Genomic DNA, 130528 nt, shown 5'->3' on the forward strand with positions numbered 1-130528 from the left:
CCTGGTACTCCATTGGAATGGTGGAGCGGTCCGGGGCAACTTCCGAGCCCCCAGGAAGACTTCCCGGGTCAGGCTGCGCTGACCTCAGGCAATGAGCGTGGCAGAACGGGCTTCAGCCCATGATGGCACCAGCAGACCAGTCAATAAGGGGATTGTGTCGCTGGAGCCAAGAGGATCCTAATACCACGGGAACCTGAGGAGACTTACTAAGCGTGAATTGGATCATCTCGCTGTGGTTCCCTGACACATGTACAGTAGGTTAATGGGGGTGGTATTGTGGGTGACCCGGATAGAGCGCCCGTCCAGAGCTCTAACGCCCATGGGAATGGAGAGGGGCTGAGTGGGATGCCCAGCTCGGACGCCAGGGTAGCGTCCATAAAGCTCTCATTGGTCACAGAGTCGATAAGTACCCAGAAAGATTTCAACTGGTTCCCCCACAGCAAGATGCCATGAAAAGGGGTGCGAGTAAGGGGAGAGGAAAAGTTGTCCGTATGGCCCACCAGAGTACTCGCTCCTACCGGTGAGCCTGGTCTTTTAGTGGACAGGTGGCCTCGAAATGACCAGTAGTCCCACAATGCAGGCAACTCTTCGTGTGAAGCCTATATAGCCGTTCGGCTGGGGACAGCCTAGTTGCATCAACTCAGGACTCGGGGGAACTCGGGTAGCCTCGGGTTCTCTCGGCAACGGAGCCATCAGGGACTTCCGGGATGTCTCGGAGGCGAGGTGAAAGCCTTGGGCGGGTGAGTGAAATTGAACCTCCTCTCCTTCCTTTGCTTCCGTCAAGGCAATGAGCGAGTCGAGATCCGTCGGTAGTTCCCAGGCTGCAAGCTCATACTTTACTTCCTCCGATACTCCTTGCTGGAACATGTCGAACAACGCTTCTGGGTTCCAGGTACTCTCAGCTGCCAACGTGCAGAAATCCACTGCATTATCTGCCACACTGCGGGAGTCTTGCCGAATCTGGATTAGCTTCTGGGCAGACTCTCTCCCGAACAATGAAGCATCGAAAACTTTCTTCACCTCCGACACAAACTCCTCCAGACTGAAGCATACTGTTGTTCCCGTACTGCCTTAGCCCAGGCGAGAGCCCTCCCGGACATCAGCGTGATGAGGTACGCTATCTTAGAGAGCTCCGAGGGGAAGGAGGAGGGCTGCAGCTCAATGATGAGGGAACACTGAGCGAGAAACGTCCGACAGGTGCCCGACTCTCCATCGAAGCGTTCCGGGGGAGGTAAGCATGGTTCCTGGGAAATCGTGGTGGCCAGAGAGGCGGCGCTGCTAGCAGCCAGGTTACTGAGGGGCTGGAAAGTTACCACCGTGGTAGGCTGCCTAACAGACAACCTGCAGAATTGTACCAGCAATGTGTTCAGTGCTCGGTCATGGCGTTCGGCCAAGGTCTGAACCCTTCCATAAGACCACGAAGCAACTCCTTGTGCCTTCCAATGGTGGCTCCTTGGGAGGAGATGGCGTTGCGGAGCTGGCCCATGTCTGCTGGGTCAGTCAAGGCCAGTTCGTACTATCACGTTTCAGGAGAAGACCCAGATGCAGACAGTAACAAAAGTTTATTACTAGAACAGGGTACAGGCAAAACAACAGGTCAAGGGCAGGCAGAGGTCAGTAATACAGGGTAGTGTGACAAGGTACAGAATGGCTCAGGCTCAGGATCAGGGCAGGCAGAATGGTCATAACCAGGAAAACTAGAAAACAGGAACTAGAAAAAGACAGGAGCAAGGGGAAAAACGCTGGTAGGCTTGTAGAACCAAGCAAACTGGCAACAGACAAACAGAGAACATAGGTATAAATACACTGGGGATAATGGGGACAATGGGCGACACCTGGAGGGGGGTGGAGACAAGCACAAAGACAGGTGAAACAGATCAGGGTGTGACACGCTGGGTGATTGAGGTCAGTTTGCCGACAGCAAAGTCAAAGACTCTAGTCTGTAAAAAATCTTTAAATGTTGATGCATGACTGTTTATTCCAAACCAAGCATGCTGCACATTGTTTTGAAACATTAAGTGTATTTCTTGTGTTAAGTAAAGAATAGGTATTACAGTTTTTTCTTACATTTATTTATATTTCACCTTTATTTAACCAGGTAGGCAAGTTGAGAACAAGTTCTCATTTACAATTGCGACCATGCCAAGATAAAGCAAAGCAGTTCGACACATACAACAACACAGAGTTACACATGGAGTAAAACAAACATACAGTCAATAATACAGTAGAAAAATAAGTCTATATACAATGTGAGCAAATGAGGTGAGATAAGGGAGGTAAAGGCAAAAAAAGGCCATGGTGGCGAAGTAAATACAATATAGCAAGTAAAACACTGGAATGGTAAATTTGCAGTGGAAGAATGTGCAAAGTAGAAATAGAAATAATGGTGTGAAAGGAGCTAAATAAATAAATATATACAGTAGGGGAAGAGGTAGTTGTTTGGGCTAAATTATAGATGGGCTATGTACAGGTGCAGTAATCTGTGAGCTGCTCTGACAGCTGGTGCTTAAAGCTAGTAAGGGAGATAAGTGTTTCCAGTTTCAGAGATTTTTGTAGTTCGTTCCAGTCATTGGCAGCAGAGAACTGGAAGGAGAGGCGGCCAAAGTAGGAATTGGCTTTGGGGGTGACCAGAGAGATATACCTGCTGGAGCGCGTGCTACAGGTGGGTGCTGCTATGGTGACCAGCGAGCTGAGATAAGGGAGGACTTCACCTAGCAGAGACTTGTAGATGACCTGGAGCCAGTGGGTTTGGGTACGAGTATGAAGCGAGTGCCAGCCAACGAGAGCGTACAGGTCGCAGTGGTGGGTAGTATATGGGGCTTTGGTGACAAAACGGATGGCACGGTGATAGACTGCATCCAATTTATTGAGTAGGGTATTGGAGGCTATTTTGTAAATGACATCGCCGAAGTCGAGGATCGGTAGGATGGTCAGTTTTACGAGGGTATGTTTGGCAGCATGAGTGAAGGATGCTTTGTTGCGAAATAGGAAGCCAATTCTAGATTTAACTTTGGATTGGAGATGTTTGAGTCTGGAAGGAGAGTTTATAGTCTAACCAGACACCAAGGTATTTGTAGTTGTCCACATATTCTAAGTCAGAACCGTCCAGAGTAGTGATGTTGGACGGGCGGGCAGGTGCAGGCAGCGATCGGTTGAAGAGCATGCATTTAGTTTTACTTGTATTTAAGAGCAGTTGGAGGCAACGGAAGGAGAGTTGTATGGCATTGAAGCTCGTCTTAAGGTTTGTTAACCTTTAACACAGTGTCCAAAGAAGGGCCAGAAGTATACAGAATGGTGTCGTCTGCGTAGAGGTGGATCAGAGACTCCCCAGCAGCAAGAGCGACATCATTGATGTATACAGAGAAGAGAGTCGGCCCAAGAATTGAACCCTGTGGCACCCCCATAGAGACTGCCAGAGGCCCGGACAACAGGCCCTTCGATTTGACACACTGAACTCTATCAGAGAAGTAGTTGGTGAACCAGGCGAGGCAATCATTTGAGAAACCAAGGCTATCGAGTCTGCCGATGAGGATGTGGTGATTGACAGAGTCGAAAGCCTTGGCCAGGTCAATGAATACGGCTGCACAGTATTGTTTCTTATCGATGGCGGTTAAGATATCGTTTAGGTCCTTGAGCGTGGCTGAGGTGCACCCATGACCAGCTCTGAAACCAGATTGTATAGCGGAGAAGGTGCGGTGGGATTCGAAATGGTCGGTAATCTGTTTGTTGACTTGGCTTTCGAAAACCTTAGAAAGGCAGGGTAGGATAGATATAGGTCTGTCGCAGTTTGGGTCAAGAGTGTCCCCCTCTTTGAAGAGGGGGATGACCGCAGCTGCTTTCCAATCTTTGGGAATCTCAGACGACACGAAAGAGAGATTGAACAGGCTAGTAATAGGGGTTGCAACAGTTTCGGCAGATCATTTTAGAAAGAAAGGGTCCAGTTCGTCTAGCTCGGCTGATTTGTAGAGGTCCAGATTTTGCAGCTCTTTCAGAACATCAGCTGACTGGATTTGGGAGAAGGAGAAATGGGGAAGGCTTGGGCGAGTTGCTGTGGGGGGTATTCGATGCTAATGCAGAACGCCATAGGATGTTTTTGTGTTGGTTAAGGGCATTCAGGTCTGAAGAGAACCAAGGGCTATATCTGTTCCTGGTTCTAAATTTCTTGAATGGGGCATGCTTATTTAAGATGGTGAGGAAGGCATTTAAAAAAATAACAACCAGGCATCCTCTACTGATGGGATGAGGTCAATATCCTTCCAGGATACCCGGGCCAGGTCGATTAGAAAGGCCTGCTCGCTGAAGTGTGTCAGGGAGCGTTTGACAGTGATGAGTGGAGGTAATTTGACCGCTGACCCATTACAGATGCAGGTGATGAGGCAGTGATCGCTGAGATCTTGTTTGAAAACAGCAGAGGTGTATTTAGAGGGCAAGTTGGTTAGAATTATATCTATAAGGGTGCCCGTGTTTACGGCTTTGGGGTGGTACCTGGTAGGTTCATTGATAATTTGTGTGAGATTGAGGGCATCAAGCTTAGATTGTAGGATGGCTGGGTTGTTAAGCATGTCCCAGTTTAGGTCACCTAGCAGCACGAGCTCTGAAGATAGATAGGGGGCAATCAGTTCACATATGGTGTCCAGAGCACAGCTGGGGGCAGAGGGTGGTCTATAGCAGGCGGCAACGGTGAGAGACTTGTTTTTAGAGAGGTGGATTTTTAAAAGTAGAAGTTCAAATTGTTTGGGTACAGACCTGGATAGTAGGACAGAACTCTGCAGGCTATCTCTGCAGTAGATTGCAACACCGCCCCTTTTGGCCGTTCTATCTTGTCTGAAAATTTTGTAGTTAGGGATGGAGATTTCAGAGTTTTTGGTGGTCTTCCTAAGCCAGGATTCAGACACGGCTAGGACATCTGGGTTGGCAGAGTGTGCTAAAGCAGTGAATAAAACAAACTGAGGGAGGAGGCTTCTAATGTTAACATGCATGAAACCAAGGCTATTACGGTTACTGAAGTCATCAAAAGAGAGTCCTGGGGAATAGGAGTGGAGCTAGGCACTGCAGGGCCTGGATTCACCTTTACATCACCAGAGGAACAGAGGAGGAGTAGGATAAGGGTACGGCTAAAAGCTATGAGAATTGGTCGTCTAGGACGTCCGGAACAGAGAGTAAAAGGAGCAGGTTTCTGGGGGAGATAAAATAGCTTCAAGGTATAATGTACTAACAAAGGTATGGTAGGATGTGAATACAGTGGAGGTAATATAGTGCATTTGGAAAGTATTCAGACTCCACCCCCTCCCTTGACTTTTTCCACATTTTGTCAGGTTACAGCCTTATTCTAAAACTGATTCAATTGTTTTACCCCCTCATCAATCTTCACACAATACCCCATAATGACTAAGCAAAAACAGGCAGGCCGAGAGTCCTTTAGGTGCCTTTTAGCAAACTCCAAGCGGGCTGTCATGTGCATTTTACTGAGGAGTGGCTTCTGTCTGGCCACTCCACCATAAAGGCCTGATTGTCCTTGTGGAAGGTTCTCCCATCTCCACAGAGGACCTCTGGAGCCTGACCATCAGGTTCTCTGTCACCTTCCTGACCAAGGCCCTTCTCCTTTGATTGCTCAATTTGGCTGCAGACATTTTTTGGTACCCTTCCCCAGATCTGTGCCTTGATACAATCATGTCTCGGAGCTCTACGGACAATTCCTTCAACCTCATGGCTTGGTTTTTGCTCTGACAACTGTGGGACCTTATATAAACTAGGGATGCACGATATATCGGTGAATATATCGGAATCGGACGATATTAGCTAAGAATGCCAAAATCGACATCGGCCCGATGTCTAGTTTAACGCCGATGTGCAAAACCGATGTCAAAGCTGATGTGCCTACCGATATAACGTAGTTACATGGCGTAATGACGCCACGCATATTTTGTGCTACACGCGCAACACAGCATTCCTAACCTAGACCACAATGTCTGCGGTGTGGATCGAGCAGTCAACAAGTCGAGCAGTCATTTGAAAGAGTAAGAACATTTCAGTGAGACAACTCAAAGGCGAAATCCATTAACGGCAAGATAATGGAATTCATTGCCCTTGACAATCAACCGTTCTCTGTTGTGGGTGATGTTGGCTTTCTCCGACTGGTCGAGCACCGCTACACACGACCAAGTGCGCTATTTTTCAGATGTTGCCCTACCGGAGATACACAGTAATAGCGTCACTACTATTAGCTTCACTACTGACATTTGGACCAGCGATATCAGCCCCATGAGCATGCTGAGTCTGACAGCATAGTGGGTCGTCGAGGATTTCGTTCTGAGGAAAGTCGTATTTCACGCACATGAATGTGCTGGTTGTCATACCGCTGCTGCCATTTCAATGGCATTTGAGAACATGTTTGAAACATGAACACACCAGCTAGCTCCATTCAAACAACTGACTCGAGAAATAAGCTCATCAACTGCACCTGCAGCAGACGTGATACCCTCTGTTATGGCATTGAAACGCCTGCTCAACAAAACTGCTGACACAGGCTGTGAACAAGCAATTCGGTGGCATTCTCTTTTTACTGTGTCACCACCATGCTCGATGCTATGTACAAGGACCGCTACTTCGATGCAGACAAGAAACAGGGTTTACGTGAAATGTTACATACAGAGCTGGACAGGATGGAAACGGACACAGTGACAGTGCGCACCGAGGAAGAGAGGCCACAGACAGACAGAGCTGAAACTTCACTGCTTGACATGTATGATGAAATCCTGGTTGGGAATGAAATGACTGAACAAATGAACAACAAAACAGCACAGGAAGTAAGTGAAAGAAATAGGTTTTGATTATGTTTTACTGGTAATGGGGATATACATTACTGTTCAAAAGTTTGGGGTCACTTAGAAATATCCCTATTTATGAAAGAAAAGCACATTAGAGTGTCTAGTTTGAGAAACAGATGCCTCACAAGTCCTCAACTGGCAGCTTCATTAAATAATAGCCGCAAAACACAACCTCCCACTCCTCTTTCTATTTTGGTTAGTGCCAGTTTGCGCTGTTCTGTGAAGGGAGTAGTAAACAGCGTTGTACGAGATCGTCAATTTCTTGGCAATGTCTCGCATGGAATAGCCTTCATTTTTCAGAACAAGAATTGACGAGTTTTAGAAGAAAGATCTTTGTTTCTGGCCCTTTTGAGCCTGTAATCGAACACACAAATGCTGATGCTCCAGATAGTCAACTAGTCTAAAGAAGGCCAGTTTTATTGCTTCTTTAATCAGAACAACAGTTTTCAGCTGTTCTAACATAATTGCAAAAGGGTTTTCTAATGATCAATTATCCTTTTAAAATGATAAACTTGGATTAGCTAACACAACGTGCCATTGGAACACAGGAGTGATGGTTGCTGATAATCGGTCTCTGTACGCCTATGTAGATATTCCATAAAAATTATCCGTTTCCAGCTACAATAGTCATTTACAACATTAACAATATCTACACTGTATTTCTGATCAATTTGATGTTATTGTAATGGACAGAAAAAAATCGCTTTTCTTTCAAAAACAAGGACATTTCTAAGTGACCCCAAACTTTTGAACGGTAGTGTACGTAAATGCCAACAAAATAACTTTTTGGTCAGTGTGGTGTATGTGTGTGTGTGTAACCTTTATTTAACTAGGCAAGTCAGTTAAGAACAAATTCTTATTTACAATGACGGCCTACCCGGACGACCCTGGGCCAATTGTGCGCTGCCCTATGGGACTCCCAATCACGGCCGGATGTGATACTGTCACGCCCTGACCTTAGATATCTCTGTTCTTCTATATATTTTGTTTAGGTCAGGGTGTGACTAGGGTGGGTACGCTAGTTTTGTATGTCTAGGGTTTTTGTATGTCTAGGGTTTTTGTATGTCTAGGGTTTTTGTATGTCTAGGGGTGTTGTATGTCTATGTTGGCCTGATATGGTTCCCAATCAGAGACAGCTGTTTATCATTGTCTCTGATTGGGGATCATATTTAGGTAGCCATTTTCCTCGTTTGTGTTGTGGGATCTTGTCTACATTGAGTTGCCTGAGTGCACACATGTAGCGTCACGTTTTGTTTGGTTGTTTGTTGTTTTGTTAGGTGAGTTTCAGTTGATTAAAAACTATGTGGAAATCTACTCAGATACGTGACACGTGACAGATACAGCCTGGATTCGAATCAGGGACTGTAGTGACGCCTCTTGCACTGAGATGCAGTGCCTTAGACCGCTGCGTCCGTGTATGTGTTAACTATTTAACTGTACTAGAATGCTTAAAAGGCCGCAAAAATGTTAAATATCGGTTATCGGTATCGGGGGTTTTTTGGCAAGGAAAATATCGGATATCGGTATCGGCCAAAAATGTCATATCGGTGCATCACTACAATAGACGTGTGTGCCTTTCCAAATCATGACCAATCAATTGAATTTACTACAGATTAACTCCAATCAAGTTGTAGAAACAGGTCAAGAATGATCAATGGAAACAGGATGCACCTGAGCTCAATTTCGAGTCTCATAGCAAAGGGTCTGAATATTTATGTAAATAAGGTATTTCTGTTTTATATTTTAATACATTTGCTAAAACTTCTAAAAACCTGTTTTTGCGTTGTCATTATGGGTTATTGTGTGTAGATTGATTGAGGGGGGAAACGATTTAATCTATTTTAAAATAAGGCTGTAACTTAACAAAATGTGGAAAAAGTCAAGGGGTCAAGCGAGCAGTATGTCAAGAAGCAGTGTGGCTTTGCAGGGGCGTGTTTCGGAGGACACATGGCTCTCGACCTTCGCCTCTCTCTAGTCCGTAGGGGAGTTGCAGCGATGGGACAAGACTGTAACTACCAATTGGATGTCACAAAATTGGGGAGAAAAAGGGCTAAAAGTACACACACAAAAAAAGACTTTCAGACCATGAGGAACAAGATTCTCTGGTCTGATGAAACCAAGATTGAACTCTGGTCTGAATGCCAAGCGTCACGTTTGGAGGAAACCTGACCCCATCCCTACAGTGAAGCATGGTGGTGGCAGCATCATTCTGTGGGGATGTTTTTCAGTGGCAGGGACTGGGAGACTAGTCAGGATTGAGGGAAAGATGAACAGAGCAAAGTATAGAGAGATCCTTGATGAAAACCTGCTCCAGAGCGCTCAGTACCATAGACTGGGGCGAAGGTTCACCTTCCAATAGGACAACGACCCTAAGCTCACAACCAAGACAACACAGGATTGGCTTGGGGACAAATGTCAATGTCCTTGAGTGGCCCAGCCAGAGCCCGGACTTGAACCCGATCGAACATCTCTGCAGAGACCTGAAAATAGCTGTGCAGCGACTCTCCACATCCAACCTGGCAGAGCTTGAGAGGATCTGCAAAGAAGAATGGGAAAAACTCACCAAATACAGGTGTGCCAAGCTTGTAGCGTCTTACCCAAGAAGATTCAAGGCTGTAATCATTGCCAAAGGTGCTTCAATAAGGTACTGAGTATAGGGTCTGAATAAATGGAAATGTTTTTTATTTTTAATACATTTGCAAATATTTCTAAAAACCTGTTTTTGCTTTGTCATTATGGGGTATTGTGTGTAGTTTGATAAGGGGGGAAAACAATTGAATCCATTTTAGAATAAGGCTGTAACATAACAAAACGTGGAAAAAGTCAAGGGGTCTGAATACTTTCTGAATGCACTGTATAACAGACATGACCTCATCCATAACTTAAGGCTGGTCTGACGTCCAATCAGGTTATCCTCCTGCAACAATGCTGTTATTTAGATCAAACATACATTTACGTTTACTTATTACATCTGCTAAGGTTCAAAGTTCAAGATCAGGGGTCTCCCTGATTATTCTTAATTTGACTAAAAAATGCATTTACATATATTTAAAGTGCTCCAGTTTATTCTCTCTTACTCTCCACAAAATGCAGTTTAGATTCCTTGATTCATTAAAGAACGCATTCATTTATCCTTTGAAACGAGAGTAGAACAACAAAGGCTCGTGTGAAATATTATCACCCACTAGATGGAGACTGTGACTATAAAAATGCATCAAAGAGAACATGCTTTGTTCCAGTAAATAGCCTAACAGTGACGTCACTGATTCAGATTCAGAAAACTTTAATGTCCTCAGAGAGTCAATTCATTTTGCAGCGGTCATTAAACATATCACATATAAACATTTCAAATAAATAGCAAAGGATATTTTCAAGCAAATAGTCAGGGTAGGTGCAGTTTCATAGCGCAAGTGTTAAGTGCAATTAGTCCAACATTTTGTTGAATTGCAGAATTGCATTCGGAATAAAAGAGTACTTGGCCCTTTTTTTTTTTAACCTTAGGTAGTCTGTACCTGTGTCCAGGGGGAAGGAGCTGGAATTCGGAGTGGAGTGGATGGGAAGAGTCAACCGCTATTGTATTTGCCTTCTGGAGGGCTTTGACCAAGTAGAGAGATGGAGGGCTCTGCCCAGGTAGAGAGATGGAGGACTCTGCCCAGGTAGAGAGATGGAGGACTCTGCCCAGGTAGAGAGATGGAGGGCTCTGCCCAGGTAGAGAGATGGAGGGCTCTGGCCAGGTAGAGAGATGGAGGGCTCTGCCCAGGTAGAGAGATGGAGGGCTCTGCCCAGGTAGAGAGATGGAGGGCTCTGCCCAAGTAGAGAGATGGAGGGCTCTGCCCAGGTAGAGAGATGGAGGGCTCTGCCCAGGTAGAGAGATGGAGGGCTCTGCCCAGGTAGAGAGATGGAGGGCTCTGCCCAGGTAGAGAGATGGAGGACTCTGCCCAGGTAGAGAGATGGAGGGCTCTGCCCAGGTAGAGAGATGGAGGGCTCTGCCCAAGTAGAGAGATGACAGTTCTTGCTGCTGCTGCCCATGATTTTCCCACAAGTCCTGACTATCTTGCCCAACTTCTGTGCAACCTTGATATTCCCAAACCAGCAGGTCAAGCTGTAGGACAGAATGTTCTCAATGAATGATATATAAGAGAACCAGGATGATTAGAACAACTGATATGAGATGTCTCTTGACTGTCTGTTTTATAAAGGGTTACCTTGTTGTTTGAGATTAGTAGGTGTCCTTAACTAATCTCCAGTATTCTCTGTATTACTTATTATTTGTTCCCACTGGGCACAGATGTAATTTCAACGTAAATTCTACGTTGATTCAAGGTAATTTCATTGAAATGACATGGAGACAACGTGGATTAAACCAGTGTGTGCCCAGTGGGTTGTTTTTCTAGCACAATTTTTCTGTGAATAAAGTCTTTGAAGACATGCTTTTTGGAAGAACCAAACAAATATGTCAGCATGAATTTCAGAACAAAGGGTGTGTCAATCACTGTGTCATCATGGTGTGTCACTGAGCTCACACTTGTGCACATCTTGATGAGTACACGACTCCACTCATCTTGAATTAAACACTATGTATGTGTATGTTAAGTACGGGACAGGCCACATGAGCTCCCCAGGTTTTAGGTAGTCCACCTCATCTCACATTGTCCAGTAAAAATGTCTTATCTTGCAGTAATTCAACATTGCCACATGGTGGCGAAAAAGACCAGTGTTATATGTCCTAACTCAGTCAGGGATGGGCAACTCCAGCCTCGCTCGAAGGCTGCAGTCTCTGCTGGTTCTCTTTTCCCCATTACACTTTATTGATCCATTCATGTCACTTATTGTTCAGAAAGTGCACACACATGGTTTTCCAGTCACTGATTTGAAGGAAATAACCAAAACCAGCAGACTCTGTGGCGCCCAAGGATTAGAGTTGCCCAAAATCATAGTTTGAAACTATTTTTACCCCTTTTTCGTGATATCCAATTGGTAGTTACAGTCTTCTCCCTTCGCTCAACTCTCCTACGGACTGGGGAGAAACGAAGGTCAAGAGCCATGCGTCCTTCGAAACACAACCCTGCCAAGCCGTACTTGCTTCTTGACACACTGCTCGCTTAACCCGGAAGCCAGCCGCACCAATGTGTTGGAGGAAACACCGTCCAGCTGGCAACCGAAGTCAGCTTGCAGGCACCCGGCCCGCCACAAGGAGTCGCTAGAGCGCGACGGGACATGGAAATCCCAGCAGGCCAAACCCTCCCCTAACCCGGACAATGCTGGGCCAATTGTGCGCCACCTCATGGATCTCCCGGTCACAGCCGGCTGTGTCACAGCCTGGGATCGAACCCGGGTCTGTAGTGACACCTCAAGCGCTGCGATGCAGTGCCTTAAACCGCTGCACCACTCGGGAGGCCTGTCATTGCAGATTTTGTCTATTTTGTCTATTACCCTCTTGGCGCCAACCAGCTGTATGGGGCCATATTGGGCACGATTCACATGGCCATATCTCCATAAATAATTGGTACATACAGCCCAATGATGGCTTAAAATGTTTGAGGGGGTCTGGAAAACACAGTTTTCATGGCTAGTGTAAACACTCTAAAAGTTATAGAAATGTGGCAGGAATCCTGCCGTGCACACCTCACTTTCTGTGAAATCCCATAGGAATGCATTTTGTCCAGCAGAGCGAACGGTAACCCATTTTAACAAAATAGTTTTATGATGAGACCTTTCAGCCTTTACACAAAGTAAGTAACATTCAAAATAAAGATGTCAAGCTATAGTGCCATTGCAGATTAAACCTATTGTACTCTAAATGACCAGTTTTCCAAAATGACTTCCAGCTCCATAGGGCCATGTTGGGCAGGATTCACATATCTCCATAAATAGTTGGTACATAGAGCCCAATGAGGGCTACCCCTCATTGCTTCTCCATTGGCACGCACGCACGCACGCACGCACGCACGCACACACACACACACACACACAAAGTTAGACCACACATGTTGATTTTAAAACAATAATTTGGCACTCATTTTCACCACCGTTCTACTTAACAGGATACGTATATATGGCATATTTTGGCTATTTTGTTGTGTTTTCCAGACCCCCATACAACATTTTAAGCCATCATTGGGTTCTATGTACCAATTATCTATGGAAATGTGGCCAAGTGAATCGTGTCCAATATGGCCCCATGCCACTTGTTGGGGGCCATATTGGAAATAGCCACCGAAGGGGTAATGGACAAAAACTGTGAGGGCAATATAGCCAAAAATAACATACGTCTTTAGACATGCCGTAGCTGTGTGTGAAGTTTGGTGGCTCTATCACAAAGTGCACCATTTTTTTAACGTAGCTGCTCGACTATGGTCAAAATTATCTCAAGACAAGCCCCATGAAGGTCTTAAGAGTACTTTATGATCAGAATTATCGTCTACATTATCTGTTGGGTTTATTTAGTGGGTAGTTAATATTACAAAGTCATTTTGATATGGTTTGGAATGATTTTACCCTATTTTCTTCTCACAGGAAATCCAAATGGCAGCAGTATGATTAAAATGGCCACCCTGGTTGACTGACATGCTTCTAGACTGCCGCCAAATCTTTGAAATGTTCCTTGTAGTATTTAGTATTTGTGTACAAGATTGATAATTGTATTATAAAATGCATGACTATTTCACCTACTGGTGGACTAATCCATGTAGTCTTATTCATGCACTATAAGATCAGCATTCCTACTCTGAGACGCTTTATTCATATGGACCCTGCAATTCAAATGTAAAATCTAGTTATGAGTATGAGGCAAAAGTACAGAATGTCACCTTTAGCTGGATGTAGTTTTATGCTTGTTTTCTTAATTGAGCTTAGCCCCCCTTTCATAAGTATTTGGACATCAGTTTAAAATAAATGTATGTACTACAAAGGTTAGTATTTGGTTGCAAATCTCTTGCCAAAATAACTGCACCAAGCCTGGCTGCAACCCATTTACTTTACTGAGGGCTTGTGACGTATATAATCATCATGTCATGATATGAGATCTCGTAGCAACACCTAGCTTCACAAATCATGATGTTGAAAGATGGAACTGTTTCAAGACTACCAGATTGTCCTGAGAAGTACATAACACAAAGGAGCGAGTCAGGGCTACCTCATCTGTGTGTCTCTGTCTTTTGTGTGGATTACTGTGTGGATTACTGTCTGCATGTCTGTATAGGGTAAAGCAGGTGTGTTTGCATATGCCATTGGGTCGATGTCTGAAGTCATGCATCACTGCATGATAGTACTCTATGTCAATAAATATGGCGCTTTACTATTAAGCAGCACACTACAGTAGATTATGATTATTATTGAGTGAATGATTGAGTTGTAATGTATGACTGTTTAGCCTATATCACTGTGTGCACTGTATCATGGTAGTGGGTGTGAATATCAATGTGTTGAGAAGTGCAAGTGCTCCAGTTAGGGTTCTATATTTAAACACTTTGGTCTCTAGTTTCTGCAGCTGTCACCAAGTTTAAGCTCAGCACCTTTAGCTTTTCTCAGACTGCTCTTGAGTTAGAGTTATACACCTGCCAAACCTTTAAGAGAGAGTGACAGTGAGGGACTGGCGGTGCCCCCTCAGCAGAACATCCCTGTTGAACATGTCATCCCCCTGTGCACAAGTGACTCCCATCACACACAGCTGCTACTGCGAACCACCAGTTCTGTCAGCTAGTTGTACCCAGCTTTAAGTCACTGAATAAAGTTGCATTAATACCACTTAGTTACATGCAGTGTGATCGATGAATTCATGTATCTGTCTGCAGGACATGCATGTAGGCCTACTCAATTCTCTGACTCTCAACTACATATTGGAACTGGTTATTGTAAGTAGGTAAATCATTTGACCAGGGACAATAGCTAGACATTCTAGTAAGAGCGGTGTCTAACACATACCGTAGACAACTCTTTCTTACCTGATCACTGTAGTCACCTTTCAGTGAAGGGTAGAATAATGCACCCGGATGAGGATGAGGATGAGGAAAAGTGACGTGGGTGTTTACAGAGCATTCACATTTTATTGGACTTAAGTTTCTTTGGAATGTGAACGAGACTGTCAGGTGAACACAACATAATCCTGCGCACACAATGTGTATTAATTTGTAATCTCTTTTATTTATGTTGAGATGTTTATTTTTCATTTAAGGCTAATCTAATAGATTTAGCAGCATCCTTCTCAAACTTGGGAGTGGCTTTACTGTCTGGGGAGTTGGTAAAACAAATGTAAACACTGTACCTGTTGTTTGCGCATCAGCATTTGTTTCACAGTGTAACGGCTGTCCTCGCTGACAGAAGGAGAGGACCAAAACGCAGAGTGGTTAGTGTTCATTATTTAATGAAAGTCAACAAAACACTTCAAAATACAAAACAACCAACGTGACAAAACCGAAACAGTCCTGTGTGGCACAAACACTGACACAGGAACAAACACCCACAAAACACACGTGAAACCCAGGCTGCCTAAGTATGATTCTCAATCAGGGACAACGATTGACAGCTGCCTCTGATTGAGAATCATACCCGGCCGAACACAAACATCCCAACATAGAAAATCACACGTAGACAAACCCACCCAACTCACGCCCTGACCAACTAAATAAATACAAGACAAAAGAAAACAGGTCAGGAACGTGACACACAGCCATTAGAAATCTTGACCCAATGCCCGTGCTTGCCTAGGAGTCATACTAACAACACTGTAGGTGTGCAGGTACGTTTCCTTAATATCTACCCATCAGGGCTGTGGTGCAGGATGTAATGCTGTGTCTGTTTACCCCTCATTGTTTCTCCATTGGCATACACGCACGCACGCACGCACGCAAGCACGCACGCACACACACACACGCACGCACGCACGCACGCGCACACACACACACACACACACACACACACACACACACACACACACACACAAAGTTAGACCACACATGTTGATTTTACTATCCAAGTGGAAAACAATTGCTTTTTCATTCAAAATCATATTGTCCCTAACTCTAACATTAACCCTACACCTAACCCTTAACCCTTAACACTAACACTAATCTTAACCCTTAACCCTAACCTTAACCTCAAACCCTAACCCTAAAACTAACCCTAATCCTACCCCTAACCCCTAACCCTAATCCTAAAACAGGACTTTTCCTTGTCAAATTGACCTTGTTTCCCTATCCCTGTGAAGACATTTTGGAACCCAAAAGGACAGTAAAGTTAAACCACACATACACACACACAAAGCCTAGGTCAATTACATTTTCATTCTGTTGGATTTATGGTTAGGCTTGGCTAGGTCATGATGACAGCAACAGTTCCTTTCTGCTGTTCTCCACTGTGCCAATGCATGTTCACAGATATGCTGTAGTGCATACCCAAAGGAGTGACATTGTCTGCTTTTGAGCTTTTGAGCACATAACAAATATCTGCATCTAGTGGTAGACCTATAAACCAATGCTCTGTAAGGGTGGTCTTCAGTCCCTCTGGCTGCTGTAAGTGGTGTGGGGGGGGGGGTAACCCATGGAGAACGCGGTAATTACCCATGGCCACTGTCACAATGCAGCGAATGCACAGGACATCACAACCAGGAAATGTTTAATAACCCCTTCTCATCCCTCTGCCTTTATGTCCCTATCAATGAGGCTGGGCTGTTGGTTACATTGGCGAAGTGTATTATGCTCCCAACCGTATACCTAGCCATGCCTGATCATATATGTATCCCTCTACCTACGGTGGCATGCTGTCAATAGCAATCTAGCAATGTTGTCTGCCTTTAAAAATGCTCATAAGGATTCCGTCTTCTGTTACAGGTTGAGAGGTCCATGTTCCATCTGTGAGGTCAGGGAAGGGTGCAGAGGAGCTTGCCACAGATATTAGGAGAGTAGCAGGACAGATGAGGTGGGAGTGGTCAGAGGTAAGAGGGGAATGTATACATTTATCTCTGTTCTTGAAAGAGGTCTTTCTCTCTCGTGCATGTACACAATCACACACACACACACACACACACACACAGAAACACACAGTAGGTTAACATAATATTTTCTCTCTCTCTCTCTTCTGGACTCACTTAACTAGAGCATAACCAGGGAACCTCTTATGAATGACGAGCCACAAAGGCATTCCCACAAGAGAGGCTTACTGGAGATATAGGACAGGAATGGGAAGTTTATATTCCTTAGTGCACGCATATCTGCGGCATAGGGGTCCAGTGTCCAAAGTACTGGTAACGGTTTCCATCCCCCTCTCTATCCTTTTCCTTCCCTCTCCCACACAATATTATTTTCTTTCCTGTCTCTCCTTATTTGTATTCTTTCTTATGTCTTCTCATCACCTCTTTCTCTGAATCTTTCTTTCTCTTGCACTTCACCTTTTCCTCAGTTTTTGCACTCTGTCTCTGTCCTTCCTTCTCTCTGTCTCTCCCTCCCTCCCATTCCCTCTCTCCCTCTCTCTCCCTCCCTCTCTCTCTCCCTCCCTCTCTCTCTCTCTCTCCCTCCCTCTCTCTGTCTCTCCCTCCCTCCCATTCCCTCTCTCCCTCTGTCATCTGCAAGCTAAAATAGCCTGAGCAGATTTTTTCTCTCCTTTTGTTCCTTCTCAGGGAGACGTTTGGCACACAGACGATCGTGTTCCAACTTTCATTTCCTGAAATATTTTTTTGAGGACCCAACAAGGGTATTTTATCCTGTGCTGGCATATGGGAATGAGGGGCGAGGGGAGCGGGGAACTGGATGGAATCTAGATTTCTGGGACTTGTCTCTCTCATGTCACCAAACAAACACTAACTACATTTTGCACCAGAATTTGGGGAGGAGGAAGGGGTGTGATTTAGGGCTGGGGGGGTCACATAAGCTGTTTGTGAACCCCTGGGGTAGGTGCGTGACGGCCCATGGGACAGTGGGGTATATTTCATTATCCCATATCTTATAACACTTCCTCCTGTTGTGTCTGCCTGTGCCCCTTACGCCCTCGGGGCCATTGCATGCAGCCAGGTAACATTAGCTCCATCAGGCCTCTCTAGGGATGGGTGGTTTACTAAGGATAGTAATATTTGTAATATTTTTTATTGTGGAATAATGTTATTGCTTTTTAGTTTCATGCTTTTCTTTAGTTTAGTTTAGAATAATGTGTGGTGCATGTGTATATGTACATGTATTTGTATGTGTGTGCGTATACCTTCTCTGAGGCATATCACAGTAGTGTGCTCAACCTAGAATTGGCACAGGATAACAAGAGCTGTCAACTTGTGGAAATATTCAGTTCCAACATCCCAGACTGAAGTCACTTTCTTGTGTACAAAATTCAATATTCTGAAAAAAAATATCTACGTATCGCTTTTCCTACTAAGGTCCCAAAATACTGATATCTGATTCTGTGAAACCAAGCTTTGTCTCTGTGAGGGTCGGTTACATGAGCCCAGGCCTTCCAGCTATATTTCTCTTTACAAGCTTTTTTCAAAGGCGTCAGAATCGAGTTCCATCTTGTCCTCCACCTTTTCTATTTGTAAAGATATTAAAATTCCCATTCATTGTCTGCTCTACTTGACACATTTCATTTGACACACAACATGCTATCTTACACAATAATAGCTTGGGTTCATAGTCTGTGCTCCTCCTTGTCTTTGAACTCTGGGTCATGCATCACTCAGCATAGTGAGAGATAGAGATAAATATTTCTTTCACCAACGCTACTAGGAGCTTCCTGTTGTACCAGAGGCTTCCTGCTGGACCACTCTGAGAAGAGACTTTCTATGGCGCTCACTGTTTGCATTGAACAACACACACACAATATTTACCTAGAAACACTACGGAGAACAGCTGTTCAAAGGTTATAGCACTGTATTATAGTACACACTCTCTCTCTCTTACCCTAACCCTAACCCTAACCCTAACCCTAACCCTAACCCTTACACACATGTTTGTTTTACTATCCTTGTGGGGACCAAACAATTGATTCCCATTCAAAATACCTATTTTCCATAACCCCTAACCCTACCCTTAACCCTGACCTTAACCCCAAACTGCTAAACCTAACCCTAACTCCTAACCCTAACCCCTAATCCCTAACTCTAATTCTAACTCTAACCCGCAATTGTAACCCTAACCCTAAACCTAACTCCTAAGCCTAAAATATACTTTTTCCTTGTGGGGAACCGCAAAATGTCCCCACTTTGTCCTTGCTTTACTGTCTTTGTGGAGATGTCTGGTCCCCACAAGGAATGTAAAACCAAAAACACACAAACACACACACAGTCTTAGTCTGCCTCTGGGGCAGGCCAGGCCAGGCTGGAGCGTTGTCAGATCCATGCATCATTGGTAAGAAAATCTCCCCACAAGCCCGTCAACCCCCGCCCCACCTCCCTCCCTGCGGCAGACCTGAAAAGATCCTTTTGTCCCTCATCACCCCCCTTCTACCCCCATCTCCCCAAGCCCACACCCCTCATACAGTCTGTGGTTATGGATACCTGGGATTGTCTCACATGATGCTCCCATGTGGGGGTAAGGTTATACCTGCAGGCACTAGACCTGAGAAAGCCAGCCCGGGACCAAGTTCCTTACCTTTGGCTTTTGTCCTCATTCTACATGATTGTTTTACTCACTCTGAGTGCTAACCAAAAAATACATGCCAGAGCCCTCTCCCACGCTCTATAGCAGACTGTGTACATTAATTTACTATTCTTGATGTTTATTTACACCTGAAAAGGCCTTTCCTGACATTGATTTAATGGGACTGCAAGTTATATCCACAAAAAACAAAATGCCTTTGTGAGTTCTCTACTGTCCATTAGCAGCTGCTGTTACTGACACCAGTCAGCTCACAGTAGACCTGATGCCACATCCCATCCAGGTCTAGTGCAGAAGGAGCCCAGTGGCTAAGGCTGAGGCCAAGGCTACTCCTCCTAGACATGCTGCACTGCTGCACTTGTGGAATTCTCTGTGTGCCAGATAGAGTAGACTGACATTTTCTGTGTATCTGTGTTAACTGTCCAGTGTAAATGCACAGTGTGTTCAGTTGGAATCGGAAGTGTGGGATTCAGGCGTGATTAAAAGCCTTGTCCGAGTTTCCGCAAGGGATTGAATTGATATTCTATTTATACCCCCTGTAGAGGTGACATTGATGGCTGCATTCCTGTATGACACATAGTAATCTCCTGTGTATCCGTCCTTTACTGGACATATTGTCCTTAGACTTAACTTGCATGTCCGCTTTGGTGTCTTTGTTATGTCCTGTTAGCCAATTCAACCATAGTTTTTCTCTGCCTGCAGCCACATGGGAGATTTCTTGTAATTTGGTCTGAAGTATCTATTTTGTTAGTCAAAGGTTTGCTGCACATTGCTTGTGGGTGGGAGGTAGAGTGCAGAATATTGCTAACCTATTTTTGAGTCACTTAAAAAAATTTAAGACATAAACTTGTTTATGTGTCAATGGTGAATCAAATACACTGGGGTTCCTGCTTTTTTTGGAGTTCAAATGAGGTCCAAACGTTCTTTCTTATTCGATTTAAAGGATACATGTATATACAGGCAATCCTGAGGCATAGTGTCAAGTTGCCTTTTGTAGTAGGGTAGACCTAGGGCTAGTATAACATATTATGGGGCACACTCTTTTCATGCCACTTTGATAAAAATAGATTTTCGTAGCAGGTTAAGAGAGCATTTTTGCTAACCCTAATCCTTTTCCTAACCTTAACCTCAGTCTCCTACCTTGCTACATGATTTCTCCTAACCTGCTGCGTAAGATCTCCTAACCTGCTACGAAAAAGTCCCTTCCATATCGAAGTGGCATGAAAAAGAGTGTTTCTCAACATATTATAGGAAAACTACTCAAAATCTAACAACCGCATTACTTCACAATATGAAATGCATAGCTGTAAGTGGTAAATATTCACTCCACGGTAGAATGCATTTGTTAGTCATAACTGAGAAACAGTCCCAAATGACAACTTCCTCCGGGATGCAGACTGCCCCGGGCCAGGGTTCCTCATGCTATAGAGGGGCATAGACCTGCAATCTTCACAATCAGGCTCTAAAGCTAGCAACAACTGGTTCAGATTAGGCTCAGGAAATCCTTGGTGCTCTATGTTCAAAACAATTCACCCTGACATAAGCCGAATGGGTAGGGGGTGGGGGACGGAGGATGTTACCAGAATCTTTTCTAGTGCAAGTGAGAAAATCTGTTTCAAAATATGAGCAGATATTTGGTTCAGGCAGTAGGCTATAAATGTTATTGTCCATTGACGATTGCCATATAGGCTAACTCACGCTACTTTAGGCCCTAGTAATACCCTATACAAATCAGCCTTGCAGCAATAATTCTTAATATTATTCTAGTAGTGTTATTATTAGTATATTATTTTGTATTATTGTTAGACAAATATAGTAATATGCTAATAACTAATAACAACAACAAAACTCAGATGAAGCTACTGTTGTTATTCTTGTTGGTGATGGTGGTGTTATAATGAACCATTACATTTCCACAATTATTATAGGACATTTAGCCTATAACAAGAGTGATACCAGGGTTATACCAGGGTTCAATAGTAATTGTATTGTAATTCTAACATTTGTGCATGATGTTGAACATATCTGTGTAAGAATGAAATATTACAAAAATATACATCTATTTGTTCTTCTTAATAGGCCACAGATTCATGTAAGATCATCGCGTGAGCGCGCCTTTCACAGATGGTGTGGCTTTCCCGTGGCCCAGAACCGACAGAACAAACACTTGGAGAGAGCAAAGTAAACACTGCAACACAGACGTAATGATCCGCAGCGCTCATGGACCACGGGCGAGAACTAGGCTTCGCCTTAGGCAAAACATGGCTTTAAATGTCGTCAACAAAACTGCTCTGTTGTGCATACCTCATGTCATGGCCCTTTTTACCGATTAGATTTTGGGCCCACATTTTAGACGTTCCCAATCCGGATGTTTTCTAACGTTAGTTATTCTGGATTGCTCATGTGTTTGGTTTCAACGCCTTTAGCATCTCTGAAATCTCACGGCATTGAGTGAAAATTAAAGCAACAATTTCCACGAAATATGAAATATGTAGTTTTGGTCCGGAGAGTTGAACAGAGAACTTTGACAGTTGTTCATCCAGAGCGACACACACCAATTCCTCACTATCTCACTCATGTTGTCAGTGAGCAGTGACAAGTGACATTGAGGCCTAAGTAACAGCATTTGCTTTTCGAATAACTCCCTCTACAAAAGTTTAACATATTTTATTTTTTATTGTTTCCTGCCATGGCTATGCGTAACTGTAGAGGCCTCAAGGCTACAAAATGGAGGAAAACCTGACCAATATGTTTTGGTTTACTTTAGCCCATATTTTTTGCATGCCCTAAATATCTTTGAGGAATGAATTAATATTTAGTATATGAATATATAATACTATTTATTTTATTGAGTGGATATACAAATAACACACATGAAACAAATGTGACGTCTTTTTTGTTTTATTGGAAACTCATTATTATGATTCTAATGAAAACGTTGTTTCTTAGTTTCCATAGCAGGAAGTTGCTATACATTTAATCCGAACAAAAATATCATAAATTAAGCAAAAGGGCAGTCCAGTTTAAGTGTCTCGTTGACTTAAGAGTTCGAAAAATGGGGTTGATTGTATATTAACGGGCAGGAGGGTACCTCCTAAATCGGATAAGCGCATAAAGGAATTGCGTTATAGTTGTAACCAAATTTAACGACAGACAAAAGTCAGTCTAGTTATAAGTTACCACAGTTTAATTTCATATATGTAGGCCTATTCAATCTGGTCGAGTTATCAGTCTTTTCAAAGATAGCATCAGTTTGCCTTTAGGAGCCTAGATCCACAAGGCTCGATGTTAGAGGTCCCAGCAACGAGTCTTGGAGTTGGTGCGGGTGTCCGTGCATTCCATGCAGCGGCTGTGCGCCACCGAGGCCGGTCATAGGGTAAGAGGAGACGCCGGGGTGACTCATATTTCCCTGGAGCAAAAGCAAAGAGTTCTGATCAGGGCTTTGTGGTGGAGAGAACTCATCTTCCGAGCTGGACATGAGCGACTTGCCGCCGTCGAGGGGAGACAGCTGGTTCTGTTTGTTGTTGCCAGAATTATTGTTTTCGCTGTTCTCTCTGAGAAGGGAAGATATGTCAAAATTAGTGATGAAGGCCTTTTGGACACAAGTTTACAGAATCTATAGTCTTATAGGCTAAAAACAAGCCATACATTTCAATAATAAGACAACAACAATTCAATACAATATTGGTTTAAACTTTAGGAGAATGCAATTTAGAAAATATTAAATCCGTTTTTATTATTTGTACATTTCAATTGCAAAATGTAAACTTTTGGTCACATACTTTTAATTATTCCATTAGAATAATATATCTTATCATACTGATTCCATATATTGACGACTTAAACTCGTGACCTGTAGCTCCAATGGTATATGTAACATTATCTAAATAGCTATAACTTCTTCAGATGTCAGAAATGTTTAGAACACTATCGAAATAATGATGGTCAATAGGGTGTCATTGGTTCCATTTCAAATGTTTGCAGGCCATAGGCTTTGTTTAGGGTTATCACACATATTATTTGGGCCATCTAAAAATCAGCATAAGGGCATGTCACTGGAAATAAATGAGAAAGTTGGGAATTTAAAATTCCAACTGGGAGATTACGCATGTGATGATGTTCCGTTTATTATATTCTACTATAAACTAATAGGCCTATATGGCAACATTTTACTTTTTGGTCTAAGCATACCTTTCTTTAGCTTCTGCGGCTCTGTCTCTCTGGCGTCTGTTTTTGAACCAATTGCTGACCTGCGTAGTGGTCAGTCCCGTGGCCTCGGCCAGCTCCCTTTTCTCTCGCGGGGAGGGATAGGGGTTATGCGTGTACCACTCTCTAAGAACACCCCTGGACTTCTCCTTAAAGCAATAGCTGGTCTCCTCGCCGTCCCAGATCGTGCGGGGCAGAGGGAATTTCCTGCGGACCCTATACTTCCCCACGGCTCCAAGCGGTCGGCCGCGCAATTTTTCCGCCTCCACGTAGTGCGCTTTCAGCCACAGCTGCTGCAGCTTGGGATGGTTGTGCGGGGAAAACTGGTGGCTCTCCAGGATCTTATAGAGCTCTCTGAAGTTCCCTCTGTGGAAGGCGACCACCGCCTTTGCTTTCAGTACACTTTCATTCTTGTGGAGGTGGTCACACGCTGGGAGAGACCAGAGAAAACGACCGAGCCTCTCCAGGTTCCCTCCTTGTTGCAGGACCTCGCAGACGCAGGCGACTTGCTCCTGGGTAAACCCAAACGAAGGTAGTATTGACATGATGTCGGGTCCCCAGCCCAATCGAGAAGGATGCTGAGAGTCTATTTATTCTTCACTGTTATTGTCTTCCAGAACCCAGTACAATCCGCCCGGGCAATATCCACTCAACCCCTGATGCGCACGGGAGATTCGGATGTTGATTGTTGGGACAATTTGTTCCTGTTGGAGATATGTCAGGCTTAAAGAGAGCGCTGCGCGATTCGTTGATTGGCTCTTCCACTGCCCTATACCCTGGCAGCCGAGCAGAACTGAGTTTACAGCTCGGTTTCCTCCCTGGAGGGAATACGTCAGGGGCTGAAATTGGAGCCCCCCCACCCTGTACTCCTCTCCAGCGTTAGCGGAGGGAGCAGAGGTACCTAAATGCTAATCAATTATTACAGACCGCTTAAAGGGCATTTTTATCATGTTCTCGCCATGTTTTTGTAGAGTTTCAGACAGGGCTTGAAGTTAAGTAAGAGATCGATGGATATAGCTGAAGTAATTTATTGCATCACCATGCATGATTCATTATTGTCATTGTCAACCCCCCTCATCTTGCATTCGCGTTAATAGCACGCAGATTGTGTAATTCCCTGCTATTTTTCATAGTCTATTAATTACAAGTAGTTTATTTTATGAGGTGATAGAATTTTAGAATTTCTTATGATAGTTATACGTGTCATGAGTGCCTGCCACAAAGGTTGGGGCTTTCAGATAGGAAAGAAAGGTAAGGAAACATCCCACTGGGCAAAAACCGGTTGAACCAACGTTTTTTCTATGTCATTTAACCCCAAAAATATTTGTGATGACGTTGAAACAACGTGGAACACTTATTGGAGTTGCAAAAAGTCATCAACTTACAGGCATTTTAACTTAGATCCAATGACATGGTGACATTTTTTGTTGATTTCAAGTTGAATTCACGTTAGTTGAAAACAACCAAATGTACATAAAACCTAGACGTTGAAATGGCATCTATGCCCATTGGGGTGCAAAATTGTAAAGATATTGTAAATAAACTGGCATGGGTTTAAAGCGCCAATGCTATCCTATTTCAAAAATAACTTTGGATAGTTATTTGAAAGGCCTCTGTATGTAAATATTGCATGATGATCTATTGATTAAAGAAAGCTATAGGCCTATACTTTATAATGTAGAATAGTAGCCTTCTTACACGTTAAACATGCCTCAAATGTAGTATATTTCACTGAGTTTACAACGGTCATTTTCCAAAAATAATAATGTGGTATAGATTATGGAATATATTCCCTCTCATTTTATTTAACGTCCAAATAATAGCCCTAATAAACCCAACGTTATGCTATTCAGTTTGTACATCAGTATTAAAGTAGGCTATTGCATTATATTTTACTGGTGTGACTCGACTCCTCTTCATGCATGTGCACCAATGCATAGGCCTACCTGACTGGCTGAACCTAAAAATGTGTTAGCACATTGATGGAAATGTCCATTGATAATTTATGTATTTGAGTTTTTTTGCAACTTGTCTAATTCTTTCAATTTCCAAAAGCCTTGCCTACATCATTAGGCTTATATTTAATCATGAGGATATTCTGTTATATCTGTTTTTTAAATGTTGTTTCGTTTCAATTCGCATTAGTCAAATTTAGAATGGCCTACTATATTGCACTAATTGTTAATTTATTATGGTGTGAAAACTTTATATTTCTAGGAAATGATGTACATTTATATTCCGGGCTCTCCCAAGGTTATTTTCTTGGAACTCGTCTTTCCCCTGCTGTCCTCAATGTTGTGGCGTGAAACATAACACCTATCCATTAGTACATTAGTGATGTGAGTCACAGGCTCTTGGTCGTTGAGTCGTTATTTTGAAGGATAGATCAAATTCCTTATCTTTCCCAGGTTTTGCAACGTGACTCTCGGGCAACACGTTGAGAACTAGACACCCGAAAGGAGCATTTCTAGGGCAGCCAATATTATTTCTGCTGTCCGTTAGGCTACATATTTAACCAATATGTGATATTACTAATTAAATATAGTCTAATTTACTGTTAACATATTTGGTATTCGGTACACCACTGCCAGTTAAGGTTTAATCGAGCGTTGGTTTTATCAACTGTTTTTGTGGTCGCAGACACCTGCAAAAACAAACTGTAGGCTACCTCGTGCTGGAAATAATGCCTCTTACCATAAAGATTATAATATTGACTTAGGTGCACTTTTTGTAAATGAACCTTCCACCATACAATCTAATTAACGAGGGTATGCAATGAATGAAGTTTAAGACTCAAAGCTTTGCTGAGAACGTTTTATGATCTCAACATAACTGCCTCCTGATGAACTTACGGCCAGATATAATTGCTCGACTTTCCCAGTTGTACTGATTATAAAGGAAAACAAAATCAAACGAGCATCCCAAGTAGCCTAACGTCGGTTAATGTGCATTCTGCCATGCAAATCAGACAGTACAATAAGTTATGAATTAAGTTGGGATAGGCTACAATCGAAAACAAAGGCCCCATAATTTTGCAGTTAATAAAAGGTGCATAATGTGCGGTTGGCCTGCCGGTCCTCGACATTAGGCCTACCTGTGGGGTGCGCTCCGCTCAGTTCTCTAACCCCATGCACCAGCAAATGAGCCACTCGCAGGTTTCTCTAATATCTCTACCACATTGCGCCGCGCCTCCTCCTTTAACCGGAGAAGCCAGGGGGACGTGCTCGATCTCAGGTCGTGATTATTTCAAGATGTGGACACCCCTCCAATGCCCATGAGAAACGATGACGACTGGCCACGTCTATGCACACAACGAGAGGGAGAAAGAAACCGAGCCACAAAAACATAAAGCACTTCATAAAAACGTCACCATATTTCATATCAAACCGTCTATATGTGGCGTTTTGTGAGTGAAGCTTTTTCTTCATAAAAAGGGGAGAGAGTAAAATGATGAAAGTCCAGCAAGGCCGGCTTAACACAAACAATAGGCTAGCAGATGGGTTTCGCCAAATCAAAACTGCTATTTCAGCTGTTGACTGGAACAATGCTGATACTGTTCAAATTGGCTGAAAAATATGGAATGTATGTAGTCCAGTGGCTTTCCTTAAGATATCTAGACTACTTGGATAAATCAAAATAGTTCGAGACATAGGCCTATAGCCCAGGCCTAATAATTGTTTTTAATAAAACGTTTTTCAATGAAAAAGTGGGCCTATAATATTTGCCACCCCGTACAATTCGTTGCATAGGCCTATATATATTCAAACTATGCAAAGTATGCAACAAGCATTCTTAAACAAACATGTATTTTGTTAGGTTACATCAAATCTGTTTTAGATTGTCTATATTTTTCTAACCTAATATAGGCTTAGGCATATGTCGTGTCTGTGTAAATGACAATCTTGTATTATTGTTATTTTTTAAATAAATAATTGATCATTTAACTCACTCACCTGTGACGAAATTATGTGATTCATTAATTACCACGACTTGGATTTTATTTATATTCTGTTAGTTTGTAATGGCCTATAGGCTCAGCCCTACATAGGGCCTATATAGTAAAAATACAAGCCTATTCATCACTTTAAGTGCAATACTGCTTTCTCAAAACACAACCGTTGACATGAATGAGTAAATCAAATTGCAGCCGCAATTATCAGCGTAACATAGGATCCTATCATGTTAGAAAATTAGGCATTTTATAAGAGCACTGCGGTCACCCCCAATCAAAATCATTAAGGCTCACTTTCCTCGCAGGGCCAGCGCATAGGCTACGAAAGGTTATTATACAGCAGGTCAGTAAACACGCTTTGGTCCTCTTGTTAAAATATAATTCAATTAAGAGGCTTTAACGTAGGCCTGTTCGAGTTCTATGTATTAAAATAACCACAATGTTTTGTCGTGTTGTCCTCATTTTCTAAACCATTTGAAACCATTGGTTTCAGACAACGTGTAAAGTTATTGGCGGGGAGGGGGCGCCAGCTTATAAACGACAATCCAATTGCCTTATGCACAGATCGAGATGTGATTTTTTCACAATGTCTAAAACGAAGCCTCCGATGAATTAGGCTACTTGGAGAGTAGCTTATTTTCAGTGTTAATGTGCTAATTTATATTTTAAATTAATTGAACATGTCTATGAGTGTTGGAAACACAACTAATAAAACATATATTGGGCAGGTGACATTCGGCATGGCGAAAGAAGCTGTCATGCTTTAATGGCTTTTAGACGAAGTCTAACTCCTCAATAGTCATATGAGTCTTATCTGCGTCGCTCCTGTTACAAAGTGGTGTGTTTCTCTGGGAAATACCATCTGACCAGTGTGGTGTGGAGATGATGCGGCCTCCCAGCTGTTGCCTCTCTCTCAACATATTACTGTTCAGTGGCGAACAACATGTGTGTGTGTGTGTGTGAGTGAGGGGGAGAAAGAGAGAGATATAGAGATGGATGGAAACACACGGGCACGTGTAATCAGGGGACGTTTACTAGTGCACGTTTGGACCGTTTTTACGCATATGTTATACGTTGCCCTTAAAGTGCAGAACCGACCATTAAATCGCCCCAGGTCGCACCTTTCCCCTTCTCTTTGATTGTGGATGATGGACTGAACATGTGCAGATATTTTCTCACGCCTGATAACTCTATTATCTGAAGTCGAAGTTAAAAACTGCGTTCTGGTTTTGATGGTGGAAACAACTAGCCTAACCTCTGTCATTCCCAATGGATTTTACGCACAGACACATCTCACATCGTAAACGCCGTAGAATGCCCGTTTTCACCAACAATGCATAATTGTACTTATATTTACTCATTTACGTTCATTTATTTACTTCTCTCTTTCGGAATCAACAAATGAATCTCAGTGGGGAAAGTATTGGTGGTGGGTCTGTTGGAGCTGTGCGGCACCCAGCGACCCCTGGCCTCTCATTAGTGAGTGGGACGTGGATCAGCGCAGTACCGCGCTCCCCAGGTCATGTTACATATGGCTTGCAGTCTGCTGCACCGCATTAAATGTCATCTTTGAAACTATCCAAGAGATCAGAGGTCACCGTTTTTAATAAGGCCTCGGTTCTGGGGGGTTTCCCTTCTTTTACTGCTCGCCCTTGCATGTTTTACAGTGCACGTTTTAAACTGCGGAAAAAATGATAGGCCTCTTTTTTCTTCTACTTTTTGGTAACATTATTATGTCGTTGGATTGGAGCGTACTTGATCGTAAACGATAGCTGCTGGACGCATTTTATACAAACAAGTGTGTAATTTTAAAAGTGATATATTTTTGGAAAAATTAAATATGCAATATATCTATCAAGGTTGCCTTGTAGGCTACTGTAATTAAAATAAAATAGCAATATTACAAACAGATGTAGACATGTTCTTCAAAATAATGTTTAGTCTTCCATAAAAAGGACTGAGTGTGGTGTTCATTTTTTTCCTATTCTACAGGCACAATAAAAATGTGGAATTTCGAGCTTTCTGGGGCCCCCACCCCGTGAGACCAACAGAACATGGGCTCCCATTGCCAATGGGACATTGTTCAGGGCTTCAACAAAGCCTTCTTCAATATTACAGGAGGCGTTACCTGATACCTAACAATCAGCTAATCCAATGCCTGTGGCAAGGTCACCTGTGCACAGGTAACCATACACCAGCAACCTGCCTCTCCAGCTCCTTTTCTCCCACTCTCTCCCCCGTCTCTGTCCGGGCCTCATCACCATTGAGTGAGCAGAGACAAACACCTTCTGTTTATTTGGGTCATCTGCATAGAACCCATAAAGAGGATCCGCAAAGAGCATAAGGCCAATAGTCCGGTCTCTAAACCACTATAATTTGTCCATCTACCCATCCACAACCCCCCCCCACCATCTTACTTCGCCTTACTTGGGATCCGGTGGAGTGAATCAAAATTGGGTGGAAGATCATGTAAAATCCCCCTAAGCCATGTGAGCAGTTCAGGCTTTCTCTGTACAGACACACAGTGCTTGTGAGTGACAGCACTTCAGACTCATTCGTCCACTTGTGGGTTGGCTGAGTGAGCCAGGCAGGGCTTGCTCTGGGTTAGCCCAGGGAGAGGGCCCTTGGACAGGGTGTTTTGGAGCTGTAGACCCCCCACCCCTAAGAGCAGTACCTCTGGAAATCTCATTGCTGTTTATTTGAATTACGGGGGCTGAGATGAGAAAAGGAGGGCTAATGAACTCCAGGTTGCCAGGCATGTGCAAATGATCACTGCAGGTTTGCAGAGCGAGGTTGTAGGCTTGTTGGATTAGGGCACGACTGTTATACCCCATCCTCACAGAGTTTGGCTTTTTAAGTCTTTTAAATATATAGAAGATGTATGCTTCCTGTCTCGAGAATTTAGGTCCACTGTAGACATAACATTAAACACAAACCCAACTCACATGTTTAATCAAAAATGAATCGAGAAAAAACTTTGTTCATGACAAAAAAGTGTACCAGTTTTATATTTTTATAAATATAAACTTTTAATGAAGTATGGAGATTTTAAAAAATACATTCGGATCATTTGAGATTACAAACATACAGTTCAAGATCAAATAAAAAACAATCTGTTTTTACCATATGCCTATGGCTCATTTTTGGTATATGACATCAGAGCAAGAAGACAAAGTTGTTCTGTAATGTCGTCTTTTTGTCAGTTTGCAGTCTGTTCATAGCACTACTCTGAATGGGGGTTTAGGTCATGGAACCTGACAAAGAAAAATGTACTGGCCACTCTATGTACATCTGTGTCTTACTGTCTTACTGTTATGTGTAAATGACATCTGCTGGTCATGGCGTATAATGGTTTTGTGTTGTGTGCTCCACATGTATTTGTTGACTGATGATGTCCACTTACTATCTATATTAATATAACAGGATATGTCTGCCTTATGCCCCTATCTGACAAAACCAGGAAATTACCCCAGGGGGAATAGCTAAGCTTTATCAGAAACCCATTAATGCATTGCATGTGTCACACTCTGCACCTACACATCAATCATAAACTGTAGAGAACGTGTTTGCCACACTCAATCGTATTTACAAATAACAATTAAAAGTAAAAGGCACTAGTAGTAAGACATTCTAATATTGTTAACTCAGTTTGCCATGCAAAGGGACACAATAGAAATCCCTCTCCATATAAAACACATCAGACTACATGTGGTTCTCCTCCATCAAGCACAATACCCCCCTCCCAGTTTCTTATACAAACACACAAACAGGCACACCGGTCTTACTTTGTAGAAAAATATTATTGATGTATTTTTTCACAGAGACAGTTTGGGAGACATTTAGAAATGAATGATGGGACATACTGTTGCCAAACAGCATATGGAGGTTTTACTAAGTTCATTTAGACACAGACTGGACAGTGTAACAGCCCTTTTAGGCCCCCACCCTGTCTCCAATAATGGTTGAAGCTTGAAATATATGAAGTTGGAATGTTTTACACATAACAAATGTCACAGTATTGATTTGCTAATGTTTCCCCCAGAGGAAAAAGTATGTTCTTTGAAGCTACAATCTTATGTTTTGATGCTATGGTGCAAATTGGGAGAGGTCAGTGAATAATAATAATTTTTGGGGGGGGTCTTATATTTGTCCTGTTACAAGTGTGTGTAATGGAAATGTGTTTCTTGCATATCCCAACTCCCCAGAGACACCCGCAGGGAGTGGGGTCACGACCAGGGTCACCAATGTCCAGTGCCCCTGGGGTTAAGTGCCTTGCTCAAAGGCACAGAGACAGAATTTTCACATTGTCAGCCCCAGGATTCGAACCGGATCGGTTATTAGCCCAACGCTCTAACCTTGAGGCTACCTGCCACCCATTTGAAGTCTGACATTTTACGAGGCAGAAATGTACATTCATTTCTTATTGAAGGACTAAATTGCAGTGGTTTCCTGTTATTCGTATGTGGTTTCATGTGTGGTTTTCAGTGCAGCGTTAGTGGTTTTAATTAACCTTTTCACAGAGACGCTACCCCTGCCCCTACTAAATGACCTTTTTGGTTTCCCAGATGATGCACTTAGTTTGGAGGAACATCCTGGTCACATGACCAGGGCCACTCCAACACCTGTTCTGCAGATCAAGTCCAGTCAACAGGAAGTAGCAGGTGTTGTCTTTTAAAAAATGCACACTTAAAATGTGGTTCAAATGCATGCAAGGGACAGCTAGTCATGCCTTTCTGCAAGGCATAGAGGAAAGATCGGGGGATTTAAAAATATTTAATTAGGATGACTTCATGGTGCCAATCCAAGGGGTTTGTATCTGAATAGAGTTTATTGTAAGGTAAAATGAACACAACATTAGCAAATAATTTAACAGTTAGAGGAAATGAATGGTAAAAAAAACACAGAGTAAAAAGATTCACCACATCACTGCTTGGACAGATATGAGTGCTTATGAAAGGTCATAGGTTACAGGTTAAAGGTCAGCCATGTCCTCGTCCATCTGCACTGTCTGTAATTTGGCCAGGTCCTTCTCCTCCCCCGGCTCCATTTCCCCGCACATGACCCGCACCATCTCATTCACCCCACCACCACTAGCGTCCACCTTACTCTCCGACACAGACATGTAGTTGTTGTTCATGCCAGGGCCCAGAAGGTGTGAGGAGGGGACAGGTTGTGAGTTGTGGCCCCTGAGGTACTCCCCAGGCTGGAGTTGGTGTCTGTTAGGGTCTGTTTGGGCCATCAGAGGGGTGCTGACGGTGAGGCTGGTGTAGACCTCAGGCTCTGGACTGGAGGAGCTGACGGTGGTTACGTCAGAGGAGGAGCCCTGGCTGGAGGGGACCTCCTCTGAGGTTAGTGGGTCTGAAGAGTAGCTGAGCTGCCCACTGGGGTCCAGGTGAAGGCCATGGTGGTAGGAGTACACCCCTCCGCCCCCACCACCCTCCAGGGGCTCCTTCTTGATGGAGGTCTGTCCAGTGTTGCCCATGCTGTAGAGCACCGTGCTGGGGTGCATGGGGGCCATGGCCAGCTTGTCCTGATGGTGCTGGTGGTGGTAGGAGTCCTCACTAGAAGAACTGACTGCTACATTGTTCATTTGGATTGTACCTGAGATATTCAAATGACAGATTATTAGCCTAAACATTTTATACTTCCTTCGTCTAACAATACTTTATACTCTTATCTCTGAACCACTATAACATCCTCTCCTCCTTGACTATAACATAGTTCTGTAAATCTTTGGCTTCACTCTTACTGTTACTCACTCTTACTCTAACTTGCAACAGAATTCCATCTGAAATCTCTGCTGTGTCTCTCTCACAACTCCTGGTTTTTGAAGCTGGCCCTGTGGGACCCAGGAGAGTCGTATTGATGTAAAAGCCTGCTATGGGCCAACAAGAAGGATTTTTTCTTTCCATTTTACTTTTCTGTTGTCCTGGTATGAGTTCTCTGCTTTGTGTCAAATTAAGTGCTGTAATGACTCTCTCCTCGTTAGTACGTTTTTTCAGTCCTGTGATTGTCTTAAACAGATTATCCTCCTCTCTCCCCCTGAGGTCAGGAGTGTGCAGTGATGATGACTGATGATGACTTCAGAACCTGTGTTCCATTCATCTCTATAATTTTCCAGGACCACCATATATCACCACACAAGAAAATATGGATGTGTGTGTGTGTGTCTGTGTGTGGCCTTTGCGTCCAGCCCCAACTCATTGCAGTGTAGTAAAAAACATCTACTAAGACAGCTCAGACATATTGAATGCATAACAGAGCTGGTGACTACACCCATTTACATTTCAACCCAGGACTCAATTATTTTTTGAAGGGGAGCGGGGTTAAGTTGCTCTAATATTTTAGATGTTTGAAAGGTTAGGGTCAACCACCACCATTTTACTGTAATGCACTCTCTCTTTCTCTATTAGCAGTTGGAAGAGCACCTAAAATGCTATAATACTACATATAGAACAGTCATTAGTTGTCACCAATACCTCGGAAACTGCTATCAGCAAAACTTCAATGTGGATTTTTTGTTTTCAATGTAGAATAGAATAAAATACAACATTATTGTCCATTGGTTAGAACGGAAATGTGTCTTCTGCCTTTCCCAACACCCCCTGATACACACACACCACCACATCGACAGATATGAGGTAAAGTCAACCCACCTTGTGAGAGTGATGAGGAGTCAGAGGGGAGCTGCAGAGGAAGACCCAAGTTGCTGTTGAGCAGTGACGTCCCGTCGCCGTTGGATACGCCGCTGGGCACGTGGACCAGACTGTACCCGCCCAGCTGGAGCGCCCCTGAGGACGAGCTGAACGTGAGGACAGACGAGCCGCCATTTTGAGCTGCCATGCTGTAAACCCCCTCCAGCTTCACCTCTGCTCCGTTTACACAGCCAGAGTAGGAGGCGTAGTCCACACTGGAGCCACCCAGCCCCTTCTCCTGGCCTGCCTGCATCTGCATGTCCACACCAGAGCCCCCCATCAGGACCCCCCCAGAGGGCCGCAGGGGGTTGAAGGCCAAGGGCTGGATGCCCAGGTTGAGCCCATTGAACAGGATGTTGCTGGGGGCCTGGAGGTAAGACGAGCCACCGTTATGGAAGACAGTGGAGCGGTTACTTGTCACTAGGTTTCTGTTGAAGAGCACCTCACTGCTGGATCCAGGGGGTATCTTGATGTCTCCAATCTGTTGGATGATTACACCACTGTCCAGAGACCCTGTCTGCAGGGGGAGGGCCCCATGGGTCATCGTCCCGTCAGATGAATTGGAGAGGGGGCGTGGAGAGAGCTCCTCCTGCCCTTTACTAGACTCATCCTCTGTGCTGTGGTTGCCATCAGATTCACTGTGGAAAAAATGCAGAGGGGAGAAGAGAGTGAGATATTGAAAGCAGTTCAGGGACTGTCTGAAGAAAATATGTCCTCTTCTTAACTCTTGGTAGACTTTAATGATGGAATTGTGTGAGGAAGAATTGAGCTCAGCGAAGTAAGTTGTCCTACTGGTTTGACTTATGTTGTTGTCATTGGTGAGTGCACAGGTTGAGTCTTACTACTGACAGAGTGAGTGACAGACAGATTTTGAAACCGAAATAATCATAGAAAGACATTATTTGCATACAAAGAAATGCATACAAAGAAATATGGCTGATATGTCAAAGCAACTTTGTCCATACCTCAACTCTCTTAGCCTATTAAAACAATGATACAACCACATTACATAGGCTATATAATTTTATGGGCACACAATATTTGTGGGCACAACAACAGAGGTGATCAATGGAGATCTCTCAAACATGGCTTTAATAAGGAACGTCGACTACCAAACGTTTTATCCCATGGAGAGTAAATTGGATTATAGCCCTCCTTTAGTTATACTCCTTCAGGCCTACCATTTGGCGTAATACATTCCGGGGTGACAAATGCAAGCGGTCGCAGCGTGACAACACAAATGGTCAGATACCTTTATTTGTATTTTCTTAAGTGGTCATTGGCATATAACGTATTTTTATTTTATGTTTGCATAGCTTCACTTTTTAAGTTAATAATGTTAGTAAAATATTAGGAAATCGAACAATGCCATCTGAATCGTATTTTTCATCATGGGCGAGTGACTGAAACAGCTGCATGCTACAAAAAAGACGTGCTCTCTGAACTAAAGAGAAACGTATTCTTCATCGTCCTGAGGCCTGCATGCCAATTATTGAAGAAGCGTAAATCCTATTCATCTTCTCCATAAATTAGCTCAGGCTTATAATCACTTATTTTGTCACTCAAAGAACAATAATGTTTAGTCAGTGGCAATATAATTTTTGGCCCCCACAAACTGGAATGAAGTGGATTGCAAAAACAAATGCCTTTGAGCAATCGATGGCATTATTTTTGGGAAGTTTGTGGTGAGAGAGAGAGAGGGAGCGAGAGAGAGAGAGTACCCACTGGGCACAGACCTCAATTCAAAGTCTATTCCACGCTGGTTCAATGTAATTCCGTTGAAATTACGTGGAAACAACGTTGATTCAACCAATGTGTGCAGGGTGGGTAAGAGGTCACCTCCACCAGGTGCGCGCGAGAAGAAAACATAAAAAGAAGGGAATAATATCTATCTGTCTGGGGGTGGGGGATTTTCTAATGAAGGGGAGGTGTTCTAATTCCCCGGTTAAATAAGAGGGAAAGAAAATTGCCAAAGTGATTTATGTGGTGAGAATTGGATTCAGTTAATTGTGAACCTTAACACACGAACGGAGACTATTCATATTTATAGGCTACATCTATAAAAGCAACTTATTTATAACATCATTATAACACAATTTAGAGTATAAAGGTTATATTTGGAATAGAGTAGGCTTATGTTGGACTGGTGTCCATGCTCTTAGTGCCCTAACACGCAAATGAAACCTGATCTGGATGGCAACAGCCTCATATTTCAAAACATTAGCGGCGTGTAAGCTACCCTGCACACTTTTTTGTGCCAATATTATAATGTTAATGATTTACGCTGTCAACTCACACACCAAGCTCTATGAGCGATTACCATGCAATAGTCAGAGGCTACAATCAGGTGTGCATGTACCATACAAGGCAAGCCTGCTCGACCTTGCCAGCAATAATCTCTCAAAATGACTCCTGGTAATTAATTTATGAGTTAAATTTCTTAAGCTGTTACGCACACTGTGTCATTTGCGTAAAATCAAGCAATCAACTGATTATTTTCTCACCTTTTTGATTGTGCTTCGGACGGGTTTCTGTCCCTCTGTCTCCTGTTTTTGAACCAGTTGCTGACCTGCGTCAAGGAGAGTCCCGTGATTTTAGCGAGGTTTCTTTTCTCGGCTGGAGAGGGGTATCTATTCTGCTTGTATAGATCCTTCAGCGCGTTGCGGGACCTCTCTTTGAAGCAGTATACTGTCTCTTCCCCGTCCCAGATAGTCCGGGGTAGTGGGTACTTTCTCCGCAGGCGATATTTATCCACGGCGCCGAGGGGTCTCCCCCGCGCTTTCTCTGCCTCCGTGTACCGTGCCTTATACCAGAGGTCTTGCAGCGAGGAGTGATTGAATGGACTGAAGTTGTGGTTCTCCAAAACACTGTAGAGCTCCTGGTACCGAGCTTGATGAAAAGCGACAAGAGCTTGGGCTTTCAGGATGCTTTCGTTGCCACGTAGCAGGTCACTCTGTGGTAAGGACCATAAAAACCTGGCCAGCCGGTCCACATTGCCTCCCTGCTGCAAAGCCTCGCAGACGCACGCCACTTGCTCCGGGGAGAATGCCAGCGAGGAAGCCGCGCTCACCAGAAGTTCACTGTGGACTGCATCAGTGTTCGAAGTTGCGCGCTCCATAGACAACTCCGCGGTATCCAGCGCTAGAAGCTTGATGCAATCTCGCTTGTCCGTCTTCACATTTTCCTTCTTGATGTTATTTGAAATTGTGACTTCTCCTGAAGAAGAAGACATTTTTCAAGCCTTCCTTGTAAGTCACTCCTCCCTGGTTTCGGCAAGCCTTCAGCCGATCAGGTTACCCCCTCGCCATGCGAACACGATCGAATGTCTGGCAGCAGCTGTAAATGGATAGCTCTCCCCTTTAGTTCCAATGTGATTTTTACTCTGCGGGAACTGTGGCAAGAAGGGGCATTGGGGTCTGTCTGCAGGAGAGTCACCCAATTGGCTACGACGGACTACACCAGGGAGGAGCGACCACGATCCAGAGACGAGTGTTTGGTTTGCATCTGTCACTCAGACATGACGTACAGTATTTCAGAGGCTTACCTGTACAAGGTGAATGTGTTTGTGATTTTGTTATGGGAGCGGAAAAGACTATCCATATTGCCTGCATTATGGCATATTTTTTTTTGATCGCACCAACTGAGCTATGTGACAATGGACTGCCCCTTTTAGAGAAAGAAAGACATACTCGGTGAGATGAAAGCCTACCCTTGGCATTATGCCTTCAATTCCACCTTCGATTAATGTAAAAAAGTAAATGATGAAAGTTAGGCTACATTTTTGAAATACCGGTAGGCCTAAGCATTGTGGAATTCTGAAATGTTCGTGTGTGTGAGTTTTTTCTTGTGATCACTGGACAGTAACAATATTTATCACTATGTTGCATTTGTCCTCTTTGTGCGATGCACTTTGAGGAACTATTAACTAGGAAGCGTTCTTACCAGTGACGTTCTTATCGGGACTATTTGAAGGTGACACATTTGACCGCTTCAGTGAACTGTCAAGAAAGAATGCTAACTTATTAGCTAGCTGACTAGTTCATTTTAGTTCTGTTTTCTCTAATTTCTGTGCTTTGTAGAGATGGACGACCAAGGGTGTCCGAGATGCAAGACAACAAAATACAGGAATCCTTCTCTGAAACTGATGGTGAATGTTTGTGGCCACACGCTGTGAGTAACGTTATCCCTTCATGCTAACTAGCTAGCAAGCCCAGCAGTGTCATGAGCGAGCTAGCTTCACAGATATAGCTGCAGGTTTTCAACCCGTTAAATATGTTATTTAGCCAGACAACTACCACAAGGAATATACAATGTCATGTTAGCTAGTAGTACGTTACTTCTGCTATGTAACGTTAGTTAGTCGACTAAACTCAACTCGTGGAGTTGAATCGTTGACGTTACTATGTAGCTAGCAAAGCTGAAAGTGAAGAACTATGACCTTTTAGGTGCACGATGTCAACATGTTTGCTGTTTTTCATCCCTTTCTATTTGCAACATAAACACTTCGCCTTGTCTCAGCGTGTCTTGTTTACAAGTTGTACAGAATGCACAAGTAAATGTTTTCGTCTCTGGCTTATTAACACCCGTGCCAATATATCCTCCAAAAACCGTCTTCTCGGGCATTAATCACTTAAATAGACAACGCTGGCTTGTTGTTTATTTTTATTGCAAGAACATGTGATACTGAAACGCAACCATAAAGCTATCAACTCAGGTTGATGTACTGCCTCAGTCTCTATGGAAGTAACAGAAAAATATTGCAAGAAAGCTGTCCTCAATTACATCCCCTGTTTGTAAGCCCAGACATCCTCCCAGTCTCCCTGATGAAGGAGAGGAGACGGGTTGATTTTTATGGGTGTTGTTATGCAGTGACAGTGGCGCGTGAGGAAAATGCTGGTGTCTGTTGGCGCATATGTTTGACCCTGTTTGTTTATTATCCGTACCATCAGGAAGTGGCCGTGCTTCGTCATCAGGTCAGCACACTCATAACTCAGAGCTTCTGTTCTATCTGGACGCAGGGTCACACTGGGAGAAAATGTAAATAACTTTGCAATTTAGAGGATAACCCTTCCCTAGCTCCGTTCACCTTGATGGTGATCTTAAGAACTGTTTACCAGATTATTTGGGTGCTGCTAGGAAACTGCAACCACACACATTGGTAATTGTTTTTGACTGTCCTTACTGCTGGTCATTTGATAACTCATGATTTCAAGGTTTGGTATGCTATTGTTGATGCACAATATTTACACAGTCTTGGAACCCAGAACCAAATTTGATCTGTCACAAAAGAGCCTAAACTTGACATAAGTTCCATAGACAATGTGTTGATTATGATTCACTATGTTTGAATGAAATTGAACAAACAAAAATATCCTGTGCCGACCAGTTTATCTTCCTGTCTGTCCGTTGGTCTGACTGACGGTTGGTCAAACTGTGGCAAGATCTTATCTGCACTGGGGAGAGAGTCTTGCTGACAGCTGACAACGCTATGAAGCCATTCCGGTGTAGGCCGTCCCACACGCTATATGTAACCTCTTCACCCTGTGTCTAAATTTAAATCCCACAGCAGCACATTTAGTGTCCCCGTCGCCAGTGACACTGGCCTTATGTTATTTATTACCTACACACCGTGATGCAGGGCCTGTGTCCTTTGGCATTTGGAAGCAGGGACTGGGCACAGATGACGGTGGGCCAGGTACATTAGGGTGGGTATGTAGAGATTGAGGAAGGAGTGATAGGGACACATCTGCAGGTGGAGGCTAAGTTATTGTGTGTCTGTCAGTCACCTACCCATTAGAGTGCAGAGGGAGGTAGTTTATTTGAAAACTAATTGAGGAAGTTTTACTCTTTCCCATGCTTGATAATGTACATTGTAATTTATGAAATTCCTCTTCCCATTTAGTTTTAAGAGCCGATCAAGTGTCCCAGTATTTTCTGGCTGTGGCTCTACAGGTGTTGGGTGTCACAGGCAGGAAAGGGTGTCACAGCAGGTTAGCACTGTTTGATGATTACTACAGGTGATTACTACACAAAGGGATCTCCTGTCTGGGTCTAGGCCCAGTCCAGAGCATGGAGAGGGCTTCATGGGAGAAGCGGGTGAACCAGCCCCTATGTGGCTGTGTTGTACTTACCTTCTCTACCGTAGAGGAGGAGGGAGGCAGGCAATGTCACTGGCCCTTGGGTTGTGGTGGTGGGGGGTTTGTTTTTGCCCTGCCAGGCCCCTGTTTACCTTCCCCTGACCTGCTGACAGCTGCAGATGGGAGAGATATGAGCCAGGAGCTCTGAACAGGACAGGTGAGGGAGAGCGAGGGCTGGGGGATGCAGGGCTCACTCACCACTTTGCTGCAGTGAGAACAGCCTTGGGAGAGAAGGAAACAGAGACAGAAAGAGGGAGAGAGAGCATATGCTAGAGAAACCGTGTGTATGATGCTAGACATATGGTCTCTCCCAAGCCCTTATGCCCAGAAGCAGGAGAAATACACAATCAGAAAGAGGGCCCTATACAGATGGCTAGCCTAAAGATGGCAAGTTCACTTTGAAAGTCTCCTCCCTTCAATCTTCTCATAGCTTCACCTCTTCGCTCTAGAATTACACAGGATTTCCCCTGTGGAGGGTCCGTTGTGTGGTCCATTTATGGGGCAGGGGGCAAGCTATGGCCCTGCCTGATGAATGGGCTCTTTGTGGGCCTGTGGAAACAAGTAGCACCCCTCCCCCTTCTACCTCCATATGGCCAGGCCTATACATCTCCTGTAGCCTGGGGCCACAGTGAACATCTGCCCCCACTGGGCTGCACTTGATCAGAGGGCTCTCTCATGGTCCTGGGGACCAACCACGTATAGGATAACTTTTGTTTCATCTATGTTTTTGTGCTAAATCCAGTGGTTGTTGAACACTATGCCTATTTGTGAATGTTTTGTGAGCTCTGTTCTATACTAGAGGGTGTTTTGGTGTTAATTATCTTTTGGCAAGTTTGCTTTGATTGGCCCATATCTGATATGTAAACAGGCAAAGCCCTGTAGTTTCTGCAGTTTCTCCCATAACTGCTTTTTCATTGAGAATCTTGCTGATGAGGTGAAAAGGGTTTACTGCAACTTGGCCTGAAGGACTCGGGTTCTAAAGAAGTTTTGAAAGCAATGTGACTTTGGAAACAAATAAAAAAAACATGGAGACACAAGATGATTTCCCCCAGAATTTCATCACATTGAATAAGCAACAACATTTTGGGGTGAAAATGGCAGTAGTCACCCTAGATGTGGCCATTTGGAAACCAGATGTTGGGGCTTGCTTTTGAAGCTAGGAGCAGGAAGCCTACAGAAGGTGAATTCCAGTGGAATAAAGCTTCTCAGAGACTTAATTAAGAGTGGACTGTGCAAATGTTTATCCAGCCCCTCTGCTCGCCTCTCCTGCCACCTACTTAGGGAAGAATTAAGGCCTTTTCCATTGTCTTCAGGGTCCACTCCTCACTTAAGTGTAATTGATGGGTAAACGCCTACCTGCTTAAAGGTGTGATTGATTAGTAAATGTTGCTCGGCCCAAAGTTGGCTCTGGTCGTTGCTACGGCTGTGTTGTCCTGATGGTTTGTGGAGGAAAGAACCTGCTGCATTGGAATGCTATCCTGTTGGTCGAAATTGACTTAATGATGAGATGGGATTTGTGTATCATGCAACAATAGTAGTCATGTGGTTAGACTTTCTTTATCAATGCAGTTCATCATGCCTTAGGCTACAGATGAATACGTCATAACGTAATTTAGCCTAAATCTACTAAACTGTTTTGCAATTGTTTTGATTTAATTAATATTAGGTCAATTGCTAGAGCACTTTCAAGGTCATTTTAAAAAGGATTACAATACTGACAATGTTGAAAGAACCCAGAGCCTTTCAGGGAACTTCAGGATCAGTGGAATTTGAAATGGTTTAGTGATGAGAGAAGCTGTGGGTACATTGCTGAACTAGATGTTGTATTCTATGCAACGTGGCACGTTGACTATGAGTTAATTTGAAATGATATATAAAATAAAAAAAACTGTTTTTCCAGTGCAGACAGTCAATTGCAGGGGTGTCAGATTATTTTCCGTGTGTGTCGGGGGTGTGGGGGGGAAATCAACATTCCATTCATGATTCCTACTGTAAAAATACAAGATGGCCATTATCACGTGCTGTGAGGCTGATAACTCAGACAGACAAACAAAATATACATTTGAAATATACCACTATGCCTTTGCTAAGGAAAAGTGCATTAGACATGCACATACAGTAGGTAACATATTTTGACATGCATGCTCCATATAATATAGTTTCCTCTACAGCTGTGTGTGTTTTCCACAGGGTTTCCCAAACTTTGGACTCCAAGGGGTGCACGTTTTTTTGTTGTTGCCCTAGCACTACACAAGCTATTCAAATAATCAATTCATCATTAAGCTTTGATAATTTGAATCAGCTGCGTAGTCCCATTTACATTTACATTTTACATTTAAGTCATTTAGCAGACGCTCTTATCCAGAGCGACTTACAAATTGGTGCATTCACCTTATGATATCCAGTGGAACAACCACTTTACAATAGTACATCTAACTCTTTTAAGGGGGGGGGGTTAGAAGGATTACTTTATCCTATCCTAGGTATTCCTTAAAGAGGTGGGGTTTCAGGTGTCTCCGGAAGGTGGTGATTGACTCCGCTGACCTGGCGTCGTGAGGGAGTTTGTTCCACCATTGGGGTGCCAGAGCAGCGAACAGTTTTGACTGGGCTGAGCGGGAACTGTACTTCCTCAGAGGTAGGGAGGCGAGCAGGCCAGAGGTGGATGAACGCAGTGCCCTTGTTTGGGTGTAGGGCCTGATCAGAGCCTGAAGGTACGGAGGTGCCGTTCCCCTCACAGCTCCGTAGGCAAGCACCATGGTCTTGTAGCGGATGCGAGCTTCAACTGGAAGCCAGTGGAGAGAGCGGAGGAGCGGGGTGACGTGAGAGAACTTGGGAAAGTTGAACACCAGACGGGCTGCGGCGTTCTGGATGAGTTGTAGGGGTTTAATGGCACAGGCAGGGAGCCCAGCCAACAGCGAGTTGCAGTAATCCAGACGGGAGATGACAAGTGCCTGGATTAGGACCTGCGCCGCTTCCTGCGTGAGGCAGGGTCGTACTCTGCGAATGTTGTAGAGCATGAACCTACAGGAACGGGTCACCGCCTTGATGTTAGTTGAGAACGACAGGGTGTTGTCCAGGATCACGCCAAGGTTCTTAGCACTCTGGGAGGAGGACACAAGTCCCGAGGACCAAGTTTGGGGAAATGCTGGTTTACTATGTCTGTGTCTCTGTCTCCTTTCAGATGTGAGAGCTGTGTGGACATGCTGTTTGTGCGCGGCTCGGGGAACTGTGTGCAGTGCGACACGCCCCTGAGGAAGAGTAACTTCCGTGTGCAGCTCTTTGAAGACCCTGCCGTCGACAAGGAGGTGGAGATCCGTAAGAAGGTGCTCAAGATGTGAGTGAGGGGCACGGGGGAGAAGGGTGTGTCTCTGTGTTCAGCCCACTCCTCCCTCTCCTTAAGCTGCCTTTGTCATTGTCATGATGCTGTTTGTTTTGTAGACAATGGGCCCCCCAGGGTTTGCTCGAATAGGAAAGCTCTTTCCCTGCCATACTTTTTCCTCTCAGCCCCTCCTATTACATCCATCCCTCATTTTTATTTCTTTAGCTCCGCTGTTTCAATGTAATGTCTGTAAACAAGCATTAAGCCTAATGCATATAATAACTATTCGCTTTCTCCCTCACAGTTACAACAAGAGAGACTTTGACTTCTCCAACTTGAGAGAATACAATGACTACTTGGAGCGAGTGGAGGAGATTGGTGAGAGGAGGCGGGGGGAGAGAGGGAAGGATGCAGCCTGATTGATCTGGCCTTGCCTCTGGATGTTGATGTTTTACAGGCATCAGTGCCAGCCAGGGTCAGAGACACACCAGTCTCTCTGTGCAAATTCTCAGAGATTTCTGTCAGATGGTGTTTGCACTGTGACAATGTGTTAGACCTCTCCTACTGTCCCCTATGCTTACATCATCAGAAACATGGCTAATTACTTTTAGAGAAATGCACTGGAAAATCCTATGTGTTTCTATTGTTTATTTTAAATAGGGATATATACAATTTCAACATTCAACCTTACTTATTTAATCAAAACGTATTGAATTATCTAGAGTCAGATGCTTTGCAACATCATAATTCAGCTTGTGCCAAATCCGATTTCCAGTATCAGTCCTAAATCATTTTGAAGTGAAGTCCATGCTAGTGTGTTGATAGAGGGCCGCCCTGCTCTCTTCTCTCCAGTCTATAACCTGACCAACAACCTGGAGGTGGAGGGGACCAAACAGATCATGGAGGCATACCAGAGAGAGAATAGAGACATCATTCAGAAGAACAAGGCCAAGCTGGTGGGTACCTGTAACCCCACACTGACTCACTCTGCTTTGCCTGGTGAAACGCATCGCTTATGCATTATTCTGTTGTACTAAATGGTCTAGCTTCCTCTCTCAACCTCTGTCTCCTCCTCTGCAATACTCTGTCTACTATGATATTGATTGTTTTCTCTCCGACTCCTCTCCCAGACTCGAGAGCAGGAGGAGTTGGAGGAGCTGCTGTTGTTGGAGCAGCAGGGGAACGAGCAGCGCAGGCTGGAGACTCTGCAGGAAGAACAGAGACAGTTACAGGCCAAGAGGAAGAGCAAGCAGGCTCTACTGGATGAACTGGTGAGACACACACACATACACACATACATACACACAAATAAACACAGATTGCCACATAGCACCACACAGGCAAATAGAGAAAACAATCAGGTGACATACAGTACCAGTCAAAAGTTTGGACACACCTACTCATTCAAGGGTTTTTCTTTAAGACATTAAAACTCTGAAATAACACACATGGAATCATGTAGTAACCACATATATTTTAGATTCTTCAAAGTAGCCACCCTTTGCCTTGAAAAAAAGAAGAAAAAAAGACAGCTTTGCACACTCTTGGTATCTCTCAACCAGCTTCACCTGGAATGCTTTTCCAACAGTCTTGAAGGAGTTCCCACATATGCTGAGCACTTGTTGGCTGCTTTTCCTTCACTCTGCGATCCAACTCATCCCAAACCATCTCAATTAGGTTGAGGTCGGGTGATTGTGAAGGCCAGGTAATCTGATGCAGCACTCCATCACTCTCCTTCTTGGTTAAATAGCCCTTATACAGCCTGGAGGTGTGTTGGGTCATTGTCCTGTTGAAAAACAAATGATAGTCCCACTTAGAGCAAACCAGATGGGATGGCGTATCGCTGCAGAATGCTGTGGTCGCCATGCTGGTTAAGTGTGCCTTGAATTCTAAATTAATCACTGACAGTGTCACCAGCAAAGCACCATCACACCTCCTCCATGCTTCACAGTAGGAAACACACATGCGAAGATAATCCATTCACCTACTCTGCATCTCACAAAGACACGGCGGTTGGAACCAAAAATCTCAAATTTGAACTCATCAGGGCGAAGGACAGATTTCCACCGGTCTGATGTCCGTTGCTTGTGTTTCTTGGCCCTTGCAAGTCTCTTATTATTGGTGTCCTTTAGTGTTTCTTTGCAGCAATTCAACCATGAAGGCCTGATTCACGCAGTCTCCTCTGAACAGTTGATGTTGAGATGTGTCTTACTTGAACTCTGAAGCATTTATTTGTGCTGCAATCTGAGGCTGGTAACTCTAATGAACTTATCCTCTACAGCAGAGAACTCTGGGTCTTCCTTTCCTGTGGCGGTCCTCATGAGAGCCAGTTTCATCATACTACTTGGTTTTTGCGACTGCACTTGAAGAAACTTTCAAAGTTCTGAAAATGTTCCATTTTGACTGACCTTCATGTCTTAAAGTTACGATTGACTGTCGTTTCTCTTTGCTTATTTGAGCTGTTCTTGCCATAATATGGACTTGGTCTTTTACCAAATAGGGCTATCTTCTGTATACCACTCCTACCTTGTCACAACACAATTGATTGGCTCAAACGCATTAAGGAAAGAAATTCCACAAATTAACTCTTAACAAGGCACTCCTGTTAATTGAAATGCATTCAAGGTGACTACCTCATGAAGCTGGTTGAGAGAATGCCAAGTGTGCAAAGCTGTTATCATAGCACTTTTTTTGGTTACTACATGATTCCATATGTGTTATTTCATAGTTTTGATGTCTTCACTATTATTGTACAATGTAGAAAATATGATAGAGAAAATTTGCCAGTGGCACACACACCTACCTCCTGTGGTGGAGCCCAGCATGGTTAGCATTCTGTTACCAAAGCCTCCTGGCTCCATTGTGTTTTAGCGGCAGGCTGTGGAAGGGATTGTCCCTGTAGAGCTGCCTGGTAAAGCGCGATCACAGATAGCAGTTTGAGCTGTTTGTTTGTTTAAACACTGGGCCTCTGTTGTCTGTTGGGAGATGAGCAGTCAGCCCCCGGGAACACGCTGCTGTGTGTTGGCATTTACACTAGAAATCTCTGAGGGTCGGGGTCACCCACACACACACACACGAACGATCATTATAGACGGATAGTGTTTGCAATAGATCCTGATAAGGAGCCATCAATTGATCACCTCCAGCTGTTCATTATTCTGCGCCACACTTTCCTTCCTGCCTAGTGATGAAAACACTCCCAGTTCTGTCCATACAACCTGTCTACCCCGACAATAACGTCCTGCTCCATCTGAACACCATGCATGGTCTTTCTGGAGGTAAAGATGCTGCAGGGCGACATAATACCACTGTTTTTAACTTGCCCTGCATTAATAATTTAATGACTAGCCTCAGAGCACCTTGGTTTCTTAGTTGTGCAGTTATAGGGAGATGTGTGTGTGATTGATATTGTAAACTCTGAGTTTCCCAAGTTACACATCTCATTTACAGGTGAAGCTCCTCCCATCTTTTACTTGGCTTAAATACAGGTTTTGCTTGAGGCTAGATCATGGCTAGTCAGTGGTTTTTGAATAAGTGCACACATACAGAAATATGATGACATATTCATACCTGTATTTGTATGTTCCCCTCCAGGAGCGCTCTCATGTCCCCGCCACCATCCTGCTGGCCCAACACAAGGACCGGGCCGCCCAGCTGGAGACCCAGATTGAGAAGCAGAAACAGGTGGTCAAAACCACCATCTTCTCCACCGGCATCCCTATGGTGAGTACCGCACGCCACGTGTAAACACGCTGACTGTCCTGACTGTGAAGGATGCCTTAAGCTTACCGCATAGTTAGCATACAAACAGCACCCACACAGAAATGCTAGTGAATGTCCAGCATGCACCCTGGGTCGGCCTATTTTAGCTAGTTTTAAAGCACGATAAGGTCATACGAACACTCGGCCTGCATGATTTCACTCAATAGTAACGCATGGTTAGCATACTTAAACAGAGCCCAATGCTGGCTAGCTTAATGGGGCACACACACTGCCATTTAGGTCAATGCTAATTCATTGTTAGCATATTACAGTGGTGGTCAGTTTAGATTTAGCTTCATGCTAATGGTTGAGGAGCCCCTGAAGTAGAGTGTTGCTGCAGTGCACTGTGTCCAATCCCTTAGCGCGCTTCTCTGCCTGGTGTGGGAACAAGCCCTCATCTCATCCATAGTGTCATCACATTCCTACCTGCAGCCCTCAGAGACAGAATGAGGGCTCTGGCTAGGTGTTTTGTTGAGTTGTCAGCTTTGCTGTTCAGGGTAGCTGTTAAGGCCTCCTTCCATTTGGCAACGGCTATGTTTTCCTTCACACTAGTTTATTTTCATTATACCGTGACGAGATAAAGCGATATCCCCCCCCACCTTTCTCTCCACAAGCCCATATGGGAGGTGTGGCTGACTTCCCAGGGTGCAATGTTGCGTGGGAGAAATCTTGTCTTAGTGCTCAACTAGTCCCAACTCCGTGACAGAATGTGAAGTCTCTCTCTGTCCAGCTGTCTTTCTCCACACACACTCGCATACCTATACACTAGTTCTGCTTGCAGAATCTAGAAACCTTTCCTTCTGTCTCATCAGCCCAGCTAGCATGGGTAATCCTCTGGGCAATATATTTGTACCATGAGTGTATTTGATATCCATTTACACCCAAAGACATGACCACCGCCCATTCTTCCTCCACCATTGGAAAAAGAGTTGCTCCAGTATGTCTGGCTTCAGGAGGATGTGGTTCTCTCTAACTGACTGGATATGCAGCATTAAGTGCTACTTGCTGATGGAGAGAAGGTTGTAAGATGCTGTTGCTCTTGGCTCGGACTCTGGCTTTTTCCCGTCACTTTTACCCCTCTTTCTCCCTCCTTTCTCCTCCCTCTGGCTTGGGGTGGGGTAGAGCAGTTGCCAGGCACATCTGGACGCCGCGAGGCTTCAGTTGGGTTTCAGTGTGGTTTTGGTTTCCCCTCACCTCAGTCCAGAAGACTGCTGTTTGACTTGGTGGCGTTTCAAGATGTCGCAGTTGATTCCTGGAGAACGCCGGCTTATTTATCTCTTCATTTTTGGTGTCCTGTTGAAGTAGGATTCAAAAGAGAGAAGATGCAGAGTCATGTTGCTGTCATTTGAGAGAGAGAGCAAGAGAATTAACAGAAATGATCTTGCCATTAATCAGTTATAGGCACCACATGGTTGTAGAAAGGGTGCTTCTCGCGCCTCTTAACTATCATATCCTGGAGATAGAAGCAGACACCCCTCTGGGGATGTGGAAGCAGGGGGTTTGGCCTCACACTGAAGAGTCTCTCCTGGCAGGCAGGCAGGCCAACGTGAGCTGTCAGTAGGGAGTGCCACCTCCTGTCTCTTTGTTTTTATTTAGATAGGAGAGGAACCCGCTGTGGTCGTCTCTTGCAAGGATCGGCGAGTTGTGCATTCCGAAATGTTGTTCTGCACACCACTGTTGTACGGCGCCGTTATTTGTCTGTTTGTGTCCCGCCTGTTAGCTTGCAAAATTTTTGACATTCTCCTTCGACCTCGCTCATCAACGAGCTATCGCGCACATGACTGCTGCTGACTGGATGTTTTTTGTTTGTCGCACCATTCTCAGTAAACCCTAGACACTGTCGTAGTTGAAAAGCCAAGGAGGGCGGATGTTTCTGAGGTACTGGATCCAGCGCACTTGGCACCGACGATCATACCACTCTCGAAGTTGCTTAGGTCACTCATTTTGCCCATTCTAACGCTCAATCAAACAGTTACTGAATGTCTCGATGCCTGTCTGCCTGCTTTTATATAGCAAGCCACGGCCACGTGACTCACTGTATTTTTGTGAATGGGGCGGTGTACCTAATAAACTGGCCGATAGTGTAGTTCCTCAGAGTAAGCAAGTAGAAAAATCTTTCCAATAATCACCAATCCTTGGTGTGAAAGAGCAAGGCTACTGCTACATTAGCCTATAGGCTATGAGTTCCATTTGCTAATTTCTTTAGCTGCCAATGGATCACGGTGTATCAATGTGTCCATATGGCAGAGGCTGGTGATTTCGCATAGTTGACTTTAACTTTAATTTAGATTCAGATTTTTATGATTAACCACGTGACAATTATTGAGCAATGAAAACCGTTATTGAAATACAACTGTTTGACATGAAAAACATAACTGGTATGCAGAACGGTAGAAATGTCAGGATAAATTGTTAACTTTCACAAACTTGAAACTCATGTGTCGCCTATGAAGTCTCTAGAAAATAATTGCCTCCACGTTTCCATGGTCGGATTTAGCTATAGTCTACTTTGAAGCAAGGTAAGACATTCCTCATAATATGAAATATACATTCAGATTTCAAACAATTTAAGTATGTTTTCAAAATGCATACGGCCTCCAGCTCACATTGTAAAGTGGTGACGCGCTGATAGCCTGTTGCCTGCACTTGAATGGTGAATGGGAGGCACGCTTCAATTACCAGTTGAGAAATAAAAATAGTAGCTATTTTTAATCATGCCCTAAAACTGTTTTTAACATGCGATTGCCTTTAGAATTGTTGCGCACTGAATGGGCTGATAAAAGCATGTTTTACTCCAGCAGCAACCAGCTGAGGAGCAGCAGGAGAAATCCCACAATAGATAGGTTCTGTTTGCTCTGCAGATGTGGTAGTTGTGCGGGATAAATAAGACCGATAAGCATGACGGTCAAATATATTTCCATCGACTGATATTTCCATCAATGAATAAAGAGCCTTTTTTTTGCAACAAAAATCTAAAATATCCCTGTTTGGCCGGCATTATATACACTGCTCAAAAAAAGAAAGGGAACACTTAAACAACACAATGTAACTCCAAGTCAATCACACTTCTGTGAAATCAAACTGTCCACTTAGGAAGCAACACTGATTGACAATAAATTTCACATGCTGTTGTGCAAATGGAATAGACAAAAGGTGGAAATTATAGGCAATTAGCAAGACACCCCCAATAAAGGAGTGGTTCTGCAGGTGGTGACCACAGACCACTTCTCAGTTCCTATGCTTCCTGGCTGATGTTTTGGTCACTTTTGAATGCTGGCGGTGCTTTCACTCTAGTGGTAGCATGAGACAGAGTCTACAACCCACACAAGTGGCTCAGGTAGTGCAGCTCATCCAGGATGGCACATCAATGCGAGCTGTGGCAAGAAGGTTTGCTGTGTCTGTCAGCGTAGTGTCCAGAGCATGGAGGACCAGGAGACAGGCCAGTACATCAGGAGACGTGGAGGAGGCCGTAGGAGGGCAACAACCCAGCAGTAGGACCGCTACCTCCGCTAGGACCGCTACCTCAAAGCAAAGACATTTAGACATTTTTACAGATTTATCACATTTCCATGAGTATTCAGACCATTTACTCAGTACTTTGTTGAAGCACCTTTGGCAGCGATTACAGCCTCGAGTCTTGTTGCGTATGATGGTACAAGCTTGGTACACCTGTATTTGGGGAGTTTCTCCCATTCTTCTCTGCAGATCCTCTCAAGCTCTGTCAGGTTGGATGGGCTGTGTCTCTGCACAGCTATTTTCAGGTCTCTCCAGAGATGTTCGATCAGGTTCAAGTCCAGGCTCTGGCTGGGCCACTCAAGGACATTGAGACTTGTCCCGTAGCCACTTCTGCGTTGTCTTGGCTGTGTGCTTTGGGTCGTTGTCCTGTTGGAAGGTGAACCTTCGCCCCAGTTTGATAACCTGCTCCAGAGTACTCAGGACTTCATCAATTATCTCTCTGTACTTTGCCCCATTCATCTTTCCCTTAATCCTGACTAGTCTCCCAGTCCCTGCCGCTGAAAAACATCCCCACAGCATGATGCTGGCACCCATGCTTCACCGTAGGGATCGTGCCAGGTTTCCTCCAGATGTTACTGTTGGCATTCAGGCCGAAGAGTTCAATATTGGTTTAATCAGACCATATAATCTTGTTTCTCATTGTCTGAGAGTCCTTTCGGTGCCTTTTGGCAATCTCCAAATGGGCTGTCGTGGCTTCTGAACGGCCACTCTACCATAAAATCCTGATTTGGTGGAGTGCTGCAGAGATGGTTGTCCTTCTGGAAGGTTCTCCCATCTCCACAGAGGAGCTCTGTCAGTGACCATTGGGTTCTGGTCACCTTCCTGACAAAACCCCTTTTTAACCTTCATTTAACTAGGCAAGTCAGTTAAGAACAAATTCTTATTTCCAATGACAGCCAAACCTGGACGATGCTGGGCCAGTTGTGCGCCGCCCTATGGGACTCCCAATCACAGCCGGATGTGATGCAGCCCTTCTCCGATTGCTCAGTTTGGCTTGGCGGCCAGCTCTAGGAAGCGTCTTGGTGGTTCCAAACATCTTCTATTTAAGAATGATGGAGGCCACTGTGTTCTTGGGGAGCTTCAATCCTGTAAAAAAAAAAAATGTGTACCCTTCCTCCAGATCTGTGGCTTGACACGATCCTGTCTTGGAGCTCTACGGACAATTCCTTTAACCTCATGGCTTGGTTTTTGCTCTGACATGCACTGTCAACTGTGGGACCTTATATAGAGAGGTGTGTGCCTTTCCAAATCATGACCAATCAATTGAATTTACTACAGGTGGACTCCAATCAAGTTGTAGAAACATCTCAAGGATGAGCAATTGAAACAGGATGCACCTGAGCTCAATTTCGAGTCTCATAGCAAAGGGTCTGAATACTTATGTAAATAAGGTATTTCTGTTTTTTTTCTTCTATTTCTAAAAACTAAGGCTGTAACGTAACAAAGTGGAGGGGTCTGAATACTTTCCAAATGCACTGTATATCCTGATGCCTCGTCACTTTACCCCTATACCTACACTGTCTACCTCTATCACTCCAGTATCTTTGTAAACATGGCATTGGAACTGACCCTGTATATAGCTTACTTCCTCATGTTTATTTCTTGTGTATTTTTGTTCTACCTTATGTTATTTTTAGTATTACATTGTTATTGCTTACTGCATTTTGGGGGTTAGAGCTTGCTAGAAAGGCATTTCACTGTACTTGTGAACTTGAATGGTCCAAAGTCAGTCTGGGTAATCCCTGACTTTGTAGCACTCCACTGAACAAGAGAGACTCTCCCTCCCTGCCTTGATATCTCTCAAACACACACACATCCGTGTACTCCACACACACACGTTACCCAGCCTGGGCAAACATCCTTGGAAGACCAAAGTGAAGCGTGTTCTCTTTTTAAAGTAGACATCTGTTGAAATCAAAAGAAATTGGATGTGTGGGAGGTAACCCTTCCATGCTGAAACTAGCTATTGATGATGGCTCTCTCCCTCTTTTTGTTGTAGTCTGATAGCTATAGTCTGTCATAGCTAAGCTTGTTTGCGAAATTGAACCTTGGTTAAATTTTGTTACTTTTTGTTACTTTAGTTCAATTATCCACTGGTTCATGGAAGTAGCCTAGGTAACTGTGTATGTGTGTTGCAGCTGTCTCACACACACACAGACAGACTAGAACAGTCTTCCATGCCTGCTTGCTGTTGACCTGTAGAGAATCTCCACCGTGGTCCAGCTTTCAGCGCCATCTTAAATAAAACGTCCCACTGCCACAGAGGTGAGATGCACCCCTCATGGCCAGCAGAGCAGCTGACATGCCTAACGAGGCTGACGTGTGCACTTGATGAGAGCAAAACTAATACTTGGTCAAATGCATGTGGGAAGTTTATCCCTTAACACAGATGTGTACCTTGCTAAAATTCTCAGGGTCCTCTTTGGCTTGACTCCATAGAATGGAATCTAAGGGCCTTAGGGAACACACATTCGGTGTGTGTTTGCGCTGGCCTGTTTTTCATTGGTAGTGTGCTGTCCTCTGCAGTGACCTTTGTTGGGTAGTCATGCTCCTCATTCAAGGCCAAGCCAAGCTCTGTCTGGCAGACTGGCTCAACCTGTTCTACTGTGGAGGCAGTCTGCTACAGCTACACCACACAGCTACTTTCCCCTCACTCTTTCTCTTTCACTCTTGAGTCATAATCACACACTCCATTTCTTCTCTCATTGCTGTGATATGTTCCTCCTCTTGCTGCTCCACTTAGCCATTGCTCAGATTTCTTATTTTGCTTTTAAACACTTCCATTATGTGTAGCAACACGGGTCTCTAAACGTGTGGTTGTATATGTCAGTAGTATGTTTCCCTTTATACCCCACCAACGTGATTGACATTCATTTTGACTGGTGTGTCATTCACCGCTCAAAGCCTGGCTTGTTTTATGTGGGAGAGGGCTCGATCCTTCACCTTTGCTCTTATATGCCATTGTTGGCACGGAGACCCATGGCTCCGTGGGGATGTGTGGGTTGGGGAGATGACTTTTGGGGTAAAGGATAGTTGTCCCCCCCCCCCCGATTGGCACCATCTGTGGGCATTCATTCACACTTGTGCCCCTGCCTCTGGTTTGGCCTTGTTGTGCTTGGCCCCAGCACCCCACAGGCAGGCCGGCCCAGCCCAGAGGAAAAAGGAGTTGTCAGCTTTAAGGGCTTTGCGCTGGTGCAGCTGCTGCCTGTAGGATGGTTATATTTAACCCTCCGAGGGAAGGGGAGGCACTGCAAAGGCAGGAGCGTTTACACTTGCTACTTGTGCTCAGTGGGCCAGAGGGGGCCACAAAGCTTTTTATCCACACAGAAGCACCATCTGTGACCGGGTAGGGGTGGCAGAGAGGGTGAAGGAGGCAGGAGGATCACACGTGGGAGGATTTGACCCTCTCGCTCGCTGGTGCAGGTCATCCTAACTCTGGTCATTAGACTTATCCCCAATACAATTCCACCCTGTGGCCGTCTTACTCCCGCCACCTCACTCTGTTGTGATTGCAGCCATTATCACTGGGCCATTAGTGAATGGAGCCCCCTGTGGCTCTGCCTGGGTTACATAGAGCTCAGCTGAAGTTAGGCTACCCATGGGGGTGGGGGGGTTGTCTCCAGCGATCTTGGGACGTCCTGCAGAGCTCCACAGTTGGGACGATAGAGAGGGGCTGCTCACGAGAGCAAGTGGACTGTGTGTGGCGTAGGTAGTGGCTCCCTGGGGGTAGAGTGTGTGTGTGATCAGATCTCGTGCTCGGATGTTAATTAGGCTTGGCCTTGAACACTGACTAAGCAGCTCCCATGTTTGAATGTGGTCTGCTTTTCTACAATCATATGCTGGCTACAATGGCTGGCTAATTCAGTATCTTGAGAGTTGAATAAAGATGGTGTGATCTTAAACCTGATGTAGGCCTGACGTGGACCGTACCGGAGTAGGGAGAACTAGAAGGGAGTAGTGAGGTACACTGTGATTTCCTCAAGTTATCCTCCCCTGCGGTTTTATTAAGATGGATGGTCCCAAGAGTTTTACTTTAATGTCACGGGGGACTTTTTGGGAATCTTAAACACACACGCAATTACACCCACACACATCTACACACTTTTTCCTTGGGTTTTAAGATTGGCCTCTTAATGTTTGCAGATGTTTGTTTTGGCCCTGTGGTAGTGGTTCTCTCTACCATGAGTTTCTGTCACACGTGCGGGAGAGATACGATCATTGAGACTTAACTGTTGATGTTTCTTTGTTTTACTCATTTGAATATTTAAATGCAGTTGTGATGCTACCTGTCATGTATGTGGTCTTATTCTCAATGTCTGGCAGTTGTAAACCAGTCAACACTTTGTTGTTAGGTATTGTTTTTCAATCCCATTGTACAATCTGCAGGCAGCTAGTGAATGAACTGGATGTTGACAATACTGATGTTACAGTGATGCAGACACATTTTAACAGGGGAGCTCTGTGTGTGGTGTAGGGGTGAGCGATACAGTATGCGTGTGTTCCTGCCAGTTTTCAAGGTGCCTTTGGACAGGAATGCAACAAACTTCTCTGGACTGCTCTAGTTTGTCTGTCTGTCAAATGAGATTTACTGCCTTTTCACCATCTGTAACTCTCTCTCTCTTCTCACTTTCTGTCTCGCTTTCTCTCTCTCACCCCACCATCACTCTAGTCTGTCTGGGTGATTGGTGCAGGGGAGAGTAGGAGTAATACAGTGCTGAAAGAAAGACTGAAAGAAGATTGATGGAGAGCGGGGAGAGAGAGTGGCCGGTCTGGGTTTGATTAGCTTGTGTTGGGGCTGAAGTGTTGTAGGGATGAATGGGAGGGAAGAGGCTGCCTGGGTCACTGGCCCCACAGGGTTAAAGGTTGAGTGGCAGCAGCAGAGAAATATGTGCGTGGGAGAAGGAGAGTATTTTTGTTTTGTGGAGTGAATGTTTGACTGTCAATAACCAGGTTTCCATCCAACCGTTTCATGTGGATGAATAACCTGACACATAAAGTCATGACAGGGCTGATGGAAACAGGAAATGATGGTGCAATTTCATAAATGTCGATAGACAATTTGTTCGTTTGACATGGGAACTTCTTGTTTCAGAAAAATTCATTGAGGTGATCACGCCAATATTGAAAGAATCACATCAGGTTGTTGTAGGCCTACCACCACGACTAGGAAAAGCATTACGTTTAATAAGCAGATGAAATAAGTTATGAACTTCACATGCTAGTAAAGTGCACAGTGATCATGCAAATTGCCCATACGCTAAATATGGAGGGTAGGCTCTTATTTGAATGCTTGTGACATGATGATCAGTGCTTGGCTGCCAATTATCAAATAAAATGATCTTGCTCTTTTCCATATCTCATATAACACCCTGTGCACTTTATCAGCTAACTAGTTTGCTATTTATCAGAACAGTTTTTTTGACAAACCATCGGTGGAGTTGGAAATGCAATTAAACACATTTTCGTCATGGGAACTTGACCGCAAAAGTACTTTGCGTGATGCTACGTCATCACGCACAGGCCATTTTATCTGCAAAACAAGTCAGTTTGATGGAAACACACCTGGTCGGAAAATGCGCATATTGTTTTTATGCAGATTTTAGAATATTTTTCTGAAAATCTGTTGCCAGTTGGATAGAAACATATTTTTGTTTGTTAGTGGCAATATCTTGATTTTTATCACATAATATTCAGATATTTTATATGTCCCCACGCCACTGAATCATTGTTTTGAGCTGTGTGTCACACCGGACTGTGTTGCTTGTTTCGGACCCAGCTTTGTTCATTCTATTGTGCATCATTGCCTGGCCAGCAGCATGTGTTAGAACAGCAGTCGGAGGCCAGGGGCCACATGTTAATAGTTTAGTTGGTTTTCATCAGCTCCCCTATCACTGTAATGTTTATACTCTTTGTCTCCCTATTTCTCTCTCTCATACTTTTTATCACTCTGTTTCTCTCTCTCTCTGTATTCCACCCCGCCCCTTCCTATGTTTTTGTTTAAACATTATCCATGTTCTTTTAATTCTCTTTGTTTCATTTTCATCCAAACTCATCCATTACCCTTCTTCCAGTCTAAATGCTTTAAAGCTAGACTGAGACTCAGTAGAGAACATGGCCGACTGGAAAGTCCCTCTGACTAATGGCACAGGCTGAGATCGAACAGTGCTGCAACGTCCTGAAGAAGGATCATGTTTCTTGCTCAATGGCCACGGTCAAGGGCATTTTGACTGCGAGGCAAGCAGACACATTTGAAACCCCTTTCAACCTTCATGGATTGGAAGAGAATATGCAGATATCAAATCTGTTTCACAGCATATTTTCTGATTGGAGGATACACGACAGATTAATGTGGGTCGTTTGGCGTGCCGGAGAGCTTACCAAATGTCAGTGATGTCATTCAGGTAATTTGGTTGGCCATCCACTGTGCCTTGATGGTGCTTCTGGATGAATCCACTTAAAGCTCCCGTTGATTGGACACACAGACACAGAGAGAGAGAGAGAGGGTTACTGCGCTCCTCCATGACTTTGCCTCCCTTTATCATGAATCACCGGAGCCTTCTGGGCAGTCTGTGTTCTGTATTTCTCATCATGACTTACCTTGTTCTCCACAGGATTTATTCTGGGTATTTATAGTATTTACTTTGGTTCAGAACTATTTTTGAGTAGCTCTCAATTGCTTTGTACATTTCGAGCTCTAGTAAAAGCACAGGGTTTCCCTATCCCAATCACTATCAGAGGGTTTAACTTAGGGTAGGCTATTTTCAGTATTGCGAACAATTGCTTTGTTCACTGCTTAACACTTGCTGTCTGCATAAAATGTCTACTTTGGGGCAGTTTTGGACTTGGTCAATGCTGCTCGATCTAGCATTCCTTCTTACGACGACATAGGTTGACGACCACAGGTTGTTTCAAGGATTTGGGTAGCATATTTGTTCTACAACTGCTAAATCTCTTTGTGGGGATTTATTAGTGATATTCACACCGGCAAACATGTTTGACTGTAATGTGTCGTTTCTCCTGTACTACAGGGTCAGACTGTGTCGCTGCTGACCGTGACCCGGTTAGAAGAGGTTCTGTACCACTACCAGCCCATCCACATCCACACATACGGACCCCCCGTCCCTGAGCTGGAGCAGCTGGGGCGACTCGGGTAAGAACCCATCCTGTAACACACATACACACGTACACAGCTCTGCACAACTGGCAAAGTTAGCTGCTGCACAATAGAATCTGGAGATGCCAGTGGTTTGATAAATAACTACAGGGGAAAGCACCACACTGTAAGGCCTCGCTTATATTGTTCAATGAACAGTAGTGTAATCAGCACCTCTTAATTAAGGTTGACCAGCTTAGTATAAGGCCTGGCCTAGTTTTCACAGCATATCTGATGGGGTACAGTAAGGCATTTAACTGGGAGTGAGGCTGCTCTGGAAGTCAGTTTTGCTTTCTCTGAAGTTGCCCTTGATTAGCTGTGAGAGGTGGGGGAAGGGCAAGGTTTAAAGGGGAACAGCCAACCAGTTCCCCTGCACCAGCCCTCTGCCCCTTCCCTCTCACTGCTTCTCCTGGACCTCGCTGTCTGTCAGCACACACAGGAAGTGCTTTCTCAACGCCGGGCCCCCTTGTCCAAACACTCGTCGACGTCATTGGCCCTCTCCTCTCATCACCCAACACAGCCCATCCATCAGACAGTGCCCAGCCGTCTGTCTCCACGGGGACAGGCTGGCACTAGTAAGCATTTCACTGTTAAACTACACCTGTTGTTGACGAAGCATGTGACAAAAACAATTTGTTTTGACTAAGGCCCTCCCACCTGCCAAGAGCCCTGATCTGATTGGTGGAGAGTGGCACATGGAGACGAATTAGAGCGCTCAGTGGTGGAAGGAGGTGACTGTCATTGTATTTATTTGGACAGTGAAGCCAAAACTTAATTTGGCTCTACTCCAGCATTTTGTATTTGAGATAAAATGTATCATATGAGGCGACAGTACAGAATGTCACCTTTTTATTTGATAGTACACTACCATTCAAAAGTTTGGGATCACTTAGAAATGTCCTTGTTTTTGAAAGAAAAGCACATTTTTTTTGTCCCTTTTTTAAAATAACATCAAATTGATCAGAAATATAGTGTAGATTTTGTTAATGTTGTAAATGACTATTGTAGCTGGAAATGGCTGATTTTTAATGGGATATCTACATAGGTGTACAGAGGCCCATTATCAGCAACTATCACTCCTGTGTTCCAATGGCACGTTTTGTTAGCTAATCCAAGTTGATCATTTTAAAAGGCTAATTGATCATTAGAAAGCCCTTTTACAATTATGTTAGCACAGCTGAAAACTGTTTTGCTGATTTTAAAGAAGCAATAAAACTGGCCTTCTTTAGACTAGTTGAGTATCTGGAGCATCAGCATTTGTGGGTTCAATTACAGGCTCAAAAGGGCCAGAAACAAATACTTTTCTTCTGAAACTCGTCAGTCTATTCTTGTTCTGAGAAATGAAGGCCAAAAAACTGAAGATCTCGTACAACGCTGTGTACTACTCCCTTCACAGAACAGTGCAAACTGGCTCTAACCAGAATAGAATGAGGAGTGGGAGGCCCCGGTGCACAACTGAACAAGAGGACAAGTACATTAGAGTGTCTAGTTTGAGAAACAGATGCCTTACAAGTCCTCAACTGGCAGCTTCATTAAATAGTACCCGCAAAACACCAGTCTCAATGTCAACAGTGAAGAGGTTACTCTGGGATTCTGGCCTTAGAATGCCCAAAAATCTCACATTTGGATTCATCAGACCAAAGGTAAGATTTCCACCTGTCTATTGTTTGTGTGTCTTGGCCCAAGCAAGTCTCTTCTTCTTATTGGTGTCCTTTAGTAGTAGTTTCTTTGCACCAATTCCACCACGAAGGCCTGATTCACACAGTCTCCTCTGAACAGTTGATGTTGAGATGTGTCTGTTACTTGAACTGTGTTAAGCATTTATTGGGGCTGCAATTTCTCAGGCTGGTAACTCTAATGAACTTATCCTCTGCAGCAGAGAACTCTGGGTCTTCCTTTCCTGTGGCGGTCCTCATGAGAGCATGTTTCATCATACCGCTTGATGGTTTTTGCGACTGCACTTGAAGAAACTTTCAAAGTTCTTGAAATGTTCTGTATTGACTGACCTTCATGTCTTAAAGTAATGATGGACTTTTGTTTCTCTTTGCTTATTTGAGCTGTTCTTGCTATAATATGGACTTTTACCAAATAGGCTATCTTCTGTATACCACCCCTACCATGTCATAGCACAACTCTTAACAATGCACACCTGTTAATTGAAATGCATTCCAGGTGACTACCTCATGAAGCTGGTTGAGAGAATGCCAAGAGTGTGCAAAGCTGTCAAGGCAAAGGATTGCTATTTGAAGAATCTCAAATATAAAATATATTTTGATTTAACACTTTTTGGGGGGGATTTCTACATGATTCCATATGTGTTATTTCATAGTTTTGATGTCTTCACTATTATTCTACAACATAAGAAGAACCCTTGTTTGAGTAGGTGTGTCTAAACTTTGGACTGGTACTGTGTGTGTTTTAGAAATGAAAACACTGTGTCTAGTCCCCCCATTTCAAGGTGTCATATTTTTATATACAAAATAGTGTATTCGGCTATTTCAGCCACACTCGTTGCTGGCAGGTGTATAAAATCGAGCACACAGCCATGCAATCGCCATAGACAAACATTGGCAGTAGAATGGCCTTTACTGAAGAGCTCAGTGACTTTCAACGTGGCACCATCATAGGATGCCAACTTTCCAACAAGTCTAATCGTAAAATTTCTGCTCTGCTTGAGCTGCCCCGGTCAACTGTAACTGCTGTTATTGTGCTGTGGAAACGTCTAGGAGCAACAATGGCTCACCCGTGAAGTGGTAAGCCACACAACCTCACAGAATTGGACTGCCGTGTAAAGAAATTGTCTTTCCTCGGTTGCAACACTCACTACCATGTTCCAAACTGCCTCTGGAAGCAACGTCAGCACAAGAACTGTTCTTCAGGAGTTTCATGAAATGGGTTTCCATTGCCGAGGAGCTACACAAGCCTATGATCACCATGCGCAATGCCCAGCGTCGGCTGGAGTGGTGTAAAGCTCGCTGCCATTGGACTCCGGAGCAGTGGAAACGTGTTCTATGGAGTGATTAATCATGCTTCACTGTCTGGCATTCCGACCGACGAATCTGGATATGGTGCCTCAGGTATTTCGCTCATCATTATTCATGATTATCTGTTATGGTAGTATCCACATTAATATAGAAGTGTTCAGAAACATATTTTACTCTTATTTATACTGAAAAAAATATATAAACGCAACAATTTCAATAGTTTTACTGAGTTACAGTTTATATAAGGAAATCAGTCAATTTAAGTAAATTCATTAGGCCCTAATCTATGGATTTCACATGACTGGGCAGGGGCGCAGCCATGGGTGGGCCTGGGAGGTCATAGGCTCATCCACTTGTGAGTGGGGAGCCTGGCCTTACCAAGCAGAATGAGTTTTCCCCCTATAAAAGGGCTTTATTACATACAGAAATGCTCCTCAGTTTCATCAGCTGTCTGGGTGGCTGGTCTCAGACGATCCCACAGGTGAAGAAGCTGGATGTGGAGGTCCTGGGCTGGCAGGGTTACACGTGGCCTGCGGTTGTGAGGCTGGTTGTACAAACTGACGACAAATTCTCTATAATGACATTGGAGCTGGCTTATGGTAGAGAAATGCACATTAAATTGTCTGGCAAATGCTCTGGTGAACATTCCTGCAGTCTGCATTCCAATTGCACGCTTCTTCAACTTCAGACGTGTTGAGAAGGCGTGTCACATTATTTACCATTACATTTTTATTGCGCACAACATAATCTGAAATGCAACCAAAATAAACTGTAAATCCAACAAGTTTGTAGAGTCAGAAGCTTTATGTAGCCATTGCGTGCTAGGAATATGGGACCAAATACTTAACATCTGACTACTTGAATACACATATACTGAGTGTACAAAACCATTGACACCTTACTAATATTGAGTTGCACCTCACTTTGCCCTCAGAACTGTCTCAATTTGTCAGGGCATGGACTTTACAAGGTGTCAAGTGTTTTACAAGGATGCTGGCCCATGTTGACTCCAATGCTTACCACAGTTGTCAAGTTGGCTGGATGTCCTTTGGATGGTGGACCATTCTTGATAGACATGGGAAACTGTTGAGTGTGAGAAACCCAGCGGCGTTGCAGTACTTGACACAAACCAGTGTGCCTGGCACCTACTACCATACCCTGTTCAAAGGCACTTACATTTTTTGCATTTCCTATTCTCCCTCTGAATGGCACTCACACAATCTATGTCTCAATTATTTCAATTTAAGGGCTTTATTGGCATGGGAAACATATGCTAACATTGCCAAAGCATGTGAAGTAGATAATAAACAAAAATGAACAGTAAACATTACACTCACAGACGTTCCAAAAGAATAAAGACATTTAAAATGTCATTATGTCTATATACAGTGTTGTAACGATGTACAAAAAGTAAAATAAATAAACAGAAATATAGGTTGTATTTACAATAGTGTTTGTTTGTCACAGGTTTCCCTTTTCTTGTGGCAACAGGTCACATCTTGCTGCTGTGATGGCACACTGTGATATTTCACCCAGTAGATATGGGAGTTTATCAAAATAGTTTTTTTTCTTCCAGTTCTTTGTGGATCTGTGTAATCTGAGGGAAATGGTTATACATTTAGCAGGAGGTTAGGAAGTGCAGCTCTGTTTCCACCTCATTTCGTGGGCAGTGTGCACATAGGCAGACCTGGCTCTCAAGAGAAGACAGGCTATGTCGGCCTTTCTCAATAGCAAGGCTATGAACATAGTCAAAACTTTCTTAAATTTGGGTCAGTCAGTGGTCAGGTACCCTGCCGCTCTGTACTCTCTGTTTAGAGCCAAATAGCATTCTAGTTTGCTCTGTTTTTTTGTTAATTCTTTCCAATGTGTCAAGTATTTCTCTCTTTGTTTTCTCATGATTTGTTTGGCCAAATTGTGTTGCTTTCCTGGGGCTCTGTGGGGTTTGTTTGTGAACAGAGCCCTAGGACCAGCTTGCTTAGTGGACTCTTCTCCAGGTTCATCTCTCTGTAGGTGATTGCTTTGTTATGGAAGGTTTGGGACATTTTCCTTTTAGGTCGTTGTAGAATTTAACGTCTCTTTTCTGGATTTTGATCATTAGCGTGTATCTGCCTAATTCTGCTCTGCATGCATTATTTGGTGTTTTACGTTGTACACAGAGGATATTTTTGCGGAATTCTGCATGCAGAGTTTCAATTTTGTGTTTGTACCATTTTGTGAATTCTTGGTTGGTGAGCGGACCCCAGACCTCACAACCATAAAGGGCGATGGGTTCTGTAACTGATTCAAGTTTTTTTTTTTTGCCATTTCCTAATTGGTATGTCAAATTTGATGTTCCTTTTGATGGCATACAAGGCCCTTGTGTCTCAGCTCATTCACATCTTTGTGGAAGTTACCTGTGGCACTGATGTTTAGGACGAGGTATGTATAGTTTTTTTGTGTCCTCTAGAGCAACGGTGTCTAGATGGAATTTGTATTTGTGGTTCTGGCAACTGGACCTTTTTTGGATCATCATTATTTTTGTCTTACTGAGATTTACTGTCAGGGCCCAGATCTGACAGAATCTGTGCAAAAGATCTAGGTGCTGCTATAGGCCCTCCTTGCTTGGGGACAGAAGCACCAGATCATCAGCAAACAGTAGACATTTGACTTCAGAATCTAGTAGGGTGAGGCTGGGTGCTGCAGACTGTTCTAGTGCCCTCGTCAATCCGTTGATATATATGTTGAAGAGGTTGAGGCTTAAGCTGCATCCCTGTCTCACCCCACGGCTCTGTGGAGAGAAATGTTTTTTTTGTTGTTGCCAATTTTAACCTCTCACTTGTTTTTTGTGTACATGGATTTTATAGTACATTGTTTTCACTGAGGAAATGTACGAGTCTGTTAATGATAATGCATAGGATTTTCCCCAAGGTTGCTGTTGACGCATATCCCAAGGTAGTTATTAGGGTCAAATTTGTCTCCACTTTTGTTGAACGGGGCGATCAGTACTTGGTTCCAAATATTGGGGAAGATGCCAGAGCTGAGGATGATGTTAGAGTTTAAGTATAGCCAATTTAAATTGGCCTTTTTGGGTTGGAGGGTTTGTATTTTGTCCTGTAGTTCATTCAATGTAATTGGAGAATCCAGTGGGTTCTGGTAGTCTTTAATAGTTTATTCTAATATTTTTATTTGATCATGTATATGTTTTTTTCTGTTTGTTCTTTGTTATAGGGCCAAAAAGATTGGAGAAGTGGTTTACCCATACATTTCCGTTTTAGATAACTCTGTGTTGTTTTCCAATTTTCCCAGAAGTGGTTAGTGTGTGGTTTCTTCAATTACACTGAGCTGATTTCTGACGTGCTGTTATTTCTTTTTCCGTAGTGTATTTCTGTATTGTTTTTGTGATTCATTTTAGTGAAGGCGTGGACTCAGGTTTTCTGGGTCTCTGTTTTAGGTTGGATAGGTATCTCAATTTCTTTCTTAGGTTTTTGCATTCTTCATCAAACCATTTTTTTTATTTCACTTTTATTTAACCAGGGAGGCCAGTTGAGAACAAGTTCTCATTTACAACTGCGACCTGGCCAAGATGGAGCAAAGCATTGCGACACAAACAACACGGAGTTACACATGGTATAAACAAACGTACAGTCAATAACACAATAGAAAAATCTATATACAGTGTGTGCAAATGTAGTAATATTAGGAAGGTAAGGCAATAAATAGGCCATAGTTGCGAAATAATTACAATTTAGCATTAACTTCTCTGGGATATGTGGGACGGTAGCGTCCCACTTGGCCAAAAGCCAGAAAAAATGTAGCGTGCCAAATTCAAATATATTACTATAAAAATCAATCTTTCATGAAATCACACATGAAAGACAATTAAAGCTACACATGTTGTGAATCCAACCAACATGTCTGATTTCAAAAAGGATTTACGGCGAAAGCACACCAAACGATTATGTTAGCTCAGTACATAGCCACAGAAAAACACAGCCATTTTCCCAGCAAAAGATAGTAGTCACAAAAAGCAGAAATAGAGATAAAATTAATCACTAACCTTTGATGATCTTCATCAGATGACACTCATAGGACATCATGTTACACAATACATTTATGTTTTGTTCGATAATGTGCATAGTTATATCCACAAATCTCGGTTTACATTGGCGCCATGTTCAGAAATGCCTCCAAAATATCATGAGAAATTGCAGAGAGCCATGTCAAATAACAGAAATACTCATCATAAACTTTGATGAAAGATACATGTTTTACATATAATTAAAGATACACTTGTTCTTAATGCAACCGCTGTGTCAGATTTCAAAAAAACTTTACGTAAAAAGCACACCATGCAATAATCTGAGACGGCGCTCAAACATAACAACATTTCTCCGCCATGTTGGAGTCAACAGAAATACGAAATTACATCATAAATATTCCCTTTGATCATCTTCATCAGAATGCACTCCCAGGAATCCTAGTTCCACAATAAATCGTGGTTTTGTTCGATAATGTCCATTACTTATGTCTAAGTAGCTACTTTTGCTAGCATGTTTAGTGCACATGTCCAAACGCTCGCGCAATGTAGGCGAACTCGGACGAAATCTTCAGGATGTTGTTATCATATACATTGGGGAGAACAAGTATTTGATACACTGCCGATTTTGCAGGTTTTCCTACTTACAAAGCATGTAGAGGTCTGGAATTTTTTATCATAGGTACACTTCAACTGTGAGAGACGGAATCTAAAACAAAAATCCAGAAAATCACATTGTATGATTTTTAAGTAATTAATTAGCATTATATTGCATGACATAAGTATTTGATACATCAGAAAAGCAGAACTTAATATTTGGTACAAAAACCTTTGTTTGCAATTACAGAGATCATACGTTTCCTGTAGTTCTTGACCAGGTTTGCACACACTGCAGCAGGGATTTTGGCCCACTCCTCCATACAGACCTTCTCCAGATCCTTCAGGTTTCGGGGCTGTCGCTGGGCAATACGGACTTTCAGCTCCCTTTCAGCTCCCTCCAAATTTTCTATTGGGATCAGGTCTGGAGACTGGCTAGGCCACTCCAGGACCTTGAGATGCTTCTTACGGAGCCACTCCTTAGTTTCCCTGGCTGTGTGTTTCGGGTCGTTGTCATGCTGGAAGACCCAGCCACGACCCATCTTCAATGCTCTTACTGAGGGAAGGAGGTTGTTGGCCAAGATCTCGCGATACATGGTCCCATCCATCCTCCCCTCAATATGCTGCAGTCGTCCTGTCCCCTTTGCAGAAAAGCATCCCCAAAGAATGATGTTTCCACCTCCATGCTTCACGGTTGGGATGGTGTTCTCGGGGTTGTACTCATCCTTCTTCTTCCTCCAAACACGGCGAGTGGAGTTTAGACCAAAAAGCTCTATTTTTGTCTCATCAGACCACATGACCTTCTCCCATTCCTCATCTGGATCATCCAGATAGTCATTGGCAAACTTCAGACGGGCCTGGATATGCGCTGGCTTGAGCAGGGGGACCTTGCGTGCGCTGCAGGATTTTAATCCATGACGGCGTAGTGTGTTACTAATGGTTTTCTTTGAGACTGTGGTCCCAGCTCTCTTCAGGTCATTGACCAGGTCCTGCCGTGTAGTTCTGGGCTGATCCCTCACCTTCCTCATGATCATTGATGCCCCACGAGGTGAGATCTTGCATGGAGCCCCAGACCGAGGGTGATTGACCGTCATCTTGAACTTCTTCCATTTTCTAATAATTGCGCCAACAGTTGTTGCCTTCTCACCAAGCTGCTTGCCTATTGTCCTGTAGCCCATCCCAGCCTTGTGCAGGTCTACAATTCTATCCCTGATGTCCTTACACAGCCTTCTGGTCTTGGCCATTGTGGAGAGGTTGGAGTCTGTTTGATTGAGTGTGTGTACAGGTGTCTTTTATACAGGTAACAAGTTCAAACAGGTGCAGTTAATACAGGTAATGAGTGGAGAACAGGAGTGCTTCTTAAAGAAAAACTAACAGGTCTGTGAGAGCCGGAATTCTTACTGGTTGGTAGGTGATCAAATACTTATGTCATGCAAATTAATTACTTAAAAATCATACAATGTGATTTTCTGGATTTTTGTTTTAGATTCCGTCTCGCAGTTGAAGTGTACCTATGATACAAATTACAGACCTCTACATGCTTTGTAAGTAGGAAAACCTGCAAAATTAGCAGTGTTTCAAATACTTGTTCTCCCCACTGCATATCCAATAACGTTCCAACCAGAGCATTCCTTCATGTCTGTAGAAGTTATGGAACCCAAGGCGATATCATGAGGAAAGCGCGTGACCAAGAACTGGCAATCTGCCAGACCACTGACTCATTCCCCTCCCATCCGGCCCCACAACACAGCATAAGCTTCATTCCACGTTCTACAGACTGTTGACATCTAGTGGAAGGTGTAGGAAGTGCAAACATATCCATATCTTACAGGGAATTGAATCGGCGATGAGTTGAACATTGACGAGTCTCAGAATTCTCACTTCCTGTTTGGATTTTTTCTCAGGTTTTTGCCTACCATATGAGTTCTGTTATACTCACAGACATCATTCAAACAGTTTTAGAAACCTCTGAGTGTTTTATATCCAATAGTAATAATAGTATGCATATATTAGCATCTGGGACAGAGTAAGAGGCAGTTCACTATGGGCACGCAATTCATCCAAAAGTGAAAATGCTGCCCCCTATCATAAAGAAGTTAATACTGGAGTGATAGATGTGCAGAAGATGATGTGCAAGTAGAGATACTGGGGTGCAAAAGTGCAACAACAAAAAAATAACACTATGGGGATGAGGTAGTTGGGTGGGCTATTTACAGATGGGCTGTGTACAGGTGCAATGATCGGTAAGCTGCTCTGACAGCTGATGCTTAAAGTTGGTGAGGGAGATATGTCTCTAGCTTCAGTGATTTTTGCAGTTTGTTCCAGTCATTGGCAGCAGAGAACTGTAAGGAAAGGCAGCCAAAGGAGGAGCTGGCTTTGGGGATGACCAGTGAAATATACTTGCTGGAGCGTGTGCTACGGGTGGGAGGTTGCTATGGTGACCAGTGAGCTGAGATAAGGTGGGGCTTTACTTAGCAAAGACTTATAGATGACCTAGAGCCAGTGGGTTTGGCGACGAATATGAAGCGAGGGCCAACCAACGAGAGCATACAGGTCGCAGTGGTGGGTAGTATATGGGGCTTTGGTGACAAAACGGATGGCACTGTGATAGACTACATCCAGTTTGCTGAGTAGAGTGTTGGAGGCTATTTTGTAAATGACATCGCCGAAGTCCAGGCTCGGGAGGATAGTCAGTTTTACGAGGGTATGTTTAGAAGCCTAAGTGAAGGAGGCTTTGTTGCGAAATAGGAAGGTGATTCTAGATTTAATTTTGGATTGGAGATGCTTAATGTGAGTCTGGAAGCAGAGTTTACAGTCTAACCAGATGCCTAGGTGTTTGTTGTCCACATATTCTAAGTCAGAACCGTCCAGTGTAATGATGCTAGACGGGCGGGCAGGTGCGGGCAGCGATCGGTTGAAGTTAACACGGTGTCCAAAGAAGGGCCAGATGTAACAAGCTGCAACAGTGAGTGACTTATTTCTGTATATGTGGATTTTTAAAAGTAGGAGCTCGAACTGTTTAGGCACAGACCTGGATAACATGACAGAACTCTGCAGACTATCTCTGCAGTAGATTGCAACTCCCCCCCCCCTTTGGTAGTTCTATCTTGGTGGAAAATGTTGTGGTTGATGGAAATTTTAGATTTTTTGGTGGCCTTCCTAAGCCAGGATTCAGACACGGCTAGGTCATCAGGGTTGGCGGAGTATGTTAAAGCAGTGAATAAAAAAACTTAGGGAGGACGCTTCTGATGTTAATATGCATGAAACCAAGGCTTTTACAGTTCAGAAGTCAACAAATGAGAGCTCCAGGGGAATAGGTGTAGAACTGGGGGCTACAGGGCCTGGGTTAACCTCTACATCACAAGAGGAACAGAGTAGGAGTAGGATAAGGGTACGGCTAAAGGCTATAAGAACTGGTCGTTTAGTGCGTTGAGGACAGAGAATAAAAGGGATCATATTTTTGGGTGTGGTAGAATAGATTCAGGGCATAATGTTCAGACAATGGTATGGTAGGATGTGAGTACAGTGGAGGTAAACCTAGGTGTTGAGTGACGATGAGAGAGGTTTCGTCTCTTGAGGCACCAGTTAAGCCAGGTGAGGTTTCCACGTGTGTGGGGTGGAACAAAAGAGCTATCTAAGGCATGTTGAGTGGGACTGATGACTCTACAGTGAAATATAACAATAAGAACTAGCCAAGACGGCAGTAGACAAGGCATATTGACATTAGAGAGAGGCATAAAGCAATCACAGGCCAGACGAGCTAAGACAACGACGGGTAAATGGCGATGAATGGGCAGAGCGGGTTAGTTTGGTACATACAGGACCTGAGTTCGAGGCTGGGGCCCGACAGGTAAACAAAATGAGGTACCGTGTTATTGAAAAGAGCAGCAATCGGTGAGTCAGGGTGCCGTTCGGTAGTCACTACTACGCTAGGCGAGCAGGGGACTCACCGTTCAGAAAGCTAGTGGGCCGGGGCTAGCAAATGGTTAATTTGGCAACGTCGTAACAGAATAGCCTGTTGAGACTACATCGGGCGATCACGTCGGCAGTCCAATCATGATGGATCGGCGGGGCTCCGTGTCGACAATAAAGGGTCCAGGCCAATTGGCAAACAAGGTATTGTAGCCCTAGAATTAGCTGGTATTTGGGCCAAGCTCGAGGCTAGCTCAAGGCTAACTGGTGCTTGCTTCGGGACAGAGGCGTTAGATAACAGTAGCCACTTGATTGCAGCTAGCTTGCTGCGACGATCCGGTGTAATGATCCAGCGCTGCAGAAATCCGGTGATGTGTTTTATGAGAAGCAGTCCGATAGGCTCTGGGTTGATATCGCGCTGTGCAGACTGGCAGGTATTGTCCGAGCTAAGGCTGGCTGGTGACCGAGAAAAAGGTGAAGACCATTAGCCGTGGCTATCAAAGACTTGTAGCTAGTTAGCTGGCTAGCTCCTGATGGAGGTTCCAGTTGTAAGGAATAAAAATAGCAGGTCCGTACTAGAGGTCGACCGATTATGATTTTTCAATGCCGATACCGATACCGATTATTGGAGGACAAAAAAAGCCGATGCCGATTTTATAAAAAAAAAAATATATATATAATATAAATATATATAATATATATATATATATATATATATATATATATATATATATATATATATATATACACATACACACATATTTGTAATAATGACAATTGCAACAATACTGAATGCACAATGAACACTTTTTTATTTTAACTTAATATAATACATAAATACACACACGCACACAGCTTTGAAGTGACAATGATACTGAAGAGTCTGCTTAGGAGACAAATACTATCAACTGTTTGAATAAAAATAGAGTTTAAGTTACCTGTGATGAATGTTGAAAACAAAAACTTTAATTTCTATATGCAGGAAATCCTATTTTAATAATGGGCATGGTAAGAATTGACAACCAAAGTGCGAGTCTTAATTCCCATGACACCTAGCAAAATCTGAAAAGCGGTTCCTTCATTTATTCCATAGGATATTTTTAGATTCACTTAAAATAAGGTCTGTTTTTCGTGTAGGCTTACATCACCGTGCCAATTTTATAACTGTGTAGATATCCATAGGACAAGGTAACTCTGATCAATATAAGCGAAGATACATTTTTTTTGTAGAGTGGATTTATGAGAATATGTTGACAAACGTTACCTTATCCTAGTGAGATTTACACGGGTATCAAAACGTCGAGGCGGTTTAAGCCTGCACGAAACACAGACCTTATTTGAAGTAGATCAAGACATTCTCTATGGAAGACATGAACGGTAAAATAACGAAGGAACCCCTTTCAAATTCAGCCGCAAGTTATTACAGGAATTATAACGCGTCGACTATTTCTCTCTAAACCATATACCTTTGACTAATCCGGAAACTATCACCTCGAAAACAAAACGTTTATTCCGTTCCGTATTTTATCTAACGGGTGGCATCCATGAGTCTAAATATTCCTGTTACATTGCACAACCTTCAATGTTGTCATAATTAGGTAAAATTCTGGCAAATTAGTTCGCAAAGAGCCAGGCGGCCCAAACTGTTGCATATACCCTGACTCTGCGTGCAATGAACGCAAGAGAAATGACACAATTTCACCTGGTTAATATTGCCTGCTAACCTGGATTTCTTTTAGCTAAATATGCAGGTTTAAAAATATATACTTGTGTATTGATTTTAAGAAAGGCATTGATGTTTATGGTTAAGTACACATTGGAGCAATGACAGTCATTGATTGATTGTTTTTTATAAAGATAAGTGTAATGCTAGCTAGCAACTTACCTTAGCTTACTGCATTCGCTAACAGGCAGGCTCCTCGTGGAGTGCAATGTAATCAATGTAAGATTGGATCCCCCGAGCTGACAAGGTTAAAAATCTGTCGTTCTGCCTCGTTTTTCCTAGGCCGTCATTGAAAATAAGAATGTGTTCTTAACTGACTTGCCTAGTTAAATAAAGATTAAATAAAGGTGTAAAAAAAAAAAAAAAAAACGCCAAATCGGCGCCCAAAAATACCGATTTCCGATTGTTACGAAAACTTGAAATCGGCCCTGATTAATCGGCCATTCCGATTGGCCATTCCGATTAGTCCGTACCACATTGGGTGAGGCGGGTTGCAGGAAAGTATATTTAGTTCATAGATAGGTGAGATTAAGAGATACGAGAAAAAATGTGGCTATTTACACGGGATAAGACAAAGACAAACACATGCGTCCGATTGCTACGCCGTCTTGGATACGCCATTTTGTCATTGTTGTTCATTTTCTTCGGTTTTCTTTTTTTTGATTTGATAGGGAAGCTGAGAGGTCAAATATACTATTCAGGTTTTCTACTGCCAAGTTTACACCTTCACTATTACAATGGAATGTTTTGTCTAGGAAGTTCTCTAAAAGGGAATGAATTTGTTGTTGCCTTATTGTTTTTGGTAGATTTCCACACTACAGTCCTTCCATCTATAGCATTTCGTGATATTATTCAGTTCCTTTTGGCTTTGATGTTTCATGATTGAGTATTGCTTTGTTCCAAGTAGACTGTGATTTTACTTTGATCTGATAGGGGTGTCCGTGGGCTGACTGTGAACGCTCTAAGAGACTGGGTTGAGTTCAGTGATAAAGTAGTCTACAGTACTACTTCCAAAGATGCACTAAAGGTGTACCTACCATAGGAGTCCCCTCGAAGCCTACCATTGACTATGTACATACCCAGTGTGCGACAGAGCTGCAGAGCTGCAGGAGGTTCTACCCATTTTTATTGGTTATGTTGTACTTGTGCTAGGGGGTATATATGGAGGTGGGAATGCTGTTGCCTTCAGGCAGATGTTTGTCCCCTTGTGTGCTGAGTGTGTCGGGTTCTTGTCCAGTTCTGGCATTTAGGTTGCCACAGGCTAGTCCCTGGGCTTGGAAATGATTGATTTCTCCCTCCAGGATGGAGAAGCGGTCTTTATTGAAGTATGGGAAGTCTAGTGGGGTGATGTAGGTAGCACACAGCATTACATTTTGAGATCATTTCCTTTTGAATTTCTAGCCAAATGTAAAATGGTCCTGTTTTGATTAATTTAATAGAGTGAGTAGGTCTGTTCTATACCAAATTCCCTTCCCTGTTTCACACCTGGTAGTTTGGTGGATGGGACTGCCAGCTCTCTAACTTAAAGGGCAACCAGTTGGTTGTCTCCTCTACCATGTTTCTTGTAGGATGACACTGTCTCTATTTCAGATTTCTTTGGTGAGGTCCAGGTTCCTGCTCTTTAGGCCAAAGGCAGATGACCTCAGGCCTTGGATATTCCAGGATGAGATGGTGAAGGCTTTGTGTTCTATAAAGTGTCCAATGTTGTTTGACCTCAGACCAGTATGTGTGAGCTGAGCCTGCTGAGCATCTGGTACATGCCATTGGCTTGGGCTAGTGTAAGAGTGGGGTTTGGGCCTGTTTGCCCTCCTACGGCCTGGGCATATGTGTGACTTCTATGTTGAGGCCCTCTGTGGGGGGCATGGGGTGGGCAGGAGGGACATAGGTCTGATCTGAGGGAGCCTAAATGGGGTGTGGGCATGGTTGACTTGGAGGGGTGTTGATGTGGTTCTGTGGTCTGGATGTAGGACCTCTCGGCGTGGGTCTTCTATGTGTAGGTCTGGGGGGGGGGTCATCCCGCAGGTCTGGGAGTGTCTTGCTGGTCTGGGCGGTGTGTCTATTGATCTGTTGCTCCTGGTTGAAGTGTTGGGGCTGCGTTTGAGGGCGATGTCCTTTTAGGGTCCGGGTGAAGGTGGGAACTGCTCCCTTGTATAGGTGGACCTGGTCATAAAGACTGTTCAAGTCCAGGGTGGAGTGGTGGGCCAGGTAAACATTTGGTTTTGAGACACAGTCACGGGAAATACTTGTGTTTACCCGCTTTATGGTAGGCTTAAAAATCCGTCTTTAACCTGTCTCCTCCCCTTCATCTACACTGATTTGAAGTGGATTTAACAAGTGACATCAAATAAGCGATCATAGCTTTCACATGGATTCACCTGGTTAGTCTATGTCATGGAAGGAGCAGGTGTTCTTAATTTTTTTGTGTACTCAGAGTAATTGAATTTATCCAAGTACTTATGACACCTTCATATAGACTAGATACAGTTGCCAAAAACATTTAAACTCAGTTTTTCACAATTCTTGACATTTAATCCTAGTAAAAATGCCCTGTCTTAGGTCTGTTAGGATCACCACTTTATTTTAAGAATGTGAAATGTCAGAATAATAATAGAGTGATTTATTTCAGCTTTTATTTCTTTCATCACATTCCTAGATGGTCAGAAGTTTACATGCACTCAATTAGTATTTGGTAGCATTGACTTTAAATTGTTTAACTTGGGTCAAACGTTTTGGGTAGCCTTCTACAAGTTGGGTGAATTTTGGCCCATTCCTTCTGACAGAGCTGGTGTAACTGAGTCAGGTGTGTAGGCCTCCTTGCTCACACACGCTTTTTTAGTTCTGCCCACAATTTCTATGGGATTGAGGTCAGGGCTTTGTGATGGCCACTCCAATACCTCGACTTTGTTGTCCTTAAGCCATTTTGCCACAACTTTGGAAGTATGCTTGGGGTCATTGTCCATTTGGAAGACCCATTTGCAACTAAGCTTTAACTTCCTGACTGATGTCTTGACATGTTGCTTCAATATAATCCACATAATCTTCCTCCCTCATGAAGCCATCTATTTTGTGAAGTGCACCAGTCCCGTTTTACTGTGGATATTGATCATTTTGTACCTGTTTCCTCCAGCATCTTCACAAAGGCCTTTGCTGTTGTTCTGGGATTGATTTGCACTTCGCACCAAAGTACGTTCATCTCTAGGAGACAGACCGCGTCTCCTTCCTGAGCGGTATGCCGTCTGCGTGGTCGGTCCCATGCGTACTATTGTTTGTACAGTTGAATGTGGTACCTTCAGACGTTTGGAAATTGCTCCCAAGGATGAACCAGGCTTGTGTTTTTTTTCTTCTGAGGTCTTGGCTGATTTCTTTTGATTTTCCCATGATGTCAAATCAAATCAAATCAAATTTTATTTGTCACATACACATGGTTAGCAGATGTTAATGCGAGTGTAGCGAAATGCTTGTGCTTCTAGTTCCGACAATGCAGTAATAACCAACAAGTAATCTAACCTAACAATTCCACAACTACTACCTTATACACACAAGTGTAAAGGGATAAAGAATATGTACATAAAGATATATGAATGAGTGATGGTACAGAACGGCATAGGCAAGATGCAGGAGATGGTATAGTGTACAGTCTATACATATGAGATGAGTAATGTAGGGTATGTAAACATAAAGTGGCATAGTTTAAAGTGGCTAGTGATACATGTATTACATAAAGATGGCAAGATGCAGTAGATGATATAGAGTACAGTATATACATATACATATGAGATGAGTAATGTAGGGTATGTAAACATTATATTAAGTGGCATTGTTTAACGTGGCTAGTGATACATTTTTACATAATTTCCATCAATTCCCATTATTAAAGTGGCTGGAGTTGAGTCAGTATGTTGGCAGCGGCCACTAAATGTTAGTGGTGGCTGTTTAACAGTCTGATGGCCTTGAGATAGAAGCTGTTTTTCAGTCTCTCGGTCCCTGCTTTGATGCACCTGTACTGACCTCGCCTTCTGGATGATAGCGGGGTGAACAGGCAGTGGCTCGGGTGGTTGTTGTCCTTGATGATATTTATGGCCTTCCTGTGACATCGGGTGGTGTAGGTGTGCTGGAGGGCAGGTAGTTTGCCCCCGGTGATGCGTTGTGCAGACCTCACTACCCTCTGGAGAGCCTTACGGTTGTGGGCGGAGCAGTTGCCGTACCAGGCGGTGATACAGCCCGACAGGATGCTCTCGATTGTGCATCTGTAAAAGTTTGTGAGTGCTTTTGGTGACAAGCCGAATTTCTTCAGCCTCCTGAGGTTGAAGAGGCGCTGCTGCACCTTCTTCACAACGCTGTCTGTGTGGGTGGACCAATTCAGTTTGTCCGTGATGTGTACACCGAAGAACTTTAAAACTTTCCACCTTCTCCACTACTGTCCCGTCGATGTGGATAGGGGGGTGCTCCCTCTGCTGTTTCCTGAAGTCCACAATCATCCCCTTTGTTTTGTTGACGTTGAGTCTGAGGTTATTTTCCTGACACCACACTCCACCACACATGTCAAGCAAAGAGGAACTGAGTTTGAAGGTGGGCCTTGAAATACATCCACAGGTACACCTCCAATTGACTCAAATTATGTCAATTAGCCTATCAAAAGCTTCTAAAGACATGACGTCATTTTCTGGAAATTTCCATGCTGTTTAAAGGCACAGTCAACTTAGTGTATGTAAACTTCTGACCCACTGGAATAGTGATACAGTGAAATAATCTGTCTGTAAACAATTGTTGGAAAAATGACTTGTGTCATGCACAAAGTACATATGTAGATATCCTAACCGACTTGCCAAAACTATAGTTTGTTAACAAGAAATTTGTGTAGTCGTTGAAAAACAAGTTTTAATGACTCCAACCTAAGTGTATGTAAACTTCCGACTTCAACTGTACTGAAAGTGCTTTCATTTCTAAATGGTAAAACAGATATGTATGAAAATACCCTCAAATAAAATTACATTTTGTAGTGTCGCTCATATTTAACGTTTGATCTCAAATCCAAAATGCTGAATTATAGAGCCAAAGCTTTAGCTTCACTGTCCAAATAAATACATTTATGGAGTATATCTACCTCATATTACCATCATTCAGATTACATTTCATGTGGCCTCCAGATGATTGTCTTGCAAGGAAAAATTTCAGACCCTTGTGAGGGATGATTATTTTGCAGTTTCCATTGAGTTTTTTATTTTTTTTATTTTAGTGATGCACCGATATGACATTTTTGGCCGTTACCGATATCCAATATTTTTCTTACCAAAAAAAACGATATATAGAATTAACATTTTTGCGGCCTTTCAAGCATTCTAGTACAGTTAAATAGTTAACACACGGACGCAGCGGTCTAAGGCACTGCATCTCAGTGCAAGAGGCGTCACTACAGTCCCTGGTACGAATCCAGGCTGTATCACATCCGGCCTTGATTGGTAGTCCCATAGGGTGGTGCACAATTGGCCCAGCGTTGTCCGGGCCGTCATTTACAAATAATAATTTGTTCTTAACTGACTTGCCTAGTTAAATATAGATTACACACACACACACAATTCAATCAAATCAAATGTATTTGTCACATACACATGGTTAGCAGATGTTTATGCGAGTGTAGCAAAATGCTTGTGCTTCTAGTTCCGACAATGCAGTAATATCCAACGAGTAATCTACCCTAACAATTTCACAACTACTACCTTATACACACAAGTGTAAAGGAAGAAATAAGAATATGTAAGTAAAAAAAATATATGAATGAGTGATGGTATAGAACGGCATAGACGGCAAGATGCAGTGGATGGTATAGAGGCTTATAACGTTAGCTTTGGGCAACAGGGTTAAGTAGCTGGCTTTTTTTATTTTCATGAACTGAAGTTCAATTTCAATAGGCGAACAAGTGGCAACCTAGCTAATACTTACTCACAAAGATTCCTAAATCATTGCTAAGAACTAATGAAAATGACTGCAGTTTCTACTGGTCCTTTCAGGCTGGTTGTATTGGTGCTAGTTAGGTACCAAGCTAAAGCTAGCTACCCCAGAAGTTGCTGTCAAACAAATGATGCTTTATTACCAACGCGGTATTGTAAACACATCGTTCGTGGCTGGTGTTTGCTTGTTTGCAGACTTTTTTGTACAGCTTTGACAGTGCTACTGTATCTTTTTTGACACGCAAAGACACAAACGGTGTTCCATAGTATGTATGTTTGTCGTGAAGCTAATAGCAGTGACGCTATTACTGTGTAACTCCGGTAGGAGTCGCTGAAAAATAGCACACTTGGTCGTGTGTAGCGGTGCTTGACCAGTCTGCGAAAGCCAACATCACCCACAACAGAGAACGGATGATTGTCAAGGGCAATGAATTCCATTATCTTGCCGTTAATGGATTTCGCCTTTGAGTTGTCTCACTGAAATGTTCTTACTCTTTCAAATGACTGCTCGACTTGTCGACTGCTCGATCCACACCACAGAAATTGTGGGCTAGGTTAGGAATGCTGTGTTGCGCAAAATTCATTATGTCATTATGTCATGTACGCACGTCAGCTATCACATCGGAGTTAAGCTAGACATCGGGTTGATGTTGGCATTTTTAGCTAATATCGGCCGATTCCGATATGGTCAACGATATATCGTGAATACCTATTTTATATGTAATAAAAAATGCCCTATTGATTTTAGGTTCCTCAATCATTTCACATTTCCCTAATGAACTCCTGCGCCACCTAGTTGAAGTGAAACCTTCCTTAAAGGATTGCAGGAAGCTTTTGTAGAATAACTGGGACTTCTTTTACACTACCGTTCAAAAGTTTGGAGTACTTAGAAATGTCCTTGTTTTTGAAAGAAAAGCACTTTTTTCTTATTTTTGTCCATTTAAAATAACAACATCAAATTGATCAGAAATACAGTGTAGACATTGCTAATGTTGTAAATGACTATTGTAGCTGGAACCTAGAAGGCCAGCATCCCAGAGTCGCCCTTCACTGTTGACTTTGAGACTGGTGTTTTGTGGGTACTATTTAATAAAGCGACCAGTTGAGGACTTGTGAGGTGTCTGTTTCTCAAACTAGACACTCCTCTTGCTTGTCCTCTTGCTACGTTGTGCACCGGGGCCTCCCACTCTTTCTATTCTGATTAGAGCCAGTTTGTTCTGTGAAGGGAGTAGTACACAGCATTGTACGAGATCTTCAGTTTCTTGACAATTTCTCGTGTGGAATAGCCTTCATTTCTCAGAACATGAATAGACTGAGTTTCAGAAGAAAGGTCTTTGTTTCTGGCCATTTTGAGCCTGTAATCGAACCCACAAATGCTGATGCTCCAGATACTCAACTAGTCTAAAGAAGTCCAGTTTTATTGCTTCTTTAAATTCAGCACAACAGTTTTCAGCTGTGCTAACATAATTGTAAAAGGGCTTTCTAATAATCAATTAGCCTTTTAAAATGATGAACTTGGATTAGCTAACACAACGTGCCATTGGAACACAGGAGTGATGGTTGCTGATAATCGGTCTCTGTACGCCTATGTAGATATCCCATTTAAAATCAGCCATTTCCAGCTACAATAGTCATTTACAACATTAACAATGTCTACACTGTATTTCTGATCAATTTGATGTTATTTTAAAGGGACAAAACTGTGCTTTTCTTTCAAAAACAAGGACATTTCTAAGTGACCCCAAACTTTTGAACGGTAGTGTACAATATATATGCAGTGTAATGCTGAGGTTTTGGTTCTTTTGGCCAGGTTGATCAATATGCAGATGAAACACAGTGTTAAGGGGGTGGGGGGTCTGGTGTCAGCAGTTCAGGGGTCCTGCAGGACCAGGGCTGGCGGGGAAGGGCTCTGCCACTGAGATAAATGAGGCTCCTCTCAATGAGAAACTCCAGTCCCTCTGGCGCAGGCAGCCATACAGACTACTGTAGCCCAGTTTGACAAATAAACCACAACTCCCATGTTGCAGTGGGCTCTGTTAGCTTGAGCTGGAATGCTGCTGACACTTCTGCATTGTTGGCAGTTTTGTGATTCAGCTAAGTTCAGAGTTTATGCACCCGTGCATGGACACATACACACGCAAAGTCTGACAGACACACACCAGAAACTTGCATAGTGACACACACACACATATACGTCCTAGTCTGCATTTCTGGCCACAACAGATATGGTTGAAAGGCGTGTGGAGAACAGTGGGAAGTTGGAAGGGAGTTCTCCAGTGCAGCGTTGGGCCAGAGCGTCAGTCTTTTGACCTACAATATCAAGGGGATATGAATAGGGAAGGAGGGGCTGTCGGTGGGCTAGGGTGTTATCTTTAACAGGGCTGTTTCTCTTGGTCAGGGCCCATGGTGACAGCAGCACTGCTGCTAATTTGTCTTGGACAGGGGAATCTGGGGGGGACAGGAGAGTTGGGCGATCAGCCATGCACACCCCTTGTGGCCTCTAGGGCCGGGCTCTATACAGTATGTCCTACACCCACTGGAGGACTGAGTGGAGCCTTGGTTTTTATGCAAGGCACTCCCTCCTCCTCTCGCTGTGTGTGTGTGCTTGCCTGTGTCCCTCTCTCTCTTTGCCTCCCAAAAACCGCAGGAGCGCTGCACAGCTGCCCGGAAAAAGAAGGGCCAGGCTTCTCTCTCTCTCTCGCACGCTGTCTGTCTCTCTCTCGCGCGCACGCTGTCTGTCTCTCTCGCGCGCACGCTGTCTGTCTCTCTCGCGCGCGCGCTGTCTGTCTCTCTCGCGCGCGCGCTGTCTGTCTCTCTCGCGCGCGCGCTGTCTGTCTCTCTCGCGCGCGCGCTGTCTGTCTCTCTCGCGCGCGCGCGCTGTCTGTCTCTCTCGCGCGCGCGCTGTCTGTCTCTCTCGCGCGCGCGCTGTCTGTCTCTCTCGCGCGCGCGCTGTCTGTCTCTCTCGCGCGCGCGCTGTCTGTCTCTCTCGCGCGCGCGCTGTCTGTCTTTCTCGCGCGCTGTCTGTCTCTCTCGCGCGCACGCTGTCTGTCTCTCTCGCGCGCACGCTGTCTGTCTCGCTCGCACGCTGTCTGTCGGTCTGTCTGTCTCTCGCGCTCGCTGGCTCGCTCGGTCTGTCTCTCGCGCTCGCTCGGTCTGTCGCTCTCTCTGGAGCTCGCTAGGTCTGTCGCTCTCTCTCTGGAGCTCGCTCGGTCTGTCGCTCTCTCTCTCGAGCTCGCTCGGTCTGTCGCTCTCTCTGGTCTGTCGCTCTCTCTCGAGCTCGCTCGCTCTGTCTGTCGGGCTCGCTCGCTCTGTCGGTCTCTGTCTGTCTGTCTGTGTACCTGAATAAATATGTGCTGAGTTCTTATTAAAGCAGCTGCTACACTAATGGGCGAGAGAGAAGGCTCTATGTTCAGGCAACAGGGGCCTCCGAAAGTGTCCATTCAGCTTCCCCCCCCCCCAACACACATACAATCTCAGAAACACACTCCCTGTTGTGTGTATGTGCATGTCTTTGTGCGTGTGTCTCTGTGTGCGATTTAAAAGCCACAAAGAGAGGAGGCCCCCTATAGTGTGAAGACATTTTATGAAAAGGAAGCGTCACACATTCTGTTTCACTGATTGGCACATGTATTAATATATTCCGCACCGAAAATACCTTTTGCTTCGCATTACCATAACAGATTAGAATGTGAATTCTCATAGGCCAGAGGATGAGGCCTTTTCCTACACTGTGTTCTGGACTAGAGGTCGACCGATTTTAATCTGGGCCGATTTCAAGTTATCATAACAATCGGAAATCGGTATTTTTGGGCGCCGATTTGCCGATTTTTATTATTTTTACACCTTTATTTAATCTTTATTTAACTAGGCACGTCAGTTAAGAACACATTCTTATTTTCAATGGAACGTTCTGCCTCAGAGTTTTAACCTTGTCAGCTCGGGGGATCCAATCTTGCAACCTTAGTTAACTAGTCCAATGCTCTAACACCTGATTACATTGCACTCCACGAGGAGCCTGCCTGTTAGCGAATGCAGTAAGCTAAGGTAAGTTGCTAGCTAGCATTACACTTATCTTTATAAAAAACAATCAATCAATGACTGTCATTGCTCCAATGTGTACTTAACCATAAACATCAATGCCTTTCTTAAAATCAATACACAAGTATATATTTTGAAACCTGCATATTTAGCTAAAAGAAATCCAGGTTAGCAGGCAATATTAACCAGGTGAAATTGTGTCATTTCTCTTGCGTTCATTGCACGCAGAGTCAGGGTATATGCAACAGTTTGGGCCGCCTGGCTCTTTGCGAACTAATTTGCCAGAATTTTACGTAATTATGACAACATTGAAGGTTGTGCAATGTAACAGGAATATTTAGACTCATGGATGCCACCCGTTAGATAAAATACGGAACGAAATAAACGTTTTGTTTTCGAGGTGATAGTTTCCGGATTAGTCAAAGGTATATGATTTAGAGAGAAATAGTCGACGCGTTATAATTCCTGTAATAACTTGCGGCTGAATTTGAAAGGGGTTCCTTCGTTATTTTACCGTTCATGTCTTCCATAGAGAATGTCTTGATCTACTTCAAATAAGGTCTGTGTTTCGTGCAGGCTTAAACCGCCTCTACGTTTTGATACCCGTGTAAATCTCACTAGGATAAGGTAACGTTTGTCAACATATTTTCATAAATCCACTCTACAATTTTTTTTATCTTCGCTTATATTTAGCCAATATTGATCAGAGTTACCTTGTCCTATGGATATCTACGCAGTTATAAAATTGGCACGGTGATGTAAGCCTACACGAAAAACAGACCTTATTTTAAGTGAATCTAAAAATATCCTATGGAATAAATGAAGGAACCGCTTTTCAGATTTTGCTAGGTGTCATGGGAATTAAGACTCGCACTTTGGTTGTCAATTCTTACCATGCCCATTATTAAAATAGGATTTCCTGCATATAGAAATTAATGTTTTTGTTTTCAACATTCATCACAGGTAACTTAAACTCTATTTTTATTCAAACAGTTGATAGTATTTGTCTCCTAAGCAGACTCTTCAGTATCATTGTCACTTCAAAGCTGTGTGCGTGTGTGTATTTATGTATTATATTAAGTTAAAATACAAGTGTTCATTGTGCATTCAGTATTGTTGCAATTGTCATTATTACAAAAATGTGTGTGTGTATGATATATATATATTTTTTTAAATGTTTAAAAATAAATAAATTGTCCGATTTAATCGGTATCGGCTTTTTTTGTCCTCCAATAATCGGTATCGGCATTGAAAAATCATAATCGGTCGACCTCTATTCTGGACCACTGAAGGTGTAGTTTGACCAGGTGGTTTACTGTAGTCTTAGTACGAAGGGTGTTCAGGACAGGTGTGGCTGGGTCAATACTGGCCTCTCCTGGCACGCCAAGCCGCCTCAGCCCAGTCTGACTCCCAGTGACATGGTTGGGAACTGATTAGTGAGGTTTCACCACTTGACCACACACCACAGAGGGATGCCATTTTACGATCTGTGCTTCTGCTGTCTGTGGATGAAAAGAGAACCTAAATGATGGTACATATGTATATTATGAACATATGTTACTGTTTTGGAAGTCATGTACGTTTTGTGTGTTTGTTAGAGAAGGTTTGTTTTGGTCTTGTGTATGTCTGAGAAATGGAAAGAGGGAGCATGTTTGTGTACTTGTCTTTGATCTCTCTCTGTGTGTGTGTGTGTCTGTTTTCTGGTGCACTTCCTAAGCTCTGACTGTGTAGGCGATGACAGACCCAAGTTGTCTGCCGCTCTAGAGAGAAGGGGGAGTAAATCTTGGACAATGACTAATCGCGTGGGGGGAAAATGGGGAGAAGGAGAAATTGGCAGCACCACACTCAAACATTCTACTAAAACCTCAAGTGCTGACAATGAAAGCTAGAGAGAGCAGTTGTTTGTGTTGGCACAGGTTGCCCTGAAATTAGTCCATCTCTGTGACAGGGGTTGCTCAACGCGCCACTTTAATTGCCAATGTAGATAATATTTAGAAGTTTTACCCCCCCCCTCTTCCCCTCTTTCCTCCCAGCTCTACCTAATTGGTGAAAAAAGTGAGGTTTTCGTCGTAGAGAGGTTGGTTGTCAGGGGGCCGTCTCACCTCACCTGGTTGGGGTGAAGGGGAGCAGATGAGCCGGGGGGGGGGGGGGGGGGGGGATGTTTAGTCTGGAGCTCCTCTCCAGGGGACCCAGAGCTGAGCTGAGCTGCAGACCAGGAAGTAGTGATCCTGAGGCATGGAGGCTCCTGGAGTCTGGCTGAAGTGTTCAAGCTCTCTCTGAGGGATGGATGGAGGGGATTGATTGGTACATATAGAGAAAAGAATGCTTTGTTGTTAATCTACCATAAGCTATGTTTCCATTAACTTTTGTCGACATTTAGAAAGTTTGCATAGAAAATAGATTTGACATTTGCCTGCAAGGGTGTGTGTCCATTTGACATTTTTGTGTCGATTTAAAAACAGCTGGACATAATGACGTCAACCCCCCCAAAATATATAATTCTGGCAAAAGCCTCCCACAACCATAACACCCACTAATTATTTAATTATTTTATCAAAATAGGTTCACTTGCTTTTTTGCAATAATCACTGATCTGGCTTTCAGGTGTGTCTATGAAAATGTTTTTTTTCGTTGCAAATGTAACCAGAACCATGTACATCCACTAATAATGACCAACTTCTTGTAGCAGGCATTCAATAAAATGAACACAGGTCTCATCAACAGTCTCTCAAGCACAAGCCCACATGCTAGTGAGAAGCCAGCTTATCTATTTGCTTGTCAACAAGGTAGAACAATTGCTTCTTGCGGTACTCTGCACGCGACAAGCTGAGCTTTTCATTTTCCACATTTATGTTCATTGATACTCCTGTTTTAGTAGGGACTGCTCTGTTCTAATTTCTATTTTGGGAGTTGTCTATTACAGTTAAAATTGTGAAACTTGTATCCAGCCAACCAGAAAAGCAAGGCTAAGCAATTCAGCCATTCTTGAGAGTGAGGACAAAGATCCTGCAAAGAAACCATTATTTTTTATAGAGGGGAGAACTGTCTGGGAGTGGTCTGAGTGGGGAGGGGAGAACTGTCTGGGAGTGTTCTGAGTGGGGAGGGGAGAACTGTACCACTAAGCTATATGGAATTGTTTTAGTTCATACAAAGGATACTTTGACATTTTTTGACCCCTTGAAGTATAAAAAATATATATATATTTGGCCATACCGCTATTAGCTCATACAAACGCTGATTGAATTACAGATAAACTAAATGGAACAGCAGATGGTCCTCAAAAACAAATCAAATGGAAGTTTGTTCTGATATGTCTATCCTATATCTTTTTTGGGGGGTTGGGGAGCTCCTCACCAGCTGTGCTATTTTATTTATTTTTGCATTTTTTGTAACTCATTTTGTACATAATGTTGCTGCTACCATCTCTTATGACCGAAAAGAGCTTCTGGACATCAGAACAGCGATTACTCACCTCGAACTGGAAGATTTTTTCTTTAATGAGTCCGATGCAAAGGATATACAGCTTCCCGGAGACCAGGCCCAAATCACTGTCATTCGCGTGAAGAAAATACTGAAATACAGGGGGCGGAGGTCTGGGTGCCTTGTGAGAATTTGGCGGCGAGTGAGTAAACCACCACTACCCTCTATATTATTGGCCAACGTGCAATCATTGGAAAACAAACTGCACAATCTATGATTTTTAAGACTATCCTACCAACGGGACATTAAAAACTGTAATATCTTATGTTTCACCGAGACTTGGCTGAACGACGACACGGATAATATAGAACTGGCTAATATACAGTTGAAGTCGGAAATTTACATACACTTAGGTTGGAGTTATTGAAACTTGTTTTTCAACGACTACACAAATTTCTTGTTAACAAACTATATAGTTTTGGCAAAAAAACATTGCTAATCTTACACAGTTACCATTTCCTTTGACTTCCCAGAGTCTGAAACCATCCGATCCAAAAGTAAAACAACCAAGGACATCTACTTTGTGCATGACACAAGTAATTTTTCCAACAATTGTTTACAGACAGATTATTTCACTTATAATTCGCTGTATCACAATTCCAGTGGGTCAGAAGTTTACATACACTAAGTTGACTGTGCGTTTTAAACAGCTTGGAAAATTCCAGAAAATTATGTCACGGCTTTAGAAGCTTCTGATAGGCTAATTGACATCATTTGATTCAATTGGAGGTGTACCTGTGGATGTATTTCAAGGCCTAACTTCAAACTCAGTGCCTCTTTGCTTGACATCATGGGAAAATCAAAAGAAATCAGCCAAGACCTCAGAAAAATAATTGTAGACCTCCCACTAGTCTGGTTCATCCTTGGGAGCAATTTCCAAACGCCTGAAGGTACCACATTCAACTGTACAAACAATAGTACACAGCCGCCATACCGCTCAGGAAGGAGACGCGTTCTGTCTCCTAGAGATGAACGTACTTTGTTGCGAAAAGTGCAAATCAATACCAGAACAACAGCAAAGGACCGTGTGAAGATGCTGAAGGGAACTGATACAAAAGTATCTATATCCACAGTAAAACGAGTCCAATATCAACATAACCTGAAAGGCCGATCAGCAAGGAAGAAGCCACTGCTCCAAAACCTCCATAAAAAAGCCAGACTACGGTTTGAAACTGCACATGGGGACAAAGTTTGTACATATTGGGGGAATGTCCTCTGGTCTGATGAAACAAAAATAGAACAGTTTGACCATAATGACCATCTTTCTGTTTGGAGGAAATAGGGGCTTGCAAGCCAAAGAACACCATCCCAACCGTGAAGCACGGGGGTGGTAGCATCATGTTGTGGGGGTGCTTTGCTCCATGAGGGACTGGTGCACTTCACAAAATAGATGGCTTCATGAGGAAGGAAAATTTGTGGCTATATTGAAGCAACATCTCAAGACATCAGTCAGGAAGTTAAAGCTTGGTCGCAAATGGGTCTTCTAAATGGACAATGACCCCATGGCTTAAGGACAACAAAGTCAAGGTATTGGAGTGACCATCACAAAGCCCTGACCTCAATCTTATAGAAAATGTGTGGGCAGAACTGAAAAAGCGTGTGCGAGCAAGGAGGCCTACAAACCTGACTCAGTTACACCAGCTCTGTCAGAAGGAATGGGCCAAAATACACCTAACTTATTGTGGGAAGCTTGTGGAAGGCTACTCGAAACGTTTGACCCAAGTTATACAATTTAAAGGGAATGCTACCAAATACTAATTGAGTGTATGTAAACTTCTGACCCACTGGGAATGTGATGAAAGAACTAAAATCTGAAATAAATCACTCTCTATTATTTTGACATTTCACATTAAAATTAAGTGGTGATCCTTACTGACCTAAAACAGGGCATTTTTACTAGGATTAAATGTCAGGAATTGTGAAAAACTGAGTTAAAATGTATTTGGCTAAGGTGTATGTAAACTTCCGACTTCAATTGTATGTGTTTCGGCTAGACAGAGCAGCTACATCTGGTAAGAAGAGGAGTGGGGGTGTTTGTCTATTTGTCAATAACAGCTGGTGCACAATGTCTAATATTAAGGTAGTCTCAAGGTATATGCTCGCCAGGGGTAGAATACCTCATGATAAGCTGTAGGCCACACTATCTACCAAGAGTTCTCATCTATATTATTCGTAGCCATCTATTTACCACCACAAACTGATGCTGGTACTAAGACCGCACTCAACGAGCTGCATAAGGCCATAAGCAAACAAGAAAATGCTCATCCAGAAGCGGCGCTCCTAGTGGTCGGGGACTTTAATGCAGGCAAACTTATATCTGTTTTTCCTCATTTCTACCAACATGTCACATGTTCAACCAGAGGGAAAAAAACTATAGACCACCTTAACTCCACACACATAGATCCATACAAAGCTCGCCCTCCTTTTGGCAAATCTGACCATAATTCTATCCATGATTCCAATTTACAAGCAAAAACTAAAGTGGGAAGTACCAGTGACTCGCTTAAGGAATTGTTCAGATGACGTGGATGCTACGCTACAGGACTGTTTTGTTAGCACAGACTGGAATATGTTCCGCGATTCATCCAATGGCATTGGAGTATTCTACCTCAGTCAACCGCTTCATCAATAAAGTTAATCGACGACGTCGTCCCCACAGTGGACCGTACGTACATTTCCCAACCAGAAGCCATGGATTACAGGCAACATCCGCACCAAGCTAAAGGCTAGAGCTGCCGGTTTCAAGGAACAGGAGACTAATCCGGACGCATATCAAATCCTGCTATGCCCTCAGACAAACCATCAAACAGGCATAACGTCAATATAGGACTACGATTGAATCCTACTACATCGGCTCTGATGCTCGTCGGATGTGTCAGGGCTTAAACTATTACGGACTACAAAGGGAAACCCAGCCGTGAGCTGCCCAGTGACGCGAGCCTACCAGACTAGCTAAATGCCTTTATGCTCGCTTTGAGGCAAGCAACACTGAAGCATGCATGAGCGCTCCAGCTGTTCCCGACGACTGTGGGATCACGCTCTCCATAGCCAATGTGAGCAAGCTCTTTAAACAGGTCAACATTAACAAAGCCGTGGGCCAGACGGATTAACTGGATGTATACTCAAAGCATCAGCGGACCAACTGTCAAGTGTCTTCACTGACATTTTCAACCTCTCTCTGACCGAGTCTGTAATATCTATGTTTCAAGCAGACCACCATAGTCCCTCTGCCCAAGAAAGCGAAGGTAACCTGCCTAAATTATTACCGCCCCGTAGCACTCACGTCCGTAGCCATGAAGCGCTTTGAAAGGCTGGTCATGGCTCACATCAACACCACCATGCCAGAAACCCACTCCAATTTGCATACCGCCCCAACAGATCCACAGACGACGCAATCTCAATCGCACTCCACACTGCTCTTTCCCATCTGGACAACCTGAACACCTATCTGAGAATGCTGTTCACTGACTACAGCTCAGCTTTCAACACCATAGCGCCCACAAAGCTCATCGTTAAGGACCCTGGGAATAAACACCTGCTGCAACTTGATCCTGTACGTCCTGACGGGTTGCCCCCAGGTGGTAAGGGTAGGCAACAACACATCTGCCAAGATAATCCTCAACACCGGCCCCTCAGGGGTGCATGCTCAGTCCCCTCCTGTACTCCCTGTTCACTCATGACTGCACGGCCAGGCACAACTCCAACACCATCATCAAGTTTGCCGATGACACAACAGTGGTAGGCCTGATCACTGAGAAGATAGCCTATAGGGAGGAGACCTGGCCGTGTGGTGCCAGGACAACCTCTCCCTCAGCGTGATCAAGACAAAGGAGAATTGTGGACAACAGGAAAAGGAGGACTGAGCACACCCACATTCTCATCTACAGAGCTGCAGTGGAGCAGGTTGAGAACTTCAAGTTCCTTGGTGTCCACGTCACCAACAAACTAACATGGTCCAAGCACACCAAGACAGTCGTGAAGAAGGCACGACAACAACTTTTCCCCTTCCAGGAGACTGAACAGATTTGGCATGGGTCCTCAGATCCTCAAAAAGTTCTACAGCTCCACCATCGAGATCATCCTGACCATTTGCATCACCGCCTGGTATGGCAACTGCTCGGTATCTGATGGTAAGGTGCTACAGAGGGTAGTGCTTACTGCCCAGTACATCCCAGGGGCCAAGCTTCTTGACATCCAAGACTCACCCAAGTCATAGACTGTTCTCTCTGCTACCAGACGGCAAGTGGTATCGGAGCAGAAAGTCTAGGATCAAAAGGCTCCTTAACAGCTTCTACCCCCAAGCCATAAGACCGCTGAAAAACTAAACTAATCTAATGGTTACCCGGACTATTTACATTTGTTTATATTTGTTTTTACACTGCTGCTACTCGTTGTTTATTATCTATGCATAGTCACTTTACAAATTACCTCGACTAACCTGTACCCCCACACATTGACTCGGTACCGGTACCCCCTGTATATAGTCTTGTTATTATGTAAATGTGTGCTACTTTTTGATTGATTGGATTTTTTAACTTTAGTTTATTTGAACTATTTCTTGAACTGCATTGTGGGTTAAGGGCTTTTAAGTAAGCATTTCACAGTAAGGTGGATCTGTTGGGGCTCAGTGTTGTATTCGGGCATGTGACAAATACAATTTGAATTGATTTGATTTTTAACCACTTATTTTTGTCACTAAACAGTCTCTATATATTCTTCCATAAATGTGTTCGACTGGTACCAGGGGACCTTCAGACGAGTCAAACTACTCGATATGTATGTGTCTGAGAGTCTCAACTTTACACAAAGGGGTCATATTAGTGGCATTCGGCTGCACCGACTTCAGACGATTCCCAATGACGCTTGCTAGGGTCGTAGAGCAAAACGCAGAACACCATCATGTTCGTGATAGTTGGCCAAACCGTTCGGACGCTATAGCCGATTTCGTGAGAAGACTGATTTTTGGGATGTCTCATGGTCTGACAACACCGCTCTAGCTCTGTCACTTTTCACAGCATTTTCTAGCTTAAACAGAGATTTTTATATAGGATTTTTGTTTTACACTAATTAGATTTCCGCAGGGGCGCAGACATCAACCTTGGGGGTTAATTGTCCTCCTCTGTGTCTCTTCATTCTCTTTCTTTCTTTCCCCTTTCTCCTCCCCCCCCCCCCCCTCTCTCACTCTCTCACCACCCTCCCTCCTGCTCTCTGCTTCCCTCACTAGTAGGAGTCAGTAAATCTTAGTCACTGTGGCTCCCGTGCGTCTCGCTCTCTGAGTGTGTGGAGAGCAGCAGGCGTGTGCTTGGCTGAGGACCACTCCAGAGGGACTGTTTACACAAAATTGCCTGCAATGGCTTTTCCATACGGCCACGTCTCTGATCCCAGCTGAGGGGGGTTGGGAGGGGTTGAGGTCTTCACAGGGTCCTGGGGGGCTGCCTGGGACAGAGGAGAGTGACGGACGGGAGCAGAGTGACGGCACCTCAGTGAAGGCCTCGCATACTGGACACACACACACAATGTAGCTTTGATGATTGAGTTATGGGGCTCGATGAAGGCGAGAAAGGCGCTGTCTAGTATGATCTGATGAACCCAAGGTCTTTAATCTGGTTTTTACTGCAATTACATAACCTTCCTTAATTTATTCAAGCTTTTTTGGGGGCGGTTGAAATGTACAACATAACAACAATGAATCATAAAGATGTATATTATAGGATACTTTTGTGTGATAAATATGGTATACTTTCTGTTTCTCAAAAGCTCAGGCTGAAAGTGTCCACTTTTGCTGGCAGCTAGCTGGGTAAAGCATACCATTGCAAGATACTGCTTCTCTGGATACTCTATCCACACCCTCTCAGAGCAGTGAGCACGAGTGAAAGCTGTATCTCACAGATTTGACATTTACATAGCCAAAAGATACTGCAGGAAGTATACGAGAGTGTGGGAGCCAGGTCTTTAATGCAGGGCTGACTGGCAAACCCACAGTATGAGCTGTTTCCCAGCATCACACTCAGCTCTGAGTCAGTCAACTCTCATCTCTGATTTTCTATTATAGCTACTCTCGCGTGGCCATGTATTTTCTTGGGGCAAGTCTGGAAATAGGGGGAAGGGGAGTGGTGGTGGTTCTCTCCGTTACAGGGGTAGCTGTGCTACTCCCAGGGTATTGTGTGAATATTGTATAGTACAGAATCCACTCCTTATCCTGACCTGTACTCACAGAGAATATTCTCTGTCCTAGGAAACGGAAGCAAAACAAGCATTGCTCTGTATAAACCGGATTTATTGTTGTCTCTTAATGTGATCTGTGTAAATATTGATTGAGTGTGAGTCATTAGGCCAGTGGATTGGAGGAGGAGGCTTCTCTGCTGACAGTAGAAAGCTCTTTAGCTTTATGGGTTTGTTTGTAAAAACAGCAGAAAGCAAGGGAGTCGCCACGCCAGTCCTCCGCTGGGTGTTCCTGGGATCTGTCTGTTTGAATGGAGAGAGTTTTCTGTTTTTCTTATTAGGGCCCCTTGCCAGCCTCTTTCCCAGGCAGGCGCGTGGTGTTCCCATACACACAACAGGCCAGCCCCAGTGAAGGAGACCCCACCAGGGCGGGATAGCTAGCTAGCTGTCTGCTTCCTCCTTTGTTTATTTGTGGCGCTGGCTAGAGACTGCAGGGTCAACTCCCAGAAGAACGAGAGAGAGGGGCGATGTCTCCTTACTATTTATACATTCCCCTAATATATGCAGAGGTGTGTAAGGCAGGCTCATCTCACCCTAGCTATAGGCATACACACACACACACACACACACATATTGGCACAGTGGATTGCTGTGTGTCTCCTCCTTCCCTCCCAGGGCTCAGTGATGTACAGGGAGATTAGCTGGCTCTTTTTCCCCTCTTAAGAGCTAGTGAAAGAACAAAACTCCCGTCATCATCTGGGGCTGTGTTGTGGGGACTTGCCTCACACAGCTAATTGTAGTAGGTACCTTTCCATTATGATGTATGAATCTCCCTCCCACCCTCTTTCTTTGTTTTTCTTTCCCTCCCTCCCTCTAATTGAAATGATCTTGCCTCCCTATAGCTTGAGGGTCCGTGGAAACGGATACCAGTGTTTCAGAACCCAACTGGGAGAAGGCTTTTCTTCCGCAGTGTACCAGTGTTCTATTCACAATTTGTTACATATGACAATCAATACTCCCGTGTGTTTTGTGGGTGTGTCCCGCGCTAACAACCATTCGGTGAAGAGCATATGCCCTTCCATTGTTTACGGGCCCATTTGGTTAACGATGACACTGATGGCATTCTCCCTGCTCTCCAGGGGATAGATGCTCAGTACCTGCCTGGCATATCACTGCCCTAATGTGGATTCCTGTGTCAAGTGGCTAGTTAGTGGTGGGTTTCCATGCCATGGCTGTAGTACAGAGATTGGGCTGTTCTGTTGCGCTGTCAGGCAGCCTCTACCGCCCCCATCAGGCCAGACATGGAAAGAACAGGTCTGTGAGACAAAGACAGTCCTGGAGGAGCGGTGACAGGTGCCGCTTTGTGAAGGAAGTATAGTTAAGTTTTAGGCGTCTACTTAAGCCTCTTCTTTGTAATGCCTTAATATCTGCTCCGCCCACAACCGTAAGGCTCTCCAGAGGGTAGTGAGGTCTGCAGAACGCATCACCAGGGGCAAACTACCTGCCCTCCAGGACACCTACACCACCCGATGTCACAGGAAGGCCATAAAGATCATCAAGGACAACAACCACCCAAGCCACTGCCTGTTCACCCCGCTATCATCCAGAAGGCGAGGTCAGTACAGGTGCATCAAAGCAGGGACCGAGAGACTGAAAAACAGCTTCTATCTCAAGGCCATCAGACTGTTAAACAGCCACCACTAACATTTAGCGGCCGCTGCCAACATACTGACTCAACTCCAGCCACTTTAAAAATGGGAATTGATGGAAATTATGTAAAAATGTACCACTAGCCACTTTAAACAATGCCACTTAATATAATGTTTACATACCCTACATTACCCATCTCATATGTATATACTGTACTCTATATCATCTACTGCATCTTGCCATCTTTATGTAATACATGTACCACTAGCCACTTTAAACTATGCCACTTTATGTTTACATACCCTACAGTACTCATCTCATATGTATATACCGTACTCTATACCATCTACTGCATCTGCCATGCCGTTCTGTACCACCACTCATTCATATATCTTTATGTACATATTCTTTATCCCTTTACACTTGTGTGTGTGTGTAAGGTAGTAGTTGTGGAATTGTTAGGTTAGATTACTTGTTGGTTATTACTGCATTGTCGGAACTAGAAGCACAAGCATTTCGCTACACTCGCATTAACATCTGCTAACCATGTGTATGTGACTAATAAAATTTGATTTGATTTGATTTGATATCACAGACACAAAAATGCCAACGTCATTCATACTCTAGCTGTGATTAATGTAAACCGGCCTTATAAGTTCTGCTTGCCGGTTATCAATCACAAATGAGTGTGTATTTCTATAAGTGTTAATGTTAAGTGTCATACAATGCTTGTGTTAACACCCTGAAAGTGGTCCTCCTTAACTAAGTGTTACTGATGCCCCTTATGGCTCTCTGAGAGACACCCTCTGTCAGTGGAGTTGACCTGCAAGTGATGATAAGATACGTGATAAGGAGTCGATGACCAAGCGTGCGTGTGTGTGTGATGTCACAGATCAATTCTCCAGTGTACAACGGGGTTTTGGGCCGTGCCATATCATCCAAATGGTTCAGGATATAATCTCACACTCCCATGTCCTGGAGGAAACTCCATCTCAGGGAAATGAGACTGGCCTCTGGCCCCTGATGATGAAAGGCTGCTGTTGACAGATGTAGTTTACCTATAAGAGTGCTCTGTGTTTGTCGCCACTGCAGGGGTTTTTGTTCCTGGGTGGCTGGGTGTGTTTTAGCTAGCATACCTTCTAGTAAATTCTGCAGAGAGGAAGTCTATTGCCAGTAAGGTTTTGGGAAAGATATGCAGGTCACTGTACCCTGTAACATAGAGACCCACACACAGCGGTGCTCTTGTTTTTAGGGCAGTGGGGGGGGGGGGGGGGGGGGGTAGGGAGGGGTAGTGGAGCTGTGAGTGTAACTGGAGCTGGCTAAGGAATGCAGGGGTGTTTTTGGAGGAGCAGTTGGGGTGGGGAGGGTGATTAGGGGGTTGACAGCTGAGTGCTGACCCGTCTATAATGACAAATCATCCGGCAGGTGTGTGGCTCTGCACCCCCACCCCCTCATTCCCAGGCCAGGATTTCCAACCCCTGCTGGATCGAAGCGCTAAAGGAAGACTTCCGGACATGAGGCCTGCTGTCCAAGAGGCTCATGACTGGCCTTTCAGAAGTATGAAACAGGTCTTTGTGGAGAGCTCCAGCCAGGACCTCCCAAACACTGACCTTAATAACCCTTTACTGTCACCACACACCTCAGCCCTGATATCTTACAGTAGCTCCACCACCTTCAACCAGAAGGCTGTAGTCTTGGATAGTTGAAAGTTAATTGAGTTTTGACATAGCAAAATATTTTTACTCTCACCGTGTACAGAGTAGAATTGTCCCAGTTTTGTCCCATAGTGCGGTAGTGACGGGAGTTAAGATGCTCCGTCTCTGCTATGGCCACGAGTGATGGGAAGTAACACTTCTCCTTGATCTTTTGTGTTGCAAAAACAACTGCATTCCCAGGATCAGAGAGTGTGGTCTGGGAGCAGACAGGTGCTGAGCTGCAGCCTGGTCTGGGGTCAGTGACCAGACCGTTGTGAAAGTAAAGTGCAGTAGCAGAAGGAGGGAGACGGAGACGTACTGTAACAGCAGCTGGCTATCACTACTAGACGCCATGCTTCAGTGATTCATGGTTTTCTGATAGGAGCCTCTATTATACACTCGCAGTGGAGTTAATTTATACTGATACGCTATTGTATATGATCACAACCCACTCAGTCCTACATACAGGGATGTTTTCATAGGGGGATACAACCAAGCAACCTGCCATAATCCCACAGTGTCAATCAGCAATGTTTTAATAAGGCTGGTCCAAATGAATTAATACATTGTCTCTTGTGTATGTGGTTTGTGAGAGCACCACCAACTGTTGACCATCTATAGGCAAGTGTGGTTGTGGCAGCATTATATCTGGGCCTCTTTTCTTTACGTCATGGCTGGGTTTCCCCACAGCCAACACATGGAGTCTAGACAAGGGACTCGATCCAGCCAGTCTGCCAATCCCTCACATAACGTAGCTGCTCCAAAGCAGGCCGTTTTCACTCAGCCTCAGTCCTGCAGCTATTTCACTGAAGTCTAACACCCTCCCTGCCTTCCACACACACACACTCGCACAACAGAAAGAGAAGCCACACATTTTCAGATGATAACCACGCGGAACCTTCCGGAACATTTCGGCACTTATCTTTTCACTTTGAATTAGAGGTGTGCCTCCATGTAGTTTTCCAGGCAACAGGAGCAGGGAATACTTTTGGGGTTCCAACCAGAAATCAAAGACGATTATTAGCGTTAGCAGGAGACATTTCCCAGGTATTCACCGTTCCAAGCCAGAGGAAAAATGCTGTTAGCTCAAACAGTTCGGAGGCATTTGGTGTTCGGAAAGGGGTGGATGGTAGCATGAACACTGAAAAACGGATTCTAGAATAATATTGTTATTACTCCATTGTGGTAATACACTGATCCAAGGTGTTCATGTTTTTAGATTTAACAGTAGGATCATTAGTTTTCCATTTCTATGCCGTGTAGGACAATGTATACTGAACAAAAATATAAACGCAACATGCAAGAATTTTAATTGATTTTACTGAGTTACAGTTCACATGAGGAAATCAGTCAATTGAAATACATTAATTAGGCCCTAATCTATGGATTTCACATGACTGGGAATAAAGATATGCATCTGTTGATCACAGATAATGAAAATAATAAAAATTGGCCTCAGGATCTCGCCACAGTATTTTCGTGCATTCAAATTGCCATCGATAAAAGGCAATTGGGTTTGTTGACCGTAGCTTATACCTGCCCATGTTCACAAAGTCGACATCAGCAAACCGCTCGCCCACACGACGCCTTACACATGATTTGCGGTTGTGAAGCGGGTTGGACATCCTACCAAATTCTCTAAAATGACAAGAAATTAACATTCAATTCTCTGGCAACAGTGTGACAGATCTCCACATTTTCGTATGGCTTTTTATTGTTCCCAGCACAAGGTGCACCTGTGTAATGATCATACTGTTTAATCAGCTTCTTGATATGCCACACCTGTCAGGTGGGAGGATTATCTTGGCAAAGGAGAAATGCTCACTAACAGGGATGTAAACAAATTTGCGCACCAAATTTGAGAGACATGAGCTTTTTGTACGCATGGAACATTTCTGAGGTCTTTTATTTCAGGTCATGAAACATGGGACCAATACTTAATATTTTTGTTCAGTGTAGTATAACAAAGAGCTGGACATTCTATAGGATCCATACGTTATCATGGGTTTTTGTATGGACTAAAGCACCAACTAAACTCACGCTTACAAATGTCATTCTGTCATCTCTATCGCCTGCATTAGTCTATTCCCGCCCCCCTAAGCGGCATAATGGACCAGTCCAAAGTGACCCATATTTACCCAATAACAGGAGGCTTTGAAAAGGCCCAGATCGAGTTGCAGCTAATGCTCCAGTGGGGCCCGGAGAGTGAAAGATGTTACCGGCCGAAACGGCTTGGGTTTCAGGGGCCTGTGAACAAAAGGCAGCCAGTCCTCTGGGAGAAAGAGAGTGAGGAGGAGGGGGGGGAGAGAGGTGTAAGCCTAACTTTGTCTCAGAAGGTAAAATACATACACAGTATAGTGAAATAGTAGCAGCAAAGCTGGTTCAGTGCACCATGTATACTGTTGAGTGTCTCATTCATTCAGTATATGTCTATTGCTGTGTACCAATTACCAAACTTCATTTTCTGTTTGCAAATGTTTTATGAAGCACCCATGTAAAATATTTGTCTGTTTGTCTGTCTGGAAGTGTGTGTGTATATAAAGTAAAGCTTTGAGAGGAGATGCACTTACAGGAGGAGAGTTAATGGAGCTGAACTGAACTAACGTGTGGCGTTAGGGGGTAGCAGAAGGCAGACCGACTGGTTTAGTTTAACGGCTTTAGACTAGTGGAATCGCTGGTGATGATACTCAAAGGTGATTTCACTCTACATCCTCCAACTCTCTCTCTCTCCTCCCACCATTATTCTCCCTCCCTCCCCCTTTCGCTCTCCCTCCTTAGGGGCAGGCTGGTATAAAGTTACACAGAGCTCTCAGCTTTCTTGGAAGGAATGACCACACGAGTAGCTTGGGGATTAGATTAGCAGGAAGAGCAGACTTAGCCGGGCTGGAAATAGACCACTTTTTCACTGTTAAAAGGGCCCAGTACAATATAATCAATAGTCAGCACTCATCTGCTGTGGGGAGAGGAGCAGGAAGCCATCGGAGAAGGCATCAAGTGCTCTGTGAAGGACAGGCTACAGGAGCTCAGGCTAAATGAAGTTATTATTAATCACTGGGATGCCTGTTTTGGACTTGTGTGTTGTTTCTCTAGTGGGTGAAGAGTGGTCTTTATGTACAAAACCCGATCCGTCCTTCTCTTCTTACGTCTGGAACTTAACCACTGATGGCTAGAATTAATTTTCTGTTCATGTCAATGCATAACACATTAGTAAATGCCATATTAATGACCATGCATACGTTATGCTCAGCAGTTGGTTTTTAGATATTATTCTTTTCATATACTGTGTATCATGTCAAATACACACAGGTACACATGTAAACTGCCAAAAAGAAATGCTCCATAAACACATACTCCAGCACACACCACTTCCCTCCCACTCCTACAGTCTCTCTCCGAGCCTCCCCACGTGTTGGGATACTCTGTAAAGCAGACCGAACCGGAGCAGAAATCAGAGGGCTGTCCGTGTGCTCACTTCCTATTTCACTTTCCCTGACTCTCAGGGACAGGAGGCACAAAGCCTAACTCGTGTGGGGGATTTAGCCCTCTGGGCTGTGAGTGTGGGAGAGGAGAGGGGTGAGTGTGTGCTGTCTGTTGCTTTGGGTCTCAGTGGCTTGAGGACTATGTTAGCTTAGTAGTCAGAGACTGTAGAAACCAGTGAGGGAGGCACAGTAGTGTGGGGGTGGGAGGTCGCTACCTTGGTGCCCACTGAGCTGACTGAGTGTGTGAGGAGGAGGGGAGGTAGAGTCAGGAAGAGCTCCCCCGTCACCACAGAGACCAGGGTACTAAGGTACAGTAGACAGCTCAGCTGTTTTTCCATCTACAGCTCAGAGTGAAAATGAACAGTGACTCGCCATCCTCTGGTGGGCTAGGGCGACATCTGTATGCACTTAAAAATAAAAGACACCTATAATACTATAATGGTGGCAGGGTGGAGGGGCGCCGAGGCACAAGGTGTTTGTGAGTGTGCACTGTGTGGGGTTGATGGGCGGTTTACTCCTGCCTTTATATGGGGCTGAGGGAATTCTGGAGGGCTAGAAAAACCTTGGGTGCGGGCCAAGTGTCTGAGGAAAAATCAACCAATGCTCAAACGCTTCACATCAACTGCATCAATGCCCTTGCATCCAAGCTTTGGATGTGTTGACTGGGTGATTACTTTTTAAAGGCCTCACCACCTCTAAAGACAGACTGTGTAGATTTTATCTTCACATCACATATACAGTAGTTAGTAGCAGTGATGCTAATATAGGGATGATGAAGGAGAGGGGATAGTGGACTAATATACAGTGCCTTCGGAAAGTATTCAGACCCCTTGACTTTTTCAAAATTTTGTTACGTTACAAGCTTATTCTAAAATGTATTAAATAGTTTTTTTCTCTTATCAATCTACACACAATATCCCATAACCACAAAGCAAAAACTGTTTTTTTGACATTTTTACAAATGTATTAATATTAAAAATCATCCCATTTATAAGTATTCAGACCCTTTACACAGTACTTTGTTGAAGCATCTTTGGCAGCGATTACAGCCTCGAGTCTTCTTGGGTATGACGCTACAAGCTTGGCACACCTGTATTTGGGGAGTTTCTCCCATTATTCTCTGCAGATCCTCTCAAGCTCTGTCAGGTTGGATGGGGAGTGTCGCTGCACAGCTATTTTCAGGTCTCTCCAGAGATGTTCGATCAGGTTCAAGTCCAGGCTCTGGCTGGGCCACTCAAGGACATTCAGACTTGTCCCGAAGCCAATCCTGCGTTGTCTTGGCTGTGTTCTTAGGGTCGTTGTCCTGTTGGAAGGTGAACCTTCACCCCAGTCTGATAACCTGCTTCCAGAGTACTCAGGACTTCATCAAGGATATCTCTGTACTTTTCTCCATTCATCTTTCCCACGATCCTGACAAGTCTCCCAGTCCCTGCCGCTGAAGAACATCCCAACAACATGATGCTGCCACCACCATGCTTCACCGTAGGGATGGTGCCAGGTTTCCTCCAGACGTGACGGTTGGCATTTAGGCCAAAGAGTTCAATCTTGGTTTCATTAGATCAGAGAATCTTGTTTCTCATGGTCAGAGTCTTTAGGTGCCTTTTGGCAACCTCCAAGCGGGCTGTCATGTGCCTTTTACCGAGGAGTGGCTTCCGTCTGGCCACTCGACTGTAAAAGCTTGATTGGTAGAGTGCTGCAGATATGGTTGTCCTTCTGGAAGGTTCTCCCATCTCCACAGAGGAACTCTGGAGCTCTGTCAGAGTGACCATTGGGTTCTTGGTAAACACCCTGACCAAGGCTCTCCTCCCTGATTGCTCAGTTTGGCCGGGCAGCCAGCAAGTGTATGGTGGTTCCAAACTTCTTCCATTTAAGAATGATGGAACCCACTGTACCCTTCCCCAGGTCTGTTCCTCGACACAATCCTGTCTCGGAGCTCTACTCTATTCCTTCGACCTGATTACTTGGTTTTTGCTCTGGCATGCACTGTCAACTGTGGTACCTGTATATAGACAGGTGTGTGCCTTTCCAAATCATGTCCAATCAATTACAGGTGGACTCCAAGTTGGAGAAACATCTCAATGATGATCAATGGAAACAGGATGCACCTGAGCTCAATTTCGAGTCTCATAGCAAAGGGTCTGAATACTTATGTAAATAAGGTAGATGCTTTTTATTTTTAATACATTTAAAAAAATGTCTAAACCTGTTTTCCCTTTGTCATTATGGGGTATTGTGTGTAAAATGAGGGAAAATACATTTAATACATTTTGGAATCAGACTAACGTAACAAAATGTGGAAAAAGTCAAGGGGTCTGAATACTTTCCAAATGCACTGTAGGTGCTGACACTGCTTTGTTACAAAATTATATATTTTTCTGGTATGGTTCTTCTCTCTATCTGTTGGTAGGTATTTGAACCACGTGCGTACTGCCCAGCCCCAGGACATGGCTGGAGGATACAACTCAGGACTGGCGTGTCATCGAGCCATCCAGGATGCCTTCAGTGGGCTCTTCCATCCACTGGGCTGACCCCTCAAAAACAGAGAGGAGCTCAGAAATATGAGGCTGTCAATATAACCTCTTGTCTAAGGACTCAAATCACCACCCTGCTCTACATTGTGGAGGGAGCCATAGACCGCTATGGATGGTGGTCTAAAGTCAGACCAGGATGTATATGTTGCTATTTTTGTATTGTCTTATTTTCATTTTTATTAAAATAAATATTTAAAAAAATAAGCCAGTTGCAATCTGAACCATGTCCTGTTTGTTGGATAATAAAACTTTTGAAACAATGCCTTATTGTTTGACCAGGATAATGGACAAGTATTTGAAATAGTCAACAACAACCCGTTTGAATGTTGTTTTTAAGTCAAGACGTTACCATGATTTAGATCATGACCGCCTCATTGACACTTTAAAATAAAAACGTGAACACCATTCACAGATCAAAAACTAAATGTATAATTTGAATGTCTCAGAATGACTTCCTTGGTCAAATATATTCAATCTTTCGTCTCCCCACACTTCTCTCTTTGGCGCTGGTTCTTCTATGGTTTCTGAGGAGAGGAGAAAGAGTATTTGTATTTTCAGTCTTTCAGAGAGTGAATGAATCATGCATGTTTGAGTACTGTGTGAATGAAAGCTCACCTGCCTGTGTGTGTTCTTACTGATGAAGAGCACCTCTTTGGGGATAGTGAAGGTCACACACATCTCCTTATTGGGGGCCACATTCCTCACCAGATGCACAGAGCACCGCCCCTCTAGGGATAACCCCAGGCTGGCTGAGGCCCTTTCCACCATGTCTCTCTGAGGGTCGTACTCCTTAGAGAACCCATATCAGTGCACCTGCGGCAGTTTCACATCACATGTACACTGGCTGTCCCCTTCAGCAGTGCACGCAGCATCTGCTTCAGTGGCGCCTGGATGAAGGCCCTGCCGTCCAGGTTAAAGGTTGCAACCTTAAGCTCCACCTTGTTCAGCTTGCAGTTGTGCTGCAGCCAGCGGTGGGACTCAGGTTTGAGGTCAATGGCCAACAGTGCAGCAGGGATGACAAAGGAACCCACACCAGCGAACACATCCAGCACGGTGTCACCGCGTTTTAGAAGAGCCACCACACGCTCATGCTTCGTGCTAAGACAAGGGTTCTGTTGGGGTTCGTTCCTTGTTCCTTGTCAATCATTGGCTTATTGGTGAAATTAGTATTTTGACAATATCTTTAAATCATTCAAAAACCGTTATTAATGCAATTGTAGACAGAAGTTGGCAACAGGAACATAGCACGCATGTTTCCGAGTAAGTTCTGTAAAATAGAAAAGGGTCCGAGTTGTTTTATCATGCCTACAGTCATATATCTTAGTGATGTCACTGCCTACGTCATTACCTTCTTCTCATGAGACCAAACCCAGGTCTACATAGCTAAACAAAAGTTTTAGTGTTATCTAAAAGCTTAGCAGTAAATGTCCAACTTGATTTATAGTGGAATGTCTGACTAGTCTCTTATCTCTTACACTCCACTGCAGAGTTCTGTCTTCACAGTCACACATTTCTCAGACAGTTTATTTATAAGAGGCAGAGATTATAAAAGACTGGAACAATATTAAACCTTTATAATGAATATATATATTGTTAATCTGTAGTCTAGGACCCTATGAATATAAGGAGGGAGGGGTCTTATAACACCTTCCCTTCTATTAATACATCAAATCAAATGTATTTATATAGCCCTTCTTACATCAGCTGATATCTCAAAGTGCTGTACAGAAACCCAGCCTAAAACCCCAAACAGCAAGCAATGCAGGTGTGAAGCACGGTGGCTAGGAAAAACTCCCTAGAAAGGCCAAAACCTAGGAAGAAACCTAGAGAGGAACCAGGCTATGAGGGGTGGCCAGTCCTCCTCTGGCTGGGCCGGGTGGAGATAACATAAGCATAATCAATTATTATAATACATCAAACATTTGGTACAGCCCTTATCATGACCCCTAGGTGAACCCCTGACAGTTCCAATACACACAGGAGAAATCAAACTCATATGTCACGCCGTTCTCACGCACCTATAGCAGAGGGAGAGTGAAGATAAGGAATGAATGCAATGCGCATGCCTCTGATTTCATGACAAACTATGTTTAATCAAAATCACAATTTCATAGGACTTACTTTGGGCACCATATTTTCCTATCCAACCATCACCTCCATCTTGAAGAAGCGGTAGTTGGAGTCAATGGTGTTGGTCGTATTGACCACACAGGTCACCCTAGGGTTCTTATCCATTATGACTTGGCCTGGAAATTGATTTGCAACAGCAGACAGCATCATGCCAGTAAAACAAAATGAATCAGCACTATCGTTTTCCTCACACACGCACTTAATGTATTTCATCGGTAGCTAATTGACCACTCAGGAAACACAATCTTGGGAGGGTGGTCAGGGATTGAAGAAAGCATCACTTGTAAAATACACAATGACCTGTCAACAGCATCTCTGATACCCATGCCTGTGTCTGTCTTCTGACAGATAGTACTACTTATATTGTGATGCAGAACAGTACAGTATGTTTGTGGCACTCTTACCTATGAGGTTTCTGTAGGGCAGCTGGTGCTCCCGCAGGTTCATATGTGCAATGTGACCCACTCGACTAAACCCTGAGTGAAATCATGTCCCTTAGGAAGCAGAGTGCACAGAACCTCCTCACTCTTCAGGTTATCATAGGTCAGCCGTAGCTTGTTGCGCTGTAGCTCGTAGCTCTTGAGGTTCTCCAAATGACCGCAACACCTCGGCCTCTGCGTCGCTGAATGAGTTAGGTGAGGAGACACTGGCAGGGTCCAGCAGCAAGAGCCTGTCATTATCGCTGCCTTCGACCGCCACAACTCTTATTAATATGCCTGGGCGCTGGAGGGCTATTTCTTTCGGGCTCTTTAACAATTTATTCAGGACTTCTTTTGTCACACGCAGGGCTGGGACAACAACTGTCTGGGCAAAGGCTTCTTTATCCAAACAAGTCGGACCTCTGGAGGAGCTGTGTATAGGCTGGGCTCCATCGCGCTGTATTGTTGCTGCACAGGCATCTGATTCTGGAACTCACAGGACAAGTTGATGCTCGGGACCGCAGAACACTGGGTCCGGTATCGATAGCGGGATTGCCAGCTGTTTTGAATTTGTAGTAGTGAGAATATTCTAGGAATAATCCTGCAATGACTAATCGTAGAAGAGGTCTCTTTGAAATATTACCTGTCCTAAACATCTACATTAGGAAAATGAAAAACAGACAATATATGTCAAATATAAAGCGGATAATTGACACACAACACTGAACGATTACTGTTTGATATTGCATGGAAAGATTACTTTATTCAGTACAAACGTAAACATTGAAACGCATTCATCACCTCAACATTGGCTCTGCATAACGCGCACATGTTTATGTCATCATTAGTGGACTTGTTTGCAGCCATATGATTCGTCAGATGGAACTGTCGATCTCTGATTTGATAGAAATGTTGTGCGACCTATAAAGGCGACTAATACATGCGGAAGTGTTTTCATGTCATATGACCACCTCAAATCACCTGTGAGAAGTTGCAAACACAGCTAGAGCATTTCTCATAGTGGAGCATATTTTATTGGTTAAAGGAAGCGTTTGCCGTCAACAGGCACCACAAACTGCACAGATGAGGTATCTATTGTATTGGTTGTTGAAAGTAACATTCTACTAACGCCTTGCTCGTGGGTAAGTCACCTGGAGACATGAGTATCAATGGAGAAGGCACCCACGTCCATTCTGACAATTGGGCCGCCGCGGAGGACATGGGCTGCGAGACCAACCCTCTCCTGGGAAATGTAAGTATGCACTCAGCTCTAGCCAGGAATTAAGAGCCATACGTTTAATAACCTTGTGTTCATTCAGACAATGGCAGTCTGGGTTTCAGTAACGTTACTCTTGGCAACCGGTTTACAATCCCAATCTAGCCTACTACAACTGGTCTCTAGTAGGGAGTTTATATTAGAAAGTGAAACGGTCAAATAGAAGGCTGGACCCAGCTAGTGAATATGAATCACATGCTCAATCTGTACAATTCTATCTCACATGACACTTTAGTTGACTTGCATTGTCTCCCTCAGCACTTTGTAAATCATGCACATTCTCATCTCAGGCTGTTTGCCATTGCAAAGTCCACTTTTCACAATGATTTGGCCCCAGGGAGGTACTGTACTCATCCCATTAGAATGATTTGTTAAAAGTTTTTCTTCTTGAGCCAGCAGATAGTGACTGGTAGGCTACATATTTCTTTGGCATTTTTTGTGTGTTAAATTTGTCATTTTCACACATCCCACTGTAAAGTGTACCTTAGAGGTCATGACAAAGAAAATAATGGCCCCTAATAAGGTCAAGCATCGCAACACTTGTCTTTAAAATGATTGATTTTGACTGGTTACTCATTATGGTGATTGATTGCTGTGAAACAAATGAACCTACATGGGAATTGGAGCACCTCAGACATTTTACTACGGCACCGAAAGAGCTTCTCTGCTAGTTCCCAAATAGCCTCATGTTTAGCCCTCTGGTCACTTTTTAATAATGTGTTCATATTTTGCATTACTCATCTCATATGTATATAATCTATTCTGTATTCTACTGTATCTTAGTATATGCCGCTCTGACATTGCTTGTCCAAATATTTATATTTTCTTAATCCCATTCCTTTACTTAGATTTGTGTGTGTGTTGTATGTTGTGAAATTGTCAGATATTACTTTACTGTCGGAGCTAGAAACTCCGCAATAACATCTGCTAAACGCATGTGACCGATAACATTTGATTTTATGTAATTATAGTGCACGTCCTGTCCACCACTGCTGTAACCTTGGCTATATCAGATCCAAAAACGTGTATGTTAATCCAGACTCATACTCCTGTTTGCTGTGACACTGACACCAGGGTTGTGGCTGGATCTCTCCAGGGTATTCCCTAATAGAGAGGCCAAGCTGAGCCAGGCATCACCCTTAATATACGCAGCTCAGGCAGCTGTCCTGCAGGCTATGGCTCAAATACACTCATCCCTCATTCCATTCCCACATCCTACATTTCATTATAGTGCAGTGATCCTCATCACCAGTGTATCACAGAAGGGTTTCCCCTAAGTAGTAGTCAGTCTGTGTCCCTTTCTTGATTATGTTTTGTATCAGAAATTGTGCTTTCAAGTAAAAGTAAGCTGTTGTATATTGATTTGTGATTGACTGAGCTCTCCTTATGCCCCCCCCCCCCCCTCTCTCTCGCTCTTCCGCTACCTCTCCAGAGAGCAGAGGAGCCAAGGGCTAAAGGGGCCTCCTTTACCTCCTCGGTCTTCAACCTGATGAATGCCATCATGGGCAGTGGCATCCTGGGCCTGGCCTATGCTATGGCCAACACAGGCATAGTGGGCTTTTGGTGAGTAGAACACATCCAGGTATATTTTTAAGAAAACATTGCGCTGCCTCTTATCCTTTTTTGTGTGCTCAGCCTTCCCATACAAGCTCTACAACTGTATCTCTATGTATGTCACTGCGATGTGAATGTGGCTCCATGTCCACCATGTCTGCAGTATCCTTTTGCTGCTAGTGTCCAGTCTGGCAGCTTACTCTATACACCTCCTACTGAAGCTGTGTGATCAAACAGGTGAGCTGGCCTTCAGATCTCATGTCAAACATCTGTATGATGTAGCATGATTAGGCTGACAATGTAATAATGGCAATCTAGATCATTCCATCGTATCTCTTAGTCAAGCTAAAATAAACCCACATGATCAGTCAGGTGATGGCACACCTCTAATTCAGTCATCTTGAGTAGGTTACAACCAGTATTGTCTCCTGAGTTGTTTTAGATAAGATGTCAATGGGAATTAGAATTATAGTACACTTCCATATAGTTCCTGTTTCAGATTAGGTGTGAACTGTAGAGAATGTACAGTATATTTGTTTATGGTGGATTGATGTGTTTATCTGTCTCCCATAGGTATCACCTCATATGAAGACCTAGGAGGCAGAGCCTTGCAGAAGCCAGGCAAAGTGAGTCCAAATAACAAATCATAAGTCACAAATAAATATTATTCACTGTTTCCATCAAGGAGGAAGTAAGACATGAAGCTTGACTTGTATGCCTAGTACAGTACTACACAGTTATGGAACGTTATGAACCCTGATATTTCACTTTTGTACCTGCGTCGGAAATAATATATCATTCAAGTAACCCCCTTTTAAATTATTTGTAGGTTCTTGTTGCAGTCACTATTCTCATCCAAAACATTGGAGGTAAGGTCAGCTTTGTTTCTTTGCTCTTAAGTTCCTAAATTCTGCATCCTGCAGTTGTAACATTTGAAATGAAGTAGCACCATTGAGAAGTAACATCTTACGGTGAGGCAGACCTGGCTCTGTTTAGCCTCAATGATGTCACAGTATCAGATGTGTCACTGGCGGGAGTGAGGAGGGTGTAAAGCTGGATATGTTTCCTGTATCTGTATGAGGCCCCGGGTTCAATCCCCGGCATCTCCACTCCTTTTAGGGCTCCTGAGTGGCGCAGCGGTCTAAGGCACGGCATCTCGGTGCAAGAGGCATCAATGACAGTCATTGTAAATAAGAATTTGTTCTTAACTGACTTGCCTAGTGAAATAATAGTAAATAAACTGCTCATTTGACTCGTGTTTACTGCAGTCTTACTGGGCCTCCTGCTGGAAACCAAAGGGCCCTGCACCACAACCCTTCCTGGTGTGGCCATTGGCCCGAGTCCCTGATAACCTTTAACCTCAAGGCACTGTCCCCTCTGGCCCCTTCCATATGGGGCTGAAACACACTAATTGATCTCAGATGGTGACCCTCATAGTCCCACCCCTCAGTGATGAGACCTAATGAGAGCCCCCACTTCTACCTCCCCCTCCCTTCCTCAGCCCTACTTCTCACACAGATGGGAGCCTAGGTGCTCTCTCTTGCCCAGTCATTAGCAGCTGGGCTGAGTGGATTATTATTGCAGTGCCCTTTGAAATGTTTGTGGTTGTCCCAGCATGGGGCAGTCCTTGAGAGGGCCTATGCACTGCCATGCCCCCCTGCGTCCGTCCTTTTATAAGGGGTGCAATTAGCTCCCTCTGGGTAAACACTTATCTACCCTGCCAAAAGCTGATGGGCCTATCGACCTTAATTACTACATGGCCTAGGGCAGTGGCTCCCAACTAGGGGTACTTGGCCTATCCACATGGGTACTTGAGAACTCATGAGATCATAGGCCTACTGGTAAAATGCACATGAGGGGGTACATCAGGGGTACTCCAAGCAGAGTAAAATTCAGTTGGTGGTACAGTAACTGAAAGGGTTGGGAATCACTGGCCTAGGGCTCTCAGACCCCCACCCACTAGCTTAATGAAATGAAAGTGCCTCTGTCTTGTGCTAAATACACCTTCCCACTGTGCCCACAGGGTACATACTGTACATACACAAATACATTACACAGTACACCAATTCTCCTTTTTTTGTTGATAAAGACCATAATTCAACAGCTTTTGATTGAAAGAATATTATTTTTATGCTCATGGCCTTATGTTTAGAGATATAAGTACACTGCTCAAAAAAAGAAAGGGAACACTTAAACAACACAATGTAACTCCAAGTCAATCACACTTCTGTGAAATCAAACTGTCCACTTAGGAAGCAACACTGATTGACAATAAATTTCACATGCTGTTGCGCAAATGGAATAGACAAAAGGTGGAAATTATAGGCAATTAGCAAGACACCCCCAATAAAGGAGTGGTTCTGCAGGTGGTGACCACAGACCACTTCTCAGTTCCTATGCTTCCTGGCTGATGTTTTGGTCACTTTTGAATGCTGGCGGTGCTTTCACTCTAGTGGTAGCATGAGACGGAGTCTACAACCCACACAAGTGGCTCAGGTAGTGCAACTCATCCAGGATGGCACATCAATGCGAGCTGTGGCAAGAAGGTTTGCTGTGTCTGTCAGCGTAGTGTCCAGAGCATGGAGGCGCTACCAGGAGACAGGCCAGTACATCAGGAGACGTGGAGGAGGCCGTAGGAGGGCAACAACCCAGCAGCAGGACCGCTACCTCCGCCTTTGTGCAAGGAGGAGCACTGCCAGAGCCCTGCAAAATGACCTCCAGCAGGCCACAAATGTGCATGTGTCAGCATATGGTCTCACAAGGGGTCTGAGGATCTCATCTCGGTACCTAATGGCAGTCAGGCTACCTCTGGCGTGCACATGGAGGGCTGTGCGGCCCCACAAAGAAATGCCACCCCACACCATGACTGACCCACCGCCAAACCGGTCATGCTGGAGGATGTTGCAGGCAGCAGAACGTTCTCCACGGCGTCTCCAGACTCTGTCACATGTGCTCATGTGCTCAGTGTGAACCTGCTTTCATCTGTGAAGAGCACAGGGCGCCAGTGGCAAATTTGCCAATCTTGGTGTTCTCTGGCAAATGCCAAACGTCCTGCACGGTGTTGGGCTGTAAGCACAACCCCCACCTGTGGACGTCGGGCCCTCATACCACCCTCATGGAGTCTGTTTCTGACCGTTTGAGCAGACACATGCACATTTGTGGCCTGCTGGAGGTCATTTTGCAGGGCTCTGGCAGTGCTCCTCCTTGCACAAAGGCGGAGGTAGCGGTCCTGCTGCTGGGTTGTTGCCCTCCTACGGCATCCTCCACGTCTCATGATGTACTGGCCTGTCTCCTGGAAGCGCCTCCATGCTCTGGACAGTACGCTGACAGTCACAGCAAACCTTCTTGCCACAGCTCGCATTGATGTGCCATCCTGGATGAGCTGCACTACCTGAGCCACTTGTGTGGGTTGTAGACTCCGTCTCATGCTACCACTAGAGTGAAAGCACCGCCAGCATTCAAAAGTGACCAAAACATCAGCCAGGAAGCATAGGAACTGAGAAGTGGTCTGTGGTCACCACCTGCAGAACCACTCCTTTATTGGGGGTGTCTTGCTAATTGCCTATAATTTCCACCTTTTGTCTATTCCATTTGCACAACAGCATGTGCAATTTATTGTCAATCAGTGTTGCTTCCTAAGTGGACAGTTTGATTTCACAGAAGTGTGATTGACTTGGAGTTACATTGTGTTGTTTAAGTGTTCCCTTTATTTTTTTGAGCAGTGTATATTCCCCACTACCAATGTGTCTGGCTTGTGGAAGTCGTTGTCTACTTACCGTAAATGACTGCATGACTCTAAACAATTCCATCATGTTCCCCATGTCAGTCTGTATGGACATGCAAATCTATTTTATGCCTGGTCATAAGGAAGGTCGGGGTTCTGTGGTCCATATGCCAGACGTCAGACTAAACTCCAGACTAGGTGTTATGTACTGTATTTACCATAGTGTCTGTGAGCTGAACTGAGCTCAGAGGGAATGTGTGAGCAAGGAATTTCACACACTGTAGCCATACCACTGGGCTATTATGTCTGAGGAAGGGGGATTCCTGGCACCCCTATAGTAAAGCATGCCAACACTAAGTGCACTTCATCAAGGCCAGGGCAGAGACAAGTTGTCATCTGATGCTGGGGTTACCTCACATCCTATGAGAAAATACACTGTTAAAGGCACAGTGTTCATTTCATCTGTGCGAGTCTGATAGGCGCCTAATGAGTATCTGTGCGTGTGTCTGTCTGTGTGGGCAGTAGTGTTGGAAGCGTTTTCTAATGAAAACAATTAGTGGATCAGTAGGGATAAGGGTACAGGTTAGTTTAGTTTAAAGGAGACAGGAAGTCCAGCCCCAGGGCAGTCTGGTCCAGGCAGCTAGCCCTGGCCATCCCTCGTTCCCCAACCTAATCCCCATAACGCTGCCTCCCTTAACCATAGCAACTGACTAACACTCTCTCACTTACCCTGACCTAAACACTTCTCACCCTCTGTCCCTTTGCCCCGCTCTCTCATATTAGGGGTGGGCAGTCTTACCCACAGGAAGTGACCTAAAGCCTGGCCTCTGATTGGCTGTCAGAAGAGTTTGGGTGGGAGGGAGGGGCTCTGGGGCTCATGAGACTCATACAATATCCTGTTTCCTAGGAAGCAGGAGGGAGGAGGAGAAATACCTGGATTAGTGTCAGGGATCATTATTGTTAGTATTCCTTCCCTCTCCGTTCTGGCTGCCCTGACAGGGCTTCTGCAGTGGGAACATCTGCATAGTGTCTGCAATTTAGGCTTAGCTGGGTGATCCCCGGAGTCTGCTGCCCCACCTCTGTCAGCTTGGAGAGATGTGGACTAATATTCTAAACCTTTGTCTGACCTGTGTTTGGTTGGAACAACATATTTGCTCTTGTGTGTGAACAATGTGGTTGTAACTCTAATGAGCGTCTCTGTTGATATTCCTCCCCAGCCATGTCGTCATACATGTTCATCTTGAAAACAGAGCTTCCTGCAGCCATCGCCAGCTTCCTGAGCCCAGAGACCTCTGGGTATGCATACACTTCCTGCATTTTCAATTCAAATGAGTAGACCTTTTATTCAAACAGACAAGAGACTAGTTACCAAGACATTCCTCCTGTGGTTTAGCTGCCTTATCACTAACAGTTATTTCTGTCCATATGGTGCATTAATCACATGACCTGACTGACACAAGTAAAATGCCATTTTAGAGCAGATTTGGATCAAATAACTGACATAAGACTAAGAGAATTCTAACCACAAGGCAGCTAAACCTGGAATTAACTACTCATTCCTAGCCAGGCATCAGATTCAGCTAAGATCACATGAAGAATGTGGAGGAAATATGTCACCAAACCACAATACACTGTCTAGCAGGGCTTGGAGGAAAGCCTGTGGTGTTGTGTAACATGGAGGAACTGTACCTCTGACTGACTGAGAACCATTCCTCAGACTCCATCAGTGTCCTTCATTTTGGCCTGGCTGCCTGGAAGAGGTACCCCTTCCCCTCCCTACCTCCTGAGAACAGCTCACAGAGAAGTCCAAGTCCTAGAATGTAACTTCTATCACTTTATTACCAGCCACACTGAGCTGAGCGATAGCTGTGGCTGGTCTCGGCCCAATCCGTCAACATCTGTCTCTTCCTCTCACAGCTGCTTTGTATTAGAGGCTCTCCCTCGCCCCAAATCTCTTGCATATGTTCCCTGGAATCAGAGCGATACAACGGGATATCAGTTTTGCCATTTTAATTACGGCTGTGCTGAGGGAAACAACTGTGCTGTTGATGAGTGGCTTTGGGATGTTAACACGCTCATATTGAAGCCCATTAAATGCTAAATACTCCAGTTGATTCATATTAAAAAGCATTTCCCCTTTGCAGCCTCATTTTATCTTGGTATCCCAGAGTGAAAGGCAGTCAGTTGTAGTCTATTTTGGAGCCTTCGAGTCGTGTCTGTAGTGAATTATGTACTGCCTACAGTAAGTCAATGGGCCCTTGTTAAAGGCCACTAACAAAGCCAGACATGGTCATGGACAGCTGGGATGGGTTTCTGCTGCATTGACCAGATTTATGCTAATCTCCAACACTTGGTGGAGATGGACTCATTGGCAGAGCTAGTCAAAACTCAGTCCCATCCTGCAGCTTGTTATACCACATTTCACGGGCATTTCAACAATCTTTTTTTCCCCCCTCTCCATTGAGTAATCTAACCAGGGTTGATCCATATCCTCCAGATAGTCAGTCAGTGGGCTTCCCTTTGTCAGCAGCAGTGTGGGTAGAAGCAGAGGAAAGGTTCTGAACTGAACAGTAGTGTAACCTGATTGTCCTAGGGAAGGGTTTAGGTTTGAGCTGAGACAGGCGTTTGTGTCAGAGTGGTTGTTTACATGGCATCCTGTTAAGGAATGTCCACCCCGTGCAGACAGAGACAAGACTTTGGGCCACAATGGTAATCCAGTAGCCGTGAAACTGCCAAACGAGTCACTTGGTGTTGATGTGGTCAGAGCAGGTGCTGCTGATACTGGGAGCCCCATAAACAGCCATGGAGCCAGTCCCCCATGACCCCACACTGCGTCCCTTTCCTTCCCTCCCAACACACAGCAGCCAGAGCCACCGCTCACTCCCACCCCCCCCCCCCCCCCTCGCTCTCCCACCACCCGCCTTCTGAATAAACGGCCAAGGCTATCCCTCAGCAAAGGAAAATATTATTCGCCCTCAGAAAAAAAAAATGCGGTTGAAATCTGGCCCCATCTGACAGAGCGACAGAACGTTTGCATGTGAATTACATAATTGTTATGGTTTGTGAGAGTTAAAGCCTTTAATGTATACCACATGATGAGACTGTCTCGCTGTATTTGAGCACGAAATGGAGACACTTTTTTTGTTCAGGGGAGAGGGAGATTCACCATTAGTGTCTTCAGCATCAGACTGGCGGTTCTGAAGATATCAACTTTCATCTGAAAACAGAAAATATTTTCTTTCCCTCTCTCCCTTCATCCTCTCTGACCGTCTCTCTGTAGGGGGGCCTGGTATGAAGATGGCAAAACGTTGCTGATTCTGATGACGGTGTGTGTGGTTCTACCTCTGGCTCTGCTGCCCAAGATTGGTGAGTGGCCTGGTTTGGTCTCGTCATCTGGCACTCTTGCCCCTGAATCTTTGATGGCCGTGTATATCACTATCTCTCTCCTTCCACCCTCTAGGTTTCTTGGGCTACACCAGTAGCCTTGCATTCCTCTTCATTCTCTTCTTTACAGTTGTGGTGAGTTCAGTTCAAATCTTATGCTTGTAAAGGACTTGTTCCTTTTCCTCCATAATACACCTGACCTGTTGCCTCTTTCCCAGGTTGTGGTCAAGAAGTCGGCCATCCCTTGCCCCCTCCCAAGCAATGTGACCCTGAGCATCAACCAGGTAACAACCACAATGCAAACTGCCCTGGCCACACACACCAAATACTGTTGGTCACATTGACCTGAAGGCTGTGCGCTTTACTGCAGGCCTGGTTCAGGGCCATAGGATTAGGCCATAGGACACAATCCTGGAGATTGAGTTTCTGAATGGGAGGCTTTGGTGGCTGACTGAGCTAGTTATGTATGACGAAGACCAGGGAACACTGCACTGTGATTGGTGGCAGTCCTGGAGGGGAGGAAGTACCTACGGCCTCGCCAGTGCAAGGAAGTGACCTTTGACCTTATTGGATATAAGCGCAGCACTATTGCTTCCTTGTACACAGTCACGGCTTTGGGTCCATTTTTAAATGGTTGCTTTTTACGTTTCTCCACAGCCATGACTGGAATTTAATCTACCCCAACAACGCTCACATGTTCAGCCACCTTTTACAACTGGAATAAGAATGGAATAGCTTTAACCTTGCTGCATTTTCTCTGTTCATTTCATTTTTCCAGGTATCCAATTCCTCGGAATCGGAATGTACGCCCAAACTCTTTGTCATCTCCAGTAAGGTATGTATGCATTGGTTGAAAAGTTGTCTCCATCAACCCTGGATATGTAGTCCATAAAACACAGAAGCTATATAATAATTGGTAAGCTGCAATAAGTAGTGCAGTATAATGATTACAGTTGCAGAAGCAGTCTTATGGCTCTTTTAGCGCTTCAGTAAATGGCACCGTCTGTCTCTAGTTCTTAGTTGCTCACTGATGACATTTCCCAATCATTAAGAGTGCAGGATTGTGCAGTGTATGGAACAGCACGTGTGTGACATTACCACACTTCAGTTTTGTTGGTAATGACTACTATTATAACTTCAACTACTAGATCCGCACACTGCCGCTCCCCCTCCCCGGGTTACCGTATAAACTGCTCCCCCTCCCCGGGTTACCGTATAAACCGCTCACCCCTCCCCGGGTTACCGTATAAACCGCTTACCCCTCCCCGGGTTACCGTATAAACCGCTCACCCCTCCCCGGGTTACCGTATAAACCGCTCACCCCTCCCCGGGTTACCGTATAAACCGCTCACCACTCCCCGGGTTACCGTATAAACCGCTCACCCCTCCCCGGGTTACCGTATAAACTGCTAAGGCCTAAATGACTGCAGTGTGGTGAATGATTGATGTGTGTTTCAGAGTGCTTACACCATCCCCACCCTGGCTTTCTCCTTCCTCTGCCACACTGCCGTGTTGCCCATCTACAGTGAGATGGACCGGTCAGTACCCTGCCTGACACATCCCATACACATCATACTGTATATACCTGTGTATTCAATGTCCTTACTACAACCCTCGGCCTGCATGGGGTTGCTCTCTGTCTTGTTGTTAATCAAGCATAACAACCTCAGCCGCCGTTTATCCTCATCCTTCCTCACTGAATGTATATATTTCTGGACAAATAGGATGTGACAGTGACATCCACTTCCGCTTTACTTCCGTATTGTCTCCCATGCTTTTTTGAACTGGCTTTACAATTATATAGTCATATTCATGAAAATGCGGTCATTTTTCTTTATTTATGTATGTATGTAGATGAATTTACTTCTACCAGATGCATTTTATGAAGTTTTTGCTCTTGAATACCATTGTGCTATGTTTCTGTCTATTGAAGAGCATTCTGAAAAACTACAAGGCTGAGTGGGAAGTCATTTCCTGTTTACATTCACAGCATATTGCTATGGAAATGATCATGGCCTCTGGAGTTATCATGTATGTATTGTGGGGCCTTTTTAAATGTATGTATACTGAAATAATAAATCACTCTCCTGATGTGTGTTTAGGCCCAGTAAGAAGAGGATGCAGAATGTGACCAATGTTAGCATCTCTCTGAGCTTCCTGCTCTACCTGATCTCTGCTTTGTTTGGCTACCTCACCTTCTACAGTAAGAGGATAGTGACACCTCACAGAGAGAGAGCTGGTTGAAACTATTAAATCCATGGTGTCTCCCCCTCCTTCCAAAATGTTGGACCAGTCCTTCACTCAAATAAATGTTATTGGTTGCATACACATATTTAGCAGATGCTATTGTTGGTTTTGCACAATGCTTGTGTTCCTAGCAGTAATATCTAACAATACACACATCTAAAAAGTAATGGAATTAAGAAATATTAGGACGAGCTCTGCTATATCTCTGACAGGCCACGTGGACTCTGAGCTCTTGCTAAGCTACGACACGTACCTGCCGCGTGATGTCTTGGTGATGGCTGTGCGTCTGGCCATCCTGCTGGCTGTGCTGCTTACTGTACCTCTCATCCATTTCCCTGTAAGTACTGTACCCCTCTTAGACTACTGCTCTGCGTCTGCTTGTTTGCTTACACTCTCATACTTCCATATGAGTAGTTGGGGCATTCTATCTGCAAAATGACCAATAATGTACATGTCTGTCCCATAAGTTATCTGACTTGCCTCCAATCACAGTACCATATTTTAATGAGTCCAGTTGTATGACTGCTCTAAACCTGTGCTGTCTGTCCTAAAGGCCCGGAAGGCAATGTCAGTGCTGTTTTGTGGAGATAGGCCTCTCTCCTGGGTGTATCATATCTTCTCTACTCTCCTGATCCTGACTGTGGTGATGCTGCTGGCCATCCTTGTCCCTGACATCAGGAATGTGTTTGGGGTTGTGGGTAGGTGTTTAGTCATTTAACTAATGGGGTTTTCTTTGAGGGGGGGAGGGGGGGGGGGTTATTGTACCATTTGCATTCATACATTAGGACCTTATCAGCTAAATGGGTTTCAAATGGTTGGTTACATAAACATGTTCTCATGTTTAGGGTGACTGTCTTTTAATCTGTAGTTTTGATTTGGGTGTTAAGTATATTGTGTGTACTGTATGTTCTGAGCTGTTGAGATGTTTTACCGCCTGTGTCTCTGCATCCTCCAGGCTCGACCACGTCGACCTGCCTGTTGTTTGTGTTCCCGGGTATCTTCTACCTCCGGCTCAGCAACCAGCCGCTCAAGTCTCTGGAGTCTGTCGGGGTAAGTGCACGCTTCCCAAATTCATCCTCATACTGGAGTTGTTTAGCCTCAACTCATAGAAAATAGGAATATGTAATGGCTGGAAACTCAAGAAAACAACACCACTATTGAATATATATATATATATAGCCATCTATTCATAGTTATTCTACAATATCATCTGGCAATGTAATGATTATGACTACCTGTGGTTGTATATACTTTAATACTAAGGTGATGTCACCCCCCTCCCCCAGGCTGTATGTCTGCTGATCTTCGGCCTGTTTGTGGGACTGCTCAGTCTGTGTGTCATCGTGGTCACCTGGGCACAGAACCCCTGAACAGGACCACAGAACTAGACCACCCACAGCTCTGCTCCATAGAGCCTAAAGGGAGAATTATGCCAAAGAAATACTATTAGGCAGCACAACAGAACTCTATGACCACAAAAGACTGTATGACCGCTACACTTCACCCAGACTCTGAAAGCATTCGACTGCCCAACACCCCCATACAATCAGTGCTGCTCTTGTGCTTTTATGTGAACTGTACCTTTTTAGCTATAGTGCTTCTAAAGCTTCAGAGTTGCCTTTTTTAGTTATGGACAATGTGTACACTTGACAATAAATCTTGAATGTGGGAGGACTTATTCTTGAATGTGGGATGACGTATTAGTATCGGAGTCGGTGAAGTTATTCTATTCATACTGTTATTTTTTAACTCATTATTGACAAGATTAAGAAATCGTTCATAACACTTTAGAGCCAAGCTCTTTTATTGGGGCTGACCATGTTGAAGACCGACCAATTACCAGACAAGAGTCATGCTCAGATCGTCATGCTCAGATCTGTCAATTTTCAGATGTTAAGTTAATGACAACTTCATTTTTAAGCCCATGTTTTATCTTAATTTTTAAAAAGATCTGTCAGCAGTATTTGACAGAGGGGGCAAACTGAGTGGACTAGTAAGTGGTTCCTTCCAAGGTGAACCATGGAGCAAAGTATAGAGCCAGTGCTGGGTAGGACTTGCAGGTGGTATGTTAATAAATTAATTTGACAAGCTATGTAGCCTATTGACTCCTTGTTGAATAAATAAAATATTTTGTTTCTGCTGTAATACTAGCCACCTACAATTTTATGAAGTTAGCTTAAACAAGCAAGCTAGATAGGTTCCCAATCTACCAACCACAGCCTGAATTCACTTGGTAGCTAGTTATCAGTCAAATTAGAGTATCTTATCTAACCATCTTAGCTGGAATGCCTGCTGGCAAGGTTGCTAGACTTTAGAAAAGCAAGCAATTTCTAAATGTATTGAATAAGACTCACATTCCTTTCAATCTTTTAGCCAGATTTTGGCAAAGATGCAGAGAAGCATATTTAGTTTCTTTAAAAAAAGCACCACCAGTCAGGAGGATACAAGACAGCACAAGACATAGATAAATACTTGGTTTAAATGTAATCTGGCACCTTATGATCATGATATGTGCCTATATGATCCCATGTACTGGTGTAATATCCTAGACATGTTAGTGCAGCATATCGAGATGTGTGATATACAAAAGTCAGAATGACAATCGACAACAGGTAAATGACACCAGGTAAAGAGGTATGCTTACATAACACATGCAGAAAAATAGGCATTACTCATGTACTTTGTGCCCCCTCTAAAATGATGGGTGCATGACACCCCTGGACCGCTGTAACTCTACATCATTTGAAGCTGTGGAAGACCATGAACTGCCAGATCCCTAAATTAGTTTTTGCTTTCAGAGACAGATTCTTGTTTGTAAATGAAAGTGCTGTATAAAATACATCTATTAGTAGTTTACATGGTCTCTCTGACAATCATGTCATTTTCAGTTACTTAATGTTGCTCTGTGTTTAGTGAATATACTATACACTCCTCGACTGCACCTCGGGTATCAATCGTAGAAAAGTTATCCTACATCGACCTGGTTTTAAAACATTAAAATGCTTATGGTTTATCAGCTGTTGTATTACATGATACATTTATTGTAAAATATAAGGGAAACATTGTGATTTGTATAATTGACTTTGGAATTTTAATTGAGTACTGCTGTGATCTCCTTTTACTGTGGAATAATAATCACTCTACCATGTATTTGCATGCATTTTATTGACGTTGGGACAATCTCTGCAGTGTAGCGTTTGGGGTCTGTAGCTAATGAAAGCCAAATGCCCAGTCCAATCATGATGCTGTTTAGATTCTCTTGCCACCCTCTGGAACCTCTGGCCGCTGCTTCTAATCTGAGGAATGGAGTACTCTGGTCCCCAGGCCTAGCAGGAGTCCACCCACTCCTCACACCCCCAACCAGGGGTTAGGAGGCTCCCTAATCCAGGGAGATGGTTTACTGACTATTTAAAAAAAAATAATAATATGGGAGATCTGCTATCGTCAGGGGAGGGAGGACATGGTGTGTCATTGCTGGAGTATTCTGGTAGAGATTTGCTAGTTTAGCTCACATGTGGTTTAGTTCTGGTCTACCTCAGCAGTGAGTCCAGTGTCTTTCCTATGACAGGCTTTACACCCCCAGAGGAAGGATCTCCTAGTTTGGCTTTATAGAAACCAAGGGGAGAATCTCAATTGCATACGCCTTACCACCGCCTCAAAACTCATTGGAGGAGAAGGTAAGAGGGGAAGGTAAGAGGGGCGGGACATCTGGCTTTCTCATCCAATGGGGTTTGAGAAGAAATTGAGTACGCAATTGTGATCTTTTCATAGACACCCTCATCTCTCATCTGCCCCATAACTACACAGATATATTTCCACAGTGAACTGATCAAACAAAAGTAATCCTTTGTCTGCTTGTCTGGCGACTGGTTGCAAAGAGAGGCTGTTCTGTAACGCTTTGCAGCAGAAACACAGGCTTGTTAAATGGTAACAGATATGAGTTGTACAGATCATAGCTATCTGTCACCACTGTTGTCTGTTGGTCAGCATACAGGTTTTCACAGAAATGGTGATAATCAGGAACATCACTACACTGATGGCCATGTCTTATGTTCCCAAGTGAACCAGTATAGAGTAAGTTGCCAATATTCCTCAATCACTGAACAGAAGCACCATCTAGTGTTTGACCAAGCTCACAGCAGCCTCTACTCCACCTCTACCACTGCTTGTTGACATTGTGTGCTTTGTATACGTAGACTTTGGTAGAGGGATGTAACCAAATGCGGAAGTTTTCTCCAAGCTTTTCCCTGAGTTTGAGCTGTATGTTAATGGAGACCAGAGATGTTTTAATGGAGGGTTGATGCATGTGTCCTCAGTGTTTTTGTTTTGCTTAATGGACTTAACGGAGGAGAGATGGAGTGGGGAGGAGGGAACACTGGGCTTAAATTAAACCTCTGTTGGCAGCTTGCCCCATTTTTAGAGCTGTCAGTTTTTTTTCTTTTTTTTCTTTCTTCTGTTGTTGGAGATCGGGACGCGAGGTACCACCACCAATTCTTATTCCATGTCCCTACTCTGACCCTTCTGTTTGTGTGTGTGTGTATGCATGCACATTTTAAATAAATATTTTCAAAAGTCTAAGAATTCCAGTTCATTGTATTCCTATTCTCAGAACTGAGTAACGATACAGAGTAAACCCACAGGGACACAGTATAATGTCCTGTAGTCCTCCCAGTAGGAAGAGACAGGTCCTGGCCAGACAGATGAATAGTCAGACAGTCCAGGTTTCATTAGGTAGTCATGGTGTAACAGGGTGTGTGGTAGTAGCCAGGATGATCAGTGGTTGGCTCTGAGAGCGTGGTCATGAGGGAGAGCAGAACCTCTGCTTGAGTGCCACACTTCCTGGTCATTCCTGCAACAGATGAGGAGCGGTCACTATAGGCTCACTACAGTGGCTTAGTCACAGTGCCAGATCTACAACATCTGGCACTGTAGTAGATCTAAGTCCTGTAAGACATCTGCTTACTGTTCACCTTTACAACCTATTCAAAGTCAGCACTGAGAAGAAGTCTTGTAATACTTTCTGATATTATACTTTCTCCTAGTGGCGGTGTGAGTTTTCATTATTCTAACATTATGGTTGTGGAATGTCACGCAGACATGAGAACAGTCTGAATCTACTTGTAAATACTATAATAGATCTCTACATAATGTAATTTGACAGTGTCACCACAGATTGTGTTTTCGTACCCACTGTGTCATCCTGCTGCCTCTAACCCCTCCTCCTTGCTTCTCTCCATCCCCCAGACCATCTTCAACCCCAATCGATTTACATGGTATATCACTAACCATGCTTTTCACGTCAAACTAAGAACATTCCTCACTCTGAGGACTCTTTTAAGTCCACAGATGTCCCCTCATGCACACCACTCCAGTCATATTAGGGCATTTCCATTTAGAAAGATCCATGCCACCAACATGTGAAGTTCATAGCAGCATATCACATTGGGTGTCAAATGAAAGCTAAGAGTCTATATTTTTTTTACTTCCACATTTTGTTGTGTTATAAAGTGGGATTAACATGGATTTAACTGTCATTTTTTGTCAACGATCTACACAAAATACTCGAATGTCAAAGTGGAAGAAAATGTTAACATTGTTTTTAAATAAATGAAAAATAAAACATTATATCTTGATTAATTAAGTATTCAACCCCCTGAGTCAATACATGTTGAATCTCCTTTGGCAGTTACTACAGCTGGGAGTCTTTTTTGGGTAAGTCTCAAAGAGCTTTGCACACCTGGATTGTACAATATTTGCCCATTTATTATTTTTAAAATTCTTCAAGTTGGTTGTTGATCATTGCAAGACAGCCATTTCAAGTCTTGCCATAGATTTTCAAGCCAAAAACTGGGGGAGTGCTACGCAAGTGTGCGTCAGCAATACCTTTAGTGCTCTCAGCCAGACTGGCAAATACAGTGCATTCGGAAAGTATTCAGACCCCTTGACCGTTTCCTAATTTTGTTACATTACAGCCTTATTCTAAAATTAATTAAATTGTTATTTTCCCTCATCAATCTACACACAATAACCCATAATGACGAAGCAAAAACAGGTTTTTAGACATTTTAGAAAATGTATTAAACATAAAACACTGAAATATCACATTTACATACGGTATTACTTCAACACAGTCTGCACATGGGTCTTACCTGAAACGTTATAGTACGAACTGGCCATGACTGACCCAGCAGACTTGGACCAGCTCCGCAACGCCATCTCATTGGTAGACACGAAAAGGTTCCTTTGTGGTCTGATGGAAGGGTTCCAGGACGTGGCCGAACGTCATGAGCTAGCATTGGACGCTTTGCGGGAGCAATTCCATGGGTTGTTTACCAGGCAGCTTACCACGACGGTAACCCCCCAGCCCCTCAGTAACCCGGCTGGTAGCAGCGCCGTCACCCCGGTTTCCCGGAAACCCGCTTATCTCCCCCGGAGCGCTACGTTAGAGATTTCAGAACCTGCCGGCCCTTTCTCTCCCAGTGCTCCCTCGTTTTCGAGCTGCAGCCTTCTACGTTCCCCTAAGACCGCTCAAAGATAGTGTACATTATTACACATTATTATGTCCGGGAGGGCACTCGCCTGGGCAGCGGTGTGGGAGCAACAATCTGCCGTCTGCCTCAGTCTGGAGGTATTCATGACGGAGGTGAGAAAGGTTTGAGGCTCCGGTGTCCGGGAGAGAGGCTGCCCGGAAGTTACTCCAGCTTCGGCAGGACTCCCTCAGTGTGGCAGACTATGCGGTGGATTTCCGCACGCTAGCAGCGGAGGGTACCTGGAACCCGGAAGCGCTGTTCGACACGTTCCTGCACGGATTATCGGAGGAAGTAAAGGACGAGCTTGCAGCCTGGGAACTACTAACGGATCTCAACTCACTCATCGCTTTAACCATTAGGATCAATCGGCGGCTACGGGAATGTAGGAGGGAGAAGAGGTCTGATTGCGGTCCCAATCGCTCACTCAAGGATCCCACCTTGCATCTGATGAACTCCGGAATTCCCCAGCGTCTTTGTCCCCGAGAGGATCCAAGCTTACCCGAGTTCCTCCAAGAGCCTCCGAAGCCCGCCGATTTGCCTCTTCCCTAGCTGATGCAGCTCGGCAGAGCTAGGCTGTCTCCAGGCAAACACATATGCAGACTTAACACTCAGAATCGTCTGTATTGTGGTACTACTGTCATTATGTGTCTACCTGTCCCTTCAAGAGACCTAGCTCATTGATAGGACACCGGAGGATAATTTTCTTAAGGATCATTTTGCTTCTCCTTCTACTCGCCCCCCTCTCCATGACACCCTGCTGTGGAGCGACCAGTCCAAGTCTCTCCAGATACTCATTGACTCGGGGGGGCCAATATGAGTCTTATGGACGTTACCCTGGCGTCCGAGCTGGGCATCACCACTCAACCCCTCTCCATTCCCATGGATGTTAGAGCACTGGACGGGCGCTCTATAGGCCGGGTCATGCACCATACCACCCCCAGGAACCACAGCGAGACCATCCAATTCCTGTTAATTTAGTCCTGTGGTATTGGGATTCTCTTGGCTCCAGCAACACAATCCCTCGATTGACTGGTCTACTGGTGCCATCGTGGGCTGGATCCCGTTCTGCCATGCCCGTTGCCTGAAATCAGCTCAGCCTGCCCTGGGACGTCTTCCTGGGGGCTTGGAAATTGCCCTGAACCTCTCCGCCATTCCCACGGAGTACCAGGACCTCCGGGAGGGGTTCAGTAAGGCCCGGGCCACTTCACCTCCAAAACACTGACCGGTACCCAAGGAGGTTAAGCCGGTTGCGCTGACACACCGCTATAGTCCAGTAGCTGCACCCCCGGAAGCCGAGACCTTTCCCCCCTGCTCCAAAATCAATAGCCCCTCTGCTGTTTGTCCTCTGTTGCCCCGTACCCTCCGTATACATCCTAATTTTCATGTGTCTAGATCTAAACCGATGTCTCACAGCCCTTTGTCTCCTGTTTCCAGGCCTACCCCTCTCCCCCGTCTCATGGACGGCCAAACGGCGTACAGGGTGAGACATCTCCCGAAGATTCGACCTCGGGGCAGATTCCAGTACCTGGTTAACTGGAAGGGTTATGGCCCGGAGGAGAGGTGCTATGTCTCCGCTAGGGACATCCTGGACCCAGGCCTCATCTCGGAATTCCAACGCCGACACTCCGCTCAACCAGGTATGTATCCAGGTTGGACGCCAGGTGGCGTCCCTAGAGGGGGTGGGGGGGTAAATGTCACACCCTGATTTGTTTCACCTGTTCTTGTGCTTGTGTCCACCCCCATCCAGGTGTCGCCCATCTTCCCCACTTATCCCCTGGGTATTTATACCTGTGATTTCTGTCTGTCTGTGCCAGTTCATCTTGTTTGTCAAGTCAACCAGCGTTTTGTTTCTCAGCTCCTGCTTTTCCCCAGTCTCTCTTTTCTCACCCTCCTGGTTTTGACCATTGCCTGTCCTGACTCTGAGCCCGCCTGCCTGACCACTCTGCCTGCCACTGACCCTGACTGCCGTCTGGTGCCTTTCCCCCTACTCCGGATTACCAACCCCTGCCTGCCTTGACCTGTCGTTTGCCTGCCCTGTTGTTGTAATAAACATTGTTACTTCAACACAGAATTACCTGGATTTCTGCATAAATTTTACATGATCTTCATCTAAGTCACAACAATAGACAAACTCAGTGTGCTTAAACTAATAATACACAAATTATTGTATTTTTATTGTCTATATTGAATACATCATTTAAACATTCACAGTGTAGGTTGAAAAAAATATGTGAACCCCTAGGCTAATGACTTCTCCAAAAGCTAATTGGAGTCAGGAGTCAACCTGGAGTCGAATCAATGAGACGAGAGTGGAGATTTTGGTTAGAGCTGCCTGCCCCATAAAACACTCACAAAATTTGAGTTTGCTATTCACAAGAAGCATTGCCTAATGTGAACCATGCCTCGAACAAGAGATCTCATAAAATTTAAGATTAAGAATTGTTGCCTTGCATAAAGCTGGAAAGGGTTACAAAGGTATCTCTAAAAGAAAGTCCACGGTAAGACAAATTGTCTATAAATTAAGAAATTTCAGGACTTTTGCTACTCTCCCTAGGAGTGGCCGTCCTGCAAAGATGACTACAAGAGCACAGCGCAGAATGCTCAATGAGGATAAGAAGAATCCTAGAGTGTTAGCTAAAGACTTACTGAAATCTCTGGAAGATGCTAACATCTCTGTTGAAGACTCTACAATACGTAAAACACTAAAGAAGAATGGTGTTCATGGGAGGACACCATGGAAGAAGCCACTGCTGTCCCCAAAATATATTTTCAGGTCTCTCCAGAAATGTTTGATTAGGGTCTTTGTCCTGTTGGAAGGTGAACCTTCGCTCCAGTCTGAGGTCCTGAGCGCTCTGGAGCAGGTTTTCATCAAGGATCTCTCTATACTTTGCTCCGTTCATCTTTCCCTCGATCCTGACCAGTCTCCCAGTCCCTGCCGTTGAAAAACTTCCCCACAGCATGATGCTGCCACCACCATGCTTCACCGTAGGGATGGTGCCAGGTTTCCTCCAGACGTGATGATTGGCTTTCAGGCCAAAGAATTCAGTCTTAGTTTCATCAGACCAGAGAATCTTGTTTCTCATGGTCTGAGTCCTTTAGGAGCTCTGTGACCATTGGGTTCTTAGCCACCTCCCTGACCAAGGCGCTTCTCCTCGATTGCTCAGTTTGGCCGTGCAGCCAGCTCTAGGAAGAGTCTTGGTGGTTTCAAACTTCTTCCATTTAAGAACTCCCGGGTGGCGCAGTGGTCTAGGGCACTGCATCGCAGTGCTATCTGCGCCACCAGAGTCTCTGGGCAGGCCGCCCAGGCTCTGTCGCAGCCGGCCGCAACCGGGAGATCCGTGGGGCGACGCACAATTGGCATAGCGTCGTTAGGGAGGGTTTGGCTGGTAGGGAGGGTTTGGCCGGTAGGGATATCCTTGTCTCAGTATGTAAAAAATTTAATAAAATGTATGCACTCTACTGTAAGTCGCTCTGGATAAGAGCGTCTGCTAAATGACTAAAATGTAAAATGTAAGAATGATGGAGGCCACTGTGTTCTTGGGGACCTTCAATGCTGCAGAAATGTTTTGGTGCCCTGACACAATCCTGTCTTGGAGCTCTACGGACAATTCCTAAACATTTCAAAAAACCGGACAATTCCTTAATTTCTAAAAACCTGTTTTCGCTTTGTCATTATGGGGTATTGTGTAGATTGATGAGGATTTTTATTTATTGAATCAATTTTAGAATAAGGCTGTAACATAACAAAATGTGGAAAAAGTCAAGGGGTCTGCATACTTTTTGAATGTACTGAAGCCTGCCAGTCAGCTCTTCGCCACCCACGTGGTCCTAAAGCCATCCACTAATCCCGCTAAACTGCAATTGCCTTATTAAATATGGATTGGAATGATTTTAGTAGCCTATTTTAAATTGATGGTGTTGAGCTAGTGTATGGCGACTGACCTACTCTGACATACCCAATTTACACTCCTGGTACTGTGTTGTTGTTGTTTTGAATTTGTCCCAAACATAACACTTTGTGGACTATTCAGGACAAAAGTTCATTTCTTTGCCACATTTTTTGCATTCTTGTTTTAGTGCCTTATTGCAAACAGGATGTATGTTTTCTAATATTTTCATTCTGTACATGCTCCTTCTTGTCACTGTCATTTAGGTTAGTTTTGTGGAGTAATCCATCCTCAGTTTCTTTTGTTTTTGCTTCTTTTACTTTTGGTTTTGTACACCAGCTTCAAACAGCTGAAAATTGGGTCACGTCCATATATGCAGAACAAAAAGACTGAATGACTGGGTCGCGTCTCTGGCAACTGAACCGATAGAACGAATGACTAGCCGGCTTGGGTAGCAACCCTAGATTTGTGTCATGACTATATCTTGTGGAAGGATGAAATAGTATGAATAAATTCATCAAAATAAAGTTAATGAAAATATGTCAATCATTATTTGAATATGTTGGTAACCCGTTGTATAAAAGTGATAATGCCCTCGAAGCCGGTGTTTGAAGGATATATCCTCCAAACACCTGAGTACAGTTTAATTAACTGTATGTACTGTAGTGTACTGTACTGAACATATCTACTTGACTGTACTCTACTGTTCTGTACAGTACTGAACTCTACTTGTGAAACATTTGGTTAAAATAGACGTCTATGATTGGTTCAGATTTGGTCCGGTATGAACCAATCAAATTTGGTCACACACGCACACTACTATACTTGCGATGACTTTTTGAGGATCATCAAATAATTACCATTCAAAATCCTATGTTTCTTAACCCCTAAGCCTAAAATAGCCTTTTTACAAGTGAGGATTGGTAAAATGTCCTCACTTCTCTGAACTTTTGTTGGTTTACTATTCTTGTGAGAGCTTCTGGTACTCACAAGTATAGTAAAACGTTCTCTCTCTCTCTCTCTCTCTCTCTCTCTCTCTCTCTCTCTCTCTCTCTCTCTCTCTCTCTCTCTCTCTCTCTCTCTCTCTCTCTCTCTCTCTCTCTCTCTCTCTCTCTCTCTCTCTCTCTCTCTCTCTCTCTCTCTCGACACTCAGTTAAATGTATGTAAAGCTGGCAGCAGGCTCCCGCAGTGTAATTGACGGAAGATTCAGGGCCACAGACCTTTTCAAAACAGCCTCTTTGTCAAGTGAGTGACATACACCGATCACAAAAGCATACGTGGAAGGTTAAGCTGAAAGAAGCTAACATTACTTTTTCACATTGCAGCAGGCAGTTTCTTGTAAATATCTTGAAAACACATCATTGTATTGTCTTTGTGGCTGATGGGCTGTGTGTATAACCCTTATTATACAAACAAGAATGTAGCAGGGCCTTCTCTTTACTGGATGTCATGGCTATGCTCGATAAAGTGCCCTCCAGTTCCACTTCCCCTAGTTGTCCTCTCAAGTGCTTTATCAATCCCTGCAACAGATAGACAATGCTGAGTTCATCGCTCAACACCAACCAAATGTCAACAAAATGCATTTGTGAAGCCTTGGCAGTAGAATTGGGTTCCATGCTGATCACTTTTCTCTTTCTCACTACAGTAATAGTTGACACAATAGCAGAAAAATAATGTAGAATAGACTGATTCAAGCAATGCTGTCACCATAGTAAAATAGCACCAGATTAAAGAGGTCAAGATAATTCCACATGACTTCACAGATACATTAGAAGAGGAGAGCACAATGAGCTGCTTACTACATTTAGAGCAGAATGGTTGTCTCCAACAGCCCTTAGCAGACTTGGACAGAGAGGGCTGGGTAGGTGGGGAAGTTCGGTTGGAAAGGGGGCCACAATAGTGAGCAGCACAGTATGGGGCTTTGAGCAGGCTGTTTTTGGGAAGTGGGGGGTGCATTTGCCTTTCCCCTCGATCCCCTTAGCACTTCGCTGAGCCCTTAACGCGGCCCTGACGCCTCACTGGCAGAAGCCACGCTGCCCCACATCTGGAGCCAATTACCCAGGAGGGGCTTTGACATAGCCCCCCACCCTCCCACACTGGATGGCCCAGTCTCACACACACATTCCTCTGCTTTTCACAACATTCTCTCACTCGCTCTCGTTTTTCCCTTCGTTCCCTTCCTGTAAGTCTCTCTGTCTCCCAGTCTATATTTCTATATCCTGTCTTCTCTCACCCCCTAATTTATCTTTTTACATCTACTATGGTACTATTCACACACAATCCGCTTGTCTCTCCATATTAAACTTGAAATAGGAAAAACAGAACTCACTCCCTGTCCCTACTCCAAAAAGGGGGAAAATAGTGGTAAAGTGAGCTAGTGAGGTCTCATGCACCCTGACTGGCACAAACTTTCTCTTTCTCACTGTCTCTATCTCTCCATGCCTTTTTCCCTTGCCCTCAACCTGTACCAATTAAGGTGTCACGTTTCCCAGCGGCAGAGTGCTGGTATGAAATATGGACGTGTGAATAAAAGGGACACTTAGCACCAAATCAGCTTTTACGACTGTGATTTATGGCCTGCTGGTTCTCCCCTCATTTCATCTAAAGGACTGCTGTTTTTATTTTGCTGGGGGAGAGGTAAACTGAGGGGCTCAAAAGCTAATGGAGGGCAAACATACATTGACTTAGTTCTGCAAAGAATAAATAGTACGTTCTCACAATAACAAATAAGTGGTTACTGTCATTCAACATTGACCTGCCCCAAATTGCATTCAACCATCTTGGCTTATCAATTGTTTGGCATAATGCCACTGGTAATGATGGCACATATAGCCTACAGATCTCTTTTGAAGGGTTCACTCTGGTTTATCATGTACCTTTGATATCTCTGTTTATAGCCCTGTGAGGACAGTGAGTAGGAAAGAAAGATACTGGTGGATTACACATAATCAGCTCATTTGACCTAGTTCAGTATTCAGTGTGCAGGAGTCTCTAGTCGTACCCAACCTGAAGGGGACGAGAGGTCCAATGTGGCATTAGGTGAGGGGGATAGTGTTGGGGTACTGCCCCTGTGAGGGATGTAGGTAATTGGGTTGGGTCTGAGGGGGTTGATGGGGAGGTGGTTGATGTGGGAGGCATGGTGTTTGTATACTAGCCACATGGGCCTTCTCTTACCAGGGTCACACACAGAGGGCTGGGAATGGAGCTCACCATACCTGGCCCATATTACCCATATTCCCTGTTGTCCCATTTGGCACCAATGCTATGGTTCATTAGCTGCAGCTATAGAGTGTACCTGGGCAGGGAGCCAGAGAATAGAGCTGTCTAGGGTTACAGGAGCATAAATCGTAATGTGGACGGTGAAGGGAATGTGGAAACACTACAGGTGGCAGTTACTTTAGTTGTACCAATGAATACCCTGGACTGTTACAGGCTGGTTGAGGTAGCTGCTTCTGTGTTAATGTGTACAAGAACGTTAACATGCAATTTTAGAGTTTACACCAGAGGTGTGTCCTTGCAAAGAAATGTGTGATTATATGTATGAGAAAGTGTGGTCATGTGTGTTTGTGGAGTACACACCAGAACACGCGTCTGAGTTCAGATGTGTGTAAGTGTGTGATCATAACTCTTGATTTGGGTATGGCAACAGCTGTAGGGAGGAGAGTATAAAAATGGATGAAAAACGGGAGAGAGTTGGAGAAATAGATGGAGACAGTTGGGAAAACAGAGAGACCAAACAAATCACCCTCCATGATCGTATAAACGCCAGCCAGTGAAATGACTGCTGTGGAGAAAAATGTCTGCGGTAGCCTAAGAAAAAAAGACCACTGTCAAGATGAGGAAGTAGGGCATGTAAAAGTAAAGATGGAAAAAACCAAAAGATTGATGATGAGGTATGAAGGAGGAAGATGGCTATCAAATTAACTTTCTTGAGTTCAACAGCAGTCTCAGCCTGCCCTCTGCTGGACTGTATGGTGTAATGCTCCACAAAACTGGCAATGAAAACCAATGTACAGTATTCCTTGGGAATATTCAAAGTGAGGAATGGTTACTCACAGACCATGGATGATGGATCAACTGAATGTGTTTTTACCAGTAATGAAAGTTGTCTCAGGAGGTTGTCTTAGACCGCTTTGATGTATTACTGGCACATGTTTGTCTCGGGTAATTCTATTGTATGAGGTCAAATCTCTGTCAGTAATGACTCCATGTCTGACTGAACACACTGACATACACATACATCTGTAGTATTCATGTTAGTCATTCTGGGTTGATAATTGTGAAAAACATATGAAACCACACTATCCTATCTATCTGTCACTTTTATCTCATCACTGTCTTCTTTTTATAAGGGCAGGTAAAAGCTGTTGTTTATAAGACAGGCTCTATCCCTGAGATCTGTAAGAGCCGTGTTAAAAGCTTTGTTTTTTAAGACCATCTCTGTTCCCTGGGATGTGGCCCCTTTATTGGACGCAGCTGGAAATGAGAGATGTGGGGAGGCGACGTTTGGCAGAGAAGGCTGAGAGGTCAACTCTAACACTAATAACGGCCAGACTTTGATCTTGAGAGAGAGAGAAATATTTACTGACCTCAAAGATTGACAGTGTGGCATATCAGAATATGACTTTTTCTTTTGCCACAAAGATTGGGGTCAAGGGAGTTTGGAAATGAGGGCAGAGAGAGTGTGTGTCAGAGGAAGATATTCAGAGACAGAGAAGGGTTAAGACTGGAGGGGAGTTAGAACTAACCCATGAGTTAAGGTCATCATTAGCGCTTGCTGGTTACTATCATAGGTCCTCTGAGGCACTCTTTCAGAAGAAAACTCTTGCCTTTAATTTTCTCCTTTTTGATTCTGGTGTTATTAGCAGTCAGCATAAATCAACTCCACAGCGCCCATTACAACTCAGATTAAAAGCCCACTTGTTTCTACCATGTCTTGCAGCTCATGCCATGTGCCTTTTAATTGCATCTTCACATCTGTGCCAGGTGAGATAGGATATTTTTCACACAAGAACTGTACAA

At 44.1% G+C, this 130528-nt stretch overlaps 4 protein-coding genes and 2 pseudogenes across 8 annotated transcripts; 2 read left to right on the top strand and 4 right to left on the bottom strand.

Moving 5' to 3' along the window:
* Positions 1-22287: 22287 nt before the first annotated feature.
* On the bottom strand, positions 22288-24293 carry six1a (SIX homeobox 1a). The gene is made up of 2 exons (XM_071327711.1): positions 23594-24293; positions 22288-22956 (listed from the first exon to the last, which is right to left on the bottom strand). Exons 1-2 carry the CDS (start codon positions 24151-24153, stop codon positions 22662-22664), a joined length of 855 nt encoding a protein of 284 aa, XP_071183812.1. The 5' UTR covers positions 24154-24293; the 3' UTR covers positions 22288-22661.
* A 6266-nt stretch (positions 24294-30559) lies between these two features.
* six4a (SIX homeobox 4a) lies at positions 30560-37665 on the bottom strand. Its single transcript, XM_071327712.1, has 3 exons — positions 36760-37665; positions 34217-34893; positions 30560-33161 (listed from the first exon to the last, which is right to left on the bottom strand). The coding sequence occupies exons 1-3, from the start codon at positions 37485-37487 to the stop codon at positions 32533-32535; spliced, it is 2034 nt and encodes a 677-aa protein (XP_071183813.1). The 5' UTR covers positions 37488-37665; the 3' UTR covers positions 30560-32532.
* On the top strand, positions 34960-100559 carry mnat1 (MNAT1 component of CDK activating kinase). Of its 4 annotated transcripts, none has more exons than XM_071327716.1 (9): positions 36652-36670; positions 38335-38425; positions 43574-43726; positions 44016-44089; positions 44564-44667; positions 44842-44982; positions 47306-47434; positions 58018-58139; positions 100232-100559. In XM_071327716.1, the coding sequence occupies exons 1-9, from the start codon at positions 36661-36663 to the stop codon at positions 100350-100352; spliced, it is 945 nt and encodes a 314-aa protein (XP_071183817.1). In that variant the 5' UTR covers positions 36652-36660; the 3' UTR covers positions 100353-100559. The 4 variants fall into 4 exon arrangements, with proteins under 4 accessions (XP_071183819.1, XP_071183817.1, XP_071183816.1 ...); XM_071327717.1 differs by lacking the exon at positions 36652-36670 and adding an exon at positions 37792-37947; XM_071327718.1 differs by lacking the exons at positions 36652-36670; positions 38335-38425 and adding an exon at positions 34960-35033.
* A 216-nt stretch (positions 100560-100775) lies between these two features.
* LOC139531011 (tRNA (guanine(37)-N(1))-methyltransferase-like) lies at positions 100776-101607 on the bottom strand (annotated as a pseudogene).
* On the bottom strand, positions 101485-103399 carry LOC139530917 (tRNA (guanine(37)-N(1))-methyltransferase-like; annotated as a pseudogene).
* Positions 103400-103795: 396 nt separating this feature from the next.
* Positions 103796-117181, top strand: slc38a6 (solute carrier family 38 member 6). Of its 2 annotated transcripts, XM_071327713.1 has the most exons (16): positions 103796-104156; positions 105613-105743; positions 105898-105971; positions 106308-106360; positions 106564-106603; positions 110676-110754; positions 112739-112824; positions 112919-112977; positions 113061-113126; positions 113621-113677; positions 114301-114380; positions 114945-115045; positions 115302-115426; positions 115643-115787; positions 116045-116139; positions 116376-117181. In XM_071327713.1, exons 1-16 carry the CDS (start codon positions 104064-104066, stop codon positions 116457-116459), a joined length of 1368 nt encoding a protein of 455 aa, XP_071183814.1. In that variant the 5' UTR covers positions 103796-104063; the 3' UTR covers positions 116460-117181. The 2 variants fall into 2 exon arrangements, with proteins under 2 accessions (XP_071183814.1, XP_071183815.1); XM_071327714.1 differs by lacking the exon at positions 103796-104156 and having other exon boundaries at positions 105624-105743; positions 105816-105971.
* Positions 117182-130528: the final 13347 nt, after the last annotated feature.

Source organism: Salvelinus alpinus, chromosome 9 (assembly GCF_045679555.1).
Source record: "Salvelinus alpinus chromosome 9, SLU_Salpinus.1, whole genome shotgun sequence".
Classification (NCBI taxonomy): domain Eukaryota; kingdom Metazoa; phylum Chordata; class Actinopteri; order Salmoniformes; family Salmonidae; genus Salvelinus; species Salvelinus alpinus.

Coding starts and splice junctions, on each gene's coding strand:
- six1a (XM_071327711.1), bottom strand. CDS start 24,153: ATGTCAATACTACCTTCGTTTGGGTTTACCCAGGAGCAAGTCGCCTGC. Junction 22,957..23,593: donor GCCGCAGAAGCTAAAGAAAG/GTATGCTTAGAC, acceptor TTCCCTTCTCAG/AGAGAACAGCGAAAACAATA.
- six4a (XM_071327712.1), bottom strand. CDS start 37,487: ATGTCTTCTTCTTCAGGAGAAGTCACAATTTCAAATAACATCAAGAAG. Junction 34,894..36,759: donor TCCGAAGCACAATCAAAAAG/GTGAGAAAATAA, acceptor TTTTTTCCACAG/TGAATCTGATGGCAACCACA. Junction 33,162..34,216: donor CTCCTCATCACTCTCACAAG/GTGGGTTGACTT, acceptor TGAATATCTCAG/GTACAATCCAAATGAACAAT.
- mnat1 (XM_071327715.1), top strand. CDS start 37,832: ATGGGAGCGGAAAAGACTATCCATATTGCCTGCATTATGGCATATTTT. Junction 43,727..44,015: donor CGTAAGAAGGTGCTCAAGAT/GTGAGTGAGGGG, acceptor TCTCCCTCACAG/TTACAACAAGAGAGACTTTG. Junction 44,090..44,563: donor GGAGCGAGTGGAGGAGATTG/GTGAGAGGAGGC, acceptor TCTTCTCTCCAG/TCTATAACCTGACCAACAAC.
- slc38a6 (XM_071327713.1), top strand. CDS start 104,064: ATGAGTATCAATGGAGAAGGCACCCACGTCCATTCTGACAATTGGGCC. Junction 112,978..113,060: donor TTCTCTTCTTTACAGTTGTG/GTGAGTTCAGTT, acceptor CCTCTTTCCCAG/GTTGTGGTCAAGAAGTCGGC. Junction 116,140..116,375: donor AGTCTCTGGAGTCTGTCGGG/GTAAGTGCACGC, acceptor CCCCTCCCCCAG/GCTGTATGTCTGCTGATCTT.